At 41.7% G+C, this 144,179-nt stretch overlaps 2 protein-coding genes and 2 long non-coding RNA genes across 4 annotated transcripts in view; all 4 read right to left on the bottom strand.

The window, feature by feature from the left end:
* The window catches only part of LOC140593573 (uncharacterized), a 4,274-nt gene extending 3,795 nt beyond the window's left edge, over positions 1-479 (bottom strand). Inside the window, exons 1-3 of the long non-coding RNA XR_011993971.1 lie at positions 434-479; positions 170-294; positions 1-82 (exon numbers count right to left, since the gene is read on the bottom strand). The exon at positions 1-82 is cut by the window's left edge and continues 50 nt beyond it. This is a non-coding gene — a long non-coding RNA (uncharacterized lncRNA). The remainder of the gene's footprint in view (positions 83-169; positions 295-433) is intronic.
* Positions 480-503: 24 nt separating this feature from the next.
* LOC140577717 (uncharacterized) lies at positions 504-3,299 on the bottom strand (the record flags this gene model as incomplete). Its single annotated transcript, XM_072698006.1, has 8 exons — positions 3,091-3,299; positions 2,225-2,318; positions 2,005-2,118; positions 1,789-1,934; positions 1,387-1,523; positions 1,124-1,217; positions 701-1,033; positions 504-611 (listed from the first exon to the last, which is right to left on the bottom strand). Coding segments are annotated over exons 2-8 (1,017 nt in total), but the record flags the coding sequence as incomplete, so codon positions are not given.
* A 5,123-nt stretch (positions 3,300-8,422) lies between these two features.
* On the bottom strand, positions 8,423-101,094 carry LOC111841231 (uncharacterized). Its single transcript, XM_072718487.1, has 25 exons — positions 100,666-101,094; positions 100,106-100,450; positions 87,812-88,162; positions 86,755-86,856; positions 86,174-86,224; positions 84,376-84,468; positions 83,862-83,933; positions 75,939-76,052; positions 74,647-74,766; positions 66,478-66,585; positions 65,993-66,085; positions 65,303-65,383; positions 50,120-50,224; positions 44,661-44,753; positions 44,180-44,269; positions 40,282-40,374; positions 39,866-39,961; positions 39,619-39,637; positions 37,236-37,290; positions 34,308-34,530; positions 30,183-30,295; positions 15,750-15,930; positions 15,488-15,602; positions 10,018-10,178; positions 8,423-9,479 (listed from the first exon to the last, which is right to left on the bottom strand). Exons 1-23 carry the CDS (start codon positions 100,724-100,726, stop codon positions 15,508-15,510), a joined length of 2,754 nt encoding a protein of 917 aa, XP_072574588.1. The 5' UTR covers positions 100,727-101,094; the 3' UTR covers positions 8,423-9,479; positions 10,018-10,178; positions 15,488-15,507.
* A 26,489-nt stretch (positions 101,095-127,583) lies between these two features.
* On the bottom strand, positions 127,584-128,201 carry LOC140593564 (uncharacterized). The gene is made up of 3 exons (XR_011993955.1): positions 127,904-128,201; positions 127,767-127,804; positions 127,584-127,680 (listed from the first exon to the last, which is right to left on the bottom strand). It is a non-coding gene; the product is annotated as an uncharacterized lncRNA (long non-coding RNA).
* Between the last annotated feature and the right edge of the window lie 15,978 nt (positions 128,202-144,179).

Below are 144,179 nucleotides of genomic sequence, written 5' to 3' on the forward strand. Positions count from 1 at the left end.
GGTCTTGGCTTCTTCCTACAGCAAGGAGGTATGGCTGCCGTCCTTCTCTTTGCTGAACATGTTCATCAATGCTGTTGCAAAACTATAAAGAAACAAGGAAGCATTACATGAATCAACTAGGCCTACTAAGAACATGGGATCTACAAAAACAGTTTACACACATCATTACCTTATGATACACAACAAGGCGATCAGCAGCATCAGCAGCACTGATTTTGGCAGCTCTCTTGCCTCCCGGTTGAGGTGGAAGGAGATGAACGAGCAAAAGCAGAGTGGCCAAGTTACTGTCCCATTCTGACAATAACAAAGATGAATTAATGAATTAGCCTTAACCCATCATATACATTTGTTGCTACACAGGTCTTATAACTAAAAATACTAAAATCTTTGTTTCTGATATAATAAGGTAATAGTATATGGAAATACAACTTACTGCAATGGTCTTCACCGATTGTCTGTTTTCCTGCTGATGAGATGAGGGAATGCACAGCAGGAGTTAAAGTCAAGCCCATGGCTTCCTCAATGATTCCTGGCTTGAATACAGTGTCCCACTTTTCCAGCAATTTATTAGCCGTTTCAGGATTGAAGAGGAGTCTGAAGTCTTGGTTAACCTTTAAAACACCAAAAACATGCATATCAGGACCATTGGTTAATTTCACATTATTATTTTCACATTATGCCAATCACTGGATAAACCTACCAGTCCTTTGGTGTCTAAAAACCGGGGAAATATTTTCAGAATATCCATGGTTTTATCTGGGTCATGGACAAGTCCATGTCTGTGATGGAACGTTTCCTTCATCTTAAAGAAGATCTGACCTTCTTCAGAGGTATGGCAAAGCAAGGCAATGGCCTCTCTCACTGCGTCTTCATCAAGGTGCTCTTCAGGGTTGATGGATCTCTTCAAGCAAGGTCCACCCAGGTCAGAGCTAGCTGCATCACCCTTAGCAGCACGATGAGATGTATTCCTCTGCACTGTCTTTAGTCGCCAGGCAAGGTAGCCAGTTCCGCTGTCAACATCATTGAAATGCTCCTGCACAATTAAGAAATAAAAGATTCACTTATCACTGTGATCACAGTAAAAGCAAAATACACGACAGAGTTCAAAAACAAGTACACTCACATAGCCTTTCTTTGAGTATGGATCTCGCAATGCTGGGAAAAGTATCACAATACCAAGGGCATACTGCTCTCTTTGGTTCCGTGTAGGAATCCGCCTTAAAATGATTGAAAGGATTTCAAAAGAAAGGTGTGTTTAGCCAGTATTTTTAAGATCAACAGCTGGTACATCCCAAATACTGCCTGACTGCATAATTATGCAAAGTATAGGGAATATTAAGGTTAAATTGAGATCAAATAACATAGGGGAAAAATAAATGGACTTACCCATGCATCTCTACCATGTGTCCAACCAGTATGTTGACAAGAACACGCCTTGTTTCACTTGTCAGAGTGTTTTTGGATCTGTAATCAGCAAGTACGGCATCGCCACCGGCTTTGTGGTTTAAGGCAGCAAGGACAACCTTCAAAACAACTCAAATACATGAGTCCTGAATTCAGTATTTAAATTCAGTAAAACTGATTAGATGTGATTAACAATATAGACTTTAAGTAACTTATACAAAGGTAGAGAGAGACCAATGTTTTAACTAAAGGGCACATGATATGACCGTATGGCAAAATATGACAATGCTAACAAATAGAGCAAGACAATGACATTTATGTTTTGATGCTGTAGGATTACAAAAAATGCAAATGCAATTGCAATGCAGAAATAAAATTAAAAACCTCTTTGGCGGCAGTTGCCGGATCTTCTAACTTTTTGGACCTCTTGGCCGGACGCTCTGGTGTTTGGTCTAAGTCACTTGATGAACGGCTAGATATGGACAAAGTATCAGTGCAGGAGCTGCTTCCTGGAGGTAACATCTCCAATTCTGGAAGGAAAAATAAGCATTCTAAGAGATGAGGATATGACAAAATAAAAGAGAAGAGAACCAAACCTACCAGTATTGTTGTCTCTGACTGTTAACATCATGTCAGGTTTTGCCTTAAGTAATTCATGCAAAATGTCCTCCTCAATCTCTGTGTCAGTGTCATCATAAATACGAAGAGCTGTCCCTGAAGGCAGTCCAAATTTATTGTGAACTAAAAATGAAGAATGAAAATTACTCCAAGCATGAAAAAAGCACTACAGCAAAGAACTCAAATCAGATATGAAACTTACCTTTATTTATGAAGTCCACATATGTAAATCCATCTTGAAGCTTGATGAATTTTTTGGAGTTCCAAAACTGAACTTTAACAAGCATGTCTTACACCTGAATGAGAAACAGTAAAAATCGCACAAAAGGAGCAAGTTTATTTTAAACTTGTGTTTAAAATAAATAATGTGTATGCACAACATTAAAAAACTCTTTAGAGCTTTGTGGATTCGTTTTGTGAAAAAGGTGAGGCTGATCTTGTAACAACGCGCCTTGTAGGAGCGTGCAGAAAGAAAAGCGGATAATGGCGACGTTATCTACATTAATGAATCGCGCTTACCGCGATTCACACCGACAGTCCTGTTTAATAATGTAGTATTTTTATTGCGTCATGTGATGATTACAGTCTATAGTTTATCAGCATTTGGAATGAACAATGGTATCGAAGATTTCTGTTTTAACTTATATTAAGTTATATAAACGGCTCTTGCACAGACGTTCGCAACCAGCACACAGGACTTCCAACCGGTCAGTCTGCCACTGTACCGAACCATGTCACGCTAAAAGGTTTTAAGTGTATGCCAGTTAAATGTATTACTCGTAACACATTCGTTAAAATGGAACCCCGGTTTTTACCCTGTTTTCATGTCTGCTTCAGCGGTGTTGGCTAGAGAAATGTACTTAGCCAAGCTATAAAAGAAGCCACGAAAACGTTCTAGATATAAAATAAAGACTCGTACAAGTACTGGAATTGTAATACTATTAATTAATGTTGGATTACTTGCGTCATTTAAGTTATGGTGAAAACGGGTCGAAAAAAATTCATGACAACATATATGAAGCTGATATAAAAATGAACAGTACGTGTTCTATATTTTAATACATTTACCTCGTGTGTTCTTCAGAATCGTAAAATGGCGCCAAAAAGAGAAATACGTTAACAATTAAGTATTTAAACTAGGAAGGTAATACTGTTAAAACAATTAACATGCATCAAATTTCACAACAAACTGTACATACTTATTCATGAAAGCAAAAACCAATCGACATATGAATTCTTTACCTCTGTAATTTCACAAGCCTCAGAACTTGTCTTGACTTGTCTGTCCCCGCCTCATGAATGGGAGGAGTTTCAATTAACTAATTCTAGCCAGTGTTTTCTGATTGGAACACTATAAAACAGGGGTCGGCAATTAAGTTTGGCCTCGGGCCAGATTTTTTCCAAGCCATTACATGGCGGGCCACAACCAAAACAATGGCTAATTTGTTGGATGTCTGGCCTGTTTGAAAGAAGTGTTTTAATTTTCACAATAATATGACGCCTATGTCCGTTGTTTGAGTGACAACTTGTGTTTTAGAGACTATTGGAATTTCAGCACCAGACGCTGTCCGCTGACGTCATTTGTTTTTGCATGTTGAGCGTTCGCTCTGCACCTCGCTGATGCGCTTATTCACCCTCGTATCCAGATATAACAAATAAGAATTTAGATCGATTGAAATATTTCTGTTCTGAAAAATGAGGTTTCCAAATAAAGAGCTTTTTTGAGACTGTCAGTCTGATTTTTAAAAAAATATCATTTATTTATTTTCATTCTCTAGTTCAAACCAGAGCATGTGAGCGGAGCGGAGCGGTGAGAATTTCCGCTCCTCGCTCACGAGGCTGTTGGCTCCGCCCGCTCCTCCGCTCGAATTAGCACTAAGCCGCTCCGCTCAACACCGCTCCTAGCTCCACTAAAATGTCCTCCCGCTCCAGTCAAATCGCTCCACGCTCGCTCCAATTTAAAAGAGGAACAAATAATCTGCATGCCTAACAAATGTCACCTTAAACCGAAGCCTTATGTCATAAAGAAATATGAGCAACGGCAACATTGCCAGTCAGAACAGAAAATATTTATTTTTAAGCAACCTATCGGCAACAACGGACAGGTTTGGAAATGGCATTCCACACAAAAATAGGCTTAAAAATAAAGGAATCAGTGGGTTTAATAGCCTAAAGAATATACAGACACGTTTTAAATTCCTCAATTTTTTTCTGTTGATGCAGCACGTCTCTAAAATAAAATTTTACGTTACGTGAAATTAAAAAAAATCTTATTAGACCTACTTTGAATGACAAAACGAATTTATTTGATTACCAATATTTACTTTATAGGCTTTTATACTTTAATTTACTTTATAGACTTGATATGCTACAACCATATAAAACTTGCACGCGTTTTGCTCTGGCTTCCGCTTGTTCGCGTAGCACACTCAAGTTTCTGAGAAAAGTGATTCCAAAGTGAATCTTTACTCACTGAAACAGTTTCACCACATTGTTGTTCTTGCTGTACATTCTTGTCATCTAAACGTTTGATAAGAATAGTACACTTGTATGATTTATCAGTTTTCTTTGTGAAATACTTTGCGAATTCCATCTCAGCCAATTTGTGTAACAGTCTTGATAATTGTACAGATGAATTCTGGGTAGATTTGGGCACGCCTCAGAATTGTAGTGTGAGCGGTATCGGAGCGAAATTGGAGCGAGACAAAATTGGAGCAACCGCTCCAGCCTTAATTAGAAAACCCGCTCCGCGCTCTGACCAAATTCCGCCCGCTCCGCTCCTCGCTCACGCTCACATGCTCTGGTTCAAACAATCTCACGGGCCAGATGTTTTTGCTTGCGGGCCACATGTGGCCCGGGGGCCGCTAATTGCCGACCTGTGCTATAAAACAACTCACTTACTGGTGACTTTTCAACTATATTGGTGTTAATAACATTTTAATGAACACTGGAATCAACTCCAGGCAACTCTGACATAGGTAACACTGGAAATTCAACGCTGGCAATTTTGCTGTGTATGGTTGTAGGCTTCCTCTGCTTCAAAGCCTGTACGGGGGTGATGTCTGCAGGATCCATCGTGTAGCCATCTTTTGTCACAAGCCTTCGCAGGAATCTCATCTGGTTTTTGAATATCTCACATTTCTTGGGAGTCCATTTTACTCCGTGGCTCTTATAACAATGTAAGACACTCCTCAGATCATTCAGATGGTCTTCAAATGTCTTTGAGTGGACCAGGTTTTCATCTAAGTATGGTAAGCATATTTCATCCCGCAACACCACTAAGCATTCTTCCATTGACCTCTGGAACTCTGCAGGTGCAGATGACAATCCAAAGGGGATTCTCACCCATTCATACAAGCCCCAGGGTGTGATACATGCAGTGAGATGGTGGCTTGACTCTTTCAAAAAGCCCTGGTGATAGGTCTTTCCTTAGTCGAGGACCGAAAACCAGGAACTTCCCTTTAAACCAGTGGTTCCCAAGCTGGGGGCCGCAGAGGTATTGCGGGGGGGGGGGGGGGGGGCACCAATGGAATAGCCTCAGGGGCAAAATAATCTCTTCACAGACTGCACGATTAAACAAATAAAGCAGCGCATCATTACAGTAACTAACAATATATAAACCACTACCATACGTGTACTATTAGAGCATTTATGTAATTTATTCAAACTTTATTTTACCCGGTAAATTAACTGAAAACCAATTCTCACTGCTTTACGTGATATTCGGGAGAAATAGCAGATAACGCATCGGAACTTCCTGGGATACAAACATCATACAAACGTCACGTTCTTCAGCCAATAAGGGCAAAGTTGTGTCGTCACGGAGGCAGTTCCAGTTTGTTCAACCGGCTGAGAGGTGCTGTACGATCTGTCTTAAGTCGTCTTGCTCTTGCAAGGTTTTTGTACCATGTGATATGGTGACGCGTGACAACGTTTTGCAGTGGCAGACAAAAAAATCTAACCATATAAAAAATGAGGTTTAAAATTTTCTACATGAAGTGCAGGGAGACTATCAATTAATGGGTATGATTTTGTGTTGTTTTGTGCTATAGTATAGGCTGAAACCTGCGGTTATCATTAAAAACAAAGTGCGGTAATCGTAAAACAAACTTTAATTTGTGTACGCCAATGAATATTAACAGGAATGTTAAATCTGCATTTGCATAATTTCAAACTTATGCTGGACTTTTATTTTTAATTGATTGCTCTTTTTTTCTCCCACAGTGGTGAAATTGCACCATTTGTATTTTGTAATTGCATTTGTTTCACTCAGTTAGAATAGGGAGTTGTATTTCAAATAAAGTTTGAATGTGAACATGTGTAGTTTGAATGGGGGGGCTGAATAATGTTCCTATCTAGAAAAGGGGGGCCCTGCAGAGAAGGTTTGGGAACCACTGCTTTAAACTATTTAACATGTCTTGTATGTGGGGTATTGGATGCCGATCAGGGATAGACTTTGCATTCAACTCCCTATAATCGCAGCACAGGCAGAGGTTTCCATCCTTTTTCCGCACACAAACAATTGGGCTGGAGTAGGGGGAATTTGATTTTCTTATCCACCCTCGATTCAAGAGGTCTTCCAGGTACTCTTTTACATCTTTATGAAGTGGCTTGCGGACTGATATATACTGTATGTGTCCGCTTCACAGGTGTGGGGTCACTAAGATGGATCTTGAGCTGCAGGGAGGGTATGGTTGATGGTTCTAACACCATGTTCATCTCGAGAGAAGGCTGTACATTCCTCCCTCAGAAGCTGTTTAACCTGTTGCTGTTTTGCTGAGGAGAGATGACTGAGAGGAACTGGGGGATCCCAACTACCTCCACCACCCTTCACTGTTCTGTTTGGTTGTTTCTTTTCCATACTTTCAATGGCTGATACTGCTTTTTCTTTAACCCTCTGGGGTCGAGTGCATTGTCGGCGACGCAGCGTACTTTTCGCGTCTATTTCCGTTTATATCGCGCTGAAAACTTAATATAGAATCATGAAAAAATGCTGGATAATAAATCTGTAATCTTTCTTCTTTTCAAAACGTCTATATTGTCGGAAGTATTACAGTTTTTAAAATTAGGTTAAATCGGCAAAAAACACCCTGTTCTACATTCAGTCCCTCTGGCAACTGTGGCTGTGGACAGGGCTCAAAAAGTACATCCTGATGAGTCGGGAGTGGGCTTGTTCTTACGCTGCATTTTACTGTTTTTGTCTGACCCGCAGGAATAGTCATAAACTCCTTACCCACTTTCACCATGCTCTCTCCTACCCTGTCATCTTTAGTTTTCATCAGTATCAGAAATGCTTCAAAGAAGAATGCTGCACTGACAGCTTCAATAATAACACGTGGTGGCTCTACACCCTTCTCCAGCAGATGTTCTATCACATTGTAACCAATAATTGGTATTATTATTATAATAACTGTACGTGTCACCGTTGGCTGTGTTTTTATGGTTTTAACTTTTGTGGATGAGGAGGATGACCCCCAAACTGCTACTACTGTGGCCTCTGGAAGTGGCTGTGTTTCTGTTTTTATCCCTCTCACTTTGAGTTCTTTGCTGTTTTTTCTGAACTTTTGCTGCCATTCCCATTCAAGGCTGGCTGCCTCATTTGTCTTAGCAATCAAAACATCATCAGTTACTTTTGGACCATCCAGGTAGTTTTTGAGCTGGTATTTGGCACTATCACTAATTAGACCTGTCCGTACTGCTCTCAAAAATTTCTTCTGCACCAAGTCAGGATCTTTCCTTTGTGAGGACATTACTCACCCATATGACTTGTTTTAACATGTTATAGGTAGCTGATGGTCTTAGTATAAGCTAATGTCAATTTTTTGTACTGTTCATCTGTGCCTGGCTCTCTGGAGGAAGCTAAAAGTCTCTCTTTCAACTCTATTGCCCTGAACAGGAAGTTCTGTGGAGACTCATGACTTTCTTGGGTGTTATTTATCAACCGATGGTACAGATCGGTGGAACTGTCCTCTTTGTAATGCCCCTTTAAAATAGTCCGTAGTTGTAAAAGGGTGAGGTCTGTTTTAATCTCCACCATATCACAAAGGTTTAGGCCTGGACTAATTGCTCTGACTTTGCTTACTATGTACTTTTATAATGTTTCTGCTAGTGTTCCAAACTGCATTTTGCAATGTCTATACATTGATGTCAAATTACAAACTTAACATAAATCTGACATACAGTCAAACCTCCCTTATCCGGACCTCCGATATATGGGCACCTCCTTCTACTGGGCAGCTCTAGGCACGCCGTGGATGCTCAAATTAATTTTACACAACCAGCAGCTGTTGTTACGAGCCCCAGTCTATGGTTGGGGCATAACAGAGTGAAAGGGAAAGGGGACGTGGAGTAAGGGGAGGACAGGGTGCGATGGACAAGGGAATACACATGGACAAAGGGGTATTTTTAAATATTTTTCTGTTTTTATTGACATGCCACAGACACAGAACAAATAAACCCGGTGTAAAAGGACTCAGGAGTGGCTACAGCGAAAATAAACAAAACCCAGCTTCCGAACGCAACCCAAAGCTCCACTGGAGTCGCGGGGGGCCTGGAGCCTATCCCGGGAACAACGGGTGCAGGCAGGAACCAACCATGGGCGGGCGCCAACACACCGCAGAAACTCGGGATTTACATTTTACAACTTAACATCCAGGACTTTACTGTGCAAAAATAGGCAAGATGAGTTCTGCAATTACCTTAAAAGTATACTAGATCTTACACAAACAAAGCAAATGATACAAAAACAACAAAATTAAAAAGTTGCAAAACAGCATATTTTTAGACCTGCTATTTTCAGTGCATAAGTACATTCAGGTATTCACTCAAAACAAGTTTAAGTACTGAAGTACACGATTTGACGGCAGGCTAGAAGGAAGAAAAGTAAAGAAAGATGGGGGAGGATGGGCTGTGAATAGGCTCAAGTGTACAAAAAATATAAATAGTAATACATTACAAGTACTTAATGAATTTACAAAAAATCATAAAAAATTGGAAAATATACGATATAAAAACATAGATTACTTCAACAAGATGACCCAGTCCCCTCCCACCCCACCGCGATGTTATTGTCCATCTCGATGTTTCACTTTAGACATCATCATATATGAATTAGGAAGACATTGCCCAACCCTACTGCCCAGCAAAATACCTCAACTCTTAGATAAAATGAACTGTGACTATCAAATTAAACAATACAGTGAGCCCCCGTGGATTTTTCCCCCGACACATCACAGTTCTCTGCGTATGGCGTACCTTGCTTGTGGTCTGATTGTTGTGAGTAAACTTTTTGTGAACTTTTAGTTTTGTTTTAAGCCCTACGATTTAAGGCTTAAACTATAAAAAATGGTTATTGATATGGTCTTTCTATATTGCGGATTTTCGCTGATGGGTCTGGAACGTAACTTTTTGATCACTGTATATGATGATGCCTCCATCTCTTGATTGTCATGTGATCCCTGCAAAAGTGTGTCAGTTGATATAGTTAATATTCTTTTTTTGACAAACAAGTAATGTAGTCATGATGAAATAGACTGGTTTAAAATTAAGATGACCAAATATTTTAAGGTTAACATCCCACAATGTAGGAAACTTACATTTAATAAAAACAAGCAAAGTGCAAAGGCATTACACATAGTGCAAACAGTAAACAAATAAGTAAAAATTATCTTGGCTTGTTCCCTCTAATCTTTCCATTTACAAAATCATTAGCAAGATCACCATTATGCTGTATCACACTCTCGCCACTACAGGCTATTTTTATACAGTACCAGTTAAATATAGAATAAATTATTTGTACTGTTCTGTATATTTTAGAATAATTATAACTTCAAAACTATAAAATAATATATGGAATTATGCATTGACCAAAAAGGTATTGCCTACAAAGTGGCTTCCTGGGATTCTTTTCCAGCTGTCCAGAGGGAATTCCCATATATATGCTGAGCAATATATTTCCTTCACTCTTCGGTCAGACTCCTCCAAAGCGATTCATACCGTGTTTTGGTCAGGTGGCCAGGTCATGGGAGGCAACACTATCAGCCAGTCCCGGGAGCAATTGGGGTTAAGGGCCTTGCTCAAGGGTGCAATGGTGACATCACTCTGCTGACCACAGGACTTGAACCGGCAACCTTCCGGCACAGTCCCAACCTAGAGAGCTGCCCCTCAAATAAATTATTAGTTTTTGTTTATTACTTTTTAGATCCGTGCATAATTCTATACATGTCATTTTACAGATTTGATGTCTTTATTAAAAAATGTAGAGAATAGTACAAATACACCTTTCTATAGGTTGATGTGTCCAAACTTTTCACTGGTATAGTATTTTTAATTAAAAACAAACTTTTTAACATTATCTTAAAACAAAAAGTGCATGGAGTAGAAATAGTTTAGACAGGCAGACCGACAGAGTTTTATAAAGCTTCTCACACGCCATTTCAGTCATGGGGTTCCCTATCGCATTCAAGTTAGCACTATGAAAATTGAAATTAGCTTATACTAAGACCATCAGCTACCTATAACATGTTAAAACAAGTCATATGGGTGAGTAATGTCCTCACAAAGGAAAGACAACTCCAGTCTGTACATGCTCCAGTCTACAAATGCACTCTGTGACTATAGAGACTGAGAGAGGTGCCTGTATCAGAACCAAAGTAGCACATTTTCAAATTATTATCTCCTCTCTTCCATCTCCACCCCCCAATATATCCTCCCCAAGACACATTAGTTCACAAACATATTGTCACGGTTGCGGAGAGGCGAGCAGGGAAGCAGGGGAAAGGAGCCAGGAAGTCGGGTTGGACGGGGTTTATTCGAGGAAGACGGGACCGGGGAATCACAACAGGCAACATTACAATGACAAGTCTGGGGAAGACTGACTCAGACGAGGACTAAATACACAAGACAAGCTAGACTTAATAGGACACAGGCGATCACAATCAGGGCTGAACACGAGGTAACGAGGTGGGCGTGGCACACATTAGGATCGAACGGAGCAGGGTGTGACAGAACCCCCCCCCAAAGGCGCGCACACCTGGCGCGCCAGAGGAGAGGCGACGGACAAGACGAACCGGGAAAACAGGACCTGGAAAACAAAGCAGAACATCAACCAAAAACAGGGAACAGAACGGAGACGCAGAACAAGAACAAGGACGAGAAGAAGGACAAGACACGACACAGAACAGGGAAGGCAGACAGGCAGACAAGGAAGGGAGACACAGAAGGAGGGGAGAAAGGAGGAACAAAAGGGCCAGGAGTGAACGAAGGAGACAGAAAGGGACGAGGAGCAGAGACAGGCGGGACAAACGGAAAGGGAGGAGGAACAAGGGGAGCACGAGGGAGCCCAGGCGGGCGACGGGCAGCGGCCGGAGGGGCCGCAGGGGAGAGGGAGGAGGGAGCAGGAGGCGACCGACATGGAGCCGGAGGAGGGACCGAGGACCGGCACCGAGGATCCAGGGGGGGACCCGGAGGGTACCGCCGACCCCGAGCCGGAGGACCCGCAGGCAGCCAGCAAGCCGCAGCCAGGGGCCGAACGGGCGAGCCAGGGGGCAGGGCGGGCGGGACCCAGGCCCGACGCCTATGTCCCCTTCCCTTACGGGACACCGACAGGCGAGGTCCTGTGGGGCGTTGGCCTTGCCGGGGTAATGGCGAGGGAGTCAGGGACGCGGGCAGGACTGGAGAGGCAGCCTCAGGCAGGGCCGCGGGCAGGACGGGAGAGGCGGCCTCAGGCAGGGCCGCGGGCAGGACGGGAGAGGCGGCCTCAGGCAGGGGCCAGGAGGAGGCGCCTCAGTGGGCGCCTCGGGCGTCCGGTCAGCAGGGGGCGCCTCGGCGGGCGCCGTCAGCACGCGACCAGCAGGGAGCGCCACAGCGGGTGCCGCCATCACACGGCCAGCAGGGGGCGCAACCGCAGCCACCTCAGGCAGTTCGGGTGCCGGCAAGACAGGCGAGACAGGCAGGTCAAGAGCCGGCAGGACGGGCGAGACAGGCAGTTCAGGTGCCGGCAGGACGGGCGAGACAGGCAGTTCAGGTGCCGGCAGGACGGGCGAGACAGGCAGTTCAGGTGCCGGCAGGACGGGCAAAACAGGGGGCGCCTCAGCGGGCACCTCCATCGTGCGGCCAGCAGGGGGCGCCTCGGCGGGCGCCGCCATCGTGCGGCCAGCAGGGGGCGCCTCGGCGGGCGCCGCCATCACGCAGCCAGCAGGGGGCGCCGCGGCGGGCGCCGCCATCACGCGGCCAGCAGGGGGCGCCGCAGCCTGAGTGGTGGCAGCTGCAGGGACTGCAGGCAGAGCAGGCGGGTCAGGCAGGACAGGTGGGTCAGGCGGTGCCGCTGGCAAAGTGGCGGAAGCTGCAGCAGGCGGTGCTGCGGGTAGAGCGGCGGCAGCTGCAGCAGGCGGGACAAGCAGGACAGGCGGGACAAGCAGGACAGGCGGGTCAGGCTGGACAGGCGGGTCAGGCTGGACAGGCTGGACAGGCGGGTCAGGCTGGACAGGCGGGTCAGGCGGTGCTGCAGGCAGATCGGCGACGGCAGCAGGCAGCGCAGCCGCGGGCAGATCGGCGGAGGCAGCAGGCGGCGTGGCCGGCAGGTCCGGAGCAGGCGTTGCCGCGGGCATTAGGGAGCAGGCACCCAGGAAGAGCGTTGTCTCTCCCTCATGCTGCGCTCTGCGCGGCTTTCGCCGCTTCCTTCCGGAGCGGCGGGGGTGAGCGGCCGAAGCCGCTTCAAGCTCAGTCTTGCGCTGTTTGGTGGAGGTTGGAGCCCTTGCCGTCATGCTAGCGACGGGGAAGGAGGCAGGCGGTGAGTCGGGGGGCGGCTCCCAGGAGGCGTATCCCAGGGGGGACAGCCAGGCGGCCGCTCTCTCCCTCAGCTGCTGTAGGTGTCTTCCCACCTTCGCCTGCAGCTGCTCCTCACCAATCACGTCCCTCTGTCTCATGAGCCTCCAACATTTCTCCACTAACGGGTGGGCCACTGGATCCCCCTGAAGTTCCAGCATATTGGTCCAGTGGATCACCTCTTCGTCGGTCGAGAGGTCCCTCCCGACAGCGCTGAGCTTGGTTGGGAGACTTGTCATTCTGTCACGGTTGCGGAGAGGCGAGCAGGGAAGCAGGGGAAAGGAGCCAGGAAGTCGGGTTGGACGGGGTTTATTCGAGGAAGACGGGACCGGAGAATCACAACAGGCAACATTACAATGACAAGTCTGGGGAAGACTGACTCAGACGAGGACTAAATACACAAGACAAGCTAGACTTAATAGGACACAGGCGATCACAATCAGGGCTGAACACGAGGTAACGAGGTGGGCGTGGCACACATTAGGATCGAACGGAGCAGGGTGTGACACATATCATTATTATGATTATTATTATGTCCTTATTTGTTTGTTTATTGACTCATTGTTGATTTTACTCACCATCATTTGCTTTATGACATGACCCTTACCTTTGCATATAGGTGTCGTATGGTAAATACACTAGATTTAATTATATTTTATATTTAGTAATCCTCTTACTGTGGTTAATTGTGTGAATTTTTTCTCTCTCCCTATTTTTGCCCCCTTCACTGTCTCCCACTACTATGACTTACCCTGTTTCTGTGTTTGGTTGCATCATAATAAATAAATAAATAATAAAAACAATACCTATAATGGTAAAAATGCCAGGCCGATGAACAGTCGACTCCTAGTACCTACCAAGATTGCACATGGCTTGGGTGGATCCTGGCAAGGGCAAGATGAGCAATTGCCCAGGGCAGCTTTTTCTGAGGGGGTGCCGACTTATCAAACTGCCAGTGCCACCCCCCAGCAAGCTTCATCTCCGGTTCCCACAGGTATGCACCATCAGAGAACCGTATATCTTCCCCAGGTGGCCCTCGACCTGATGCTTTTACATCCACTCTAGAGCAATGCCAGGGTGCTTTTACTCTGCAGAGGGCGCTGCTTCCTGTGCTTTCATACTACAGAATAGGGCTGGCTTAGTATTAGCTTAGTATGGCTAAATTATTAATGAGGCTTTGTATCAGAGCATGTGAGCGCAGTGGAGCTCACGAGGCTGTTGGCTCCGCCCGCTTCTCCGTTCTAATTCCCACTAAGCCGCTCCGCTCAACACCGCTCCTCACTCCACTAAAATTTCCTCCCGCTCCAGTCAAATCGCTCCAATTTAAAAGAGGGACAAATAATCTGCATGCCTAACAAATGTCACCTTAAACCGAAGCCTTATATCATAAAGAAATATGAGCAACGGCAACATTAATTGCCACTGTAGCGTGTTTCGTTCTGCGTCGTGTACTTTTTGTTTATATATATATAGTTGTGCTTCAATGACAAAATGACACCAGGATGTAGTCAACACGTATACTTCTGCAGAGAAAACAATTGCTGTCTTCACAAGTCTTTATGACTACCACCCAACAAGATCCTACAAGAATACATGCTGTGGCAGATATTGTTTTGTACCGTGGCTGGGGAATTTATACTGTTGCCCTATACAACACCATCATGGCAAAAAGTTTAAATAAAGGCAGTACCCTGTCATGCTATGCAAATATACATCAGCACTATTGGTCTTCAGGACCTGCCAGACTTTTGACTGACATTTTACGATAGATTTTTTTACAGTGTACGCGAACAGGCGGAAGCAAGCAAAACCTGAGCAAGTTTTATATGGTTGTAGCATATCAAGTCTATAAAGTAAATTAAAGTATAAAAGCCTATAAAGTAAATATTGCTAATCAAATAAATTCGTTTTGTTATTCAAAGTAGGTCTAATAGGATTTTTTTAATTTCACGTAACGCTGTCAGTGAAATTTTATTTTGTAGAGACGCAGCAGCAGCATCAACAGAAAAAAATTGAGGAATTTAAAACGTGGATGCTTAGCCTGTATATTCTTTAGGCTATTAAGCCCACTGATTCCTTTATTGTTAAGCCTATTTTTGTGTGGAATGCCATTGCCAAACCTGTCCGTTGTTGCCTATATGTTGCTTAAAAATAAATATTTTCTGAGTGGCAATGTTACCATTGCTCATATTTCTTTATGATATAAGGCTTCGGTTTAAGGTGACATTTGTTAGGCATGCAGAATATTTGTCCCTCTTTTAAATTGGCACGAGCGTGAAGCGATATGACTGGAGCGGGAGGAAATTTTAGTGGAGTGAGGAGCGGTGTTGAGCGGAGCAGCTTAGTGGGAATTAGAACGGAGAAGCGGGCGGAGCCAACAGCCTCGTGAGCTCCACTCTGCTCACATGCTCTGATACAAAGCCTCATTAATAATTTAGCCATACTAAGCTGCTTATATTGTGGGCGTAAATAAATGTCCGTATAGCACAGAAAAGCAGGCGCACCACCAAATGTTGCGCCTGTCATCTGAAGCCCTAGTGATTATTGCGCATGCGCGATTTAATCGCGGTTTGATATCGCCCAGCCCTACTACAAAACCCATACTGCTGCTAGAACACATAATTGGAGGGGGGGAACTTACATTGTTACTCCACTTGTCACTCATTTTGTTTTTGTAAAATGGAGAGTCAGACAATCGTCCTGTGTGCAGAACTCCCAGTGTGAGATGAGCTGGCGGGAGAAAGTGCAGAGATGCTCTGCAGGGGCACAAAGAGAGGTTCAAACTGACAGAAACACACCTGGCACTGGAGTGAAGGCCAGTGCAAAAGCCAAAGGTAAATTAATCCTCCTCCTGGCTGAATCCATCCAGAAGAGTGGAAACGGAAGTGCGGTCCTGAACTCACCCTGGCAGGTCATGTCGGCCTGGCAGCTGTCCATGTGCTTCAGGACCTTCCTCATGTTGTAGCACTGGGGCTTAGTGCATGACCACTCCTCCTCATTGGCCTGTTTGCGCTGCTGGCACTCCTGGGCGTGCAGCAGAAGCAACAGCTGTGCCTGGATCAGCTCGAGCTTCTCTAAGTCATCCTAGAAGGCAGGTGGGGGACAGAACAACAATCTCAACAGCGTGGGTCACTGTGCCTTTAGCAGTCATCATAACAGCATTCAGATTCAGCCAAGTACGAGTAGAGGTACATTGAAATTAGGGCTGAGCGATATTAAATCACGCATGCGCAATAATCACGGGGGCTTCAGATGACAGGCGCAACATTTGGTGGTGCGCCAGCTTTTCTGTGCTATACGGACATTTATTTACGAGTGGAGCGGTGAGCCGCTCCTTGCTCACGAGGCTGTTGGCTCCGCCCAGTCCTTCGGTCTAATTCGCAGTAAGCCGCTCGGCTCAACACCGCTCCTCGCTCCACTAAAATTTCCTCCCGCTCCAGTCAAATCGCTCCAATTTAAAGGAGAGACAAATAATCTGCATGCCTAAGAAATGTCATCTTAAACCGAAGCCTTATATCATAAAGAAATATGAGCAATGGTAACATTGCCACTCAGAAAATATTTATTTTTATGCAACATATAGGCAACATTTTACAAAAAATCTATTGTAAAATGTCAGTCAAAAGTCTGGCAGGTCCTGATTCAACAACATCATGGTTAAAAGTTTAAACAAAGGCAGTACCCTGTCATGCTATGCAAATATACATCAGCACTATTGGTCTTCAGGACCTGCCAGACTTTTGACTGACATTTTACAATAGATTTTTTTTACAATGTGCGCGAACAGGCGGAAGCAAGCAAAATGTTGGGGAGTTTGTCCAGCCGGGGCGGGCGCATGCGCGAGGGTGGTAATAAAGCAGCAACTGTGAGTTAAGCATGGTCTCCGTGGTTCCTGAGTTTTAGGATATCACATATGGCAACGAGGGTAAAAGCCAGGGGTTGCTGTAAAGTTGCGCAGTGATAAGTGATTTGTGAAGTGAGACCGGCAAGTGGTACAGCGCTAGCGTCTGTTGGAAGCGGAGCGTAACCTTCGGTGTGGAATAATGGCTACCACAGTGGGCTCGGTGGCGCCGTTCGACAGTGAGCTGCAATCCTGGGAGGAATATTGTGAGATTTTGGATTACTTCCTTGTGGCGAATGATATTAAGGAGGAGGAGAAGAAGCGAGCGGTACTGTTGAGTTGCGTGGGCGCACAGACCTATGCCTTGATTAGAAACCTACTCAGTCCGGTCAAGCCAGGGGATCGTTCGTATGCTGAGTTGGTGGGATTGTTGAACAATCATTTTCACCCTAAGCCGAGTGAAATTGTGCAGCGGTGGAAGTTTAACACGCGGAATAGGAGACCGGAGGAAAGCGTGGGCGATTATGTAGCGGAGCTGAGGAAGCTTGCACAGGACTGTAACTTTGGAGATTCCCTGACGGTGATGCTGCGGGATCGTTTGGTGTGCGGAATAAGCGACGACAGGATACAGCGCAGATTGTTAGCAGAGGATTCGCTAACATTTGAAAAGGCACTGAAGTTTGCTCGAGCAATAGAGGCAGCTAACAGAGACATTGTGGACTTGAAAAGCATGACGGAACAGTCGCGATTCGCTAAAGGATTAGGAGCGGTGAACAAGATGGAGGACAGCGGCTCGACGTCACAACAGGTTGTCAGGAAGTGCTACAGATGTGGAGGGCTAAATCATGTCGCCGGGGACTGCAGGTTTGTTTCGGAAACATGCCACAACTGTGGAAAGGTGGGACACATAAAAAGGGTCTGCCGAATGAAAATGGAACAAAAAGGAGGGCGTGGCAGACAAGGCAAACAAGCCCATTTCTTGGAAGTGGAGCAGGAACTGGAGAGACTGTTGAAGGAGGAGATCATCCAACCAGTGAAATTCTCAGAGTGGGCCGCACCCATCATACCCATACTAAAGCCAGACTCCAGCGCCAGAATTTGTGGTGACTACAAGCTGACTGTTAACAAGGTGTCGCCTGTAGAACAATACCCCATTCCACGAATGGAGGACATGATAGCGGGGCTGGCGGGAGGAGAAAAATACACTAAGTTAGATATGAGTCACGCATATCAACAGGTTGTGCTTGATGCTGAATCTAGAAAGTATGTCACAGTGAACACACACAGGGGTTTGTTTACATACACCAGGTTGCCATTTGGTGTGAGTTCAAGTCCTGCCATTTTTCAGCGCACCATGGAGAGTGTGTTGCAAGGCCTGACTAATGTCGCAGTGTATCTGGATGACATCATCTTGACAGGAAAGAATGACAAAGAACATCTTCAAACACTGGATGGAGTGCTGCAGCGCTTGGAGGAGGCGGGCCTGCGCTTGAAAAGGAGCAAATGTCAATTCATGGAGAAGGAAGTGACATTTTTAGGACATCGGGTGGATAAGACCGGTTTACATCCAGTGCCAGCGAAAGTGAAAGCAGTGCAGGAGGCGCCATCCCCAAAATCAGTGACCGAGCTGAAAGCTTATTTGGGGTTGTTGAACTTCTATAATAAGTTCTTGCCAAGTTTGTCCACACTGTTGGCCCCACTGCACAAGCTTCTGAGAAAGGGGGAACCATGGTGTTGGGGACCAGCACAGGAGAAGGTTTTCTGCAAATCAAAAGAGCTGTTGCAGTCAAGCACTGTATTGGTACATTATGATGAGCAAAAAGATTTAATTCTTTCGTGCGATGCCTCCCCTTATGGAGTAGGAGCAGTATTAGCTCACCGCATGCCAGGTGGTCAGGAAAAACCCATTGGATTTGCATCACGTACCCTGAATGCAGCAGAAAAGAACTACTCACAGCTGGATAAAGAAGGATTGGCTGTGATATTTGGTGTACGGTATTTCCATAAGTACCTGTATGGCAGAAAGTTCATGATTATCACGGATCATAAGCCATTGATAAGTTTGTTCCATGAGTTGAAGGCCGTCCCTCAGATGGCGTCACAGAGGATCATGCGATGGGCGGTGTTATTAAGAGCCTATGAGTATGTCATTAAATACAGAGAAGGCAAAAATAACAGTAATGCTGATGGTCTGAGTCGTCTCCCTCTTCCAAGGAAACTCGCTAAAGAGGTGGCAGCTGAGGACCAAGTGTTAATTGTTTTCTGTGCAGATATGTAATATTGTTTTATGCGCGCACTCACTTTTCGCGCGCACGCGCTTCTCTTTTTGAAACATGCCATGACGGTGAGAGGTGCAGAAAGGAGGAGAAAAAAAAGACCTTTGTGTTAATTGTTTTCTGTGCAGAAGTATACATGTTGACTACATCCTGGTGTCGTTTCGTCATTGAAGCACAACTACAGTATATATATACACTCACCTAAAGGATTATTAGGAACACCTCTTCAATTTCTCATTAATGCAATTATCTAATCAACCAATCACATGGCAGTTGCTTCAATGCATTTAGGGGTGTGGTCCTGATCAAGGCAATCTCCTGAACTCCAAACTGAATGTCAGAATGGGAAAGAAAGGTGATTTAAGCAATTTTGAGCGTGGCATGGTTGTTGGTGCCAGACGGGCCGGTCTGAGTATTTCACAATCTGCTCAGTTACTGGGATTTTCACGCACAACCATTTCTAGGGTTTACAAAGAATGTTGTGCAAAGGGAAAAACATCCAGTATGCGGCAGTCCTGTGGGCGAAAATGCCTTGTTGATGCTAGAGGTCAGAGGAGAATGGGACAACTGATTCAAGCTGATAGAAGAGCAACTTTGACTGAAATAACCACTCGTTACAACCGAGGTATGCAGCAAAGCATTTGTGAAGCCACAACACGCACAACCTTGAGGCAGATGGGCTACAACAGCAGAAGACCCCACCGGGTACTACTCATCTCCACTACAAATAGGAAAAAGAGGCTACAATTTGCACAAGCTCACCAAAATTGGACAGTTGAAGACTGGAAAAATGTTGCTTGGTCTGATGAGTCTTGATTTCTGTTGAGACATTTAAATGGTAGCGTCAGAATTTGGCGTAAACAGAATGAGAACATGGATCCATCATGCCTTGTTACCACTGTGCAGGCTGGTGGTGGTGGTGTAATGGTGTGGGGGATGTTTTCTTGGCACACTTTAGGCCCCTTAGTGCGAATTGGGCATCGTTTAAATGCCACGGCCTACCTGAGCATTGTTTCTGACCATGTCCATCCCTTTATGACCACCATGTACCCATCCTCTGATGGCTACTTCCAGCAGGATAATGCACCATGCCATAAAGCTCGAATCATTTCAAATTGGTTTCTTGAACATGACAATGAGTTCACTGTACTACAATGGCCCCCACAGTCACCAGATCTCAACCCAATAGAGCATCTTTGGGATGTGGTGGAACGGGAGTTTCGTGCCCTGGATGTGCATCTCACAAATCTCCATCAACTGCAAGATGCTATCCTATCAATATGGGCCTACATTTCTAAAGAATGCTTTCAGCACCTTGTTGAATCAATGCCACGTAGAATTAAGGCAGTTCTGAAGGCGAAAGGGGGTCAAACACCGTATTAGTATGGTGTTCCTAATAATCCTTTAGGTGAGTGTATATATAAACAAAAACTACACAACGCAGAACGAAGCACGCTACAAAGTGGTGCCGTGACTCGGATGAACTGGTTAGCTGACTGCAGACCGCCGAGGGAGTGCTGGCTGTGCTTCGCAGAGATAACGCTGATTTGCAGATCATCTGGAGAACTGGTTTGGGTCTTCCTTAGACACACGAACCTACGTCTCATTCCTGATTGTTATTAGGAATTTTGGATTGTATGTATCTGTCGCGATTATTTTTTTCTTTTTTTTTCCCTCTTATCTTAAGCACTTGTATTGACAGCTTTCTTTTAATTATCATTGTTATTTGGTTGCTGTTTATAAAGATGCATGCAGGTAATGGTAAGGACGAATTTATTGGGGCTGCTGGTTTTGGCAGGGGGACTTTTATTTCAACACCCAAAGTTGAATCTGCTAAAGTGGATGCTACGTTTGCTAGCCCTACATTAGATGGTACCGGGCAGGGTAGGCCTGTTAATATGTTTAGAGGGGCCATTCCCAAGCTATCCTCATCCAGTATCGATAAAATTCAGGAATGTACTTTAGCTACATGTAGTGTTTCACCTGTCGGTCTTACTGAACTCGTACAGCAGATTGGTTCCGTGATTGGTGCATCTATCTGTGCAAGCCTACTGGATGGATCAGTTGCAAACGTAGCATCCCGAGCATTCCCTGAACAGACTACTCCTGTATCAGGCTTAGATCCATTGGGCACTACTATCATTGATGCGTCTAAACTAAATTTGGTGTTAAAGTCAGAGGTTAATGTGACACCTTATTTTCAGGGGGACAGCGCTGACAAGTGCTCCATTATTGAATGGGAGGAATTAATGAGAGCTTACCTACAGTAGCTTGTAGTGGAAAATTACCACCAAGCATGATGTCTGATGGTTACTAAGGAAGTTAGGCTGCAAAATAAGGTTGCTATGATAGAAGAAACAGATGCAAGAGACTGGGGAGGGGTTTTAGACCTTACCCATGTTAAGCTAGACAAGAGATGAATTTTTATTCTATATATGGTAAATATAAGATGCTTGTGCTAGACGAAAAGCTTGTCCTGAGCATAGAATGTGCAAAAGCAGACATGGGTCTTCCGGTTGTGGTTGCAGAGAAAGGTCATTTGTCTGTCAGTATAAAATGAAAGCAACTGCGTCTGCTATTTGGAGAACTTCTCAGAACTGTCTGTGGAGAGTCTCCCCGAGCTCGCATAGAAAGATATCTCAATAAATGAAACCAAGCTAAACCATTGGACTCATCTGTTACTTCCTACCTCCAAATTTCCATAACAAGCTAAAAGAGAGCTTTCCAGCTCTGAGATGATTGAGGAAGTTGTAAATAGACTTATGGGTCGTGCCAGAGAAATTACAAAAGTGTGGATGCGTAATAATCCAAAAATAGCAGATGTCACAGCCGTTTTTGCCATTTTGAGACATCATTTTGCAGATTCGGTTAGTTCAGGTTTACCTCTTGCAGATTTTTATGCAACTAAACCACGTCCTTACGAGAGTTCGCTAGATTACTGGCTTAGATTAAATCAGGCTGCAGAAATAACTGAGCAAACTCTCAAAAGTGAAGGAAGGTCTATGGGAGATCAGAGTATGGAATTAGCGGTCATGTTCATTCAGAATTGTCCGGACAGAGAACTCGCTCTGGTGTTCAAAAGTAAACCTGTTCGCTCTTGGACGGCCAGTGAGGTGCAGGAGTGTTTGGATGAATTTTTGAGAGAGTGTAAAGCGAAAGGGAGTCGGCTGAAACAACATACAGTGGCTGTTGCAGTGGAACTGGACCCTTCTGCGAGTACAGATGTACAGTCTGATGTGGTAGTATCTGGTAGTGATTGTAAGCAAAAGCAACCAGGGGATTCTACACTTGATAGGGTTTTGGACCTCTTGGAGAAAACTCTCATGAATCACTCTCAGTCGGTGCGTGATGCACCCCCTAGATTTTCACCTAAGCACTCCAACAAATGCCGAGTTTGTGATAGCTCTGAGCACACGACCAACATTCACTGCAGAATGCACAAGCTCTGTTTTAAGTGTTTCTCTCCTGAACATGTTAGTAGCAATTGTAATTCCATGCTGCACAGAGTAAAACCTGACTATGCGCAGAAAGAACAGTTTCAGGGAAACTGAAGTGCCTCAAGTTGAAGGAGGGCAATGCGGGGCAAGTTAATTTACCCTCCCCTGACGATATTGAGTCTGTCTATTCACACTGTTGCAATATAGCTCCAGTGGGTAAGATAGTAATGTTTCAGAACTCCTTAAAAGCGGGTCAAAGTGAAAGTCTGTTTTACACGCCTGTACTGGTGCAGAATAAAGTTGAGTTGCAGGGTATGTTAGACAGTGGGTCAATGGCTACTACTCTGTGTGCAGATGTGATTCCCCAGTTGAAAGGGGCATGAGTGTTCTGTGATGACCATTTGACCCCATCGGAAGTGGTATTAGTAGGATGTGGAGGTAAACAGACTAGTCCGGTGGGTGAATGTACTCTGAAAATCGAGCTGTTCGGATTTAATTTTGAGGTTCCTGTCCTAGTGGTGGAGGGTCAGGTAGATCAATTCGTTATTGGTACTAATGTTTTAAAACCGTTGATCAGACAGTTTAAAACCAATGAAAGCTATTGGAGTGTTTTGAACAAACCTGATGGGATGTGTCAGGAAGAACATAGCCACTTTCTGCGGATATTATCCAATTTAGAGAGATGGAGAGGGGAAACCATCCCAGACAAAGTGGGTACAGTTAAGCTGAAGAGGGCGGTCACACTTAAACCTTTGAGTGAACATCTGGTTTGGGCCCGATTACCACCAGGAATCCAACTCTCTGCAGGTAGTACGGTTGTTGTTGAGCCTGGTAAAGCTCGTTGTGTGTTTCGTAACGTACTGGTAGGCAGAGTTGTTTCACCTCTTTGGGGAGACGGATGGCTCCCAGTAAAACTTATAAACCCCACCCCCTCGGAAATCACACTCCGTCGAAATGCTAAAATAGCTGATGTCTACCCGTGTATCGCATTGGAAGATTTTGATGTGCTTAAGGAGCAAGAAATTTCCCAAAATGTTGGAAAGCTGCTTTCTCACAGGCCAGATAATAGTCTGTCAGCAGCAAGCGCCGCAAGTGGGTTTGGAACTTCCAGGGAGAGCAGGTTGATGAGTTTGGGTTTGCAGAATATAGATGTTGCTAACTGTCAGGTGAGTCCTTTCTGGAAAGATAAGCTTGTTGATTTAATTGAGCAATATGATAGTGTGTTTTCCAGACATAGCTTGGACTGTGGAGAGGCAAGTGGATTTTGTCATAGAATACGCCTTACTGATGACAAACCTTTTCGACTTCCCTATCGTCGAATTTCCCCGGCTCATTATCAGAAATTGAAGGAGACGCTAGATGATATGGAGGAGAAGGAGATAATACGCAAGTCGAGCAGCGAGTATGCATCACCCCTAGTGTTGGTGTGGAAAAAGAACGGCGATTTACGCATCTGTACTGATTTTAGATGGTTGAATGCTCGCACAGTAAAGGATGCTCATCCGCTGCCGCACCAGGCAGATGTCCTTGCTGCACTTGGGGGCAATGCCTATTTTAGCACTATGGATCTGACTTCGGGGTATTATAACATCCCCTTACATGAGGAGGACAAATAGTATACAGCTTTTTCGTCCCCCTTGGGTTTTCATGAGTATAGTCGTCTACCACAGGGACTGTGTAACAGTCCAGCAACCTTTATGAGGATGATGTTAACGGTGTTTGGTGATCAGAATTTCATGAGTCTTCTCTGTTATTTGGATGATTTGTTAGTCTTTGGTAAGACAGCGGAGGAAAGCTTGCAGAGGCTTGAGATGGTGTTTCAGCATCTCAAGCAGCATAACTTAAAACTTTCTCCATCTAAATGTCAGTTTTTAGGGCACATCATCAGTGTGGAGGGTGTGGCTACTGATCCGGCAAAAGTAGAGGCCATTTTGAATGTACACGAACAAGATTTGATGGAGTCAGATGGAGTCACCCCTTCAGCGACGAAAATAAGGTCTTTTCTAGGCATGGTAGTATATTACCAACATTTTATTGAGCATTGTTCCACTATAGCAAGACCGCTATTCCAGTTGACCACTGGTCAGAAGAGGCCGCGCAGGGGTAAGGGTGTGAAGAGAACTGTGGTAGCTCGTGAACTCACTCCATCGGATTGGACTGTTGAATGTAGAGAGGCTCTAGGGCACCTGAAGGAGGCGCTGGCTAATCAAGTTCTATTAGCTCATCCAGATTTTACAAAACACTTTTTGCTCTCTGTTGATGCTTCTACTAGTGGTTTGGGAGCTGTGCTCTCTCAACTGCAGGATGGTTGTACTACCGCTAGGCCTATTGCATTTGCCAGCAAGTCTCTTAATCATGCTCAGTCCAAGTATCCAGCACATAGACTAGAATTTCTGGCTATGAAGTGGGCTATTCATGATAAGTTCAGTCATTGGTTGCGGGGTCACCGGTTCACTGTGTGGACCGACAACAATCCACTAAAGTACATCCTCACAAAGCCGAAGTTGGATGCATGTGAACAGCGGTGGGTGGCAAAGTTGGCATCGTTTGATTTTGACATTCAGTACATTCGCGGACCAAAGAATGTAGTGGCTGATGCTTTAAGCAGGGAACCCTTTGTCACACCTAAAGTCATCAACAAGCTGACTCGGGTCCCATATGACAAGTTGTTACATGAGGCAAAGGCTGTGGATGTAGATATTGTGCAGGACATGTTCCGGTTGACGTGTGAGTCACCAGTGGGACAGGAAGAGGATTCATCTTTGGAAGGTGGTCAGAGTGCAATTAAGATGGATCAGGCTAGTTCTCTGGGGAAGATGCCACGGGAAGATGTGCAAGCCGTGTTAAAGTCGCATTGTCAGTGGGAGGAGGGCGCTTTAACGAGAGCAGTTTCGCACGTACAACATCTGCACAACCTTGTAGCTGCGGGCTGTAATCCGCTTCCTGTCTTCTCCCATGAGGAGTTACTGGAAAAGCAGAGTCAGGATTCTGTCATTACTAGAGTCCATTACTTTGTTAGTCGAAAAAGACGTCCGTCTAGACGGGAAAGAGCTCATGAGTCTATGGAAGTTTTAAGAAGTTTGAGGCAGTGGGATAGGTTTGATGTGAAACTGGGCATACTGTATCGAGTTTCTAAACATCCACAGACTAAGAAAAAAAAATTTCAATATGTAGTCCCGCTATCACTGAAAAATTCTGTCTTGAAGGGAGTACACGATGAGGCTGGACACCAGGGGCAACAGCGCACGCTGTGGCTGTGCAGGCAGAGGTTTTATTGGAGTTCTATGGAGAAGGATGTACGTGAGTATGTCACACACTGCAAGCGATGCATTTTGGGTAAGGCTCCAGAACCCGACGCTAGGGCACCGCTTGTTTCTGTTGTGACCACCGCACCTTTAGAGTTAGTGTGTATAGATTTTTGGTCGGCAGAGGATGGACACAATAATTCCGTTGATGTTCTGGTAGTCACCGATCATTTCACCAAATTAGCTTGTGCATTCCCCTGTCCGAATCAGTCCACAAAAACAGTTGCGCGTGTACTGTGGAATAATTTCTTTTGTATATATGGGTTTCCAAATCGCATACACTCTGATCAAGGTGCAAACTTTGAGAGTTCATTGATTGCAGAATTGCTACAGCTGGCTGGGGTTAGCAAGTCGCACACCACACCGTACCACCCGATGGGAAATGGGCAAGCAGAACGGTTTAATCGCACCCTGGGTAATATGATTTGTGCACTTGAGCCAAAGTCCAAGGTGAAGTGGCCACAATTGATTAACACACTGACATTTGTCTATAATTGCACAGCTCATGAGACAACTGGTTATGCACCCTTTTTTTTGATGTTCGGTCGCAAACCAAGATTACCTATTGATGTCATGTTTGGAAGTGTACTTTTAGATGATGTGACAGTGGATGTGGATAAATATGTCCAGTCTCTTGGGAGAGATCTGAAGGAAGCTCTGTCACTGGCGCAAGAGCATGCTACGAAGCAGCGAACCAAGCAGGCCGATAAGTATAATCAGGGGTGTAAAGGTCATTCCTTGGAGTTAGGAGACAGGGTTCTTCTGGCAAATAAGGGAGAAAGGGGTAAGAGAAAGCTGGCTGATCGGTGGGAGAGTACTGTATATGTGGTACTAAGCAAAAATGACTCCTTGAATACTTACCGGATTCGCAATCCCAGCACGGATAGATCTAGAATTGTGCATCGGAATCTGTTGATGCCTGTTAACTTTTTACCTATACCGTCTTGGGGAGATTGTGAGACTTCTGAGGACTTTTATGATTTTAGTTCAATTCATGACATTTCCTCTGAGGCTGATGTGTGTGAAAGTGTTGACAGAACTGTGAGGTGGGTCTCTGACCTAGATGGATCTGCTGACGTATCGCATGATCAGGGCGAGATATCATTGCAGAAAAACAGTGGTGCAGATTTGTTAGAGGAGGAACAAGATGATGCTGATTGCAACTTTCAGATACTTGTCAGCCTTTCTGTAACATTAGTGTTGGGCACCCTGATGCTGTTAGCGATAGCTGTGTGGCTGTTACTGTTGTGCCATCAAAAGGTTCTCAGTTATCTGAGAAGCTGTCTCCTGAAGTTGTTGTGCCCACGTGTTCATCTGTATCCGCAGGAGGTGGATTGACTACGAGGTTAGGCAGAATTGTTAGACCTGTGAATAGACTGATTCAAGTAATGTCTTCGCGGGGTCTTAAGACCTCGCTCAACGTACATTAGTTTTTTTTAAGTATTCAGTTGAATTTATGGGACGCAACACATTTGTCATTTTAGTTAACTGGATACTTTGTTGTGTGAAGTTTGGTTTGATGATTGCACTTAGTATACGGTGTGCAGTGAATATGTGGTCTTGGGCATAACTGTGTACTGGGCACGGTTACCTGTAGTCAAATTAAGGACTAGCTACCCTTGGTTTGTCTTAATCCTTCATGGGATAGCATCATAGCTGGGGAATCTTTATTGGTTTCAATTGAAAGGCTACATTTCTGTGATTGACCAAACTGCAGGTTTTTTTTTTAGGAGTGTCTTGTTTTGGAATTTTATAATCTAGTGTAATCCAGTGGGGGAGGATGTACCAGAGTGTTTTGGATACACTAGATTTGTTTTTAAGACTGTTTAAAATATAATTTTGGGACTTTTATTTTATTATTATTTTCTATGATTTATTACAGGACTTCTGTCCTGATGGATCACGTCACACTTGGCATGTAGAGCGGATTATCGGGGAGTACAGGTGGGGGGGGTGTGTGTGAATTTTGATTGTATATTTATTTGTTTGTTTTTTTTCACAAGAACATGTTTTGTTGTTATTTTGGTAAAGTAGAAGATGTCTGTGTTCTTTTTGTCACTTAATGTTTAATGTGAGTAGTAATTATTTTTGAGGTTTTTCTAAAAATCTCTCCCCCGTCTGTTATGGAATAATCCGCGCCCTTGGTTTAGTGGAGTGGAATTCCTGTTTCGCTCTCTTTTTGAAACATGCCATGACGGTGAGAGGTATGTGTAATCTGCGCGTGATATAAGTTAATTAACTGTGTATGTGTGACATTTATTATGGTTGACCGGGTGTTTGAGTTTTCCCTAATATGAGATATCTTGTTACATAGGTGCAGAAAGGAGGAGAAAAAAAAGACCTTTGTGTTAATTGTTTTCTGTGCAGGTATGTAATATTGTTTTATGCGCGCACTCACTTTTCGCGCGCGCGCGCTTCTCTTTTTGAAACATGCCATGATGGTGAGAGGTGCAGAAAGGAGGAGAAAAAAAAGACCTTTGTGTTAATTGTTTTCTGTGCAGAAGTATACGTGTTGACTACATCCTGGTGTCGTTTCGTCATTGAAGCACAACTATATATATATATATAAACAAAAACTACACAACGCAGAACGAAACACGCTAAAGTGGCAATGTTGCCGTTGCTCATATTTCTTTATGATATAAGGCTTCGGTTTAAGGTGACATTTGTTAGGCATGCAGATTATTTGTCCCTCTTTTAAATTGGAGCGATTTGACTGCAGCGGGAGGAATTTTTAGTGGAGCGAGGAGCGGTGTTGAGCTGAGCGGCTTACTGCGAATTAGAGCGAAGGAGCGGGCGGAGCCAACAGCCTCGTGAACAAGGAGCGGAAATTCTCACCGCTCCACTCGTAAATAAATGTCCGTATAGCACAGAAAAGCTGGCGCACCGCCAAATGTTGCGCCTGTCATCTGAAGCCTCAGTGATTATTGCGCATGCGCGATTTAATCGCGATTTGATATCGCCCAGCCCTAATTGAAATGCTTCTCTTTGCCTCCCCCATCTTACTCTCCATCAAACACAAAGACACATATGCAGGTGAGAGCAAGCTTGGGAGTCACAGCACAGGGTCAGCTCATTTCTGAATCGCCACTCAAAGCCCTTTCAATTGAGTCCCCATCTGAATGCATTCAAGGTTCTGACACTTATGTTACAGGCCGCAATGCATGATGATCTAAGTCGACCGATATAGGGTACAGCTACATTTTGGTAGTGCACTCCATAGTGGACGATTTGTAGCTGAGAATTTGAACAGCACTCCAAAATGGCTGACTCACAATACAGTGGATAAGTGGATATTTTGAACACAGCCTAAGACCCGGACACAAAGCGGGGTTGTTTGGTTTTGGCTTTGGGGTTATGGACGACTCATGTACCAGAGTGTATATTTGCAGAGTATCCCAGCTGCTTATCACCAATAAACATTTCTGTTGTTTAATCAACCTTTGTCGGCATTACAGTATTGTATGACTGGCTTCCATACCATGTAACATTGTACAAACATGTAGAATGTATTGACATGTTCCTGTATGCTGGAATCATAATAAGGGTTCTTCCTCTACCCCATCCAGAAGATGGTGGCGTGGTAGGCCACAGTGGCCACAACAGGTCCTAAATGTGGTGCAATATTTGTACAATTGGAATATATATCACATCATTTTACATTTTTATGTTTTACATAACAACTTGTAAATATGTCTGCAACTAACAGAATTTATTCAATTAAATTGAAAATCAATGCCAAACACCCACATATCAACACACTGGAGCAACTGCACTGCTTTGGCATTCTTCAGTCCTACACCGCAAGACCTCGATATCGCCTGGGAAAGGCGACCAGCCAGAAGCTCATCAAAGGCAGTGCGCTAGGAAGGAGAAGCACAGCAAGCAAGCCAGTATCCATGCTAGGCTCAAGGCCCAGACACACCAGCTGCAGGTTGTGTACGTCACTGATGTGGAACATTTTGATTTTCATTTCGGCGCCCATGTTAACATCCAAACTGCCTGAGTGAGATTTGCGTCTCAGGCACAGTTCATGCCTAAAAATGGTGCATATCAAGGTCTGAGATATATTACATGAGTGCAGCAGACATGGGCAAGGGTAAAGACCTGAGTGACTTTGACAAGGGTCAAATCATTACAGCCAGATACCTGGGTCAGAGCATCTCCCATACAGCAAGGCTTGTGTGGTGCTCATAGTCAGCCGTGGTGAGTAACCTACCGACAGCACATGGCACTGGTCCATGGCATGGGTGGATCCTAGCAAGGGCAAGATGGGCAATTGCCCAGGCCAGCATCTTTTGAGGGGGCTCCAGTGCCACGAATGGTATCACCCCCCTCCCCCAACAAGCTTCACCCACACTTCCCACCCCCCACCCCCATGTACACCGTTATCATTAATATATGCACCAAGGAAGACAGCAGGCCAGCCTGGGCCCTAGCTGACCACAGGGGTGGCTCACGGGTGAGAATGACTCACGATGTCGCTCCTTTGGTTGCTGAAGTCCTCATGCGGCATGCAAACAGGACAATCGTGCTGTGTGCAGTTGTCCCAGTGCGAGATGAGCTTGCAGGAAGAAGTGCAGTGCTTCACTGCAGGGGCACAAAGAGCGGTTCAAACTGTTAGGTGAAAGAAACTGACCTGGCACTGGAGCAAAGGTAAACATGTGAGCCAGGGTAGTGCACCATTCAGAACTGAATTGATAATGGCCCTGAAACTCTAATTCAATTTGTGAATTTGAACTCAATTTGAATTGTGGTTGAAAATAGGGTGCAGAATTGCAATTCAAAATTGTATTTAAGGAGGTGGAATTAAAGTGCAATTGAACTAAATCAAATTCATATACATAGTGTAGGTGCAGCTTTTAACAGTACAGCTTAATATTTCAATATTTATTACACATAAATATGTTAACATAAACAGCATACTGTATCATTGTTATAAATATACCATGTTATTCAGAATAAAAGAGTGAAGTGTCACCTAGGGTTGCAACAATTAGAAATTTTGGTGATACAATTATAGTCTGAGAAATAATCATGGTTTCACAATTATCATGGTTATTTTACGTGACTTGACTTCACAACTGTATTAACATATATAAATCACACAAACACATTCTATAAAGGTTTTGAACTTCAGAAGCTATTTATTATTTATTGCTGCTTTTCAGAGATACTGCATAGTTAGAAAAATTAATTTGTAAAATAAAAGTAATCTCTGTAACCAACTGTAAGACTGAAAAAATCTGTAAGCTGCACAGAAAAAGGTTATTGCTGCCTTTTGAATACACCACAGTCAAAAAAAAATCAAGTAATCTCTGGGCAAACAGATGATATTTAAAGCTGTATTTTAACACACTCATGGAACAGAAAATTTAAATTCAAGTAAACTTGCTCTGTAAATACATCCCGCTCCTTTGATGAACCACACATTTTTTATATTTTCAGTTTGTATGTCTTTTTAGCAAGAGAAATTAACTCAGACCAACCTGATGACTTGAACATAAATTGCACTGTTTAACTTAAAAATGCAGTTAAAAATTCTGCATAGTTAGAAAAATAAAATGTATAAATAAAATTACATTTTTCTGTACACATCTATAGGTAGCACAGCTCATTTGTTGCTGCTAAAATACTTAACTTAAATGCAGTGACAATAAAAGAAAAACAAGAAAATAATGTAAAACCTTTCTACATAAGAGCTTTAACAGTTCACAACATCAGTTCAGGTTGAAGTGCAAAAAAGTAAGCATGTTCACATTTTCTGAGCTCAGCCTTGAATGATGAGGTGAGAGAATATTGCCACTACTGCTCTCTCAGAGGGGACACTAGTAGCTGGAATGCACAAGTACTTTTTTGCTACTGCTGACAGCACTGGGAGCTCCTCTGCATGTGCACTCCACCAAACCAGTGGGTCACTGTCTGTACACTAACTGCAGGGAAGGACAAGTAAAGTTTCACCTTATTAAAATGAGACGCTACATTTCGTGAAACTTTTTTTCTTTCATAACCACTGCGCTATTGACTACCGAGGACAAGGACCTATGCAAACAGGCTGCGTTTGAAATTTATTTTTATGAGACTGCCAGAGAAGGAAGCATAACGCTTGTTATAGACAAATAGGAAGCGAACCTCAATCAGTAGCCTACAACACTATACGGCTAAATTAACCCTCATTCACCGGATGGTTCTATTACTTTGAAATCACTTTAGTCACTAACGTAATTTGACTCGGTTGTTTTGTATTAGCATATCTTCAATTGCACGTATATGTCCGCATGATGATCTCGGAGATGCTGCAACAAGTTGGAGGTGTTGGATCCTTTGGCCGCAACTTTTTTTTCTGCAAGCTCTGCAAATTGGTGACCCATCGTCCTGGATATCTCCTTTAGCATCTTTTGGGTATCCAAAATACTCCCACACAGGAGACTTCAAGCGCTTCCTAGGTGGATATAGAGTAGTCCCATTTTTGGTTGTCTCTCGTTCTCCTTCTGTTATGATCAGTGTTGCCAACTATTTTCAATGGAAAGTAGCTAAAGTCTGCTCGAAAAGTTGCCAAATGTCGCTAGATGACGTCATGCGTATATTTGCATATTGATGACGTAATTAAGTCGTATTTGCATTCTGCGTATTTTCCATAATCCTTCCTCACGTGTACAATATAAAACTATCAATTACGTTACATATTTTCTGTCAGACAGCATTTATATACATGGCCCATTATGCGTATATATATATGTATATATATATATATATTGCATGCCAGACGAGTTCAGAAACTGGAATGAACTTAAGCTCTGTAACAGTGAGTAATATAAGTGCATCAGAAGAAAAAATAAATAAATAAGAAAAAATAAGAAGAAACGGTCAAATTAAATAGTTTTATTTCAAGCAAAGGAGAAGCAGGTAAGTGATTGGTCCGTGGCAACACCGTTTGCACATGCGCAGCTCATTCACATCTATGTCAGCTGCCGTGCGGTCACGGGAATATGCTGCTCCTTTCAGCCGGAGCTAGCGCTCACTGATCAGAGCAGACACAGGGAGATGAGTAACTGTACCGGGAAAGCAAGACCTCGCGCTTACAGGACAGTACTGGCGACATTTGGAAAGTTGCTAAGGTTTGTCCAAAAGTCGCTAGATTTGTCGCTAGGCGCTTTTTTGAAAAATAGTCGTCAAGGGGGTCTGAAAAGTCGCTAAATCTAGCGACAAAGTCGCTAAGTTGGCAACACTGGTTATGATCTGCTAGGGGTATTTCGTGTGTGCTTCGCTTTGTATAGTTTTCGTCCGTGCGGGTCGTGTTATTTTATGTCTTTGGTTCTGGTGGATTTTTTTTTTTTGGCGGTGTTGGAGAAGTCTTAACGGTGGGTTAACCGCAATGTTTCACACCGTGGTTAATAGTCAAACTGGTTAATCCCTGCAACCCTAGTGTCACCTAGAGAATAAGTTGCGTGTCTCTGCCCAAAACTCAGCGCTGGCTACAATGACTGCAGTGCCCAATCAAAGAAATGTTCCAAACTTTTTTTTTTTTTCACTGAAAGTCAAACTACTCCCTCACCTGTCAGCAAAGCTTCACATAATGTCACTGTATACCTGAGTCACCCATGTTTAGCAGAGGGATGCCAACCCATTGGCCGACTGGAAAACAAACTAAGCGAGAGCAACATACCTGCAAATACCTTGTAATACCAGATTTTTCTCTACCTATTGAGGGAACCTTCAGTGTGGCAGGAAATAAAAATCAGGTCAGAATGTTGCAATCTAAATCATAAAACCTTTAAATATTTTCTGCTGATCAAATGTAGCCAAGTGTACTAGAATAAAGCACAATTTCATCTTCCATGTTTTGCTTTTTGCTGTAGCACTATGGTTGAACTGAAAGACAAAACTTATTTTTCTAAACATACGAAAATAGGAGCACCAAAATGAAATAATGAACTCTGCAGTTATTGAATTAGCAGAAGATTGGTGACATTTATGCACTACAGTATGTGCCTCAGCACTCAGCAACCCCACTCTGTTACATTACATGATCTGCCACTTTGGGGCTGAGATTCTGTTGTTCCTAAATGCTTCCACTTTGCAATAATACCATTTACAATTAACCATGAAATATCTGACTTTGAAATACTATATTGACTTATTGCAAAGAAGGCATCCTATGACAGTGCCATGCTTGAATTCACTGAGGCCTTCAGGCATTCTTGAAGCATTCTTTCACAATGTTTGTAAACCTGACTGCATGGTTAGATGCTTGATTGACTGTGGCAATGGGTCTAAATGAAACACCCAAACTCAATGATCAAGATGTGTGTCTCAATACTTTTGTCCATATAGTGTATTCCATCTAGAAAGTAAATTAATTATATAATTATTTATGTTTTACTAAGTTAAATGATATTCCGTATTTGCACTGAATTGTTTTGAAGTGAAATTAATTAAATTCTTCTTCCTGTCATTCCAATTCAAATCCTAGTTCATGAATGGAATGGGGCACAAATCATAAACTTTTTGCACAACCATGGCATGAGAGAAAGGTAAATCAATCCTCCTCCAACCTGAATCCATCCACACCAGTGAAAACGAAGTGCGGTCCTGCACTCACCCTGGCAGGACATGCCGGCCTGGCAGCTGTCCATGTGCTTTAGGACCTTCCTCATGGTGCGGCACTGGGGCCTGGAGCATGACCACTCCTCCCTGTTGGTCTGCTTGTGTTGCTGGCACATGCGGGCATGCAGCAGGAGCAACAGCTGCTCCCGGATCAGCTTGTGTTTCCCCAGGTCGGCTAGGGGGCCCGGAATGGTGGTTGGGGGAATTGGCTGCTGGAGCTGCATGGAGCCATGGGAAAGGGGGACAGAACGATGATTTCATTAGCAGGGTCACTGTTCTTTACAGTCACCAAAATAGCATTCATGCTCTCAATGCCATGGATTTTTGTCCTGGGCCAGCAAATCCCTGTGTGAAATGAAACACTCCTTTATTTGCCATTTGCTTAAGTATATTGGAATTATGCTATTTGCCTACTCCATCTTGCTCTCCATGAGACACAAAGACACATATACAGGTAAAAGCAAGCTTGGGAGTCACAGCACAGGGTCAGCCAGTGTGCCACACCCAGGAGCTGGGGGTCAAGGACCTTGCTCAAGGACCCACAGACATGTGTCTATTCTGCTAAGGCCACTACAGGAGTGAATCAGCAACCTTCTAATCACAGACACAGAGGCTTAGCTTGCTGAGCCACTCACTGCCCCCTGTGTTTCTTCATCATAATAAGACTGGTTTCTCTGTGGCTGGAAAAGCTTGATATCTGAAGAACGAGTCAAAGCCCTTTCCTTCGAGTCCCCATTTGTACTTGGTCTGCCATTTATTGGAAACACCTACAATAGTCAACTTCCATGCACATGTGCAGTTAACATGCGTCTACATATGTGATTTTTGCCAGACATAAAAATCCAGGCTACTATCCATTGCAAACCCCAAATGACGAAATATATGTCACTCAACGTTGCGCGGACTGAAAGCGTACATGGAACACTGAAATATGAATTGGCCTTAAGATTGCTTTTGACCTCCTGGAAGGAGGCAGGCCACTGCAGTGCTCTTCCGAGACGTGGCTACATCGTCAGCTCTGTGATCCAGCTGGACATGCTGGCTATCTTTCGTGCCGATAGGAACGCTTCTTTGTCAAGTAAGAATCATAGAGGTGGCCAGTGTGTTTACGTCAACAACAGCTGGTATACTAATGCGCCGATCATCTCTGTGTACTGCTTTGGCAGTCAGATGCAGACCATTCTGTATCCGCATTGCATTCACAACAGTCATCATTGCTGTTTACATCCCTCTAGCACTAGTGCTAATGCTAATGCTGGCGGAGCCCTGGGTGAACTCTATGGGATTATCAGTGAGCTTCAGACTCACCCTAACGGCTACTTCATTGTCGCTGGGACCTTCAATAATGCATCATTAAAGACATGTTTACTCAGATTTCACCAGAATACTGACTTTTCCACATGACAGGAAAACAGGAAACCTAGTATATTCAAACATCCACCATGCGCACAAGGCCACACCCCTCCTCCACTTTGGACACTCAGACCACAGTTCCATCCTGACTCCAGCCTACAGATCTATGCAGAGCCTGATCAGACCAGCCCCACAGGAGGTGAGAGCCTGGCCTCAGGGTGCTGAAGCTGCACTACAAAACTGCTTCGACTACACAGATTGGGAATCTTCGGGGAAGCTCATTAGACCTGGAGGAGAACACAGCTTCAGTGACTGGCTATATCAGTAAATGCATTAAGGATGTTACTGTCTCCCAAACTGTCATCATACATGCAGAGCTGTGCACCCTGGGGAGATTCAAAAGCTACCAACAGGTCTGGAGACAGAGAGGCTTACACTACAGCCAGAGCCAAACAGTCCCAGCCTTTAGAGAGCCAGTCAGTGCTCAGTACAGGGAAAATCAACAGACACTTCATGGACTCACAGGACACCTGGCACATGTGGCAGGGAATTCGGTTCATCATTTACTACAAGCCAACACCTCAGACCTGCAGCAGTGAGGCTTCCATGACAGATGTGCTGAGTGACTTTTATGCATGTTATGAGGCACAGAACAGGGAACAGCGTTAAGTTTGGCAGCTACTTTAAATTTAGTCTTAGTTTTCATCTTCAGAAGAAATGCTTATTAGTTTTAGTCACATTTTAATTTTAATTATATCCCTCATCATTTTATTCTAGTTTTAGTCAATGAAAAGCAGTTACATTTTAGGCGCCTTTTAGTCACTATTTTTAGTAAAAATGTTTCCTCTCTTTAAACATATTCAGTTAGGCTAAAACATGCATTAGAAATCAAAATCAAGGTGACAAGTTGTATCAAGTGTTGAAATTCATGAAGCAACTTTTCACTTTACTCTCGATTAAGTTGTTCGGTTTTGTTTTCCTAGATAAACTAGATGCACTTTGAATGTCCTACAGTCCAGTTAATATTTTAGTCCCATCTCATCTCATTAATGAATACAAATATACATTTTGCCACAACTTCATTATAAAAGATCTGTGTTTAGCTCAATGTCTCATTCATTATGTTAGATGATGAACACCCTGGGCATGAACACCCCCCTGTGTAACTGGATTCTGCACTTCCTGTCTGACAGACCTCAGTGTGTCTCCATAGGAAACAGCACCTCCAGGCTCCTCCAACTGAGCACAGATGCCCCCAGGGCTGTGAGCTCAGCCAACTGCTGTTTAATCTGCTCTCCCACCCATTATCTCTACAGGAAACATGTCATCTGCCATGCAAACAGCACCGAGGCAGATCCCTCCCAACCATCCCACAGACTGTTCACCCCTTACCATCTGACAGAAGGTTCTAGAGCATCTGATTCATCACTGCTAAACCCTGAAACAGTTTCTTCCTCCAGCAAGTCAGGCTTCTCACTACTCTGCTGTCAACATCATGATGGCCAAACTGATGTAGAGAAACAGGTCCCAGGACAGCAAGCAGAGGGGCTGATGTATCTTAGGCACCTACCAGCTCCAGCTCGGCATCTTGGAGTCTTTCACCCAAGCCCAGCTGTTTTTTTATTCTAAGAAAAAACATACAGTTATTACAACAATTCTGACAATTACATGAAGTAATTACATGAATTAACTAGGGACATGAGAGGGCTGTCACAATATGAGATTCTCACTACACAATTATCATGGACAAAATAATTAATAACGACAATATTATCACGGTATGTATAGAAAATTTGCACTAAATAATTATACTAATGCTCCCAGACAAATTCATCTGTAAATTTGTTTATTACGTGTTTTGTATCTTTTTTGGCCAAGTACAAGTGTAGTGCAGTAGAGTGTCTATAACCATAACTATAAAAGCATACCAAAAGTGTAATTATACTACATAGAGAGTGAAAAGACAATCAGGGCTTTAGCCCCCTTTTGCACTTACTGTCGATCAGCACATCCTGCAGACTGGGGTGTCTAACATGCCATGTTTTTTACAAAATGTAAAATGACTCCATTAATTTTTCTTTTAACAACATCAGGCTCATTTTATGGACTGTGTGCAATTGATCTCCACCAGCCCCGAATGGGATATTCAGCCAGATTTTCCAATCTTGGCTTCTTTGTGCACGTTTATGGGTTTAATTATGTGCCCCAGTCACGGTGGGGTGACCATATGTGTCCCTGACAACTGCAACTATTATGCTGCAGCCAAGTCTTATGCCAACAGGACAAACAACTAGAGGAATGTATGTTATGTATATTTTCTAATTTTACTTTCTGATCCCACTGATTTAGAGTGATATAAATATGGCTGCAACAAACACAAAATACGCCAAACTTCATATTTCTAGCCAGAGTGAACCAAAGCTAAGTACACCAAAACATTATGTTGCTAGATTGCAGCATATTAAAACATAAAGTAATATTTATCAAATGGGATATTTATATGGGATGTTGCTCCAAAGACTGGAAATTGACAACCAGAGTGAACGCTTAAAATGGCAAGCAAAGAAAATGGAAGGTTTTTTATTTTCAGTCAGAGGAATCATTAACACCAGATCTCGCTAAACAATAATGCAACCTCTGCAGTTTGCTGCAAATTAAACCAATACGGTTTTACCATGAAATGGAAGGATATGTTTGTAGTATGTTTCAGTTATATGACTTTTAATGTGAATGTAAAATACTGCACCACACACATGCAGAAAAATCAACTTTTTGGCCACTAAGAAAGAAAAGAAAAGTTCTTCTGAGCCATTAAACTCATCTAACTGGGAAAGTCTGTCTTTCAGTTTGATGTAACAAACAGGTGTCGACACATTAATAATAGTGCATTATCATTGTATGTCAGTCATCATTCAGAGTCAGTGCGCTCCGCCTCCTCAAATAATGACAGTCACAGTGGGTCTCTGCTCTTTATGAGCTCCGACACCTCATAGTTTACAGATTAAGCACTGGTGGAAACCAGCATTAAGGAGCAATACGGCCACCTTCTACACTGGAGTGTGAATCAGTATCCAGTATTATCATATGTGTATTATAAATATTTAATTCTTCAAATATCTTCAATACCAGTATATTCCCATACATATATTCCCTGGTTCCGATACATTTAAATATTTAACACATGATGACACTCATTTGTAACATTTTTGCGTGGTGACTCAGTGGGTAACACTGGCACCTCACACCTCCCGGCTTGGGCTCTGTGTAGTTGGCGTGGTGACTCAGTGGGTAACACTGGCACCTCACACCTCCCGGCTTGGGCTCTGTGTAGTTGGCATGGTGACTCAGTGGGTGACACTGGCACCTCACACCTCCCGGCTTGGGCTCTGTGTAGTTGGCGTGGTGACTCAGTGGGTAACACTGGCACCTCACACCTCCCGGCTTGGGCTCTGTGTAGTTGGCATGGTGACTCAGTGGGTGACACTGACACCTCACACTCCCTGGCTTGGGCTCTGTGTAGTTGGCATGGTGACTCAGTGGGTGACACTGGCACCTCACACCTCCCGGCTTGGGCTCTGTGTAGTTGGCATGGTGACTCAGTGGGTGACACTGACACCTCACACTCCCTGGCTTGGGCTCTGTGTAGTTGGCATGGTGACTCAGTGGGTGACACTGGCACCTCACACCTCCCGGCTTGGGCTCTGTGTAGTTTACATGCTCTCTCCATGTTTACCCAGATACTCCGGTTTCCTCACAGTCCCAAAACATTATATGTGACTGTGTGTTTGCTCTGTAATGGACCGGCATCCTGCCCAGGGTGTCCCTTGCCTTGTGCCCTGTGCTTCCTGTCACAGGTGCCAGACTCCCCACAAGGGATGGATGGATGAATTTTTTTTCTACGTTGATACCATTTTGTCAAAAAAATGGCTTGTACTACGTAAATGTCTACTTACTTTTCTTTTTTATCGAACCCTGTAATTAAAAAACATACAATTAACTATTTTGGAACTCAAAATGCTCTGTTATAAGTAATGAGTAATGATAATGTGTAAGTATCATAACATCAGCATCATAAAGGAAGACTAGAAAAGCCCAAATGAATTAAAGCAGCATTGTTATGAAATGTTACGTGCTGAGCCACAGCTATAGTGAATAACCATGTGTTTATAAATGTAATTTTCATGTTTCAGTTATACTTACAGTACGCACACATCTCTAGAACAAACCAGCCAAAGAGGAAGACAGACCCAGAAATCAGGACAATCAGCCGCAGATCTAATGGCTGTATTCCTGTTTCTGAAATGACATGATCACAAAAAACACAGAGAACTGAGGCTAGTAAATGACAGATATTAAACCACAGGACCACCCAGAGGAAACCCACACATGTACAGGTTGAACACGCAAACTACACACAGAAAGGCTCACTAGGACACCCAGGGATTGAACCCAGGACCTTCTTACTGTGAGGTGACAGTATTAACCACTGCACCACCGTGCCACCCACACAGGAATACATATATGTCCTAAATGGTTTGTACAATTTAGTTAGTTTTAAGTTTACATACTAAAAGTAAAATTGCAGGATAAACATCTCAAATCTATAGTGTATTTACCTGCTTTGAGTTTTAATACTACAGCCAGGGCAACAGAATTCACAAGAGGGAGACCAAAAGTCCCTGAGAAATATACATATTTACGGGGTTTGGCTGAAAGGTAGAGAGAAAAGCATTAGTCATACAGCTACATACTGTGCTGTGATGAAGTATTTGCCCTGATTCCATCTATTTTTACTTATCCATAACACTTAAATATGATGGATAACCAAACAAATTTAGTATAATACAAAGAACATTCTAAGTGCACAACATGGCTTTTAAATGATTATTTGATTCACTGAAGGAAGGGGAAAAAATTTAAGATAAAATGTAAAAAAAAAAAACAAATATTCACCAACACCCATATCACCCATGTGACAAAGTAATTTCTCCCTTTTTGCATCGCTGTGAAGAAATTTTCACCCACACTTCTCTTAATTCAGCCACATTGGAGGGTTTTTTAATTGAAACTGCCCATTTAAGGTCATTGTGTTCAAGTGAGGACTTTGACTAGGCCACTACATCCATCTTCTACCGCTTTTCCGGGTCGGGTAGCAGGGGCAGCAGTCTAAGCAGGGAAACCCAAACTTCCCTCTCCCCTGCCACTTCGTCCAGCTCCTCCAGGGGAATCCTGAGGCGTCCCAAGGCCAGCCGAGAGACATAGTCCCTCCAGCATGTCCTGGGTCTTCCCTCGGGCCTCCTCCCAGTGGGACATTCCCGGAACACCTCACCAGGGAGGCGTCCAGGAGGCATCCTAATCAGATGCCTGAGCCACCTCATCTGGCTCCTCTCGATGTGGAGGAGCAGCGGCTCTACTCTGAGTCCCTACCGAATGACCGAGCTTCTCACCCTATCTCTAAGGGAGAGCTTAGCCACCCTGCAGAGAAAACTCATTTCAGCTGCTTGTATTCACGACCTCGTTCTTTCGGTCACTACCCACAGTTCATGACTATAGGTCAGGGTAGGAACGTATATTGACTGGTAAATCGAGAGCTTTGCCTTTTGGCTCAGCTCTTTCTTCACCATGACAGACCGATGCAGCGCCCACATAACTGCTGATGTCGCACAGATCCGCCTGTCTATCTCACGCTCCATCCTTCCTCCACTTGTGAACAAGACCCCGAGATACTTCAACTCCTCCACTTGGGAAAGGACTCCCTCCCCGACCCGGAGAGAGCACTCCACTCTTTTCCAGCTGAGGACTATGGTCTCAGAATTGGAGGTGCTGATTTTCATCCCAGCTGCTTCACGCTCGGGTGCAAACTGCTCCAGTGAGAGCCGAAGGTCACGGTCTGATGAAGGCAACAAAACCACATCATTTGCAAAAAGCAGAGACCTAATCCTGAGTTCAGCAAACCGGACACCCTCAACGCCCTGGCTGCACCTATACAAATTCTGTCCATAAAAGTTATGAACAGAATCGGTGACAAAGGGCACCCCTGGCGGAGTCCAACCCTCACTGGAAACGAGTCCAACTTACCGCCAACAATGCGGACCAAGCTCTGACACCGGTCTTACAGGGACCGAACAGCCCTTATAAGGAGGCCCGGCACTCCATTCTCCTGGAGCACTTCCCACAGGACACCCCGAGGGACACGGTTGAATGCCTTCTCCAAGTCCACAAAGTACATGTAGACTGATTGGGCAAACTCATGTACCCTCCAGGACCCTGCTGAGAATATAGAGCTGGTCCGCTGGTCCACTGTTCCACGGCCAGAGCAAAAACCACACTGCTCCTCCTGAATTCAAGGTTTGATAATGCAACAGACCCTCCTCTCCAGCACCCCTGAATAGACCTTACCAGAGAGGCTGAGGAGTGTGATCCCCCTATAGTTGGAACACACCCTCGGGTCCTTCTTCTTGAAGAAGGGGACCACCACCCTGGTCTGCCAATCCAGAGGCACTGCCCCCGATGTCCACGCGATGCTGCAGATGCGTGTCAACCAGGACAGCCCCACAGCATCCAGAGCCTTAAGGAACTCTAGGCGGATCTCATTCACCCCCGGGGCCCGGCCACCGAGGAGCTTTATAACCACCTCAGCAGCCTCCGCCCCAGAGATAGGGGAGTCCACCCCCAAGTCCCCAGACTCTGGTTCCTCATTGGAAGGGGTGTTGGTAGGATTGAAGAAGTCTTGTAAGTATTCCTTCCACCTACCCACAATGTCCCGAGTTGAGGTCAGCAGTGCCCCATCCCCACCATAAACTGTGTTGATGCTGCGCTACTTTCCTGCTCTGAGGCGCCGGATGGTGGACCATAATCTCCTCAAAGCCTTCCGGAAGTCATTCTCCATGGCCTCACCAAACTCCTCATACACCCGAGTTTTTGCCTCAGCGACCGCCAAAGCCACATTCTGCTTGGCCCGCCGGTACTCATCAGCTGCCTCAGGAGTCCCACAGCCCAAAAAGGCCCAATAGGACTCCTTCTTCAGTTTGACGGCATCCCTCACACCCAGTGGAGGGGGGACCCACATGCCTTTTTCGGGCTGTGCCCGACCAGGCCCCATTGGTGCAGGCCTGGCCACCAGGCGCTCGCCATCAAGCCCCATGCCCAGGCCTGGCTCCAGGGGAGGGGCCCGGTGACCCACGACCAGGCGAGGGAAAATGTGAATCTATGTTCTTTTTTATTATATGGGGTCTAATCAGCCGCACTTCGTCTGGTTACTCACCCAGGACCTGTTTGCTTTGGGTGACCCAAGCAGGGGCATAAAGCCCTGGGCAACTTAGTTTCTGGGATCATTGGAACACGCAAACCTCTCTGCCACAATAAGGTGTTGGCTCCAGGGGAGGACTAGGCCACTCCAAAACCTTAATTTTGTTTTTTTTCTTTTCAGTTATTCAGAGCTGGACTTGCTCTTTTGGTTCAGATCATTGTCCAGCTGCATAAGCGAATCATGCTTGAGATCACAGATTGATGACAGACATTCTCCTTCAGTACTTTCTGGCAGACAGCAGAATTCATGCGTCCCTCAATTACAGCAAGTCGCCCGGGCCGGGCAGCAGCAAAGCATCCCCACAGCATCACTCTGCCTCCACCATGTCTGACAGTGGCCATGATGTTCTTTGTGTGGAAGCTGTTAGCTTTACGCCATATGTAGCAGGACCCATGCCTTCCAGATAGTGACACTTTTGCCTCACCAGGCCACAGAACATCCACCCAAAAGTGTTGGGGGTAATCAAGCTGCTTTTTGGTAAATCTTAACCAAGCCTTCATGTTCTTCTCATTTAGCTGTGGTTTCTGCCTTGCATCTCTCCCATGAACACCATTATTGCCCAGTGTCTTTCTAATCAAGGAATCAGGCATTAACTGATCCGAAAGAGGCCTGTAGTTCCTTTGATCTTCATCCACAGTCTGCTGCAGCTTTCCTGATGAGGTTTCTATCCTGATGAGGCTGGCCACTCCTGGGCAGATTTGGCATTTTTTCAAGTTTTTTCATCTGAAGATGATGGCTGGTACAGTGATTTGCTTGAGTCCAATGTTTTTAGGGAAAGTTTTCTATCACTGGTGTGTTTCAGTGATTTTCTTTCTCAGGATTTCAAGAAGTTCTTCTGATTGAGCCATGGTGTGATGCTACTTGAGATCCTTTATCCAGCTCCACATTACTACTATGGTTTTAGGTGTGTAGGTTCATCAGGGCTGGCAGCATTCAAGCTTGGGTGTGTCTAGTTTAATTTAAACCATTATCATTTAGATTTGGTTGATTAGTTGATTAAGTGACCAAATACTTTGTCATGGCACTGTATATACAGTAAAACAGACATTGGGTATTTTCCTTAATTAAAAAAAGAATTAATGCTGCGTTTACAAAATAAAAAAATAAACCATAATATTTTATTTAAAATATAAAAAAGAAACACAATATTTAAACACCTCATCAATGAAATTTTTTTATGATTTTATAGTAAAACAAATACAAACCAAATAACTTTCCCCGCTCCAACCATACAAAGAGTGTTGTGACACTCAGAAAGTAGACGAACACAAACTCGCAGATCTTTACAAGTCGTCCTGTGGTCAGAAATAATTACAGTTAATTTCTGTTTTTAATACAACAAGGGATATTCATGAAATGAAAAACTTTCTGTTCCTCTAAAATCAGTAAATTCATCTCTGAAGACACACATAACTTCCACTATTGGAAGTGTCCTTTTTACAGCTTACACAGAATGTATTACTGTCTGTTTCATATTGATTACATCAAAGTATATGCCTTTATTAGTAGGCTGTAATTCAATAATGACTTAATACTAAAAACAGTTATAGTACATTACTGATAACTGCATCCCAAAAACAATTTCAGGTTTAAAAACATTTTACAAACACCATTTACCAAAAATGAATGACAATTTCAGCTCTATTACAATCAAATGGTTGCCTTACAGTTAACAGTTTTCCTTACCTTTGTCATTTTCTAGAATCACACTTAGGTTCAGGAAATTTAATATTAGGTGAAACATGAAGAAAATCCCCAAAACGATTTTTTGAGCAAAATCTGAAAAGCAGTAAAACACGTAAAATAACAGATTAAATAAACATAAAACAGGCCCCCATTAAACATTATCTCTCTGTTTACTTTTGTCTGTTATATCTTTGAGGGGTGGGCACTTACAGGGGGTGGACAAAATAATGGAAACATCAGTAAATTAATCTCAAAGACCTAATAAGGAATTCGGCCCATTTTAGCCTCAATAACAGGTTCAGATCTTCCTGAATCCAGATCTATGGAATCCTGATGTGTGCAGTGGGACATTGGGCCCAATCTTCAGAAAGAAAAGCCTCCAGTTCTTTGCAAGATAAATAAGGTGGAAATCGACTTCACACACTGTGCTCCAGAACCTCCCATAAAGCTTTAATGCTGTTCAGATCTGGTGGCTGGGAGGCCAAGGAAGGCATCTGACTTCATCCTGATGCTCATGAAACCTCTCCTCAATGTATTTAGCAGTGTGTATGGGGGCATTATCATCATGGAATAAGGGAACATCATGAGGGAACAGTGTCTGAGCCACAGGGAGCAGCAGGTCAAGCCCCCATATTCCTTGGCTGTTATAGGACTATGCAGAGCATCATCAGACCCAATGACTCCCACAAGACGGCTGCCCACACCAACAGGTACTGTGGGCCGATGGCGTCCTTTGGCTTTTTCCAAATGTAACCCCATCCAGAGGCTCTGCAATACTGCACTACTGAGTGCACTGCAATACTGCCTTGCTGAGCACACTCTGCATCTGTATTACTTTACTTGGCACAAGTCATTTTACTGATGCAAAGGTCCTGCTTTTATGTAATTACATTTTTTCTGTCTCACATGACCATTCGCCGAACAGACCTTTTGATTTTGCCATATATTTAATAATGTGTGGTTGATAATAACATTCACTCTGAATGTAGGGAAAGGGTGACAGATGACGCATCAGACCATGTTACTCTTTCCCATTGTTCAAGGGTCCATGTTCTGGGCTCCTTACACCAGGTTATGTGTCTTTGTTCACTGGCCTTGGATAGAAGCGCTTTCTGAATGGCAGCCCTGCCATAAATCCCAGCTTTGGGAAATTCATGATTTACAAGTTTTTATTGGGAATTCAGTCCTGTGGTCATTTCTAAGGCTGTACTTTTGTGATGTTTACCAGCCACCCTTCTCTGTCTGTCCCTGTCTGTGAGCTTTGACTTGTGACCACTGTTCCTTTTTGCTGATGCAGTTTGTCTGTGCAGGGATCGAATTTATCGACGGCATCGACGGCAAAAGCCGCCGTGCCTTAGCAATTTGCCGTGCTACCCTGAATATTTACAAGTTCTTGGCGGCAGATACTTGCAGTGCCCTCTTCCTCAGTTGCCTTTGTGCCCTATTGTGTATGTTTAGATCATAATAAAGTCAATAAACTTACGAAATCAAGAACAAGTTCTTCCGTTTTTTACTTCTCTGTCGCCATGTCCATGATATCTGGGTTGATAAGCGCATCCCATAATTTTACGTTAGCCACGCCTCCACGGTTAAATTATTCAGAGCGGCTATTCTAGCCGATGCTTACCTCCCTCCGAAACTAATAGCAACATGTTCATAGAATAGGGAGGGTGAGAAGGTTTAGAAGTTCTTTTGAAAGTGAGGCTGTATTGGTGGTATTTTTGGCACGTGAACAATCATCGATTTACATCGACAAATACATGTTAAGGACCTGTTATAAAGCCACAAAGTTCCAATTAAAATGCCTACCAAAGATCGGGTGAAAAAAAGAAAGCAGGCTGAAATGACGGCCGCTGCTTCTAAGACCCTGAAAATAACCAAATTTTTTAGGTAATTTCGCTGGTTATGCATGTCTTTCCCAATCATACCGCATCTATTGTTATGGAAATTATCTGTCATTACTTGACGTTGTAATAATTTATAATAGACTGTAATAATTCATAGAAGATTGAAATAATTGATACCAGATGTGCATTGAATTGAAGTGAAAATGGAGAAGGAATTAGAGCATAAACTGTACTGTCCTGCAGCTGCTGTCACGGTACAGTTCGTAGTGGCTCGCGGAAGTGTTGCGGGACAGTTCGTAGTGGCTCGCGGAAGTGTTGCGGGACAGTTCGTAGTGGCTCGCAGAAGTCTTGCGGGACAGTTCGTAGTGGCTCGCGGAAGTCTTGCGGGACAGTTCGTAGTGGCTCGCGGCACTGGGCGGGACAGTTAGCGAGTGGCTCGCGACAGTGTTTGAGTGGCTCGGGACAGTTGGCGAGTGTTAGTTAGTTGGCTTGAATATGGTCACTCATGCATTATTTTGAAGTTCTGTTAGTCATGTTAGTGTCAATGTCTCAGTAAAAATAATGTTCATTAAATTTAAGTTTTTATCACTGACAATAGCTGGTTCTGTTTTTTTTCATAAAACATTTCGTCATTACTGAGTAGGTGAATGAAGGCAACAGCATCTTTTTTTCAATAGCTAGTTTAACACTATTTCACAGGGTGCTAATGCATTTATTGCCCTTGAAAATGTCAGAATGCTAAATATTTCATGCGTCCGGCTATATACCTTTTTGCCTCAGTGCCCTGGCCAGTAATTCTTGATTGCCTTGGTGCCCTCCGAACCTACGGGAAAATGCCTTAGTGCCCTCCTACTGTATATTTGAGGGGATAAAAGGCAAACATTGCTGTGCCCCCCGAACAAAGTAATTCTACCCCTGTCTGTGTTTGGTTATGATTTTTCAGACTGTCTCCCTTGGTACATTAATCTTGCTGTTTTTGTTCCTGATGCACCGCCTAATTCTGTTATTTGCCTCATTTTGCTTGAAAACTCAAATATCCGCTGCTGATTGGTTCCTCTGGGGCTCAAATAGGTTTTTCCTTTATTTTGTATGTCTTACAGAAAATATTCAGTAAAAATTGGGGAGCATTCAAATTAACTAAACAAACAGATACTCTGTCGATTGGATTTTATTTTGAGTAAAACCCAAACCTAATAAATTAGCCTGGATGACAGCAGTGTAGACAACTACTGCTTTCAACACCACTGTAATTACATAGATTTGAAGGTTGTAACAACTGAATTAAGACAATTATTTATTTTTAGTTGAGTAAAATAAATGTCATTTTGATTTACTATTAGAAATTATTTTGAACAATGGCTTTTTGGACGGTAATATTTAAAGGGAGGAAAATAACATGAAAGTTAACAGCAAAAACAGTTTAACTGAATCCATATCACTGTAAACATCATATATTCTCATCACTTAAAGCTGGACTGTGCTACACACACAGAACTCTGATATATCCACTCTGACACCATGCACTGTCTGTACTGCTGCCTAAACAGGGGGAATCACCATCTGGACAGAAGGAAGGTATTTACTGATGGATCCTAATATCACTTATAAAAGTGTGTCTGTACTTTCTAGGATGTAGCAGAATGACTGAGGCTCCGGCCTTTGCCAGGTTCACTCTGGAAGCCCGGCTCTCTGACCCCCGGAAGGTATGGTGTATAATGTTATTGTGGTTTATCATCCAGAACTGTACTTTCCCACCGTTCTATACTGAGTCTGACTGGAATGCTAACAATTAGCAATGGATGCTAACAATGGGACAGCTTACAGGACAGTTGTGGGGAGGCGGGGCCAGGAGACCCCAGGATGATGAGGGGAAAGGCTGATGTGAGGCTGTAAGGCAGCTTAGGAGAGAGAAGGGAGGAGAGGCGACACTTAGGAGAGGCTGCAGTCTCAGCCGCATGGGGAACATCTTGCTGAATAAATAAAGGCCGTATTTTGGCTCATCATGGCGCCTCCAAAGAACCAGGACTTACCAGCAAAATACCAGGGAAACATTAATGATAATAAACTGTAATAATGTATCATCATGGTCATAGATAAGAAGGTTCTTCTTCAAGGATCTGAAGTATTTTTATTTACAATGTAGGTCAGTTTATGTACACAGCAAATGTGCCAGTGTTAAATTAACACTGCATGGTGTCTATATGTGTCCACAACATTCAGTGTTACCTTTAACACTTTACAGTGTGCAGTGAGTGTTGTATTTACAATGTTAATGTTTATTAACTCTTATAGTGTTCAATTTACAACCTAGAGTGTTGTCAGAGTGTCCACCTCCACATATCTGCCCCATTTTAATATGCGCACAAGTCATGAGGATCAGAAAAGCCATCCCAGATTTACCCACCATCATGAGAAAGACTCTGACCAAAAAGAACGTTACAGCTTTTTCGTGTTTTACGTTAAAGTTTTGCTGGCTTGTTTCTGACTGATTTTGGAGCTTAAAGAGTTGTCGTCCGGGTGGTTTTTTTTTTCTTGATGGTTTTGTAGTTTGTGGTTAGAGAGCTGTGGTCTTATTGTGTATTGCTATTGAGTCAGAAAAAAAACTCTTGATATATGTTTTAATGGTGTGGGGGTGTGTTTGACTGCCAGTCCTGCCCTTGGATGATTAACATATGTGTAAATATGTTAGGACAGTATATATCCTTTTCTGTGCAGCTCCTGGTACCACGCACTCCCCTGTAGACCAATGGTTCTGGATGTATATTTGCATAGCATGACACAGTACTGTTTTTGACTTAATAGATTTTTTTTTTTAATCCACTGCGATTGTGATGAATAAGGCAAGAGAACAAAAACCACAGAAATGGCTTTTGCATGGCAGCTTGGAACCAGGTGGGAAGGTTTAATAGGGGAATTGATCAACATAGGTTTATGACTCCTTCAGTCATTAAGATAGCTCTCACCTTTTTTCAGCCCTGCTAAATGATTATGTTATGCAGTTGAACACAGTCTAGCTTCATAATCTGTGTTTGGTGACTGGTGTCATACATTTCACACACTTTCACACCACAGGCAGTTATCAGCTGAGCTTGACTGGGTCTTTCCTATCTTTATTCATGCTTAAACAAATACATTTATAACGAGGACTTTTCAATGTTTTTCAATTTACACAAGCACAGTTTTTTTAGTTATTACGAGCTAAACTGAAATAAAACTTGCATAAAAAGAGAAAAGGCTATGTTAGTCTGAGTCTTTCTTATTATGGTGGGTTAGTAGCAGCAGCTGAATGCCCAAGTGAGTTCAAATGAGAGTACATTAAAATGGGGCAGATATGGGCCACCCATTTTGTACTTGTGTGCCACCCATATGGGCTTGCAATTTGGGAAAAGGTGGAGACACAATGTCTTAACACTCTAGGTTGTAAATTGAACACTGTAAGAATTAATAAATATTAAGGGTTACAATTTTAAACTACATATAAAAAAAGGAGAGTCAAATTTTGAGAATGACAGATTTTAATTGTACTCTGATGATTCAATTTAAAGGGTAACTCATGTAAATTATCAGTAACAAACAGGCTGAATATGGTTCAGTACCAAGTTTCATACTTACAGTAAAATCCCTCCAAGCGCTTTCCTTCATAATATAAAAAATAATCCTTGATCATGATGCAAGCACAAATTCCTAAAGCAGCTACTGCAATCAGAATTGCATATTCTGAAAAGAGAAATATCACATTAGTATGTGGTGAATAATTGTCCACACCAGTGCCTTATCCTATCATTATTATGAATTTAAAATGTAAAATTAGTCTGTGATGTATAATCATCCACACTAGTGCCTTATCCTATCATTATTATGAATATAAAATGTAACATTAGTCTGTGGTGTATAATTATCCACACCAGTGCCTTATCCTATCATTATTATGAATATAAAATGCAACATCATGACTGTCTATGTTTAATAAATCAAAGAGCCATTGAGCAGACCTGTGAGTCTACAGTGAAACACCTAAAGAAAATATTTAGTTTACTTGTGAGTTGTATTCTATCATTATATTGTGAGCACATTGACATATCTATAGTATTGTTCACAGGCCTATGTATTTTCACCTTTTCTGTCTTTTACTGATAGAGGAGAATATGAAGGGCACACCAATAGTGAAGTCAGTGAGGTGTTTCAGCGTGTTCAACCTCACTTTTTGGCCAGATGATAAAATGGAGGTACTGAACCATGGTGTTGGAGAGGGGAAGTTTCTCTTAGAGCATTTCTCCACTGTCCAAGATAGGTGAGTCTGTTTGTGCTACAGGTATATTTTTATTGACATTATGACTGAAATTACTTTAATAATGACCTTGTTTAAACACAACATAACGTGACAATTGTCACTGTTGATTTTGTCAGTTGGTTTGATCAGTATACTAGATTTATTTTTTTTAAAGTACTAAAAGTAGCATTTGAAGCTAAATATTCACCTGAATAAAAAAAAATCAGCAGTCGAAAATGACTGTAGGCCAAGTGCATTATTAATACATTTCTAATGTGTTATTAATAGTGTGTAATAGGGTGTGACAGAGAGAGCTAGATCATTCAGTATCAGCATGATAGAGAATATGTGACTTGAGAACTTCACTGAAAGCAGTTAGAATTCATGTTGTGTGTGTGTGACCCTGCAGCACTGTGAGGGAGGGTATGCAGGCTGCATATTAGGGCTGGGCGATATCAAATCGCGATTAAATCGCGCATGCGCAATAATCACTAGGGCTTCAGATGACAGGCGCAACATTTGGTGGTGCGCCAGCTTTTCTGTGCTATACGGACATTTATTTACGCCCACAATATAAGCAGCTTAGTATGGCTAAATTATTAATGAGGCTTTGTATCAGAGTATGTGAGCGCAGTGGAGCAGTGGAGCTCCCGCTCCAGTCAAATCGCTCCACACTCGCTCCAATTTAAAAGAGGGACAAATAATCTGCATGCCTAACAAATGTCACCTTAAACCGAAGCCTTATATCATAAAGAAATATGAGCAACGGCAACATTGCCACTCAGAAAATATTTATTTTTAAGCAACGTATATGCAACAACGGACAGGTTTGGCAATGGCATTCCACACAAAAATAGGCTTAAAAATAAAGGAATCAGTGGGCTTAATAGCCTAAAGAATATACAGGCTAAGCATCCACGTTTTAAATTCCTCAGTTTTTTTCTGTTGATGCTGCTGCTGCTATAAAATAAAATTTCACTGACAGCGTTACGTGAAATTTAAAAAATCCTATTAGACCTACTTTGAATGACAAAACGAACTTATTTGATTACCAATATTTACTTTATAGGCTTTTATACTTTAATTTACTTTATAGACTTGATATGCTACAACCATATAAAACTTGCTCAGGTTTTGCTTGCTTCCGCCTGTTCGCGTACACTGTAAAAAAATCTATTGTAAAATGTCAGTCAAAAGTCTGGCAGGTCCTGAAGACCAATAGTGCTGATGTATATTTGCATAGCATGACAGGGTACTGCCTTTATTTAAACTTTTAATCATGATGGTGTTGAATAGGGCAACAGTATAAATTCCCCAGCCACAATGCAAAGTAATCTCTGCCACAGCAGTGTATTCTTGCAGAGTCTTTTTTGGTGGCAGCCATAAAAAAAAGATTCAGATAACTTTTTCTGCTGCAATATTGTAGTGGACTGTTTCAGGCACGTGAGCTGAACGGTGTTGAATAGGGCAATAGTATAAATTCCCCAGCCACGGTACAAAATAGTTTCTGCCATAGCAGTAGATTCTCGTAGGATCTTGTTGGATGGCATTTATAAAGACTTGTGACGACAGTAACTAATGGGAAAAATTTTTCAATGTTTATTTTGATGCAGGTTATAAAGTCTGTTATTCTCTGCAGCTCCTGAACCTGTCCATTCTCCTAAAGACCAATAGTGCTGATGCACATTTGGTGAAAATGTTTAACAGGTTTTATCTAGCACTCCTGCTGCCAGACTTTTGACTGTTATTTTACAGTAGATTTTTGTGGTGTGTGGCAGCCTCATTGCTTTTAGATCACAAGTTTGGACAGAAGAACAAATCAAATCAATTTGCTCATTTAATATTTAAATTTTTTATTAGGCTTGATTTTTGGAAACACATATTTTTATAAATATGTGTTTCCAAAAATCAAGCCTAATAAAAAATTTAAATATTAAATGAGCAAATTGATTTGATATATACCCACCGCAACTGAAAATGGAATGCCACAGATATTACTCTCTCCCATGTATTTTTTGGTATGTGACAGTCTAGGGTGATAGCTCAATCTAATACTACGTTCACACCGCGAGCGTCAAAGACGCCAGCTGTCGCTCCCGCCGCCCTGAACGTGACGCTAGCCAACGCTGGAAACGCTCTCTGATGTCATAGAGTGGACGGGGACAAGGCCACTCAGAATGCCAGGCTCTGAGAACTTTTTAAAAGAGCCGCAAAACAAGCAAACGTGTAGCTTATATCTTTGCACCGACTCCTGACAGGGCATAATTTGTCAAATAAATATTGTTGTGAGCCAGTTATTTGCATTTCCGCTTAAAATCAAGCGTTCTGGAGGGAAAGTGTTACCTATAAATAGTGTAGCGCTTCTTTTCAAATTTACCTTCTCACAATGGATGATCGCCGAGTAGTTGCTTGTGCTTTATGTTTCTTTAGTTAACATAAATAGTACTTAAAATGTATCACGACAGTTCTACTAAAACATATAATTATGTTTTGACAAACACTAATGCTATAAATAAGTTTAACATTGCTATGGCGCCTAAATTACTACCGATCAAAAAAATATATTATGCACTTCACCATCTCACCTGGAACACTGATTGTTTCGGACACTCTGGTCCATGCCTCATTTTTTTTTTATTTATGTCCCTGTATGCAAACAGAGACACATCATATATAACTGGGTACCCGGCCACAGCAATAACAAGTCTCTCCTCCATTGTGCCTAGGAACGGTTGGGTCGGAACAAAAGTTTACACGCTTATGTTCTGCGGCGTGCTCTTTAGCGGAGCATCTCTACATTCCCATTGGTTGCCATCCAACCGCGTCACAGCTCGTCATAGACGCATAATGCTACGTTCAGACTGCGAGCGGCGAGAGCGTCAAAGCGACCGGAAGTCATTCATTCTCTATGGGAGGGAGCGTCGGGAGGCGTCGAGGAGCGGCGCGGCGCATTATGGAAGGCCAACGGGGCCAAAACGTCTTAAAAAACACGTCGATTTTTTTACATGCAAAAAATCAACACGTCGATTTTTCACATGCAAAAAATCAACACGTCGGTTTTTCACATGCAAAAAATCAACACGTCGGTTTTTCACATGCAAAAAATCAACACGTCGGTTTTTCACATGCAAAAAATCAACACGTCGATTTTTCACATGCAAAAAATCAACACGTCGATTTTTCACGGCTAAAGACGTATTTTTCTACGCCTTCAGACGTCAAAAACAGGCAGAATTTCTCTCTTTTTAAATGAGGACATACACTTAATTATTTTTAAATATGATAAAATATGTGCATGTATGCCTATATTATTAATATTCTTAATTACAATTCGTTGGTACTAGTAGTTGTATTTAACAAATTCTTACTACTCTTCTTCTTATTATTATTATTATTATTATTATTAAAGTGAGTAATTATTTGTCACCACAGCACAGTGCACCACAACTAAATGTGACCTCTGCATGTGACCCATCTGTGAAGGAGCAGTGGGCAGCTGACAAGCACTGTGCCAGTAGCAGTCATGAGCAAGGTACAGTACCCAGTTATTACTGGGGGATAGCCTGTCAACAGGAGGGGAAAATATTTGATTTTTTTTTTTTTTAAATATTCAAAATGTTTGTACAATGTCATCATTTGTCTATTTAATCAATAAAAAACTAAAACATGTTTTCTTTTAATTCATAAATCAGTAAGTCAGCCCCTTCCTCATAGCTATGTCATAGCATTCTGCTTACAATCTTGTCAAGTTTTATACTGTATAACACGTATGCGCACTTCACCTCTATTGGCACACACAGATATAGAGAACAGTCAGAGTGAAGGAAGGTGATTCAAGATTCAAGATTCTTTATTTCTCACATGCATAGTCATACAGGTACAACATGCAGTGAAATGTATAGTGAACCGCTCTTTTTAACTGTGCCTCCATTAAATAATTAAACAAAAAATCAAACAAAGAACACAAGTTAAAAAGATAAAATTTGTAAAACAATGTAGGAAAATAGTAAAACTTTGAAATAGATTAAACAAGTCTGAGACAGATTTACATATGTGCAAGTTATAAAGTTAAAGTGCATTTTGCAATGTCTGCACAACAGTGTGAACAGCTTAGAAACCCTTGTAATAGTGTAGCAGCATGAACAGTGCATGTACAGTAATAAATGATAGAGGCAGTATGGAATGACAGACAATTATTATTAATACAGACAAAAATTAGGCTGCTCTGCAGTGATCAAGAATGTAATACTACAAAAAGGAGGGGTTGGACAGGTCTCAGTTGAGAAGCTGAATGGCCTGAGGATAAAAACTCCTCACAAGTCTCTCTGTTTTGCCCATAATGGTGCAGAACCTTCTACCTGATTGCAGAAGCTGAAACAGTCCATTCCTGGGATGAGATTAGTTTTTTACAATCCTTGTGGCTCGGCCCATGTCAGCCCCTCTGAGATATGGATTCCTAGGTACTTGAATATTCAACAGGCCACACCACTTCATCTAGACTCATAGACTTTATAGATCTAAAGTATGTATACGTATATATATATATTAATAAGCGTCGGGAGGCGTCGAGGAGCGGCGCGGCGTGGCGCGTCGCGATCTGGGCGGCGGGAGCGTCAGACAGAAGTTGAATCCCAGTCAACTTTATGGTAATGAGCTGTGACGCGGTTGGATGGCAACCAATGGGAATGTAGAGATGCTCCGCTAAAGAGCGCGCCGCAGAACATAAGCGTGTAAACTTTTGTTCCGACCCAACCGTTCCTAGGCACAATGGAGGAGAGACTTGTTATTGCTGTGGCCGGGTACCCAGTTATATATGATGTGTCTCTGTTAGGGCTGGGCGATATCGTATCGATATTATATCGCGCATGCGCAATAATCACTAGGGCTTCAGATGACAGGCGCAACATTTGGCAGTGCGCCAGCTTTTCTGTGATATACGGACATTTATTTACGCCCACAATTTAAGCAGCTTAGTATGGCTAAATTATTAATGAGGCTTTGTATCAGAGCATGTGAGCCAGTGGAGCAGTGAGAATTTCCGCTCCTCGCCACAAGGCTGTTGGCTCCGCCCGCTTCTCCGCTGTAATTCGCACTAAACCGCTCCGCTCAACACCGCTCCTCACTCCAATAAAATTTCCTCCCGCTCCAGTCAAATCGCTCCACGCTCGCTCCAATTTAAAAGAGGGACAAATAATCTGCATGCCTAACAAATGTCACCTTAAACCGAAGCCTTATATCATAAAGAAATATGAGCAACGGCAACATTGCCAAGCAACATATAGGCAACAACGGACAAGTTTGGCAATGGCATTCCACACAAAAATAGGCTTAAAAATAAAGGAATCAGTGGGCTTAATAGCCTAAAGAATATACAGGCTAAACATCCACGTTTTAAATTCCTCAATTTTTTTCTGCTGATGCTGCTGCTGCGTCTCTATAAAATAAAATTTCACTGACAGCGTTACGTGAAATTTAAACAGTCGTATTAGACCTACATTGAATGACAAAACGAATTTATTTGATTACCAACATTTACTTAATAGGATTTTATACTTTAAATTACTTTATAGACTTGATATGCTACAACCATATAAAACTTGCTCACGTTTTGCTTGCTTCCGCCTGTTCGCGTACACTCTAAAAAATCTATTGTAAAATGTCAGTCAAAAGTCTGGCAGGTCCTGAAGACCAATAGTGCTGATGTATATTTGCATAGCATGACAGGGTACTGCCTTTATTTAAACTTTTTACCATGATGGTGTTGTATAGGGCAACAGTATAAATTCCCTAGCCACGGTACAAAACATCTCCTGCCACTGCAGTGTATTGTTGTAGAATCTTGTTTGGTGGCAGACATAAAAATAGATTCAGATAAGTTTTTCTGTTGCAGTATTGCGGCCCTCCTCACGTAACGAACTGTTTCAGGCACGTGAGCTGTACCCCAAAAGACCAGTGAGTTCATGTCTAGTGTTGGACTTACCCCTGCGCTCACTTATGTTTAAATTTCCACAGCAGGCTGGACGAAGATTGACGTCACACGCAAAACAGAGTAGGATTACTCCTGGTATTCACCGGCAATAGAATTGTCAGATTGCTGACACTGAACCCTAGATTTATAAATATGGGTTTCCAAAAATCAAGCCTAATAAAAAATTTAAATATTACATGAGCAAATTGATTTCATTTGTTGTTCTGTCCCAACTTGTGATCTACTGTAAATGCAATGAGGCTGCCACACCGCAAAAATCTACTGTAAAATAACAGTTAAAAGTCCGGCAGCAGGAGTGCTAGACAAAACCTGTTAACGGTGAAAAACATTTTCACCAACTGTACATCAGCACTATTGGTCTTTATGAGATTGGGCAGGTTCAGAAGTTGCAGAGAATAACAGACTTCATCAAAATAAGCATTGAAAAGATTTTACCAATAACTACTGTCTTTACAAGTCTTTATGACTGCCCCCCAAATAGATTCTACAAGAATCTACTGCTGTGGCTGAAATTGTTTTGTATCGTGGCTGGGGAATTTATACTGTTGCCCTATACAACACCGTCATGGTAAAAAGTTTAAATAAAGGCAGTACACTGTCATGCTATGCAAATATACATCAGCACTATTGGTCTTCAGGACCTGACCGACTTTTGACTGACATTTAACAATAGATTTTTACAGTGTACGCGAAGAGGCGGAAGCAAGCAAAACCTGAGCAAGTTTTATATGGTTGTAGCATATCAAGTGTATAAAGTAAATTAAAGTATAAAAGCCTATAAAGTAAATATTGCTAATCAAATAAATTCGTTTTGTCATTCAAAGTAGGTCTAATAAGGATTTTTTAAATTTCACGTAACGCTGTCAGTGAAATTTTATTTTGTAGAGACGCAGCAGCAGCATCCACAGAAAAAAATTGAGGAATTTAAAACGTGGATGCTTAGCCTGTATATTCTTTAGGCTATTAAGCCCACTGATTCCTTTATTGTTAAGCCTATTTTTGTGTGGAATGCCATTGCCAAACCTGTCCGTTGTTGCGTATATGTTGCTTAAAAATAAATATTTTCTGAGTGGCAATGTTACCATTGCTGATATTTCTTTGTGATATAAGGCTTCGGTTTAAGGTGACATTTGTTAGGCATGCAGAATATTTGTCCCTCTTAAATTGGAGCGAGCGTGAAGCGATATGACTGGAGCGGGAGGAAATTTTAGTGGAGTGAGGAGCGGTGTTGAGCGGAGCGGCTTAGTGCGAATTAGAACGGAGAAGCGGGCGGAGCCAACAGCCTCGTGAGCTCCACTCCGCTCACATGCTCTGATACAAAGCCTCATTAATAATTTAGCCATACTAAGCTGCTTATATTGTGGGCGTAAATAAATGTCCGTATAGCACAGAAAAGCTGGCGCACTGCCAAATGTTGCGCCTGTCATCTGAAGCCCTAGTGATTATTGCGCATGCGCGATATAATATCGATACGATATCGCCCAGCCCTAGTCTCTGTTTGCATACAGGGACATAAATTTAAAAAAAATGAGGCATGGACCAGAGTGTCCGAAACAATCAGTGTTCCAGGTGAGATGGTGAAGTGCATAATATATTTTTTTGATCGGTAGTAATTTAGGCGCCATAGCAATGTTAAACTTATTTATAGCATTAGTGTTTGTCAAAACATAATTATATGTTTTAGTAGAACTGTCGTGATACATTTTAAGTACTATTTATGTTAACTAAAGAAACATAAAGCACAAGCAACTACTCGGCGATCATCCATTGTGAGAAGGTAAATTTGAAAAGAAGCGCTACACTATTTATAGGTAACACTTTCCCTCCAGAACGCTTGATTTTAAGCGGAAATGCAAATAACTGGCTCACAACAATATTTATTTGACAAATTATGTCCTGTCAGGAGTCGGTGCAAAGATATAAGCTACACGTTTGTTTGTTTTGCGGCTCCTTTAAAAAGTTCTCAGAGCCTGGCATTCTGAGTGGCCTTGTCCCCGTCCACTCTATGACATCAGAGAGCATCTCTGGCGTTGGCTAGCGTCACGTTCAGGGCGGCGGGAGCAACAGCTGGCGTCTTTGACGCTCGCGGTGTGAACGTAGTATTAGGGTCAGTGTCAGCAATCTGAGTGAATACCAGGAGTAATCCTACTCTGTTTTGCGTGTGATGTCAATCTTCGTCCAGCCTGTTTTGTAAATTTAAACATAAGCGGGCGCAGGGGTAAGTCTAACACTAGACATAAACTCACTAGTCTTTTGGGGTACAGCTCACGTGCCTGAAACAGTCCACTACGTGAGAAGTGCTGCAAAATTGCAGCAGAAAAAGTTATCTGAATCTTTTTTTTTTTGTCTGCCACCAAACAAGACTCTGCAAGAATACACTGCTGCGGCAGAGATTACTTTGTATTGTGGCTGGGGAATTTATACTGTTGCCCTATTCAACACCATCATGATTAAAAGTTTAAATAAAGGCAGTACCCTGTCATGCTATGCAAATATACATCAGCACTATTGGTCTTCAGGACCTGCCAGACTTTTGACTGACATTTTACAATAGATTTTTTTACAGTGTACGCGAACAGGCGGAAGCAAGCAAAACCTGAGCAAGTTTTATATGGTTGTAGCATATCAAGTCTATAAAGTAAATTAAAGTATAAAAGCCTATAAAGTAAATATTGGTAATCAAATAAGTTCGTTTTGTCATTCAAAGTAGGTCTAATAGGATTTTTTAAATTTCACGTAACGCTGTCAGTGAAATTTTATTTTATAGCAGCAGCAGCATCAACAGAAAAAAACTGAGGAATTTAAAACGTGGATGCTTAGCCTGTATATTCTTTAGGCTATTAAGCCCACTGATTCCTTTATTTTTAAGCCTATTTTTGTGTGGAATGCCATTGCCAAACCTGTCCGTTGTTGCATATACGTTGCTTAAAAATAAATATTTTCTGAGTGGCAATGTTGCCGTTGCTCATATTTCTTTATGATATAAGGCTTCGGTTTAAGGTGACATTTGTTAGGCATGCAGATTATTTGTCCCTCTTTTAAATTGGAGCGAGCGTGGAGCGATTTGACTGGAGCAGGAGGAAATTTTAGTGGAGCGAGGAGCGGTGGTGAGAGGAGCGGCTTAGTGCGAATTAGAGCGGAGGAGCAGGCGGAGCCAACAGCCTCGTGAGCGAGGAGCGGAAATTCTCACTGCTCCACTCCACTCACATGCTCCACTCACACTCACATTAATGATACAAAGCCTCATTAATATTTTAGCCATACTACTAAACTGCTTAAATTGTGGGCATAAATAAATGTCCGTATAGCACAGAAAAGCTGCCGCACGGCCAAATGTTGCGCCTTTCATCTGAAGCCCTAGTGATTATTGCGCATGCGCGATATAATATCGATATGATATCACCCAGCCCTACTGCCCACTGTGTTACAACACCTCTGGGAACCAGCAGAGGGTGCTCACAGTCTTGCCTCTCTGCACCACTCAGAGCTCGCCAGACCAGTTCCACCGGTTCCTATCAGTGCACCAGCCTCTAGTTCTCTCATAAGAACATAAGAACTATACAAACGAGAGGAGGCCATTCAGCCCATCGAGCTCGCTTGGGGAGAACTTAACTAATAGCTCAGAGTTGTTAAAATCTTATTTAGCTCTGATTTAAAGGAACCCAAGGATTCAGCTTGCACTACGTTATCAGGAAGACTATTCCATACTCTGACTACACGCTTCCCCGCACTGGCGAGAATGAGACATGGAAGCATCAACATACACACCAAGGTCTTTCTCATAATCAGCTACCTTTATTTCAGTAGGTCCCATAAAATACCTGTACTTTATATTTCTGGTCCCTACATGGAGTACCTTACATTTGTCTATATTAAATTTCATCTGCCAGGTGTCGGCCCAGTCACTAATTAAATTAAGATCCCGCTGTAGCTGCTGAGCCGCTAGTTCAGTATCTGCTACACCACCCACCTTGGTGTCATCTGCAAATTTCACCAGTTTACTGTATATATTGGTGTCTATATCATTTGTGTAAATTAGGAACAATAGTGGTCCTAAAATTGAACCCTGCGGTACCCCACTATGAACGCAGGCCCATTGTGACATTGAGCCTCTTATAACTACTCGTTGCTTCCTATCCGTTAACCAGTTATCAATCCAGGTCGCTACAGTTCCTAAAATACCTGTCGCTTTGAGTTTAAGTGAGAGCCTCTTGTGGGGGACAACATCAAAAGCCTTTTGGAAATCTAAGTAGATGACATCATAGGCCTTCTTATCATCAACTTCCTGAGTAGCTTCCTCAAAAAACTCCAACAGATTTGTTAAACAGGATCTACCTCTCCTAAATCCATGCTGGCTATCCCTCAAAATGTTATTTGAGTCCAGGTAATCTACCATTTTCTCTTTGATTATAGCCTCCATAACTTTACCAGTTATACAAGTTAGACTGATTGGCCTATAGTTTGACAAATTACTTCTATCCCCTTTTTTGAAAATGGGCGTTATGTTGGCATGCTTCCAATCAGAAGGTACCACACCTTCAGATAAGGATTTTTGAAACAGTAAAGTTAACGGTCGGCAAATAATATCCCTCATCTCTTTTAACACTATAGGTAAGATGCCATCAGGGCCCTGTGATTTATTTATTTTGAACTTAGCTAGGCTTTGCAAAACATCAGCTTCAGTTATATATATATATTAGTTATAGACGATGTTGGATTAGTAATAAGAACTGGTAAGTTACTAGTGTCCTCAACAGTGAATACCCGTGCAAAACTATCATTGAACTCATTTACTATGTCAATGTCGTTTTCAATTATAAGACCCTTACTATCCTGCAGATTAGTAATTTCAGCTTTTAGAGCTCTTTTAGAGTTAAAATACTGGAAGAAACTTTTAATGTCATCCTTAGCCTCCAATGCGATCTTCCTTTCGACATTCCTTTTAGCTCATCTAATGTCATTTTTTAATTCAGCCTGTAGATTTAGATACTCTTGCTTTATTCTGTCATCATCAGTTATTTTCCATTTCTGGAACAAAGCCCTTTTCCTCCTTACTTTATACTTTATTTCCCTAGTAAACCACCTACAGTAGGTTGCAATTTCCTAGATTTATTCTTGCTGGAAACAGATATGAAGTCCTCTTGCACTTGCAATAATGTGCTTTTAAAAAATTCCCATGCCTCTTCAACAGTTTTGTTATTTAACTCCATCCAGTTCACAGTTTCTGGTTTTAATCTCATACAATTGAAGTTAGCCTTCCTAACATTATATATTTTTGATTTGGACTTTGCTCTTCGGGCACTAAACTTAACCTCAAATTTAACCATGTTATGATCGCTACTGTCAAGTGGTTCTAAAACGTCTAATTTACCAATCCTGTCCTGGGGCCTCATGTATAACGACGTGCGTAGAATTCACACTAATACATGGCGTACGGACAAAACTAGGAATGTGCGTAAGCAAGAAAAAATCCAGATGCATGAAACTGTGCGTAAGCACAGATCTACGCACATTCCCTTTATAAATCCGAATGAGCGTGATATTTTACGCACGTGAACGAGCCCACAGCCACCCCCCGACCCGCCCATAATTATGTATATTTGCATATGTAAATCTATATAAACGTCCGCTTTGTTCTATGTTGTTCTTAAACAACAATGGATAAACCACGAGGGAAAAAGAAGTATTTCAGCGAGTGCGAAGTGGAGGTCGTTAACAGAAATCGAGAAAAGAAAAGTGATATTATTTGGTGGTATAAGTGGCATCAGCAATAAACAAAAGTTTACGGAGTGGCACAGCATGTCGGAGTCAGTTTAAAGTGTCGGTTCCGAAATTCGCACGGTGGCCGAAATTAAAAAGAAGTGGTAGGACATTAAAATCGACGGCGGGAAAAACGAGCGGTCGCTCACCTTAAGAGTGACCTTAACAGCACAGGCGGAGATAGCAGAATTCCCGGTCTCATACTCTTTGAGCAACTAGTTGCTGCGATGATTGGGGACACACTTTTATCGGGTGAGGGGGACGCCGATGTCATCGCGGGTGATTTTTTCTCGTACCATACTTGTTTGAATTAATTGCATGTTTATGAATAACGCGTAGGGCGCAGATGCGGTGTTACTTTCGTTTATTCTGTTTGTTTATTCTTACAGACAACAGTACAAGAGGTGCCCCCAATACATTAATAGAGTACATTAATAGAGTGAAAGTGCTTTCCATTTACATAAGCAAATTCGTTCACTGAAGGTTATAGCAATGTGCGCGCAGTCGATAGCTTCGACTACGTTGGGAAAACCGGACATCGCTGCAAATTGCGCTTTAATATTTGCCTGTTCAACCACAGTGTAAGGAAATTTTATATATCTGGGTGACAAGCGAATTATGCTGTCCCATACAGCCGGCATGGTGCGACTCAGAATTGACTGAGAAATACCCGATCGGTCCGCAAGTTCTCGCTGAAAAGCACCTGTGGCTAAGAACCCGCGAGTGGACAGAACTTGTAAAGGAACAGGTAGCCTATAGCGTAATTCCTCATCGTCTGCTTTTGTAATACTGTAATGTTTAGCACACAGCTCCAAAAGGATTGCTCTTGGAAATCTTAATCGACTTAGAAGCCAGTCATCATCATCATTATAAGCTATGTCTTCCAATAACGCAAGAGCTGCCATGGTAGTTGTAATAGTTTGGTCATTTTCTGCACCCTTTTATTGTTACAAATTGATAAAAAAAAATCAGCTACCGTACATTTGTAAACAACATAAAATTAATGTCGGTGTATTTGATAAAGTCCGCGTCATGATTGTGAGTCTGACACAGTGAAACTGCAGTAGCACTCTTTTGCCAGTAGGTGCCTCCATTTTGCCAAATCGAGCAGAAACTTGCGTATGCCTTGTCTGGGGTTGCCGTGAGAATGTGCGTTGCGGTACGCCAAGTTTAGTTTTTATACATCTCGACCTGAGCATGGAAACGGGCGTGCGCAACATTTTTGTGCGTAAGCACCGTTTATACATGAGGCCCCTAGTTATTAGAGAAAACAAGATCAAGAATGGCATCTCCCCTGGTAGGGGTGTTAACAAACTGAGTAAAAAAACAATCCTGTACTAATTCCACCATCTCAAGTTCATTTTCAGAAGAGCCAGCAATAATGTCCCACTGCATCCCCGGTAGATTAAAATCACCCATAACTACCACATCATTTTTATTGCTCATAATCCTAATATCACTGTATAACAATCTGCTTTCCTCAGCAGCTACATTGGGTGCTCTGTAACAAACACCGACAATTAGGCTATTTGAGTTTGTAGCATCTAATTTTACCCATATAGCTTCCGTACTTTTACTTATATCAGTAAGCTCCCTTGCCTACAAGTTTTCCTTTACATATACTGCAACACCACCTCCCTTCTTACCTATACGGTCTTTACGGAACAACGTGTAACCATCCATATTATATTCTTGTCCATCCTTTTCACTCAACCACGTTTCAGTTATTGCTATAATATCATAAGAGTCTGATGAGATAAGAGCCTCTAAATCATGAATTTTATTCCTAATACTCCTGGCATTTAAATACAGACAACAAAGGGTAGGCCTATTACAGTGCCTACTTATAATATGATTTTTTGGGGCTTTCCGTTTCCCCCCAGTTATATACTTAACTAACCTCCCTGCCCCCCCAGTCCCTAGTTTAAACATTCCTCAACTACTCTACAAATACGCCTTCCCAGTACACTGGTTCCCCTCCGGTTCAGATGCAACCCATCCGGCTTGAACAGGTCCCACCTGTTCCAGAAGGTCCTCCAGTGCCCCATAAACCTAAACCCCTCTTTCCTACACCATCCTTTTAGCCACACATTTAATCTTCTTATCTCAGCTAACTTAGCCTGACTTGCGCGTGGCACGGGGAGTATTTCAGAAAATACCACCATGGACGTTCTGCTTCTAAGCTTATTGGCGACTTCTATAAATTTATCCTGCTGAACAGCCCTTCTACCCTTGCCTATGTCGTTGGTGCCAACATGCACCACGACACCACGACAACTGGATCCACCCTAGCTGGGGCCAAAAGCTTGTCCACACAATCTGGAAGGTCTCCTACCTGGGCACCAGGCAGGCAAGACAACGTACGGGACCCTCTATCATGCGTGCACACATAACTGTCTACTCCCCTAATTATTGTCTACTGTCTACTCTTTTCCCCTCTGCCTGTTTAAGCCACAGCTCCCCAGCAGTCCTCATTTAGACCTTAAATCCCTGGCCTGTGTTTCCCTACCTGTGCTAGTCCTTGCTCTCTGTGTTTGCACCTGGTTCTGCTGTGTTCCAGTTGCCCTATCCCTGCTTTTCCTGTCCCGTACCCTGATTTTACCCGTATTAAACCCTGTTCTCATCCTTCCTCACCTATGTATCTCTGCCTCCTTTTTTGCCCCCCCTTACACCCGGTCGTGACACACTGAGCCTCCACACAGCAGAAGTTATTAAATGTATTAGAAACACTGACCTCCATTTACACACATAAGCATGAAAATGCAGGGAAACTCACCTAATTTAAAAGTGTTGCTCATCCAGCCAAGGAGTTGGGAATAAATAGCAAGGAACAGCATGTTAAACAGGCTGGGATCATCTGTAAGGCAAACAGAGCAAATCATATGTCCTCATTCTCTCATCAGTCTTTACAGATATAACATGATATTAAATAATGATTAAATAAAGCGTCCTTGGGCTTTTTTCCCCTGAGATTAATCCTGCCGTCCCCAGGGCCCAGCTGCACTGTGACGTCAGGCACAGTAAGGCCCATGATCCGAGGGCAGCGATGGTCAAAATACAGGCCAAGGAGTCTAATGCCCCCACAAGTCAGAGCATCCCTCAAAACCCTGTGGCATAATGAAGGTGAGGGACGGCGCATGTCGGCTGGGGGGGATTCCGGGCTGTCTGCGTGGTGGCCAGGTGCCCCCCCCCAGCCCGTACACCCTACATGTCACCCTACATCAGGTCCACACAATAACATCCTACTGGGTAAAATGTCAGGTGCCAAAGGTACAAGTGTAATCTGTCAAACACCATAATCTGCAAACTCCACACAAAGAGCAAAGGTGGGATTCGAACCCCCAGCCCTGGGCCTGTGTGCCACAGAAAATGAAACAGCTCTAAACCTCATTCTGGTCAGAATTCTTAATATGCCAATGGACATAAATGTTAATATGAACAAATAAATCCACATAAATATACTTACACAGGAAATCACCCATGATTTCAAGAACGTCTTCAAGTCGTACTGTTCTTTCCCTCCATAGGGAGCGTATTATCCAAAACACACTGACACCAACTGAATTAAGGGAAGATAAGTTTCAGTCACCAAACACAGACTGAAAAAACAGAATTGTGTTCAGGGGTCATGTGTTTAAAACCCTGCACAGCACTGTCACCTGGGGGTTCTGAGTTTAAATCCCATATCGGACCCTGCACTAAAAGTGCACAGCAGATTTAAATGGGTTATGAAAGGGTGTTTCAGTTGAGTATTGCATCATAATTGTTTACATAGCACACTTTTAAAAATCAACATCATTTCAATGCTCAAGTTTAACGTTTGTGTGTTTAATTCACTACAATGTAGCAAATAAATACGTCTATACCTAGTTCTGCCCCAGTGTTCCTGACGTTCCAAAGTCTAAAACAAATTTTAAATACATACTTTACAAAACCTGAAAACATACGTACCTGGGAATAAAACCATGATGAAAAGAAACATTAATAAAGTGGAAAATGTTGCAAGTTGTTCTCTCCAGGCTAGATCTGAGTATTTTGCCATATAAACACTGACAGCAACTAAAATAAAGTAGGAATAGAGTCAGTCACCATGAAATTCATGTCAGAGTACAAGCACAGAAGTGTTTACTGGTCCCACCCAGGCCTGTAACCGGGGGGTCCGGGTTTGAATTCCTTATTGAACATTGTGATATGAAAAGCACCTGCAGGCAGAGGCATCATGCTGATAGAGATTGAAGGGGCTCGGGGACTCTTGCTTTTTAGATTTAGTTTCCAGATTGTTTAGCCTGTTTCACACTATTTCTTGAGTTACAGTGCATATAATTATCATTGCTAGCAAGGACCCTATAGAATAGAACAAACATTATCTACAATCCTATATGTGCTGTCTAAGGAACATGTCCTGTCAGAATTACTCTACAGTCGGGCAACGACAGGCAAGCCTAACCGCACATGACGACGGAAAGGGACTTCACCCTATGTGTAAAGCGGGACTCTGGTTCTGTTCTGTTAGGCAGAGTGAGTCAGCCTCTATGAAGCAGGAATGGATGCTATCTTCTCTCTACACAGCAAATGTGCCAGTGTTAAATTAACACTGCATGGTGTCTATATGTGTCCATACCATTCAGTGTTACCTTTAACACTTTTCAGTGTGCAGTGAGTGTTGTTTTTACAGTGTTAATCTTTATGAACTCTTATAGTGTTCAATTTACAACCTATAGTGTTAGGACAATGTGTCTCCACCTCTTCCCAACTTCTAAGCCCATATAGGTGGCACAGAAGTACAAAATGCCCCATTTTAATGTACTCTCATTTGAACTGATTTGGGCATTCAGCTGCTGTGTTTTACTAACCCACCATAATAAGAAAGACTCAGACCAACATAGATTTTTCTCTTTTTATCTAAGTTTTATTTCAATTCAGCTCCTAATAACCAAAGAACTCTCCTGAGGACAATCTGTGGTGTAGAAGTGTGTGAAATATATGACACCAGTCACCAAACACAGGTTATGGCGCTAGACTGTGTTAGACTGCATACTGTAACATAATTATTTAGCAGGGCTGAAAAAAGATGAGAGCTATCTTAATGACTGAAGCAGTGTATTTCCGCTAAAGCAGATATAATGGGTGGTGACCTTATTGCATTTAGACCACAACTTGCGATAGAAGGACAAATCAAATCACTTTGCTCATTTAATATTAAGATTTTCATTAAGCTTAATTTTTGAAACCCACCACGATCTAGGATGTTATGGAACTGATATTAGTCTTTACCACATTTTATTATTTGTTAGTTTAGTTTAGTATTGTTGTATGCTAATAGATCTGAGCAGTATGTTTGTTTTTATATATGTGCAGGCCAACAGAAATCTCAATTGTAGAGATATATAAGGTCAAAATGATCTTCCCAGGTTTAGAAAAGAAACCAAATGACTGGTTTTCCATAGCATTTTCCTCCCTGCCAATTCCCTCTCTAATGAATACATAGAGGCTAAACCATCCCACCTGGTCCCTGGCTGGCACGCAAGAGCCATTTCTGTGGTTTTTGCTCTCTTGCCTTATTCATCACAATCGCGGTGGATTAAAAAAAAAAAATCTATTAAGGCAAAAGCAGTACTGTGTCATGCTATGCAAATATACATCCATGGCATAGTCTACAGAGGAGTGGGAGGTACCAGGAGCTACTCAGAAATGGGTATCACAACTGTTCTGACACCTTTTCACCTGTTCATATCATCCAAGGGAAGGACTGACAATCAAACAAACCCCCACACCATTAAAACATATACTGCCCTGGAGATTCAATAGCAACATGCGACAAGACCACCGCTCTCTAATTATCAAGATCAGTCAGAACCAAGACAGAACAGCTTTACCATAAAACAAGAAAAAGCTGTAAGGTCCTGTTTGGTCAGACTCTTTCTCATGATGGTGGGTAGATCTGGGATGGCTCTTCTGATGCTCATGACTTCTTGTGCACATATTAAAATGGGGCAGATATATGGAGGTGGAGACTCTTTGACAACACTCTAATTTGTAAATTGAACACTATAAGAGTTAATAAACATTAACATTGTAAAAACAAGACTCACTGCACACTGTAAAGTGTTAAAGGTAACACTGAATGATGTGGACACATATAGACACCATGCAGTGTTAATTTAACACTGGCACATTTGTCGTGTACATGGTGCTTATATAATTCTCACCAAATCAGTGCTACATTTAACACTTTACAGAGTGCAATGAGTGTTGTTTTATAGTGTTACATTTTATTAGCTCTTATAGTGTTCAGTTGACACTAAAGAGTGCTAGGTCACTGTAACTCCACCTTTTCCCAGATTCCAAGCCCACTGCAAGTTAGTGCGCTTGGAGAGGAGGTTAAGGGAGAATCGGGCTGAATTTATACTGTTGCCCTATTCAACACCGTCATGGTTAAAAGTTTAAACAAGGCAGTACCCTGTCATGCTATGCAAATATACATCAGCACTATTGGTCTTCAGGACCTGCCAGACTTTTGACTGACATTTTACAATAGATTTTTATACAGTGTACGCGAACAGGCGGAAGCAAGCAAAACCTGAGCAAGTTTTTTATGGTTGAAGCATATCAAGTCTATAAAGTAAATTAAAGTATAAAAGCCTATAAAGTAAATATTGGTAATCAAATAAATTTGTTTTGTCATTCAAAGTAGGTCTAATAGGATTTTTTAAATTTCACGTAACGCTATCAGTGAAATTTTATTTTATAGAGACGCAGCAGCAGCATCAACAGAAAAAAATTGAGGAATTTAAAACGTGGATGCTTAGCCTGTATATTCTTTAGGCTATTAAGCCCACTGATTCATTTATTTTTAAGCCTATTTTTGTGTGGAATGCCATTGCCAAACCTGTCCGTTGTTGCATATACGTTGCTTAAAAATAAATATTTTCTGAGTGGCAATGTTGCCGTTGCTCATATTTCTTTATGATATAAGGCTTCGCTTTAAGGTGACTTTTGTTAGGCATGCAGATTATTTGTCCCTCTTTTAAATTGGAGCGAGTGTGGAGCGATTTGACTGGAGCGGGAGCTCCACTGCTCCACTGCGCTCACATACTCTGATACAAAGCCTCATTAATAATTTAGCCATACTAAGCTGCTTATATTGTGGGCGTAAATAAATGTCCGTATAGCACAGAAAAGCTGGCGCACCACCAAATGTTGCGCCTGTCATCTGAAGCCCTAGTGATTATTGCGCATGCGCGATTTAATCTCGATTTGATATCGCCCAGCCCTAATGGTAACTACAAAAAGTGGGAGGAACATGAGCTGCCCCTTTATTTATAAGTAACTGTCACAACAGAGAGACAAACAGATTGGACACAAAACCGATACAAAGCTGTTCATACATTAGCAGATATAACCAGCACTTTAGCTCAGCTGACACTTTAGAGAAATCACAGCATTGGTCAGCAGATATGATGGCACACTGCATACACACCTGGACCTGGCAAAAAAGAAGCAAAATGTGTCCTCATTGCCTCTCTGAAAGTAACCAGAATCAGACAACTTTGTTTGTAAGAAATAGTGTTGGGTGTAATACGTTATAAAGTAACACATTACTGTAATCACATTACATTTTTCTGTAATGCATCAGTGTATCACATTACTTTTCTTAAATTCAATAATTACATTACAGTTACCGTTTTCGCTTGTGTTACAATCGGTTGACGTCACAGTTTTTTTTTTTTGGCTATATGCACATTACTTTGAATTTGTTCCACAAAAGACGTGAAACTTGTGTGAATGTAAATGTGGTGCTTTAGCCATATGTGTAATCTGCTTTTAAATATGCAGTGTGATGTGTAAATGTGAAGTCAACAAATCAGCACAAGTGCTTTTACATAGCCAACCTTATCTAATCTTTATACTGCAGCTGATCAAGACACGATGTGTGAATGTGTCTGGCAGCAGAGATGCTCTCCTGGCTGCTGTCACACTGCCAAAGTTTAAACTGCAGTGTCTAAGGGAAGAGGACAGGAGAGCAGCCCTGAGGACACTGCTGACTGCCGAATGTCCTGCTTTTCCTTACGATGAGCTCGGTTCAAAACTTAACCTGCATCCAGTATTAGTTCCATTGAAAATGAATTCTTTGCTTTTCATGATGAAACAGACTGTTTTAATTATGATGCTGAAGTCATTGAATATTTGAAGTTGGGGTCAGAGATGGAGGTCCTGTACCATTTACAGCAATACCATCTAGTGCACCAATGGAAAGGCTTTTCAGGCTGGGCAATCTACACAGCAAATGTTCCAGTGGTAAATTAACACTGCATGGTGTCTATATGGGTCCACATCATTCAGTGTTACCTTTAACACTGTACAGTGTGCAGTGAGTGTTGTTTTTACAGTTTTAATCTTTATTAACTCTAATAGTGTTCAATTTACACCATAGGGTGTTAAGTCAATGAGTCTCCACTTCCACACATCTGGCCCATTTTAATATGCACACAAGTCATGAGGATCAGAAGAGCCACCCCAGATTTATCCACCATCATGAGAAAGACTCGGACCAAAAAAGACTTTACAGCTTTTTCTTGCTTTGCATTGAAGTTTTGAAGTTTTGCTGTCTTAGTTCTTACTGATCTTGGAGCTTAAAGAACTGTTTTTTGGATGTTTTTTTTTTTTTGCTGATGTAATGAATAGCGCAAGAGAACAAAAACCACAAAAATGGCTCTTGTGTGCTAGCTAGCACACAAGCCAGTGCTATCCTAAGTTGTTCTCTAAAAGCAATAAGCACCGTGCATTATATTTGCTTTTGCAGAAATACACTCTTTTAACTATTAAGATAGCTCTCAATTTTTCTCAGCCCTGTTTAATTATGTTATGCAGTCTAACACAGTCTAGCTTCATAATCTGCATTTGGTGACTGGTGCCATACATTTCACTCACTTTTATGTCACCAGGGGTTCTTAGGAGAGCTTGACTGGTTCATTCTTGCCCCAGTTGAAGAAACCTATCTAATTAATGATTAAATAAATACATTTGTAAGGATAGTTTTTCAATGCTCTTCAACTTACATGAGCCCAGTTCTTCGGTTATTAAAAGCTAACCTGAAAACTTATATAAACAGAGAAAAGGCTATGTTGGTCTGAGTCATTATGGTGCGTTAGTAAAACACAGCAGCTGAATGCCCAAATGAGTTTAAATGAGAGTACATTAAAATGGGGCAGATATCGGCCACACATTTTGTACTTGTGTGCCACCCATTTGGGCTTGCAATTTGGGAAGAGGTGGATACACATTGTCTTAACACTCTACGTTGTAAATTGAACACTATAAGAGTTAATAAATATTAACAATGTAAAAACAACACTCACTGCACACTGTAAAGTGTTAAAGGTAACACTGAATGGTGTGGACCCACATAGACACCATGCAGTGTTAATTTAACACTGGCACATTTGCTGTGTAGTGTTAATTCCAAGGAGAAATAGACTGTCTGACAAACGATGTGAGAGACTCCTCCTAATGACATGGTTTACTGATAAATAAATTTTATTGAGTTTATTCAGTGTGTTTGCCATTTAAAAGGTATTCCTCATTTAAGTTTGTATTTATTTTGTGCTGTTAGAAAAAGGGCAGTCTATTATTTTCCATCCATCCATTTTTGTAACTGCTTATCTTACTCAGGGATGCAGGGGGTCCAGAGCTGATCCTGGAGGATATGGGTGCAAGGCGGGGAACAACCCAGGATGGGATGCCAACCCATTGCAGGGCACACTCACACACCATTCACACCTATGGGCAATTCGGCAACTCCAGCAAATTCAGCATATTTGTGGACTGGGAGGGGGAAACCCCACACTGATGCAGGGAGAACATGCAAACTCCACACACATGGAGCCACGGCGGATGCTCAATTATATAGGCTATTAGTGACTGGTAATTAAATAAAACAATGCATCACTGCAAAGTAATGCAAAAGTAATGCAACAAGTAGTGTAACTAATTACTTTCCACTGGGAGTAATTAATAAAGTAATGCATTATTTTTATAAAAAGTAATATGTTACTTTTTTGAGTGCTGACCCCAACACTGGCGATGAATGAGGTCACCCATCCATTATCATAACCACTTAATCCCCACTGGGGTCGCAGGGGGCCCAGAGCCTATCCCGGGAACAATGGGCACAGGCGGGAAGACCGGTTTTACTGTATTTCCATCTCAGCCAGCAGTGTTTGGATGATCTGTTTATACAAATTCTGTGCTCCTTCAATGATGAGTTGTTATATTGTCTGCAGGTAACTTCACACCTCCTCACACAGCTACTTACTGAAAGCGTCCATAACTACAACAAATGTTCTTTTTCTTTTTGCCACCTACTGGAAACACCCAGTCAAATTCCTTGCAAATGAACAGGTGATGTGCACTGGCATGCAAAATGTCTGCTAGACACCCCGATGATGAAATTTACAGCCCTCACCCCATGTGCAGACTGTAAGCATACCATGAGTTTGAAGTGGCCCTGACACACAAGGGATCAGCTGTCTGTAATTTTGTGATATAATGACAACAGCAAACATTCAAGAGTGTTTTCTTGATTTACTCCATATAAAGGACACAGCTGGAGCTGGTCTTGCCAAATGTCTTAGCCAGACATAAACCTCTATAACAACAATATAAGAGGCAGGGCTACACTGGCTGTGCTGCTGTCAGCCATGTGCAAGCTGTCATAAAGGAGACTAATGAGAAGGTCTGTATTGTGCTTTGCTTTGCCCAGAGACTGACCCTTGTTGTTGTGGACATGTGCTTCAGCTTCATGTAATTCCTTTGGTGTTTCTACCTTCATGAGAGGCTCTGTGAAGTGACATGACCTTTTTATTGAGGTTCAAGAAGTAGTGAGAGTGTCAGGGACAGGGAGATACAAAACCCTGCATATCCTTAGTGTGACAAGATGGTTTTCCAGGATTAGTAATTGCAATGTTCTTCTGTCCATTGCTCCTGTAGTTTTTACCATGTATTGGATCCAGACAAGGAATAGTTTTGATTGTGACTAATTGGGTACAGCATTAGCCTTAAGCAAGGCCACTGATTGGGCTTTGGATGCAGCTGGTGGCTTTGAACAGAATCTTTATAGTGACTGGTGTCCTATCAAAACATCTCCAACGAGAAGATATGGACATCGGCACAGCTGTAGAACTGGTGTGTGACTGAGAATTGGAGCTCTCAGCTACGGACTGAGGGGGTGTTTGAGGAAATATGGAAGGAAGCCAACACTATAGCCTGAAAGATCAATGTTCAGTGGGAGGTGAAGAGGAGTAGGAAGGTATTAAGGAATCAGACCAAGGTTACTCACAAAGATAAACTTAGAAGAGTTAATTTTTTAGTAATTAACTTCAGCATACAGAGCATTACAGACATGTTCAGTCATGACACTTTGCAGCTTCTGAGATGGACAACCCCAGAAGGGAGAAAATACCCCAACCCCTTCAGATGTGTGGGTATTACAGGGGGGTGTGTCCACCACCCAAGCAAGGGGCTGTTCACTCATAAATAGCAATGGGAACAAAGTCCTTGCATGTCTTGTGGAAAACCTTCTGCAAGCCTACCCTGACTTAGGCTCACAATACCAGCCTATTACAGTATTACTCTGCCAGTCACCTCTTGTAGTGATAAACAGTCCTTTTCAGCACTAAAGTTTGTCAAGAACTGACATGGGATTTTCACCCAGAGAACCGCCGCTCACGGAATGTTTTTTTCTTTTTTGACCCATTTTCTGCCCATTCGACCCAATTGTTGGTTATGCATGAAAATCCCAGTAGATCAGCAATTTCTGAAATACTGAAACCAGCACATCTGGCACCAGCAAAAATGCAACATTCAAAGTCACATAAATCACCTTTCTTTCCCATTCTGGTGTTTGATGTGAACTTTTTCAGTGATACTGAAGCTCCAGACCTGTATCAGCATGATTTTCTACTGACATATGATTGGTTGACTATAAAGTGCCCAGTGAGTGTATGTTGCCTATGAAACTGCACAAAAAAAAGGTGCATGACGCCCCTGCATGGAGGGAACCAGCGCAAACACGGGGCGAACATGCCAACAGCACACATGGGAACTTATACACAGACTTACTGATGGATGAAACCATGATGACCAGGAATGTAACTCCAGTGATTCTTGTTACGTAGGAAAGGAGTTTCCCTAATTTTTCACTGTCTTCTGAATATTTTATCCAAACCAACATGTTGACAACTGAAACAAGAAGAGAACTGTTAACAAACATAAAATTCATTTCAGACAAAGAATACAAAACAAATGTGTTGAGTGTCCTGTATTTTAGGCGCTGCTCTGCACAGCCCTGTCACATGGGGGATAAGGGGTTAAATCTCATGTCAGACACTGTGGTAAAAAAAACTTAATTTGAACATATAAATAGGATAACAAAAGGTAACCCAGGGTGCTGGGGGCAGGGGGGCTTTAATGCACAGGCTTAACCAGGGACCTCAGCTGAAAAAGGATCAGCTCCCCCCCACTAACCCAGAGAAATACAACTTTAATGACAACAGTAATGGGCAGGATCACAGGGGGCCTGGAGTCTCTCCCAAGCAGCACAGGGCAGAGGTACAGCTTGGATGGGAGGCCATACACACACAGTCACATGCTATGGGCAACTTACAGACAAGACTGAGGGAGACTGTGGGCTGCTGGAGGAAACTGGAGTAGCTGGTGGAGACTCACATGACATGATGAGCACATGCAGACTGTACACAGAAACAGAGGAGGGGGACTCAAACCCACATAACATGGGGAGCACAAGCAGACTGTACACAGGCACAGAGGAGGGGGACTCAAACCCACATAACATGGGGAGCACAAGCAGACTGTACACAGGCACAGAGGAGGGGGACTCAAATGCACATAACATGCAGAGCACAAGCAGACTGTACACAGGCACAGAGGGGGGACTCAAACCCACATAACATGGGGACCACAAGCAGACTGTACACAGGCACAGAGGAGGGGGACTCAAACCCACATAACATGGGGAGCACAAGCAGACTGTACACAGGCACAGAGGATGGGGACTCAAACCCACATGACATGAGGAGCACATGCAGACAGCACACAGACACAGTGGAGGGGGACTTAAACCCACATGACATGGGGAGCACATGCAGACTGTACACAGACACAGAGGAGGGGGGGTTCAAACTAGCAGCCTCAAGGTGTCAGGCAGCAGTGCTGACCTCTGAGCCACTGTGCTACCACATGGATACAGATTAACAGCGAACGAAACAGATACTTCATTAAAAAAAAAAATAATTATGTAAATCATCACACATTTCTTTGTTTAAATACAAAGCAGAAAATTAATCTCTATGCATATTCCAATATTCGAGAAATCCATTTATAAACATACTCACTTCGGAATATAAGAAAAAAGATGAACATAATTATGATTCCACCAAACATTCCTCCAAATTTTGCTTTCTCAGCTGGAGATGGGGAATATTTCACGAAGATCTCAATGAAAGAACCTGAAATGAGGTAAGAATAGTTAGTCAACAAGTAAGTAATATTAGACACAAGAAAAAACAAATGCATTCAGTGGTTCATTTGTCTATCAGATGCTTTTGTCTAATGTAACGTGTAAGTAAGGATCAGAGAGCAGAATCAGCCTGTGGTTAAATTCTAATCCATTGATTCACACAGGTTAGGAAGCAGATTAATAAGGTCATGAAAAGTCGGTGAGGGTGTTTTGCTGGGAGAAATTATTCACCCTAAATCATGCTTCCAAACAGCTATAAAACCACAAGCATACAGTAGGTGAACCAAATGAGCCAAACAGCCTGTATGATCCCATCCAGGGGGCAAATAAGTGTGACCCCAATGAGCACATACTGTATGAAGGCAGAGCAATGGGGTGCAGTCAGGCCTTCTGTGAAATTCCAGGGCATGAGGGACACACAGGGATCAGGAGCTGGGCCCCCATTGGAAGGTGAGAGACCAAAACAAGTAACATTCACATCAGGGACACATTACTGTTACAATGAACCGAACTCCACCTACACATGTTATACAGGTATGTATGAGGAGGGGTAGGATTAGGATATCCATCCGCCCACACATTTTATACGTTAGTGTATGAGGAGGGGTAGGTTCAGGATATCCATCCGCACCATACATGTTATACGTTAGTGTATGAGGAGGGGTAGGATCAGGATATCCATCTGCACCATAAATGTTATACGTTAGTGTATGAGGAGGGGTAGGATTAGGATATCCATCCGCACCATACATGTTATATGTTAGTGTATAAGGAGGGGTAGGATTAGGATATCCATCCACACCGAGTTCCAAGTTCTGCATGAGTTCTCCCAGCCAATCATAATCATTTTCATCCTTGCTGTTGGACTCATAGACAGTGTGGCACATTTGTGAGAAATTGAACAGAAATGAGTTGAGGAGGAGAAACTTAAACAAGCACATTTGTGTTCCGCTGTAGCCTATGTAAATATTTTGTATTCCATAGAGACGAAATTGAGCAAAACCAAGTGATTTATTGGCAGCGTGGACTATTGATGATAACACTCCTGATTGAGAGTTTGCTGTGTGCATTTGGCTGCTGCATCTCAACGGTGTTTTTGTTTATTTGTTGGTCTTGTTGCTTATTTTCTTAACTTAGCCGTATGATAACACCTATAACACATCTGCTCTTTACCTGCACAAGCCCTCTTCTTTTGCTCCTGCTGTGTTTCTGTATCTGTGCCCAGTGAGTTTTTCCCTCTTGCTTCATTGCTGTCTCTCTGTTTTAAGTTTTGCGTGGGTATGTTGTGTATATGTGTATGTTTACAACTTATTAGTTTCAATATCCGGATTTGTTATGTTTGTTTGTGTCCTTAGACCATCTTAATGCTTTGTGTGTCACCCTTATAAATGTGCCTCACAGGTTATTGCCTATTCTATCCTTCTCACTTAAACCATTATATAGATATGAATAAAGATATATGTATAGTTACCCATGCATACTCTCATGGTTCTCAGAGAAATTAGGAAACTTAAATAAGGTAACTAAGTATCTTAGTGAGTCTCCTAACTACTATAAGAAGCCTTTTATTTGTCTGACAACCCCCTGCATTCTCTATATTCCTTCTTACCTGATCCCACAATTGGTCAGCTGGCCATTTTCTTTGTCCTCTACTTTTTATATTAAATGAATGAATCGATATGTGTATTGTTAAACCTGGATAGCAGATCATTGTAATAAGCCAAGCCAACCACAAATTGTCATTTACATGTTAATGTAAATATTTAAATGAGACTGTGATTACAGTGAAGTAACAGGTACCCTTAACTCTGTCTAGGGTTAAGATGTGTTGTTCAGATGGGAGTTTGGGATGTAACTTATGTAGAACTGTAAAATCTGGTGATGTGCAACAATACCTGTAGTGTTTTGGAGTAAGCCCTGGTGTCACTAGACTGAATATTGAGTTATGGTGGAATGCCCCAGTGGTGGAACAACTGCACACCAGGCCCCGGGGCAAAACACCAATCGGGCCCCCCCCCTGCGCACACCCACACATACACACACACACACACGCGCAAAAGTATATGTGGCGGCACTGAAACAAGTTTTAAAGTGTGGGTGCAAGAACACAAAAACCTTAACGAAAGAATTTGACTGACCCTCACAAAAACTGTAAAGTTTTAGTGGCTAAATTGCGTTTTCTATGCCTTTTCAGACAGGAGGGGATTTGTTTGGCTATGCCTAGAAAACAACGTTGTTACCAGTGTGGAGACCATCAGAGTTTTAACAAGGACAAAAATTCCACCATCAGCTCCCTGCCCATCTCATTCAATTCTGTTGCAAAAATTACAGTGTATTGTATAAGTGAATAGGGTATAGGTTAATTAGTGTGCACGCACCGTCTTTCTCATTCTCATAATGCGTTCATGCGTCCGGGTATAGCCCATTCAAATGTCATGTAGCCTAACTTTTTATATGAGGACGTTAGGCAGCCTTTAGATCCTACCCATCATGCACTACAGTTTTTTGAAATTTGAAATACAAAAGGAACAGCTTAGTTTGACTTCAAGTTTGTTATCTTAAGTTTCGTTGAAGGGATTTTACAGATTTTCTTTTTTTAAAGAATTAAAAATTACGCCATACACCCACCATAATAAGGATGTATACCAAAAATGACAGCTATATAAAATTGCAAGTCACAGTCAAAACATGTTATTCTAGCTGTCAAAAGCTCTGGAAAAATTATGGCGGTGTAACTTTGTGTGTATTTATAATGTGGAAGGGGCCTCTTATGGCTGGGTGGAGGGCCCCCTACGATCCAGGGGAGGTCTCTGGGCCCAGGGGTGGTCATCCCGCCCTTAGCTCTGCCCCTGCAATGTCCTGTGATTGGTTATTCCTTGTTCTACCACTACGGCTTGTGGGTGTTCAATAAAAAAGACACAACAAAGTCTCTAGCTGCATGCAAACTATGTCTCTGCATGTTTGCAGGGAATAGAACACAACAATACCCACCCATACTATGTACTGATGGGAGTCATCAACTTGCATGGTGTAAGAGATAATTAATGTAGATTGTATGAGGTGTGACCCTCTAGGTTGGTCTGGCATGTTTGGTGCCAAACTGACAGGAAAATGCTCCTGAATTCAAATCTGGTCAGTTACTGTTGTGAAATTGTATGTATCTAAAGTTATACATTTTTAATGAAAATCACCTGTAAAGTGGTGTCATTACAGTCAAAAATCCCAATATGACTGCTACAGACACCCCTTGAAAGCCAACCAATAGATGGCCTAGACTATTGGTCCAGGTGTTGAGTTCCTGATCATCAATATTCATGGACTTCAGACCATAAAACCCAGCACCTCAGACTCAGAGGGGTGATGCCCTCCAGTGAAGCTTGCCCGTAAAGCATGCCTTGAAGACTGCTGCACAGAAGAAAGCTCCAACTCCAAGAGAAAGCCTTTCACCTTAAAGCTTCACCAAGGGTAGAAAACCAATGGGGCTGCACACAAAGAACCGCTCCAGACGCCGTACCTTCTTGGGTGCCATCACTTCCTCAGCTCATCACCTCTGCAACCAAGTAATCCAACTTCCATTCATTTTAACAATCTAATTTGTGATAGTCAATCTGTTTTATAACTTTGAGGGTGTGTTTTCAAAATCATGTGCTTGCTTTGCAGAAGAGTATTTCCCCTTTAAGGTTACTCATTTAAATCTGGTCACTGCATTTCCATATTTCATTATGTTTTGCTTTATTCTGTGATGTGTTTTATGTTACATGTAATGTCTGTCGTATGTTAGTGTAGTGTTAGAAATAAATGTGTGACTTTTATACAACGCACATCTACGTGAGTGCTGACAATTAAATCATTGCCCCTATGTAGGAATTATTAGCTCAAATAAATTTTAATATTCTCCACCAATATGTTTGAATTAATTAAAGTTTAATTAATTCTTATTTAATGCTGATTATTAATCAATTGTTATGCCGAATGGTCGGCTCCTCCAAACTCGATTGCTGTATCCCTGTGAGTCTGTTAATGTGAGACTTAAATGGGATTCACTAATTACCAGTATCGCTTAGTAACCTGGGTTACAAGGCTCGTCCAGCGAGCTGCATCACCAGGTAATGTAAACGATTGGTAGCGAAGCTCCCCTCACGGCCGATGAGAGAGAGTCTCGCGATGTTTCAGGCGAGTTTGAGGTTCAGAGCGTGTAGCAAGATCGCACAGAGGCCGGAACTTAGTGTGGGGGGGGGGAGGGTCTTGGCAGTTGATGGCAGAGCTGCTGAGCTGATGGCACTCAGGAAGGCGCGGCGTTTGGAGCAGTGGAGTGGAGTCCCTTTAGATTCTCTCTCCTGGTGAAGCTTTGTCTTGGGTGCTGTTCTCTGTTCAGCTGGGCCTTCATCGGAGGGCTTCTTGTGGGCTTCTCTCCTCCCGGGCTGATGTTCTCCTTCGGGCTGGCGGTTATTCTCTGCGCCGGCTGGCGGTTGTTCTGCTCCCCTTTGTTCTGAGGTGCTAGATTTTTATGGTCTAAAGTTCATGAATAGGGATGACCAGGAATTCGACTCCTGGCCCAATGGCTGGCCATCCATTTGGCGGGCTTTCGGAAGGGGGTCTGTATCAGTCCTTTTGGGATTTATGGCCCGACTGATTCTACCTTTACTGATGATTTTCATTAAGCTGTTATAACTTTTGATACATCCACTTTTATGGTAATCACTGACTACAGCCCCTACACCTTAACCCTCAATGGTTCCTTGGGGTGCGTTCTGCACCCCCTGCCCATTTCTATGGCTACTACCATGTTGTTATTAAAATTACAGCAGTTATCCTCTAGGACATTGTAAGTGCACCAGTTTTACATACGGTCATGCAGAAAATGATAGAAAAAGTGTTGACGTCAATTATCGCTGGCATACTTTCTTCGGGGGTGCAAAATGCACCCCAAAAAAAACTTAATTTATGACAGATGTCTGTGGAGATTCTCAGTTATCCAGGTCATGGTTATCCTAAAAAAGGGTTATGCAATAGCAACTGGACTTTGTTTTTCATAGAAGAAGTGTTGCACTCCATCCAGAGTGCTTTCTCAATTCTGACTGACTGGTTGGCATAGCAGGTTGATGAACCCTGTAGAATCCTCAAGTTGTTAGCACTAGATGGTCACCTGTGGGTTGTTGTTGTTCCCCCTGGCTTTCATGTGTTTCACTGATACCACCTGAGGCTGAGCGTGAACGACTGTGGAAGCGTCTGGGCAAAGTTGAAAGAACTGCATTGTAGGTAGGTGATAGACGTCTTAGGCCACCTCCTCTGTTCAACGACGGTCGTTCATTTGAAGCAGTTGTCCTCCCGGTCCACCTACAATGCAGTTCTTTCAACTTTGCCAAGACGCTTCCAAAGTCGTTCACGCTCGGCCTCAGGTGGTATCAGTGAAACACATGAAAGCCAGGAGGAACGACAAAAACCCACAGGTGACCATCTAGTGCTAACAACTTGAGGATTCCAGAGGGTTCATCAACCTGCTATGCCAGTCAGTCAGAATTGAGAAAGCACTCTGGATGGAGTGCAAAACGTCTTCTATGAAAAACAAAGTCCAGTTGCTATTACATAACCCTTTTTAGGGTTAATTTATGACATTGATATGATCGACAAATTCAGTTAATTAGTGATAATTGCTACTATAATTTTTTATGTTATTATATTCTAGAACATTTTCGGATATTAAAAAAAGTCAGCCATCTTGTTTTGTTTACATTTCAACTGTTAGAAAAGATATAACACCATGGCTAGGTATTCCACAGCTGAAGCTCTTCGACACATTCTGCAAGAGGATACAGTCGGAATGTGCATTATATGACCAGTCCCCTCTGCTGCCCCCCCCCCCACTGCCGCAACCCCTTTAACTGCACTATCTCACTGCGTAAGCTGTGCAAGCATCATGCAGTTAACTAATAAATGTATCTTAACTTTAGTTAATTGAATTTGAGCTTGGTACCATTGAATTATATATGCCAATGGATAGGGGTGCAACTTGAACCCCAAGGACCTGGAACGTAACTTTCTGACAAGGACCCATTGAGGGTTAAAGCATGTTCTTCTATAATCAGTTCTCCAGTTGCATCACTGATAAACACGTCTCCCTTCCAGCTCTGTCTCTTCTTCTCTCAAAGCTGCTGCAGTTACTCCTATCCTCAAGAAACCTGAGTTTGACAGTTATCTCTCTCAAGCTATAAACCTCAAGTCTTCCTTTTCTGGCTAAACTGAAGGAAATAGTTGTAGCCACACAGATACATGCCTTTCTCAATGGTAACACACTATACCAGCCATTCCAGTCCCTGATCCCTAATCTACATCCTCCCCTTTGGTCAGATCATTTGCAGATATGGCCTTAATTTTCATTGCTATGCTGATGATATTCAGTTATATCTCAGTACACACTCCTTCATTGAATTCCCTCCCAATACTGATTGCAATGCAGATTTAAAGCTTAGGATGTAGGATAACTTAAACTTAACGCAGACAAAACTGAAGTCTTACTGGTCTGTCCAAAATCATTAGTATCTAAATCCTCCAGTTTCTCTGTTTGTTTTGATGGTGTCCCTGTAAAACCTGCTACAGTTATCAGAAATCTTGCTGTACTATTTGATTCCACAGTTAACTTTGATCTTCATATAAATTTCCTCTCCAAAACTGCATTCTTTCACCTCCATTGCTTGTCTGCGCCCATTTCTGTCCAGTACTGATGCCCAAACTCTGGTTCATGCTTTTATTATGTCATGTACTGATTACTGCAGCCCCCTTTTCATTGGTCTCCCTGCAGAATCTATACAAAAGCTTCAGTATATTCAGAACTCAGCAGCTTGAGTTCTCACTCACACCAAATGCTCTGCTCACATCACAGCCATCCTCTCTCAGCTACACTGGTTACCGCTTCAGTCTCACATCAAATTCAAAATATTGCTTCTCACTTATAAAGCTCAGCATAACCTCACTCCTCACTACCTCAGTGAACTACTGACTCCCTGCTCACCCTCTCGCTCTCTCAGATCCTCTAATAATCTCCTCACTGTTCCACACACCAGACTTTCCACCATTCAAATCTGAATTAAAGACATTTCTTTTCCTTGAACATTTCTCTTCTATCTCTCCCTCCTTTACTGATTACTGATCTCTCTTTCTTATTTTTTTTGTGTAAAGCGACCTTGGGAATATGAAATGCGCTATATAAATGTAATTATATGTATAAATGTAACTAAAAATGCGTTATTTATCATTATAATTCATGGCAACACCACCGACTTATATGACATAAGGATTTAGCTTATTTTCAGCTTCTTTTTTGTTTAATAAATACTGTAACATTCATTACAAAAATATCAAACATGTTTTTTCCAATAATCATGCAGAACTAATTTTAAATAATCCCCATTTCTTAGCTATATAAATCCACCCCCTTTCTGACAGCCGGGCATTGGAGCAGTTCAGGTTAAGCAGCTGTCTAAAGGTAAACAAGCCAAGCTTCTCCCAGGACTTGGGCTGGGAAACTTCAGATTACAGGTTCTTGTCTTACCCACCATGCTAAGGACTGTCCCTCTTAACTGGGTTACTGCATGGGGGAATAAGCTCAGATTTAAAGGAATTTTCCAACATGAGGTGCTGTCAGTGACAAGGTGAAAAATAAGCAGTTTCTTCTGAAACACTGAAGTATGTTTGGCATCTTCAAAAATGCACCACAGTGTGTTTAATATTTCACCAGAAGCTGTGGCGTTATCCTGTTTTGCTTTAATGTTTCATATCTGTTAATTACACTTAAACTTACCTGTAAGGACACCAACCATAATGATGGGAAATGCAGCTTTCAGAATGTTGAGGATAACTTTCCAAAATGTAACTGCATAATGAAAACAAGTAATTTTTTTTATAAAATAAAAATGGGATTTATAATTATATGTTAAATTCAACCCATCATACATCATGCCAGCTATCCCTAATTATAGGAAAATTATTTAACAATGTCAGACCATTAATACCCATTCATTCCTTAAGGACCAATTAAACTAAGATTCATCATATCTGATCATGAGCTGTTTTGCCTGTTTGTATTGGGACCTGAGGGTTTTCATCTCCTGTATGATACTAGGGTTCTTCACTGCTCTTTGGTTCTTTACATATGTTCCTTTGGAAGCTCTTGGCTGCTCCTCTCCAAACCACTCCGACACAATGCTGACAATGATCCCTGTCTTTATCTACAGTTTTTTTCCCAAACAGTGACAACCCCCTTTAATATGAAGTGTAGGAAACAGGATAGGAAACATGGAAATATGTAAACATACCTGTGAATGATTTCTGATACGGAGCCATATAAAACAACAGCAGGATATACAGCAGACTGATGGCAGTACAAGTAACAGCCTCTTCTGTGGATCCTGGGAAACAGTTAACAGTAAGTTTTATTTATTTAGCAGAGGCAAGCAGGGTCAGAAAATACCTGGAGTAATTAGGGGTTAAGGTCCTTGCTCTGTCAAGTCTGAGATTTGAACCAGCGACCCACCAAATGCAAGCAAAACATGCCAACCCACTGAGCCACTCGCCCTCGGGGCATCATTGATAAGGATCTCTTACAGGATTTAAGTGGGCAGCCATAGAATTGTTCCTCAGTTCTGAATGCAGCACTGATCCCTGTTTTTCCTGTTTAAAGTTCTTAGCTTCTTATAACTTCCTTCCTTCTACTCTGCTGAACTTTACATTGGATTTCTTGTTACCTGTCACTTCATTACTGTCAGCTAACATCTAAAATTCTAGTCACCAGGGGGCGCTGCCTTTGCTGCTGAAAAAATATATCTTTATTAGACTGTACTTGCAGGTAATCCAAAAAAGCAGATGCTAATTTTGAGTGAACAAAATGATCCTACACAGCAAATGTGCCATTGTTAAATCAACACTGCATGGTGTCTATATGTGTCCACACCATTCAGTTTTACCTTTAAGACTTTACAGCGTGCAGTGAGTGTTGTTTTTACAGTGTTAATGTTTATTAACTCTTATAGTGTTCAATTTACAACCTAGAGTGTTAGGACAATGTGTCTCCACCTTTTCCCAAATTGCAAGCCCATATGGGTGGCACACAAGTACAAAATGGGTGGCCCATATCTGCCCTATTTTAATGTACACTCATTTGGGCATTCAGCTGCTGTGTTTTACTTACCCACCATAATAAGAAAGACTCAGACCAACATAGCCTTTTCTCCTTTTATGTAAGTTTTATTTGTTCAGCTCTTGGTAACCGAAGAACTGTGCTTATATAACCTGAAGAACGTTGAAAAACGCTCATTATAAATGTATTTGTTTAAGCATGAATAAGGTTTCTTCATTCAGGATAAAAAAGAACCAGTCAAGCTCAACTGAAAATCACTTGTAGTATGATGTGTGAAATGTATGAAACCAATAACCAAACACAGATTATGAAGCTAGACTGTGTTAGACTGCATAATATAATTATTTAGTAGGGCTGAAAAAAGGTGATCGCTATCTTAATGACTGAAAGAGTGTGTTTCTGCTAAAGCAGATATAATGGGGGGTGGCCTCATTGCCTTTAGACCACAACTTGTGATAGAAGAACAAATCAAATCACTTTACTCATTCAATATTAAGATAAACCATCCCGCCTGATCCCTGGCTGGCATGCAAGAACCATTTTGGTGGCTTTTGTTCTCTTGCCTTGCTCTTGCCACTATAAGAGTTAATAAACATTAACACTGTAAAGTGTTAAAGGTAACACTGAATGGTGTGGACACATATAGACACCATGCAGTGTTAATTTAACACTGGCACATTTGCTGTGTACACAGTCTCACAGTGTCAATAAAATAATCTTTTAGGAAATACATATCAAACTATAAATAACTATGAGTTAATTTAAGAAGGATACTTATTCACCTTAAAAGTGAATGACCACAGTATAGATTACAAATACTAAGTATCAGCCTCAAATTACAGTCTCTAATTTATATAATTAATCCCCAGCAGGTTGCTGTTTATGCTGCTACTATTTATTTCTTACTGCCTGCACAACAAAAACAATAAAATCTGTCTCTTTGTAAAGCTTCTTTAAACCATATTCAATGGGCTCACCTTCAGTTACACCCCACAGGATGAAGGTTGTGGAAACCATGATCTGTGGAACTGTAACATGTGAACAGTGACTCAACAGAGTTTGTCTGCTTTCATCTATGGACAGAAAGTAGAACGAAATTTAACTACATGCTGTTTAAAATTATTTTCATACAAAGTTTAATGTTCTACAGCCATCCTCAGATGGTCATTCTGCTGCATGCTCACCTGCAGACACCCAGGACAGACTGTCAGTCTCACCAGATGCAGCTTCTGCTTTATTTTAGTATAATTTCAGTGAGGACATCAGCTTTGGTTCATTGTTTTGGTATGCAGGGGTTTATAGTAATAAAACTTTCTGAAATTACTCATATTCACACATATGTGTTTGTTACTAGACACAGGATCAAAGTGTGTTAATTACATCACAGTTAAGCCCTGCAATGGACAGGCACCCTGTGTAGATACAGTCCTGCCTGATGCCCCATGTCTGCTGAGATGCCCTTTACAGGATAAGTGGCTGCAAACATGGATCCACTGATGTCATTAAGAACATAAGAAATTAAAATTACTAGAAATGACAGAGCAGATGCTACACTTACCTCCCCTTGTTAAATGCCTGACAGATAAAGCACCAGTAAGTAGGACTACAGGTGTGACAGCGATGCACAGCCCCAGAATCAGCCAATGCAAGGAGGAATAACCTAAAATATTCAGAATTACATTTCATTAGTCATTTTCTAAAATAGGCAGTTTGTCATGCTGCAGCATAATCAACACGTCCACACCATTTAGTCTCACAAAGTGGAGCAGAAATTTATGAACAAATCTTTGTCTATAAGTGTGTAAGTCCTAATTGTCTCTAGTCTGAAAACACATAGATTTAATATACGGTGGTACCTCAGTTCTCAAACTCATTAAAACTCAAATTTCTTAAAAGTCGAACCAACCAGTTCGAAAAAAAATCACCTATAATTCGATCTGAATCTCAGAAGTCGAACCGTTAACGCCGACCTAAGAACTTGTACGCGCAGGGAAATGAGTCATTTTTTTGGGGCCGGGAACCAATTAATTGGTTTTCCATTATTTCTTATGGGGAGAAGTCGATCAGAACTCGAACTTTTTTGGATTCGATCCGGAGTTTTGAATGGATTGATTTCGAGTTCTGAGGTACCACTGTATAAGATTTTTCATATTCCCATATATGATTTGGATATATTTACACAACGTGTTGCAAAGGGCTTTTTAACTGTATTTCCCAGTCACATGATGTAATGTACAGTTAATAAAAATTACTGCATTTTCTCTCAGTCACACTCTCATGGTCTCTGTAGCTCCTCAGTGAATGTTAATAATAAAACCATAATTACACATTACACTGCACCACTCTAATAAAATACTTGTTATGATAGAGCTGAAAACTGCACTAAAGCTGAAGCCTGAAATAAATATTAATTCATTCATTTAATGCATTTTGTGTCTTTAAAACTGAACTAAATTTCACTATTTCTGCTGTTACACTGAGCAGATTAAACCCTATGGTATGTGCAACATAGTTTTGGTCAGTCTGCTGCAGAACAACTGAGACTTGAAAATGTGATTTAATCACCCAAAACTATGTTGAGATTCCTGTTAAAACCAGTCCTTCTAGTGACTCACCCAGTGCTGCTATCCTAGCAGTTGTATTGGCAGAATCAGTATCTGAGTGGACTTCACACCTGAACTCTCCTTTGTCTTCAGTCCTGACTTTCCTCAGTTTCATTGAGAAGTTTCCTTTAGGAATTTTCTCAGTGAAGAATTCAGCTCTTCCAGAGTATCTCCCATCCTGTGACTCTGGTCTGTTCTCTCCATCATCATACAGAAGCACCAAGATGCCCCCATCGTCTGTCTTTCTCCATTCCACCTGAAGTTCTGTCATATTAACATGGGTGTCCACAGAGCAGCTGAGAGTCACATCCTCTCCAGCATGTGCATAGACAGGCTCATCTGCACCCGTCACCACCAGTCGCTCTGGAGTAAGAACAAGAATATTCACACAACCTGGCAACCTGACATCTCTGTGTTTTCCCCTCCTATTTAAAGGGGAAACATATATTTGGGGTTATTTTCATTTCAACAAACTTTTAATATTTTGACACTTTGGACATGTATGACCCATGAGAAGAATCCAGCACCACACTAAGCTTGTAGGAGTTTTGCTTACACAAAAATGTTCTGAGAACAGAATGAAAAGTGACGCTTTCCAATGTGGAAGCAGAGTATGGGGACTTGGGTGTGGACTCCCCCAGTGGCGTAGCGGACGGGCCCGCAGGGCACGCACTGCGGGGGGGCCCCGCGTTGTGGGGGGCCCCTAAAAAATTGACTCGAATAAATAATTAAAGCGTTTTTATAACGTGAATGTATAGGACTTTTATTTTGGTAGTAATTGCAGCCTACCGTGTTTGGCGATTATGAATATCCGTTGTCCTTGTTATCCAATCACGATTAAGAATTTCCGCAACTGTTTAGAGAGTGAAGCTTATGAGCGCAAAATGAGTAAAAGAAAATATGTCAGCGGAGCTCAAAAACGGACTAACCAACACCGAAAAGAGCAATTCAATGCAAAACTACCGAAAATTTCATCCATATTTCTTCCAAATCAGCGGGAAGGAGCTGCAAGAGCGAGCACGGGTAACGTTACTCAGGAGTTTGCTAGTAGTGTCATCACGGACATTACTGCTTCTAAGGTGGGCGCGGGCGCGGCTGTGGTGAATGATACGCCAGACACGGACTCAGATGCTAAAAGCAGATCTCACGGTCCAGACGATGACTGTCACAGCACTGAAAATATTACAGAGGAGGCGACAGCAAGAAGTACACGGTATCCAACAGACAGAGCAAACTTTCCCGTTGATTTAACCGATGCCAGTGTGAAGAGGGCCATACTTAACATGGGACCATGTAAACCAGAAGGACCCTATCCCCGAGACAAAAATGGCAGATGTTTTTCGAAAGATTATTATTTAAAACGTTCTAAAATGGGAACGGTTCCTCGGAAATGGTTGTGTTACTCGCCAAACATTGACCGCGCCTAAATACGAAATAATTACATACTATTAAATTCCACAGTACTAATTCACGATTTTGAATGAAAAGGTGAATCCCCCATCTAATTATGCGGTGAAGGGCCCCACCTCCACTCTTGCGGGTGGGCCAACGCAGTTTGCGCTACGCCACTGGACTCCCCTATTTCATGGGCGGAGATCGCTGAGGTGGTTAAAAAGCTCCTCAGTGGCTGGGCCCCAGGGATGGATGAGATCCGCCGGAGTTCCTTAAAGCTCTGGATGCTGTGGGGCTGTCCTGCTTGACACGCATCTGCAGCAGCGCGTGGACATCGGGGGCAGTGCCTCTGGATTGGCAGACCAGGGTGGTGGTCCCCTTCTTCAAGAAGGAGGACCCGAGGGTGTGTTCCAACTATAGCGGGATCACACTCCTTAGCCTCCCTGGTAAGGTCTATTAGGGGGTTCTAGAGAGGAGGGTCCACCGGATTGTCGAACCTCGGATTCAGGAGGAGCAGTGTGGTTTTCGCCCCAGCCGTGGAACAGTGGACCAGCTCTACACTCTCCGCAGGGTTCTGGAGGGTTCATGGGAGTTTGCCCAACCAGTCTACATGTGTTTTGTAGACTTGGAGAAGGTATTCGACGTGTCCCTCGGGGAGTCCTGTGGGGGGTGCTCCGGGAGTATGGGGTACCAGGCTTCCTTTTAAGGGCTGTTCGGTCCCTGTATGACCGGTGCCAGAGCTTGGTCCGCATGGGCGGCAATAAGTCGGACTTGTTTCCGGTGAGGGTTGGACTGCCCTTTGTCACCGATTCTGTTCATAGTTTTTATGGACAGAATTTCTAGGCGCAGCCAGGGCATCGAGGGTGTCCGGTTTGGTGACCTCAGGATTAGGTCTCTGCTTTTTGCAGATGATGTGGTTCTGTTGGCCTCATCGGACCGTGACCTTCAGCTCTCACTGGGACAGTTCGCAGCCGAGTGTGAAGCGGCTGGGATGAGAATCAGCACCTCCAAATCCAAGACCATGGTCCTCAGCCGGAAAAGGGTGGAATGCTCTCTCCGGGTCGGGGATAGGGTCCTCCCCAAAGTGGAGGAGTTTAAGTACCTCGGGGTCTTGTTCACGAGTGGGGGGACGATGGAACGGGAGATCGACAGGCGGATCGGTGCGGCGTCCGCAGTGATGCGGGCGCTTCATCAGTCTGTCATGGTGAAGAAGGAGCTGAGCCAAAAGGCAAAGCTCTCGATTTACCAGTAGATCTACGTTCCTACCCTCACCTATGACCACGAGCTGTGGATAGTGACCGAAAGAACGAGATCGCAAGTACAAGTGGTCGAAATGAGTTTTCTCCGCAGGGTGGCTGGGCTCTCCCTTAGAGATAGCGTGAGGAGCTCGGTCATTCGGGAGGGACTCAGAGTAGAGCCGCTGCTCTTCCGCATGCAGAGGAGCCAGATGAGGTGGCTCAGGCATCTGATTAGGATGCCTCCTGGACGCCTCCCTGGTGAGGTGTTCCGGGCATGTCCCACTCGGGGGAGACCCCGGGGAAGACCCAGGACACGCTGGAGGGACTATGTCTCTCGGCTGGCCTGGGAACGCCTCAGGATTCCCCCAGAGGAGCTGGATGAAGTGGCCGGGGAGAGGGAAGTCTGGGTCTCCCTGCGGAGACTGCTGCCCCCGCGACCTGACCTTGGATAAGCGGGAGAAAATGGATGGATGGATGGTTCAGAAAGATAACCAATCAGACTGTAGGGGAGGTGTGTCCAAGACATCTGACTGGTTGGTCCCACCTCTTCTAGTTGCTTGGACTCGCCTCTTCTACAATCTGAGTGACAATCGCTACATAGCAAGAAACACAGAGTTCCATTGTGTGTCATGTGGTAATACAAAGCCGAGCCCAAATTTTTCCCTTACAAAGGCAGATGGTTTTGGGCTTCGTTTAACCCAGTTCCACAGATAATAATAATAATACATTTTATTTATATAGCGCTTTTACTAGAATTCAAAGACGCCTTACAGAGAAAGTACACAGAAAACAGATTACACATTATACATATGGAAGGTTAAATGCCTTAGCAAAAAGAAAGGTTTTTAGCTTGGTTTTAAAATCTGAAACAGTGGTCAACAAACGGATGGCAGTAGGTAGTGCGTTCCAAAGGCGGGGAGCTAAACGGCAGAATGCACGGTCACCATAGCTATGTAATTTTGAAGGGGGGATGAGGGGAGAGCCAGTAGAAGAAGATCTAAGACTGCGGGGAGGCTGGTAGGGTAGAAACAAATCAGTAAGATATGATGGACCTTGATTATTAAGAGCTTTAAATGTCAGAAACAGCATTTTGAAGTAAATGTGCTCTTTTATGGGGAGCCAGTGCAGGCTCTGCAGAACGGGTGTGATGTGTTGATAGGAACGAGTGTGAGTAAGGAGGCGGGCAGCAGAGTTCTGAACTATCTGAAGTTTATGAAGAGATTTAGCAGAGATACCAGCGAGTAGTGAGTTACAGTAGTCAAGACGGCTAGAGATAAAGGTATGAATTTGGGACTCGGCAGCAGAATTTGAAAGGTATGGCCTGATACGGGCAAAGTTACGAAGGTGAAAGTAAGCTGTTTTTACTATGCCACATAGCTGTGCGTCAAATGAGAGGGTTGGGTCAAAGGTGACACCAAGATTTCAGACCAGAGGAGATGGAGAGATGGTAGTGTGGTCCAATTTGAGGGTTATCGGGCTAATTTTGCAAAGTGTGGATTTTGTACCAAAGACAATTAGTTCAGTCTTATCGCTATTAAGTTTTAAAAAATTTTGGCTCATCCATAATTTAATTTCAGGTAGGCAGGTTTCTATATGTGCAAGTGGGAGCGTGTTTATGGATCTGGAGCTAACATAGATCTGGGTGTCGTCGGCGTAAAGATGAAAATTTAGATTAAAGCAGCGAATGGTCTGGCCTAGAGGGTGAATGTAAATGATGAAGAGCAGTGACCCCAGGACAGAGCCCTGGGGTATGCCACTTGTGACAGCTGATATGTCTGATGTCTGACCGGATAGGGTAATAAAATGTTTTCTGTCTGTGAGATAGGAAATAAACCAGTTAAGCGCTGCCCCACAAACTCCTAGATTGTGGAGTCTCTGGATAAGAATGGCATGTGAGACTATATCAAAGGCTGCGCTTAAATCGAGCAAAAGAAGGAGGTGTATGGCACCAGTATCAGTTGCAACTAACAGATCATTTAAAACTTTAACTAAAGCGGTTTCTGTGCTGTGGAATTGGCAAAAAACAGACTGAAGTGGTTCAAAGAGAAGATTAGAGATTGGGCGATAGCAAGGTTAGATAGGTCAAGGCTGGGCTTTTTAAGGACGGGGGTGACGGCTGCTACTTTGAAAGTGGTGGGAACTTGACTGTGGGCTAGGGATAAATTGAACAGGGTGCTCAGGAAGGGAACAAGCACCGAGAGACATTTCTTAGTTAGAGGTGTAGGAAGAGGGTCTAGTGAGCAAGTGGCAGAATTAGCAGCAGAGATTATGTCATGGACCTCAGACACATTGACAGACGAAAAGTTAGTCAGAGAGCTAGTTGGAGCTGGAACACTGCAAGGAGAAAAGAAGACTGGATTAGCATCTGAGTGGTTTCTGTCCAGAGAAGCAAAAATAGCAGAAATTTTGGAATCAAAAAACTGAAGGAAGGCATTGCAGCTTTCCGTAGTGGAAGAAATGTTATGGCCTGGGGGCTTGAATAATTTTCTGACAGTAGAGAACAGGATGTGTGGGTTCTTATTATTATTGTTTATGACACTAGAATAGTAAACAGATTTAGCATTTTGTAAGGCATCCTTGTAACAGGCCATATGTTCTTTGTATGCTTCAGCTTGGACAGAAAGGTGAGTTTTCTTGAGTAGTCACTCAAGTTCTGTTCCATGCAACACAGCTCAGGAGAATACCATGGGGCAGGGTTAGCAAAGGAGACCAGTTTGGTGTTCAAGGGGGCAACAAGGTCTAATGAGTCTGATAGGATTGTATTTAAATTGGAGACAAGATCATCAGGGGAGGAAGGGATACATTTCGTTGATAGAGCTGTAGAAATAACTTGAAACAGGACAGATGAGTCAACAGAGTTTGTGTTATGAAATGACATACTGTACACTGTTTCCCATGATGCTCTGTTCCCCACAGTGCTTTGTGTGCTTTGTATGCGGTATTCCGGTTGTTGTAGTTTTCTGATAATTTTCCAAACCCCGACGAATTAATCACTGCTATTAACCTATAAAGCACTGAATGGCCTTGCACCAGAATACCTTGGTGATCTGCTGACCTCATACAACCCTCCGCGCTTGCTTCGTTCTCAAGGCGCGGGATATCTGTTAGTACCTAGGGTAGAAAGAGCTACGGCAGGCTGCAGAGCTTTCTCCTATATATCTCTTCAGCTGTGGAATGGTCTTCCACCGGATGTGCGGGTTTCAGGCTCACTCTCAATATTCAAGTCTAGGCTAAAAACACACCTGTATAGTTTAGCTTATAGGGACACTAGTTCTAGCTCTAGCTAACTCCTCACTCCCAGTTAGACCTGTAGTGTGAGGTGTAGAGCTGGGTGGGGATCGGTGCCATTGGCTAAACTGAATTGATAGTGCTGTCACTCTAGCTTCTTAATCGCTTGTGGGATTGGACTGCTGACATTTCAGGGACTCCCCATGCCTGCATTCCCACCTGCCTCTCCCTCCTACTTATGCTGCCATAGCCATATCTGCCGGAACTTGCACATTGCACTTCATATTGCACTCATCTAACTTTTAGCACTGCCTATAGTCTCCCTTACTTTGACTAATTGCATATTTTATTTCCCCTACTGGAGACTTCAATCAAGATGTCCAGCATACCCTGAAACATGTGACGTCGCCACTACCAATGACGTCCGTGCATCCAGCTCGCCGTTCTGCCTGTGTCATCTTCCATGTATGACCCGCTCCCTGCCTTCTGGCTGCCTGCCGATTGGAGGGAGCGTTGGTACCGGCTTGTCATCTCCCCCATGCTCATCATTTGTGTCTCAAATTTTACTGTATTTGACTCTCCCTGCTGGCCCCTGGAGGATGGGCTCCCCCTTTGAGTCTGGTCCCTCACAAGGTTTCTTCCTTCTCGGGAGTTTTTCCTTGCCACTGTCGCCTACTGTATGGCTTACTCACTGGGGGCTTTGGGTGGGGATGCTGTAAAGCGCTTTGAGATGATATAATGTTGTGATAATGCTCTATACAAAAATAAATTTGTTATTTATGAAGCTGACAAGTAAATAGCAGGGGAAAGAAAACCAGATGGTCTTGTGATCAGAGAGAGGGAAAACAGAGGAGCGAAGGTTGGAAATAGACAAACCAGAGGAGCACAGCGTGTCAAGTGTGTGGCCTTTACAGTGGGTAGGGAAAGACACATGCTGTGTAATGTGGTGGCAGTCAAGGAGTGAAAGGAAATGACCTGAGGTCTTGCAATCAGGTTGATCAACATGAATATTGACATCACCACAAAATTAGACATGAGGAGAAAGAGAGAGATATGATAAGGAGTTCAGACAGTTCAGAGAGAAATATGGAGCTACATTTTGGTGGACAGTAAATCACCAATACCATAACAGAACTGGGTAATCTAAACGCAAGATATTCAAACGATATAACCATGATAAGATTAACTTCCGTGATTCTGAGATTGTTCTTATAAATTACAGCAAGACCCCCACCAAGTCCCGTAGGACGAGGTTTACAGATGTAGCTAAAATTAGGGAGAGTAGATTGAGAGCATAGAAATCGCCTGGTAGCTACCAGGGGCCTGTTTCATAAAGCAGAATTACTTGCTTAGCCAGATAACTTGCCAGATTTAAGGTAGTTTGGGCTAAATGTAAGTTGATGAAAATAAGGTCTATTTAGCCCAGACTACCTTAAATCTGTCAGTTATCTGGCTAATTAAGTAATCCTGCTTCGTGAAACAGGCCCCAGGTCTCAGAGAGAAAGAAGAAGTCAACATTGTTATCTATTATTAGTTTATGGAGTAGAAATGACTATAGTGGAAACGGAGCAAACATTCAAAAGTGCACAGTTTACAAGTTGTGGTTTGAGTGAAGTCTGGGGTAGAGTACAGAGATGGTTAAAATTAACAGCATGCTGGGTACAGGTAGTTGGTCGATGGTGAGTTGTCCAGAACGTGCAGATGTTGGTATTGTCATAGCAGTGAAAAGGCCTATAGTGCCTCGAGCTATGATGAATATAACGACGCCGGCGTAAAATGCCTGCTTGGCAAGCAGCGGAGGCAGCTTCTCTAGGGATTCGGTGGTTGCTATTAAGACATTTGAGGTCTGCGGCGGAGTACTTGTAAAATCGTGGAGCAGCTCGGAGAAGTGCAGTTGGCAGGGAAATTAAGTACTCGATGCAGGCTGCGAATATTTGCGACTGGAGGAGTCCAGTAGCAGCATTTCAAGTGGTACTGAATAGTAGGAGAAGCTTAGGCAAGTACACTCAGTTCAGTTAGTGCTGATCTGCCCCTGATGTCGGAGCCAATTACCAGAGAAGCCGACAGCGTGCGACGCTGAACACGGTAGACTGTTCCAGACGAAAACCAGAATCGCAACGACGAGAAAGAAAGCCTCACTCACCGAACTGCAAAGTTGCCCACCGAGCTCCAGTTGGAGAAGTGGAGACTTCTCCTCAGGACGAGGGTTAGGAGGGGGTGCAGTCCACAGACAGTGCGCCGCGCAGGAGGTCAGGGCATGTAGGCACATGAACAGAGGAAGAAATAGTCCAGGGGAGAAATCCAGAGATGCAAGGCAGACTCCAGGAGTAGCCAGTCTAGCGTATTTAAAAAATAAGTCCAGTGGAGATAGTCCAGAGAAGAGGCATCAACGACGACGTGCAATCATGCGGGACAAGCCAGAGGAATGAATGGAGGTTTCTTTGAATTGATCGTAGCAGCCAGAACAGTGGATCCGCGGAGAGTATTCAGACAAAAAGAAAAACTGACAATCACGATTTTCTAGATAAATAAACAAAAGACGAATTTAGACGCAGGGAGAAGCGGCAGCCAAGACAGACGCCAGCAGTGCTCTCACCCAGAAATGATGAATTGAACTGACACCTTTGCAAAAACAGCCCTTCACTGTGTTTTGTATTGTCCTTCAATTACCTACTATTCGATTAAACACCTGATTTCACTGAATGAAAGTGATTCATTTGGATTAATTAGACATAAAAAAATTGTGAGATTAATTCAACTATATTGTGTTCTCAGAACACAAAGATAATGCATCAACTTAAAAAGAGTGTTTCATTTTCAAAATACTCATTCTATTTGGGTGGAACCACTGTACATGATTCAACTGAGCTCATTCAAAGTGACTTTTTTCAGTGTAGTTGGTTGAAACAAAACCTTGGTCTGGATTTGTACTTTCTGGACCTAAACTTCCCACTTCTGTCTCTAATGGATGACTTATGTGTAACTTCCAGAGGTGTAAAGTTCAGGTCCAGAAACTACAAATCCAGAGCAAGGTTTTGTTTCAACCAACCAGCTGAGCACTCTGTGACTGTGATTCTTTATACTCACGGGGTTGGTTGAAACAAAACCTTGCTCTGGATTCGTACTTTCTGGATCTGAACTTTCCACCTCTGGTAACTTCCCTGATACTACATAGACAGTTAGGCAAATGTGAATTAGCTGGGATTTATTGCCATTGTCTATATGCAAAATTCCAGTAATTAGATGTTGCTTTCACCGTAAGAAATTATTAATGCATCAAAAAACATTTCATTATAAACAACCGGTGAAGGTAATTTACAGAAAAATTCAGTTAAATAACAGTCTCATAATGAGGATTCTGCTATCAAATAATGGCAGTGGTGGTCTGATGATTGCGGCTGGGTGCTTGTGATTGGAAGTTTGCTGGTTTGAATTCCCCAAACAGCATTGTACCATTCCCATGCACTGGTCCCTGGGTGCTAAATGATAGTGGCTCACCACTATGTTAAATGCTGAGGACACATTTCATTGTGGTGTGCCAACAATGACAATTTTTCACTTAACTAATATTGTTTGTTTGAAATTGAATGGGATTTGATGGACAATAACTGATAATTGGTTGTAAGTATTACTGAAAGAACTGGTTTATAGCATAATTGTCATGCTAGAAATTGTCAGCAGAAATACGGTGTTGAATTTACTGGTTTACACTGTAATTTTGTAACCTTTTTGGAACTGTAAACACTTCCAGGTAGAAGCCAGCATGAATAAAATACTGTAACCCTGTGAGGGGGCCTGAGCACATGGGAGATTCATCCCTTTCTAACTGTATCCCACCAGGCAGTTTAATAAATGTCAGGACATCAGCGTCTGCTCTCTCTCTTTCTCCTGCACCCCACACACCTGACTACTCCAAAAACAGTGCAGAGCAAAGGCAGGATCGAAGCTCCAGTTACACTTGGACTTTTGCTTGGATATGGTCAAGTAAAGAAAATCAATGCAAATATAAAGGCACAAACATACCTTTTAATGGTTAAATATAAATAGAATTGTCATTATTTTCAGATGTAATTTTCTATTATGCTTAAGTGAATTTCTATTTGATCACAATATTTTATTCATGCTGGCTTCCACCTGGACGTGTTTACATTAGGGCATTTAAGTCCTTTGTTCCATGGATTTTGGGCCATGCATCAGAAGAAATCTCATCCATTTTATATCTAATACAGAAATTAACATAATAAAATGTATATAATACAACATTTCTATACAATGTTCTATGGTGTCTAAGGATTAAGAATATTTTTGTTTGTAAGCTATAGAGACGGACAGAGATAATTCAGAATTGGGAGTCGAAAAACAAAGGGCAGGCCTTCTGTCTAGGCATCAGGTCAATATCAGAAGCTGCCGAGCAAAGCAGTAATTGGATTTGGCTGAAGAGAAAGGATCCCAACTGGGCTGCAAAATGAGGAGCAAAGGGGTAAAAGCGGAGGAGAGCAGACTTGGGACGACAGATGTCACGGCTGATCCCTGAGGAGGTGTTGTGGGCCTATTAAAGAAACAGTGATGAAGCAGGATGCCCACCTGATGACCCCAATTACGTGACAATCCCATCCCCAATCAAGAAAGTGCCAGATATTGGGATTGTAACACCAAGTCCTATGAGCTGGACTGGCTCATTTTCTGATAAAATACACACATACTATTACTGAAACTGATATGTACTTTCTTCAAAGTGGTAACAAGTCAGCCGAATCGTGTTCAGTTAATATGAATCGAAAGCCAAATGAAGTTCTGAAGGTAATCCTAGCTTAATGAGTCCCCCTACAGGCGCAATCGCGTCATTGCATTCGGCTGCACAGTGTTTAAGGTGGACCGGAAAATACGAATAAGGAGCTGTGAATAAGGAGCCAACTTCAGCCTCGTCAAGCAAAGACACAACATGCAGAGAAACGAGTGGAAACACACTGAACAGCTTCGTCTGTAAACTTAACTCATTGTAGACCTCGTTTACCATAACTAATGGGGAATCACTAAATTACTATCTGAAATGGTGGGATGTAATCATTTCTTGTCTATCTATTTTCATGAAGATTATCTTGTTATTTGATTGTGCATACTGCAACTAGCTTGGTTAGTTACTGTAATAGAATTCACAATTCCGGGGTTGCCAACTCTCATGTGCCGTGACAGTCACACTTTCAGACTCACGCAGGACTCTCCCCCAAGAAAGCTTACGCCAAATCTATTATTCACATTCCATGTGCATGTGTGTGCAGACTTGTCTCAACCTGAAAATCTCACTTCAGCCAGCTGACAAAAGTTGGCAACCCTGCAATTAGCATCACACTGTGTTTGCTGTAAGGACAAAATGCTTATGAAGCCTGTAAAAAGGGGGGCCGACCTGGCATTTATTTGGGAAAACACCATAAAGTAAGTTACTCAGTTACCAGAAACTCAGAATCATTCCGTTCATAAACAGGGCTGCCAGAAATTCCCTTTTATTGCTAAGAGATTCAATAAATCCCTTTTATTTACTTGTATGGGTCTCTAGGAGAAGATCTATTCACTATTTTATGTGGTTTGTGGTTGTGCCAGTGATGCTTTCAGTTACGATGAGTTTATGAGAGAAGACAGGGTGCAGGAAAGTAACAGCGGTATCATAGCTGGACCCTGAGGTGAGGTCATTCATGGCGGAATTTCTTAATTTTTGCATGATTGTAATAATTCCTGCAAATTCAGCATATATAATGCATGACATTACCGCACTTAAACTGCCATATAGGTAAATATGAATATAAATGAAAATGGAAAGAATAATATCATTTTATCCTTAGTCCTATGTTAGTCTTCTGTTCCTATCTCTTATGTTAGACGGGTCGGTGCCAACCCGTGTCATAAATCAGCCATAAAATACCCTCAAAACAATTATTTATCATCCAATTTGTTTCTTACCTCTTGGTTACCTTGTTAGGCTTCCTTATCCATGAAAAGATTGGTTTTAATATTTTTGGTGTGGCTTTCTGGACCTTTCTTTTGACAGCATTCCTCTCGTTTTCAATAAAAAATAATGATAAAATAAACCTCTAGAGAATTATATAAATAAACTGAACTGGTCTTATCTTACCTTACATGTGTGGGGATGCCTTACCTTGATTTTGTTTTAATTTATTTTGTTTAAATAGAAATGATGCAGTACACAAATTTATGTGGTGCTTTTATGCATTTTAAACGTAAAAACGGGTTGGTGCCGACCCTAACACCACAGGAAGATTAAATATTGTGATTGTAGCAGCAATAATTTAGGAATAAAGAAACGAACATACACAGCACCACACAGTGATGTCACACCTCTGACCCTGATATACTCGCCTCCCCCAATGTTAATAACAAACCTACGCCCCTTGTTCCATATGTTTTAAGCCATATAACTGAAAGGCTCACTTGCCTGCTTCCTGTATTTCCACCCGTGTTTCACGTTGCTCCTGCTCTGTGTAAACCACACACTTGTACACTCCTGCATCTGCAGTCCTCACACCCTCAAGCAGCAGAGAGAAGTTGCCTTTGGGGATTTCCTGAGAGAAGAAGTGCGCTCTGCCCCTGTAGGCATCCCCCTGTGATTCAGGTCTGCTCTGACCCCCCTGGAATAGGTGCACGATGGTGTCTGAATCAGTCTTTCTCCATTCCACCTCCAGCTCCTCCAAAGGCAGGGGTCTGTCCACGAAACAGGGCAGCAGTACAGCTCCTGTAAGCCGGGCTGTTAGAGGACCAGCAGAGCCGTGTAGCAGGAAACCTACGGCAGAATAAGAGATATAAAATAACTTTATGACAACAAAGTGTTAAATAATAAGAGCAGAACATACATTGCAATGCAGTTACTTGAATATTAGCTAAGCAAATATTGGTATAATAATTAGTACACCCAAAAGAAGAACAATTCAATTAAATTTCTTCAACATTATTATACAAGTTACCAGACACATAAAACTGTCTTCGAAATGTACATACCATCAGAGTTAATGACGAACTTGAACATGATCAAAATAGCGCTGAAAGTTTTCATTTGCATCACCACCTTTATTGTTGTACAAAGAATTGTTTCTATGATACAATGGGAAATTTCACTATATATATTTTCTTTTTTAATAAACAGCCTATATGCGCTTTTATTAACACAGTTACATCCCTACATGAAATGCCAGTTTTCTGGCCATACTTTTACTTTCAGTTCACACCTGGAGCTGAAACACGCCCAACACACCTGCATTACGGCAAAGGGTGGATTGCATGGCTGTTTTTCCCTGATCAAATGCAAATCACTTAAGTCATGCTTAAGTGACTGATTGTTAACTTAGATGAAACGTTTGTTATAACATGTACAAAAATATACAAAACCAAGAGGGTACAGAAAGCAGGTTTAGCGAGGAATCCCTAATTAATAGCTAAAACATGGGCAATTCCCAATTCAGAAGCCGACATTTTAACAAACATATAATTTCCATAATATTTCGCTTTTAAGTGGTCCGATCATTGGTGACATCACACAGATATAGTGTAACACCAGTGACTGTAACACTGTAACAGCGACATTCTGTTTAATTGCTGGTCCCTGGGGAGTAAGGTGAACTTCTGCAACTATTTATAATCAGTGATATAAAAGCTATATGGGATTATTTTAACAAAATTTCAAGGACCCAACCCTTATAGTGATGTGTATATGTTATGTGATGCCTGAGAAATAAAATAAAATGAGTATTCCTTCAGATGCTTCCTCTGTGATGACCCTTGACCCAAGGAAACAATTTAAAAGAGCAAGAACCACTATGTTAGAGTATGAGTCACAGTAACACCAATGACCAAAATCTCTGTGAAAAACGTATCTTTAAAATTAATTACGTATTTTAAGTGTAGTATAATGTTAATGATGGATATATGAAACATTGAACTCTTTTATATACAGTCATGTGAGAAAATTAGGACACCATATGAAAGCCTGTATATTTTAAAATACTGTATATTTGGACATGGATGGATATTTAATATCAATTTTAATGATACTGAGGGATCCAAATAATATAACTAAACAATAATAAATAAAAAATAAGGAAAGCCTTTGTAAAACTTTCTGTGAAATGTAATTTAAAAAGAATGCAATTTCTGGTGAGGAATAAATTAGGACACCCCCACATATTATCCCACTTAAAATGGTTAAAATCACACACAGGTGTATCACGTCAGGTGCACATGATCAGTACATCATTACCCAGCATTTTAAAGGAGCCTTGCCTTATTTAAATCTCAGATTTAGTTTGGTGTGCTACTGACTGTTGAAGTGTTGAAGTGAGTGCCATGGTGAGATCTAAAGAGCTGTCTGATGCCCTCAGAAAGAAGATTGTGGCCGCTTATGAGTCTGGTAAGGGATTTAAAAAGAATTTGACATCAGCCATTCCACCATCCGGAAAATCGTTTACAAGTGGAGGACATTCAAAACAACTGCCACCATGCCCAGGTCTGGCCGTCCAAGCAAATTCACCCCCAGAGCAGACCACAAGATGCTCAAAGTCATCAAAAATCCTAAAATGTCATCCCGGGAACTATAGCAGGCTCTGGCTACTGTCGATGCATGACTCTACTATCAGAAAGAGACTACACAAGTTTGACTTTCATGGGAGGTGTGCAAGGAGGAAAGCTTTGCTCTCTAAGAGAAACATTAAGGCCAGACTTAAGTTTGCCAGAGCGAATGTAAACAAAGACCATGACTTCTGGAATAATGTTCTTTGGACAGATCAGAAATTCAGCCTTCCAAGAAAATAACCTCATACCAACTGTGAAGCATGGAGGTGGCAGTATCTTGGTTTGGGGCTGCTTTGCTGCAGCAGGACCTGGCCAGCTCACCATCATACAATCCATCATGAATTCTGTCAGAGGGTGCCTGAAGAACATGTGAAATCATCTGTAAAAAAATTAAAGCTGAAGTGGAACTGGACACTGCAACATGACAATGACCCAAAGCATACCAGCAAATCCACCAAGGACTGGCTAAAAACTAAGAAGTGGAGAGTCCTGGAATGGCCAAGTCAGAGCCCTGATCTTAATCCCATTGAGATGCTGTGGGGTGACTTGAAACGGGCTGTACATGCAAGAAACCCCTCAAACATCTCAGCTGAAAAAATTCTGCATTGAGGAGTGGGGCAAACTTTCTTCTGATCGATGTCAGAGACTGGTAAAAGGCTACAAAAGACATCTCACTGAAGTTATATCAGCCAAAGGGGGCAACACTAGTTATTAGGGGGTAGGGTGTCCTAACTTTTTCCTCCATTAAAATACACATTTTTGTTCATATCTTTTTTTTGATGTGTAAAAAAATGTTAATTTTTGTTGTTTAATTGCAATTAAATCCATTCCCCCCCCCCCCCAAATACATAAAAACATGATTGGACGTTGATATGTGAACATTTCTTAATAAAGAGCTGATTATTTCATGGGGTGTCCTAATTTTCTCACATGACTGTAATTAGTTATACTTTTTAAAAAATATTGTTTTATATGAATGGTTTCTCAAACTTTTACATTTCAAATGAGCAGTCTTTGTCAAGCAAGTAATGCAGGAAGCTACACACACAATGCAGGGAGCAACAAAGGACAGGGCACCAGCCCACAGCAGGGCACATACACTATTCACACCTATGGACAATTTGGCACCACCAATTCACCTTAACATGTCTTTGCACTGTGGGGCAGACTCCTGACTCAAACCCTAGTTCAGGAGGTGATACCAGTGCTGACCACTGGCGATCGTGCCACCCAGTATGTAACTGGACAAGAAGTAAGGACAAGGGATTTGCAAGACAAGTCTGACAAGATGTATGGATTGGTAATGAAATGTTCATTCTGTTGATATTGAACATTTGAAGTTTGATGATCAATTGCAATGTTTTTGTAATTTTTTTTAATAGAAATTAAAATGTCCATGCTATTAGAGGGACTACAAGGCAGGAAAATCGATTCTTGGTGCCCCCACCAGGTAAATTTCATCATCTGCACCCCCAGTTTTTTGTCAAGGTTGGATGTCACTAAATATTGGTATCGGGATCTGCATCTATAATACCAACCTTAGTACTGCATCAAATAGGATAAAAAGATGATAATTAGTGGCATCACCCCTTGGGGTGGCATGGTGGTTAATGGTGCCTCACACTTCTGGGACCTGGGTTCAAATCTCTGCCTGGGTTACATGTGTGTGGAGTTTACATGTTCTCCCCATGTCGTCGTGGGGTTTCTTCCTGGTGCTTTGGTTTCCCCCTACAGTCCAAAGACATGCTGAGACTAATTGAAATGACTAAGAACATAAGAACTATACAAACGAGAGGAGGCCATTCGGCCCATCGAGCTCGCTTGGGGAGAACTTAACTAATAGCTCAGAGTTGTTAAAATCTTATCTAGCTCTGATTTAAAGGAACCCAAGGATTCAGCTTGCACTACGTTATCAGGAAGACTATTCCATACTCTGACTACACGCTGTGTAAAGAAGTGCTTCCTTAAATCCAGTTTGAAATGTTCTCCCGCTAATTTCCACCTATGGCCACGAGTTCTTGTATTGGAACTAATGCTGAAGTAACTATTCGGTTGAACAGCATCCAAACCTGTTAGAATCTTATAGACCTGGATCATGTCCCCCCTCAGTCTCCTTTGCTTGAGGCTGAACAGATTTAGCTCAAATAACCTTTCCTCGTATGACATTCCTCTAAGACCAGGAATCATTCTTGTGGCCCTACGCTGCACCTTTTCTAAGGCCGCTATGTCCTTTTTAAGATATGGTGACCAAACCTGTACACAATATTCTAGGTGAGGTCTCACCAAAGAATTGTATAATCTTAGCATTACCTCCCTTGACTTAAACTCCACACACCTGGAGATATACTGGAGATTTTGATGTGTAAAAAAATGTTAATTTTTGTTGTTTAATTGCAATTAAATCCATTCCCCCCCCCCCCCCCCCAAATACATAAAAACATGATTGGACGTTGATATGTGAACATTTCTTAATAAAGAGCTGATTATTTCATGGGGTGTCCTAATTTTCTCACATGACTGTAATTAGTTATACTTTTTAAAAAATATTGTTTTATATGAATGGTTTCTCAAACTTTTACATTTGGTGGAGCCGATATTGGCAGACCCCCGCCCCCTTTCCCAAAAAGTAAAGAAATAAATGAGAGTGTGTTCCTTATCTTTCACTATGAATCTGAGCATTACTGAGGCCAATTTGCTGTGTATGCAGAGTACAAGGACAAAACATATACCTAATGAAGACTGTAGGTCTGTTTCAGACATTATCTTTGAATCATATGGATCTGTTATATTTTTTGTGGAAGTTATGTTTAGTTGTGAAACTGTACCCTAAATAATGTTAGTCTTATTTTAAATGATGAGTTTAAAATCTTTTTTTCATCACCTGCTGTTATGATATGACTATTGCATGTGTAACCATTGTGATGTCACAATATACATCACACCCCCAACCCCCCCCTCAAAAAAAAAAATAAAAATTTGACCACCCCCATTTTAACACTGAACCCGCTTTCTGGATTACTTCCCACAAGGGAATTGGAATTTTCCATCCATTTTCAATTCGATTCCTAACTGGCTCCTAACTCTACACCCCAACTCTCAGCTCTGTATTGGTAACATCAGGTCTGCTTGTTTTGTTAGTAATTTTGTTAGTAAGACGTCTGTCTTTGTAACTCCTGATAACTTTCTCCAGTATACAGTTATGGCATTTGGACTAAAAATGCACCACCAGAACATTTCAAAGGTTAGTGAACACTGTATTAGCTAATGCTCTGAATTGTTGGGCATAACCGAATGACTTAGAGTTCACAGATTGGTCTGGTCCTTTAAAGCCTTTGAGAACAGTATTTAAAAGACTAACTAGTACCTAATTAAGCTAAAATCTCACCACTGTCTTAACCCTGTTCATGGCTTTTAGTGTCTCACTTTGGTTTTATCCAACCAGTCCGTCTGCAGCCTCACCTGTTACCCATCCTGAGCCTATGTTTGTGTCCCAGGGCTTCTCTCACTGGGTACAAAGCCAGGGTACACCCTGGGCAGGATGCCAGTGTCCTGCAGGTTAAATTCACACAAATGCACACACGTAATTATAACTTAGAGACACCAGTTTGGCTGACTGCGTGTCTTTGGACTGGTTGAACTGGTTATCTTTTGATTCTCATTGGGTGATTTTTTATTATGGCTACACAAGGCAAAGTCAAGTGATACACATTCAGTCACTTTACTGGAATCTGTGTCAAGTTTTGTTTTTCTTTCGCTGAAGAAAAATGCAACCAGAGCTGACACCCAATTCCTGTTGTCACTGTGAGAGAGTTTAGGTACTTTATCTTTCACAGTGGGGTAAATACAGAAACAGGTAGTCTAGCTTAATCACTACATGTCAGAATGAAAATGGAGGAGCTGAAGACTGTGAGCACTGAGCATTTATACAGAATGTTGGTAATAACACCATACATTTCAACACTGCAAACAACACTGCAAAGGTGATTCAGATAATCATCATTTGATATGCAGATATTTACTCAGGAAGGATTCTGGAATGTTGCCCTGAAACCAATTTTCTTGTGACTAACTTTCCAAGTAATACATTGTTTCACTATGCAGCATCTTTTCAAATGAAGTAAACAAGCTTTTATGTTAACAGATATTCTGAGGCAGATATGAAATGGTGACAAAGTTTCATGTATGAACAGCATAATATACAGAATTCAGTTCAGACGAAACAGGATAATCTGAAAGTCCCCATGATGCTCTTCCCAGGTTTATGCTGGTTTCAAGTAGAGTTACTGGTCCTTCCCAGTATGTGTCTGTAAACCAGCTGCACAAGCAATTTTTCATCTGCTACCCAGTAAAGTCAATGTCCTATTTTAACTTAGCCTGACAATGTTTAAATTACAGTGTAGTTGTAATAAATTAAAAATATGATTTAATTAAACATGTATTCCATGTAACCATTACATTTCCTGCCAACTCTGCCCTCTAGAGTTTATTTACCTGATCTGCAGTTAATGTGATTTATTAGGATCAGTGGGTAATGATGCCTCCATTTCCTGTTTGTCATGTGATCTCTGCATAAAGTGTCACTATTAGCTGAGACATTTCAAATGAGCAGTCTTTGTCAAGCAAGTAATGCAGGAAGCTACACACACAATGCAGGGAGCAACAAAGGACAGGGCACCAGCCCACAGCAGGGCACATACACTATTCACACCTATGGACAATTTGGCACCACCAATTCACCTTAACATGTCTTTGCACTGTGGGGCAGACTCCTGACTCAAACCCTAGTTCAGGAGGTGATACCAGTGCTGACCACTGGCGATCGTGCCACCCAGTATGTAACTGGACAAGAAGTAAGGACAAGGGATTTGCAAGACAAGTCTGACAAGATGTATGGATTGGTAATGAAATGTTCATTCTGTTGATATTGAACATTTGAAGTTTGATGATCAATTGCAATGTTTTTGTAATTTTTTTTAATAGAAATTAAAATGTCCATGCTATTAGAGGGACTACAAGGCAGGAAAATCGATTCTTGGTGCCCCCACCAGGTAAATTTCATCATCTGCACCCCCAGTTTTTTGTCAAGGTTGGATGTCACTAAATATTGGTATCGGGATCTGCATCTATAATACCAACCTTAGTACTGCATCAAATAGGATAAAAAGATGATAATTAGTGGCATCACCCCTTGGGGTGGCATGGTGGTTAATGGTGCCTCACACTTCTGGGACCTGGGTTCAAATCTCTGCCTGGGTTACATGTGTGTGGAGTTTACATGTTCTCCCCATGTCGTCGTGGGGTTTCTTCCTGGTGCTTTGGTTTCCCCCTACAGTCCAAAGACATGCTGAGACTAATTGAAATGACTAAGAACATAAGAACTATACAAACGAGAGGAGGCCATTCGGCCCATCGAGCTCGCTTGGGGAGAACTTAACTAATAGCTCAGAGTTGTTAAAATCTTATCTAGCTCTGATTTAAAGGAACCCAAGGATTCAGCTTGCACTACGTTATCAGGAAGACTATTCCATACTCTGACTACACGCTGTGTAAAGAAGTGCTTCCTTAAATCCAGTTTGAAATGTTCTCCCGCTAATTTCCACCTATGGCCACGAGTTCTTGTATTGGAACTAATGCTGAAGTAACTATTCGGTTGAACAGCATCCAAACCTGTTAGAATCTTATAGACCTGGATCATGTCCCCCCTCAGTCTCCTTTGCTTGAGGCTGAACAGATTTAGCTCAAATAACCTTTCCTCGTATGACATTCCTCTAAGACCAGGAATCATTCTTGTGGCCCTACGCTGCACCTTTTCTAAGGCCGCTATGTCCTTTTTAAGATATGGTGACCAAACCTGTACACAATATTCTAGGTGAGGTCTCACCAAAGAATTGTATAATCTTAGCATTACCTCCCTTGACTTAAACTCCACACACCTGGAGATATACCCCAACATCCTACTGGCCTTTTTTATTGCTTCCCCGCACTGGCGAGAATGAGACATGGAAGCATCAACATACACACCAAGGTCTTTCTCATAATCAGCTACCTTTATTTCAGTAGGTCCCATAAAATACCTGTACTTTATATTTCTGCTCCCTACATGGAGTACCTTACATTTGTCTATGTTAAATTTCATCTGCCAGGTATCGGCCCAGTCACTAATTAAATTAAGATCCCGCTGTAGCTGCTGAGCCGCTAGTTCAGTATCTGCTACACCACCCACCTTGGTGTCATCTGCAAATTTCACCACTAAATTGCCCATAGGTGTGTATGGTGTGTGAGTGTGCCCTGCAATGGGCTGGCCCCCTGTCCAGGGTTGTTCCTTGCCTTGTGCCCATAGTTTCAGGGATTGGACTCCCCAAAACCCAGTGGGATAAGCAGTTTGGAAAATGGATGGGTGGTATCGCCCCTTGTTTCTGCTGACCATCTACCATTCAACCTACCATTCGAGAGGTAAGCTTACAGTTAGGTGTTATATGAGCATGGATGACAGAATATCACAAAGTGATAATAATTTAATAAAAAACTTTACAGTACCAGTTAGGGCTGGGCAATATCATATCGACACAGATATTACTCTCTCCCATGTAGTATTAGGTATGTGACAGCCCAGGGTGATAACTCTTAATCTAGGGGTCAGTGTCAGTAATCTGACTATTGTCGGTGAATACCAGGATTAATCCTACTCTGTTTTGCGTGTGACGTCAATCTTCGTCCAGCCTGTTTTGGAAATTTAAACATAAGCAGGCGCAGAGGTAAGTCTAACACAAGACATAAACTCACTGGTCTTTTGGGGTACAGCTCAGGTGCTGGAAGTAATTCGCTACGTGAGGAGTACCGCAAAATTGCAGCAGAAAAAACTATCTGAATCTATTTTTACAGCTGCCACCAAACAAGATCCAACAAGAATACACTGCTGTGGAATTTTGTGTGGAATGCCATTGCCAAACCTGTCCGTTTTTGCCTATATGTTGCTTTAAAATATATATTTCTTTATGATATAAGGCTTCGATTTAAGGTGACATTTGTTAGGCATGCAGATTATTTGTCCCTCTTTTAAATTGGAGCGAGCGTGGAGCGATTTGACTGGAGCAGGAGTAAATTTTAGTGGAGTGAGGAGCGGTGTTGAGCGGAGCGGCTTAGTGCGAATTAGAGCGGAGAAGCGGGCGGAGCCAACAGCCTCGTGAGCGAGGAGTGGAAATTCTCACTGCTTCACTCCACTCACATGCTCTGATACAAAGCCTCATTAATAATTTAGCCATACTAAGCTGCTTATATTGTGGGCGTAAATAAATGTCCGTATAGCACAGAAAAGCTGGCGCACTGCCAAATGTTGCGCCTGTCATCTGAAGCCCTAGTGATTATTGCGCATGCGCGATATAATATCGATATGATATCGCCCAGCCCTAGTACCAGTCAAAAATCTGAACACGTCAAGCTGCCTACAAAGGAGAGTAATAAAGCATCACATCACATGACTTAGCCATCTGACCTAAGCACAATAGAAATAGCTTTGGAGGAATTTGACCAAAGCCAGTGATGGAAAAGCGGCCAATGAATGCTCAGCATATATGTGGGACCTCCTTCAGGACAGCTGGAAAATCATCTCAGGAGGCCACCTCATGAAAGTGGCATAGAGGAGACAGTAGGGTCAGCCAGTCCCTGGAGCAATTGGGGTTAAGGGCCTTGCTCAAGGGCCCAGTGGTGCCATCACTCGCAGAGGCGGACATTTCAGGTCCAGAAAGTAAAAATCCAAACCAGGATTTTGTTTCAATCAGCCAGTTGAGTACTCTGTGACTGTGACTCTTTATATTGAACTGGTTGGTTGAAACTAAATCCTGGTTTGGTTTTTTACTTTCTGGACCTGAATGTCCACCTCTGATCACTTGCCAAACACGGGATTTGAACCGGCAACCCTCTGAGCCCAAACTCATAGAGCTGCCCCCCCAAACAAATAAATTTATTTGTGTAATACTTTTTTGGTCAGTGCATAATTCCTTATATGTCATTTTGCAAATGTTGATGTCTTTATAATTATTCTACAATGAAGAACAATGTCGAGCCACTACAAAGTCAAAAGCTACAAAGAGCAAAGAAAGCAAAACTGCAAAGAGTAAAGAAAACATACATTCCAGGTGCACTTATATCACTGATTGAAAATGATGCACTATTTATACCAGGCAATAAATAACTCACCCTAGACATTGCAGCAACAGGTCTACAAAACACTCAGGATGACAGTGGCAATTTCACTTACCTCCATTAAGCTTATTCTACGGAAGCCCTGAAGGGCAAAACACACCAACAAATTCGAAAACACGCCAGCAAATATGAAAACACACCAGCAAATTCAAAACACTGAAAATGGAAAGGGTATGTACCCACTGATCATCACATGCTTATTACTGATTGGCCAGGGAGCCTGTCAATCAGTGTCCTGGCACCTTACAAGGGTAATACATGAAGAAAGGGAAAATGTTTTGCCCTTACTGTGGGGGGTCATTGGGGTCTTTATTAAGGTGCACATTGTGCTTGAAGACATGTTTGCTTTACACGAGCATGCAGAATGAAGTGGCTCTTGGTGATTATTAACATGCAACAAGAACCTACTTTTCATGAAGTTGAAAAAGTACATTCGGAACGAAGTCAAGCATACTCTACATTAATTATTATTATCAATTATTAAGTCTCGCTTGCTGAAGATGCCACGTAAGTAAAAAAAAAAAAACGCAGCAATGGAGGAGGGAGCACGATAAAATTGCTAGTTGTGACTCCTTTTCTTCCCAACGATTATGTACATAATAAAATATACCCCATATCATGAAATAATACAGCATGCAAAGGAATGCATTGTATTCTTCTTGTTATTTTTTATCCTTTGTACCTTGCAGAGAATAGCTAGCTTGCTTTACAATGAGTAAATCTTTATAGTGGCATGTGGTATTATCTCATATTTATCATTTCTGTTGTAGATTCCTTGGTATACCACCAGTGTTTCTTCAGAGTGCTGCAGATACTTTAGAACATGCAGCCCTTCACCTCCTCAGCTGATTATGACTACATTTTCTTCAGGCTGGAGCAAATGCAGAACTGCCTGATCAGATGCTTTCAAAATCTTGAGTCAGAAGAGGGGTCATTCCACGTCAAATCATCCACACTTTCGGACCTCATTGTCACAAATGCTGATTTGTCACATGAGTACCTAACCAAACTGAAATTGGGCGTGTCTGGGATCAATATTGAGGGAGATTTAAGCGAACAAAGTTTTAACTTTTTTTTTTGGGGTGGGGAGGATTATGACTTTGACTGGCTATATTTACCTTACAAGTTTTTCTAAATTGCTAAAACACATTTCCTAAAATCTCATCTCTTTGTCTCAAAACACTAAACACAAACTCTAAAATTTAAGCTACACTCACAAAACCTTCGATTTGTCTTGCAAAACCAAACATTTGACCCAAAACTATTTTAACTTTACTCAAAATCAAGCACTACTGTCAAAAACCACACAAAACCAGCCAATGTGCAAACACACTACATAAATAAATGCAAGGTGCCAACCAGCTGACCGGGAGCAATTTGGGGTTCAGTGTCTCGCTCAAGGACACTTCGATGGAGTCAGGAGGACCCGGGGCTCGAACCTGCAAACTATTTTAACTTTACTCAAAATCAAGCACTACTGTCAAAAACCACACAAAACCAGCCAATGTGCAAACACACTACATAAATAAATGCAAGGTGCCAACCAGCTCACCGGGAGCAATTTGGGGTTCAGTGTCTCGCTCAAGGACACTTTGATGGAGTCAGGAGGACCCAGGGCTCGAACCTGCAACTCTCCAGTTGCCGAACGGTAGCACTACCTCCTGCACCACCATCGCCCCCAGATAGTTACGTTTCCACCACGTTGACCTATGACGTTGCGACCTCTTCTTCTCCTTTTTACTAGATTGAATCCAGCTTCATCCACGAAGATGTATGCATGAGGTCTAACCATTGAGTCAAGCTCAAAGATTCTCTGTACACAGTGAAATCAAACTACATTTAGTTCTGGAAATGACACAGTATGATGTATACATGTGCTGCTTCCCAGACAATACAGTACAGAGCAAACAAAAAACTAAATCACAAAGTAGAGGGACACAGGTAACCTCATTGTGTTATTTAGTGGAGAACCTTAATGTATGAAAAATAAAATATTACCTGATAATACATATGATATGATACATTTCGTGTCATATGTGTGCAGGAAACATGATTGAAATCACAGTGGGACTTTGTTATCCAAAGATATACTTCTGTAAGATGAGTTAGGGAAGTGAGATGAGGTAGCGGAGCCCCTACGTTTGTGCAGCTTGGAATCAGTCATGGTGTCCACAATATTGGGAGGGAACAAGAAGCAATAGTGCTTAAGGTCTGTTCAGGGCAGGACTGTTTGATGGTCCTCTATTATTGTATCTCCTATAAAAGATTGTCCCTGGATGTCTTAAATGATGTGGGTGGATTTGCTCATGGGAAAACTGTTTGGTGTGGGGACTTTAATGTGCATAGTACAATGTGGGGGAGGAAAGGCTGAGATGCGAATAGATGGGTCGTGGAAGACTTTCTTGCCAGTAGAGGTCTAGTATGTACTGTATGTTCAGCACTGACCTTTTTCCATTCACTTTAATATTAGTTTAACTACTAGAGCTCGTGGCCATAGGTGGAAATTAGCGGGAGAACATTTTAAACTGAATTTGAGAAAGCACTTCTTTACACAGCGTGTAGTTACAGTATGGAATAGTCTTCCTGCTAGTGTAGTGCAAGCTAAAACCCTGGATTCCTTTAAATCAGAGCTAGATGAGGTTTTAACAACTCTGAGCTATTAGTTAAGTTCTCCCCAAACGAGCTTGATCGATGGGCCGAATGACCTCCTCTTGTTAAATTTGTATACATTTCTTATGTTCATATATGTTCTTATGAGTTGAGCATTGAAATATATTTGCATAAAATACATATTGTTTTATAATTCGTTTTGTTTTTATTGTACAGCCAGAAAAATACACTGATGCACTGGTTGAAATGATTATAAAGGACTGTCAGGCATGTTCAGTGGTGGAGGAACAAGAGTTTTGCACTTTTGCTGGAAAATTGGACCCCATGAACACATTACCGAGTAGAAACACAATGAAGGTATAAAGAAAAGCAGGAGAAGGTGAAAGAGGAGTTACGGGATGTTGGTGGTGTGAGCCTCGACGCTGACATGTAGAAGGGGAAGCAAGTAAGCAGATTACTGGGTGTAACTAAGTAATAATAGATACTTCTCTTACCCAGGTACATACTTCAGAAAGCATTAAAGAAGCAAAGAAGAAGCTCATATCTGAGTGGGGCCTCTAAGGAAAAATAAGATGGATTATTACAGACAGACGATGCAGCCAACGTGATACAGTGTGCCCAGCTTAAATGAAGCACGACTGCAAAGGAGAGGCTGGCTCATGTTCAGGGACAGCTTGGAAGGCCACTGCACAAGCTGCTCCAGGAGGCAGAGACACACTGGAACTTATGCTGTCTGTTTTTTTTCAAGGTCACGCAAGAACTGTCAGCAGAGACTACTGTAACCTGCTCTAAGGTGAGTTTGTGCACTTCAATAAATATAACCTTTTGAAATACATAGTACAAAGTGTAACACCTAAATGCATTCAGCATTTCATGTTTTTCTGCCAACTGTTTTGATCCTGGCTCAAGGGGGGGATTCTGGTGCATACAGACAAACATGCATATTGTGCCAAACAGACAAGGTACAAAGACAGTAAATATAGTGCAAAGAAAGTAAATATACTGCAGCAGATTTAAAAAGCACACAGCACACAGGAAAGAGTAGAATGGGAGACTAAAAGTAAATATTTAAAGATGAGATTAATAATTGTGTGCAAATAAATGATGTGCAGTTGGAACACAAGGCACCAGATTGTACTATAATAAGAGAGGATCCTTACTGGCGTGTTATGGCTGGGGAGGGATAGTGGCACGTCGAGGAAGGCAGGGTGCTGGTCACCAGCGGTCTGATGGCACCAGGCAGCATTTAGCTGCCAGTTGCCAGTAGCGTTTTTAGCACAGCCTGGTGGAATGAGCCAGGTAGATAGATGTGCTCCATGATGGTGGCCATTGAAGCAGATGGGCTGAATTTTCCATAATATTATACAATCTTGCAAATATCTTCTTCTCTGCTATTGGTATTAGCGCAAGAATGGTCTTGACGCCATACACAAAATAAATTAATAATGTTAAGATTCATACTCATTGAATTGGTAAAAAAGCAAATCACAGATATAGGTTACCTGTGATAGAAGATTAAAAAATCATTTAAAATGAAATAATATTTTATTATACATATTTTTTACAGTTGGTTTGAACTTTGTGACATTCAAACTGTGCAGCAGTTTTCTTGTTCTACTGTTCTTGGTACAGCTGCAGTTCCTATTTCTGCCAGCAGGCTGTGCACAGCCAGTGTTTCCAAACATTATGGTTCAAAGCGTTTCCCATTAAAGGAAACCTAGAGTTGATGCTGCACCCTAGTTAGCAGTGAGGTAATTACAGAAACAAGAAGTTGAGCTAAAACACAATGTGTCACAATGAACATGCTGGAGCTGAAGACTGTGAGCAGTGAGGATTTATTCAACCATATGGAAAAGTTTTGTTAAAAACATCTGTGATTCTTATATGTTCCAACAGAATACCGTAAGGGACTTATATATTGCAAAAACCACATATACAAAATGCATAATATTTGTGTATTAACAATCATATATGTTATATATGTCCAGCATTTGACTAAAGCCTTATAGATTTTCAAGATGTAAAAATATAGGGAAAGAATGCTAATTTAATATGAATGCCAGCCACATCTTTTGAGAGGTGTATAAAACATAGTGCAGTTTACCCAGTTTCCCTCTTTGAACTGTTGCCATCTGGTCGACAGTGCAGAACGCGGCCAGGCGCAGCAGCAGTTTCTTCTCTCAGGCAGTCCATCTCAGACAATAATTGTGGAACACACCACACTTTTTGTACACTTATACATTTATTTATCTAACATACTGCCACACCCAGCTCCGTCCGATCCTCGTGTGTGCCACGCCCACCTCGTTCCCGGTGTTCCGGGCAATTCGGTTTCCCAATGTTTCCCCTGTCTATCAGGGAATAATGTTTCTCCTAATATTTAGTCAAATATGTATGTTTGATGTCTGAAAATCACTCAGGTACATTATTACATGTGAATACAGTAGATCGTCACGCATAATATAGTCTTATATAAGCAATACTAAACCATTTTCATCAAGAAATATCTCTATCCAACGAATTAAATACTTTCATTTATTATCTGTAAAAACAAAAAACATCGAAAGACATGTGATGTTTTAAAATATATGGCTTGTTTACCTCAAGAGCTTCTTAAAAAGACATGAAAACAACAGCGAAACCGTGTACAAATCAGCGCAGGATAGGGGAAACATAGGGAAACTGAACTGCCCGGAACACCGGCTCGCCTGCTCCACGTGACACATACATACTTAATTTATATTTTTTAGATTTCAAATTTGCACATAATATACAAAAATGTCTATTGTAATATTGACTGAAATCATGTATGATAATTATATGTAGAGTTATAAAAATATTATTGCTGTAATATAAACAATTAGGTGGAAACATACACTGTAAAAAAAAAGTAATTTTACAGAAAATAACCGTCATTTTTTACAGTAGTTTCTCTTTTTTAAACGCTGTCTGCAAAACTCTGTAAAATTGCAGAAATTATCCCTGAATTAATAAACCAACCTTTATTTTACGCATAACGCAAGTAATGAAAAATTACACGTATTTCACATTTTTAAAAGGAAAAATACTGTTTAATTTATACTATATGTTTCCCATTTTCTCAAATTACGTACAAATTTATGTAAAATCACATTTAATTGTAATTTAAAAAGCAATTCATAATTTAAAGATTTATGACCATACTAGAAATTGAGCATTTCTCTTTATGAGTTTTACATTACTTTGACATTTAACTTCTAAGTCCAATGTTTTTTTTAATTACTTTTAAAAAGATTATCCAGAATGGAATTGCACAGGTGAGGCAGCAGCAGCCCCTCACGTTTATGTATATCATCAGATCCATGTCTTCCAAAATCATGAATTAGTATATATAGAGGACTGATATACTCAGCATCCATGCATGTGTTAGTCCACCCCCCCACAATCTAAAAAAATGAGACCACATCACTTTTTTTTCTTTTAATAACTTTTGCATATTGTGGGTGTGTCTATGTAAAATGTATAGCTTGCTATTCTTTATATGCACTAAAGAGAGGTATTACATAATATTGGCATAAAAAACCTTAGTTGAAACCGGCAAAAAAAAATGAGTTAGCGCTCACTTAAAATAGTAACGTATGGATGTGAGTTTATAATTTTTTTCTGGATGAACTGAACTTTTAATTAGTTAACATGAAGTGTGAACTTGCAGTGATTATTGCTTAAAACACTATCAGACTATCATAGCTCTGGGTCAGTGCTTCAAAATTTAAGCGAACCGTCTGCGCGCATGTGCACAGCAGCCCAACCGCTTCAAGCTCAGTGCACAGCCCGCAGCCTTGGCGCACTTTTCAAATTACGCCACTGATCTTCATTTTGAACAGCCGCTCCTCTTAAGCATTTGACGGCGAGTAAGGTACGCTGCACAACCTGGACCAACAGCATTTCCATGGTAAGAACTTCAGTGCCTTTTAATGAAAACTGAAAACGTGAATTCAGTACAAATTTCTCTAACACTATATGTTGTGTATAGTTAAATGCACAAACTGTACTAAAATGTTCACATTTTGTAAATGCACGAAAGTATTCACATGATTCTGTTACCTCACACAGCAGAGAAGACGTAGGGACTCTGACTTAATTCTTCCCTTTGCATGTTCGCAATTGTATTCAGGTGCGTATCTCACTTATACGATCACAGGATGTTATTATAATTTTTTTTTATCAATTTATTATTGTTTTTATTGTATAAGATTGTACTGAACACACTGGAGAATTTAAGTATGCTCAGTATGGAGAACTGAAGCCCTGACTGCTATATATTTGCTTACAGTTTTTTCTGATTGCTTAAACCCTAACTGTGATTCTTATAGCACAATTTCTAAAACTATTAATACTTATAGCAAAACCACTCACTGAGTTTGCAAAACTAAAAGCACAAACACTGCTTTGCACTCAGTTTGCAATTTTGTAACACACACTTTGCAAAACTGTAGGCACAACTCACTGCTTACACTCAATTACCAAATTTCCAACACACTCCTAGCAAAATTATACACATGTATGGCTATCATTAACACTATTTTGCCAACTGTCTGGCACACTTTCACATGTGAAAACTGTTTTAGAGAATTAGTTCACTTTGCAATCAGCCTAAGCACTATAAATAAGCCACAGGTAAGCTGTCTATGTGGAGTACAATGGAAGGAGCAGTAAGAGTGAGAAGAGTGAGAATCAGAGGAGGCCGAGGAGGCCGAGGGAGAGGAGTTCTTCTCTGCCTGGCGCTGGAAAGTGTACGACCGTCATCCTCATCAACAGGTAGCCCTTTTACAGGCAATGGAGGAGGCATGTGGAGATATTGACCAGGCATCATGTCAGGCCTGGATACGGCATTCAAGGAGATATTTCCCCCGGTGCCTTGGACTGGAGGATATCGCATGCGATGTGGACGAAATTTTGTGGCCGGACCCAGAAAGACGACATGATGTAGGCTGATTGTCTTTTTTTTCCTTTTTTTTTTGTGAAATTACTATTTTGTGTTCTGACTTTGTCTTGGTTTTGATGAGTGTGAATAAACACCAATACTTGAAGTTTGGATCCTTGTATGTTTACATGACACTATGACAAAAGTATGACCTCAAATTGACATCTGTACACAGAGAAAGCAAAAGCCAGATGTGTTTTGTATTCATACCATCAGTGTGCAGTTGGCGCATTGTGTGCTTAGTAGATGATGGCTTGTGTGTACTGTTTGATACGAAAACACCATTTTTACGAAGGTGTGAAGAGTTCATCTAGCTGTGTTCGCTTTTGCAAGAGAAATACAATGTTTTGATAATTGGGTGAAAGGTTTTCTTATTTGTGTGTAGAGTTTTGCAAAAATAGCCAATAGTTACAAAAAATGTGCTTAAGCAATCAGAAAAAACTGTAACTATTTTTGTCATGTTGAATGTTTAACGCATATTTACGCTCTGAAGGTGGCGTGATGCCTCTGACTATATCCCCTTTGCATGTTCACAACTGTATACAGCCAGAATAAAGCAGTGGACTGAGAGGGTGGACCAAATGCAGACTCCTGTGTCCTTAATCTTCATATATATGCGCATTAACTGTATTTGTTAATCTGACTTATTTGTAAATAGTATAAATAATATATTTCTAAATTAAATAAATGTCAATTTGTAATAGTATTTTTTAAATAGACAAAATGTATGTACATGTGCCATGTTCACCAGGGTGCTCTCTCTCACTCGCTATCCACGTAGAGACAACGGCATATGTCCCAGCATGCCCTACTGGGGTAATGTGAACAGCCTAAACAATAAGTTTTAGGGCAGAATCAATATGCTTTAACATAAGGTGGCGTCGAAGAGCCAAGCGCCATCGTCCCCAAGATATTAAACATTTGTCGTAATATCATAAACCGCGGCACCCTGGATTGCGAGAATGCACCCATCCTGACAGACCGCACATTAACTCTACTTGATAATCTGACTTATTTGTAAACAGTATAAAATGATCTATTTCTAATTAAAATAATAGTCGGACTCTAGCACCACAAGTCCCGACTATTTAGCAACATTTAGCTAATTTCATCAACGGACGGCTAATCACAAGGAATAAACATCTTAAAAGATGTATTTACATGTATTTTGCTATCAGGGCTTTAGAGTTTAACTTCAGTTCGGTGAAAGTATAGGCCCGCAATGTGTATACAGACCCAAAGCACGCTAACTTAGGCATTCACGCAACTTATCGCGAAAAAACAGATAGAAATAGACTTGTAAAATTTAAAGAAAAGATATTAACTGTTTTTGTTAACGTTTAAAGGTATAAAAAACTTTTAGACAATAAGTTTTAGGGCTGAATTCATGTGTTTTAACAAAATGTGGCACCGACGACATTGTCGTACTGAAAATAAACACAGTCTACTTATGTTTTAAACTAGAAATAATTCTCTTTAACATAAATGTACTGTTTTAATACACTGTTTGATATAATGTATGTGAATAGACTAGACAATAAGTTTTAGGGCTTAACTCGTGTTTTAGCAAAATGTGGCGCCGTAGAGTCAAGCGCTGTCTGGCCTGTTTGCAAATGTCCCAGCATGCACGAGAAACATTGTGTAAAAACTTTTGCTTCAAGATTCGATATGGAAGTTAGCCGACAAAATTTTGCAGATTTCAGAAAACAAGACACGGCAAGAATCGCGTTCTATCCGGCGATGGGCCCCTCTGCCTAACCCAACATGGACGCCTCACAAGCGAGACAGCGGAAGCAGCATATACTATGGGTAACCGATCCCCCGCATCTCTAATCTATCAGGAAACAAACTGCTGACGTTTTTCTAACGCCGATGACATGGGCACAGTGCGAGCTGGAGAGACAGGGTAAGCATTGGACTCGGGGGTAACATTATTATTATGGCAGAGTGTACAGGACTCGTCCCACTGTCTCGGGACGTGGGTGGTCACCCGGACAAACAAACACTTGTATTTAATTGTTGTATAAGCTAGTGAACGGCATGTATCAACATACATCAAAAGCATTTTTAAAACTTTGGTAGAATTCTTATTTTAAAATAAGTATAAAATGTGTTATAAAGCATTTGACCAATGATAATTAATAAAGAATTCAAGCATATTATCCCACACGCGCGCGGACTTTAGCAACAGAAGTGTGTTTTTCTTATAGCCCAGGTCACCAATGGCCAATAATTTAGAATATTGTTTTTATTTAAAAGAAGGTGGCCATTATAAATGTGTTTTAAGGGTAATAGCATTTATTAGCGTGCTTGCAACGGTGCTCTGGGCGCATCCATCTTTTCTAACTAGAGACGAAAGAGGGTCTGGCGGTTTTAAATAGTAAAAAAAATTGTTGTTTGTTAACGTGTCATTTTAAGCAAATGTGCTATTTTATGTCAGTAAAAACACAGCCAACATGTTCAGACATGTCAGGCGACGAATGGCCGCAAGCCCTCTAATTATGTCGTGAGTGATGTTTTCGGGGCCTCGCGATGAAGCAACATGGCCGCCGGAACCATAGCATATACGGTACAGTACATGCCAGCAAAACGGAGGCCATTAGTCTTTAAAAGAATAAAATACATTACAGATGTTTATTAATGTACTGGTTTAAATGCGTTTTAAGGATAACAAAACTTTTGGCAGCGTAATTTTAACCATGCTTTGGGGCTCGTCAATCTTTTCTAGCTAGAGATGAAAGAGGGTAAAAACAATTTTGTTATTTTAAGCAAATGCGCTATTTTATGTCAATAAAAGCGTAGCCAGTATGTTTTAGGGTGAAATTATACGGTCTAGCATTGTTTCAATTGTTTTTTGATATACCAGGTAGCTAATGGGCACAATGGGGGAACGGGGTTTAGCTACTGAAGACATTAACTGTTTTGTTAATGTTTAAAGGTATAAAAAACTTTAACAAATACAGCTAAATTGGTAAAAAAATTCAGCCTTAACTACAGAAGGCGAACACCCCACAAGCGCCGCAAAGCCACGGGTACGCGCACAAGCGCGCACTCAAGGGTAGGCCGGCGAAACTTGTAATTTTCTCAAGCCGGCAGTAGGTGCGCCTTAACAAAATGGGCATTACAGGGCACCTAACAGCCACAACTTCACGCGCCTTATAAAAAACACCAGACATATATAGTTCACGCTTTTCTTAAAGTTGCATAAGGATTGTTTTGTCATACCGAAATTTTAAATTAGGATGAGTGTGATATAAATCAATTAGGCAACTAGTGTGCGGTATATATCAACATACATCGAAACATTGGTAAAATAATGCCTTGGTTATCTTAATTTAAGGGGACAAAAACATTAGTTGTGCTTGTCAACGTGCTATTTTAAATAATTCGTTATTTTCTAATGGTAAAAACACTGTCATCATGTTTTAGGGTGAAATTATATGGGCTAGTTTTCTTTTACAACACATTACAGGATACTGATTCACCCAGGCATGCAGAAGTGTGAAGTTTTAGCACGAGCCAAGGATGGGTTGAGGGGGGAGGTACTGGAGCGGTCAAGAATTTAAGATATATTTTTGTTATTTTACCCTTCCTTTGTTAATGTGTTATTTTAAAATAAGTATTAAAACACGCCATGAAACATTTTATTCAAAGTACTTTAAGGGTAGCTTTGCTTTACAGAAGTTTAGTCAAGAGGCGACAAGCCACTCTCTCTTTGAAAATGTGCAGGGCATAGCCACTGATGATCCAAACAAGGAATAAAACAGTTTAGCAGTAACTGTTATTTTGCTATTTAAAGAAGGTAGGCATGCTTATTTAATCACATTTAATAGCACCTAGTAAGCTACATTTAGAATCAAGCATCAAATACGCATGAAAAACTTTGGTAGAATAATGTCTAGTTGTCCTGATGGAAATGCCCAGCTGGGAGGGGTAACTCACCTCATGCTTTATTAAGCGAGCAAGTGGCAAGTACAAAATACAGATACATCTGAAAGCTTGAAACAGACACAGACATCTTCGCCGATCAACTTTCAACGCAAAGATGGAAATGCTAAACTGGAGGTATGCTACATTTTCATTTAAATGTATTTTAGAATCGTTAGAATTGTTGCTACTGTGAAAACATATCACGAATGTTTTTGAACAAAAGTTTTTTCTATATCGTCAAGACCGAATAAGGACCATGGAACAGAGGATTGGAATAGCGGTAAGTTATTGTTCATAGTTAGTTATCTCAACGGGATTTATTGTTAAAATGCGGAAAAATGAAAGTGTTTATGCTCGCATTTGCAGATAACGGCGATCTATTAAGCACACCAGCGGCTACTTTCAAATGGCGCTTTTCCACTGCATAGTACGGCACGACACGGTTCAGTTCAGCTCACTTTTGGGGGGTTTTCCACTGGGAACAGTACCTGGTACCTGGTCCTTTTTTTAGTACCACCTCAGCCGAGGTTCCAAGCGCGCCGAACCGTTACCAAAACGTGACGTGTAAACTCTACTGGTCACTGACTGGCCGGAGAAAATCGTCATTACTGCGTCACTGAACTTGCGACACGAGACACAACAGACCCGCTAGATTTTTAGCACAGCCAGCGAAGGTTCGGACGCACCATTTTGTTTTAACCAAAAATGGCTGTTTCGTGGTCTATTGAAGAAGTGCAGACGTTCCTCTCGTTGGTAGCCAAGGAGCGGATCCAGCGAGAGCTGGATGGGGCGACGCGGAATGAAAACGTTTTTCAGGAGGTCGCTAAGCTCTTGGGCGCACACGGCTACCATCGGACTTACAAACAGTGTAGGGACAAGTTAAAAAAAATGAAGAGCGACTACAGGAGTATAAAGGACCACAACAGCCGGAGTGGTTCAAACAGGCGCTCGTGGAAGTGGTTCGACCAAATGGACGCAATCTACGGAGCTAGACCAGCGAACAATGGAAGGGAGGGTGCCCTGGACTCAGCCACGCCATTGGACTCAGCCACGCCATTGTTGTTGGAGAACACGATCGAGGATGGTACGTTGTGTTAATATAACGTTTGAAATCTTAACTTTACTGATTTTATTGACCGTCGATTCTTATTTTATATCGCAATTTGACTGTAAAATCATGGCCTAATGAAGCACGAAGTCCTAGTAGCTAACATTTATCAGTGGTAGTGCTATTGTTCATGATGTTCATGTTTTTTTTTTGGTGTGTTGCAGTAATTTGTGCATTCCCAACTGATTAGACAAACTTTGCGTTTCAGACTCATTGTCCACGATCGATTCGCTTGCACTTTCTTCTCAATGCAACGACGACGCCTCTTCCCAAGCGGTGCTAGCAGCGTCTCCGCCACACCCGCCAACACCATCAACCTCCAGCAGCACGACGACACCGCAGCGTGTGGTAACGGGTATGATACAAATTTGATATTTCATATATCATAGTATGTACAAATAGGATATCACAATATAGGATATATATCCTTATATACCGTGTCTCAAGAATTCCAGTTGCTTACCATAAATAGTATAATATTACCATATAATGCCATAAATACTGTAAATTTAATTGAGTAAAATCAAAATAATTTAAAAAATTATTTCTCCCATTTTTACTCCAATTCTCTACGCTTTGGTCCAGGCAAGAGGAAACGGAGCCTGCACCATCAGGAACATCTTGCTGCATTGAGAGAGATGCAGGTGGCAGACATTCAGCAGCAGGAGCTGAACCGTGCCCAGAGGGAACGGCACTTGCAGATGGCACTTGAAGAGGTCAAACAAGCGAGGGAGCAGGAAGCGGCCTTGAGGGCAGAGGAACACTCTGACGGCTGCTTTCAATCAAGCATTCCTCAATGTCATGGGGATGCTTGTCCAGGCAATGAGTGGCCGAAGGGAATAGGAAGTCTCTTGCTGACTAATCCCATAGGCATGTGTGTTTGTTTGTTTTTTGATACTGTTTGCACTACATGTCTGCACACTGTTAACAGTTTCTTATGTATATGCTTATGTATATACTTTTTGCACTTTAAAAAAATAGTGTTTCTGTTCATATTTTTACCTTTTATAATTGTTTTGCTTTAATAAAAACAATCTGATCAAATACGTGTACCCCATGACTATATTAAAGATTTATTATTGTATGAGCAGGTAATGTACCTCTTGATAAAGACAAATGATTAATGCCGCCACGATACAAGCCAAAACAATTTTAAAAAACAAGGAATACATTGTAAACTTTGAAATGTTGTTTAAAAATTAATTGATAAAACACTTTACAGAACATGCTACGTGAATAGTTAGCTTTTCAAGTAACGCATCAGACCTGCACGGACATCCCTGCTCTCCTCCTCTACAGCCTGTGGCACTGCCACCACAGTCTCTGCTGCTGCGGGTAAATCCCAAGCATTCTCATAGGTCTCACCATGACTCACAAAGGTTATGTAGAGCACAACATGTTAGCACCATGGACTTCACAAGGTTGACAGCACAGTCATTTCTTTTCATAATGCATCGCCATCTTCCTTTTAATCGACCAAAGGCATTTTCAACAACTACGCGTGCTCTGCAGATTTTAATGTTGTAGACCTGCTGTTCTGCTGTCAGGTGTCCAGTGTCAATGAATGGTTTTAAGAGCCAGTTCTGCAAGGGATAGGCAGAGTCTCCTAGAATGTAGTAGCCAGCAGTCACCCCACCTATGTTTCTGGTGTTAGTTGGTATGTGGTTTCCACGGCTTGCCAACTCCCACAGTGTTGACAGTCTCAAAACCCGAGCATCATGCAGGCTTCCAGGCAGTCCTGTGAAAACATTCCAGAAAAGTCCCTTTCCATCCACAACACCTTGAAGGATGATGGAGTGCCAGCCTTTACGGTTGAAATAGTCACAGTGATATTCCTCTGGTGCTATGATGGGGATGTGAGATCCATCAATAGCACCAATACAGTGTGGGAGCCCCCACCTGTTCTCAATGTAGGCAGCCATGTCTTTAAACTTTTCCTGATCTGGATAACGAATTAGCTCTGGTACCAACAGGGTTTCTGCTGCTGCACAGAACTCCTGAACACACCGACACACAGTTGTTATGCTTACACCAAAAAGATGTCCAATACTTCTGTACTCAGCACCGGTTGCAAGCTTCCACAGTGCGATGGCTATTCTTTTCTTTAAAGGTACACACACGCGGAAGTTTGTGTCCCGTCTCTCCATCGCTGGACGCAGTTTGTTGCATAAGTGGAGGAATGTTTCTTCAGACATTCAAAAGTTCTCCAGCCACTGAGTGTTTGTAAAACCGGGAACAATCACATCCCACCACTCTGAAGCACGGTTAAATGTCAAAACAGATGGTCTGTTGCGGCGACTTTTTTGCAAAATGTGGAAGATCTGTAATATACAGAATCAGCATTTTAATGTTACACTGGCAGTTAAGTTCATTTTATGCTTTGCAACAGTGATAAATGTTAGCTAGCGATGTGCTTTTTTTAGATGCTTACCCTTGCGCGTCGTCGAGCTAAAGTGTTGTCGTCGTCTGCGTGTTGTTGTAAAAGTTCCAAAACTCTCTTGGTTTTTTTAGCTGTGTTTTCTTTGGCTGCCATCAGCCTCTTTTGAAACAAACTCCTTCGTCTTGCTGTTAAAAACATCCATATGCCGAGAATGAAGAACACCATTCCGTCGATATGCTCCATTGTTGTGTGTTTGTTTGTGGCGCGTTTACGATGATGTCACGGCAGTAGAGGCGACGCAACTATAACGACACGTGAATAATCCCGCCCACTCTAAAGCGGCACTAAACTGCAGTCGAAACGCAAACCGAGCCGAACTGAGCCAAACCAAGGTGAGCTGTACTGAACCGTGCTGTGTGGTACTATGCAGTGTAAAAGCGCCAAAAGACAACCAAGAAGGGCCTAAGACCAAGCATGACAACCTTAAGCGAAAAAGGGTTGATAGTTTTAATGGTGAGTGTACCTAGTTTACCGTACTGATGTTTTTTGTTTTGTTTTAAAATGGACAAAAGGCTGAATGTGTTTATATTCTCAGTTTCAGGGGAGGGATGGCATACCCCAGAAATGGCAGCACAGATTGATAAGCTTGTCAAGGACGGATTTACAGAGCTGACATCATCAACCGTGGAAGACAACTGGGACAATGAATACAGTAATGATGTAGATGCAGTCGCTCAAGCATGTACCGACAGATGTTGTGCACTGAATGTAACTGTTTGTGATTGACTCTGGTCAAAAATATGTTGGAATATTTTTGTTTGTAATCATTCTAATTAAATGATCTGCCTCAAAAACATTGTGTAATTATCACTAGATGTTCACTATATCTAACAAAGGGTAACCACTTGAACCATGAAAACATTCACAATCCTATCAGTCAAGTATAGCCCGTATATCTCCTAATCCTCTAACAGTCCTGCTCGGTATTCCAACATCCGATACCATGTCACCTTTACTGGTTAGGCCTCTCATCCTTTAAAATTGGAGACACGCCATCCCCTCCAACATATTTTGGTTGTATACAAAAAGTTTTACGACCTATACATCTTGAAATGTTACGAATTTCATTGCAGGGTCTTCCCATCTAGTACTTAAACAGCATCAGTCTCCTCTAATGTAAGAACCCGGTCTTTGATAAACCTCAGGACAGGCCCCAAGTCGTATGAAAGGTCTTTAAGGACCCTCCAATTCTGTTTGCCGTTAGGGAAATGAGGAAACAGCTTTTTGCACAAAGTGTCCGCTTTGAAATAAATGAAACAGGTGATTCTTTAGCGGGCTATACTTGACTGATAGGATTGTGAATGTTTTCATGGTTCAAGTGGTTACCCTTTGTTAGATATAGTGAACATCTAGTGATAATTACACAATGTTTTTGAGGCAGATCATTTAATTAGAATGATTACAAACAAAAATATTCCAACATATTTTTGACCAGAGTCAATCACAAACAGTTACATTCAGTGCACAACATCTGTCGGTACAAGCTTGTCCCGCATCATATGCCAAAATGCTTGAGCGGCTGCATCTACATCATTACTGTATTCATTGACCATAACACCGCATATCAATTCATCCATTTTGCTGCGTATGTCCCTCTCATTTTTCAACTTATTTAAAACTGTATCAATAACCCTCTGAACCATTGTGGGAGATGGCAGAATTGGGTTAAACCTCAAGACCCCCTTCACTACAACATTTTTCAACCACGGCCTACACAGTTTTTTTGACCACTTTTCAAAATTGTCAAAAAGGACATGCGTGCTGCTGTGGATCTGAGCAGAATGTGGCGCACCCCTTACAATTCTCCTCTAGGTTCTTGTCTATTATCGTATCCAGAATCCATACCACTACTCCTATAATAAATTGTATAACATTCAGCGGTCTCATGCTTTTGTCCCAGTTGTCTTCCACCGTTGATGATGTCAGCTCTGTAAATCCGTCCTTGACAAGCTTATCAATCTGTGCTGCCATTTCTGGGGTATGCCATCCCTCCCCTGAAACTGAGAATATAAACACATTCAGCCTTTTGTCCATTTTAAAACAAAAACAAAACAAAAAACACCAGTACGGTAAACTAGGTACACTCACCATTAAAACTATCAACCCTTTTTCGCTTAAGGTTGTCATGCTTGGTCTTAGGCCCTTCTTGGTTGTCTTTGAAAGTAGCCGCTGGTGTGCTTAATAGATCGCCGTTATCTGCAAATGCGAGCATAAACACTTTCATTTTTCCGCATTTAAACAATAAAACCCGTTGAGATAACTAACTATGAACAATAACTTACCGCTATTCCAATCCTCTGTTCCACGGTCCTTATTCGGTCTTGACGATATAGAAAAAACTTTTGTTCAAAAAATATGTTTTCACAGTAGCAACAATTCTAACGATTCTAAAATACATTTAAATGAAAATGTAGCATACCTCCAGTTTAGCATTTCCATCTTTGCGTTGAAAGTTGATCGGCGAAGATGTCTGTGTCTGTTTCAAGCTTTCAGATGTATCTGTATTTTGTGCTTGCCACTTGCTCGCTTAATAAAGCATGAGGTGAGTTACCCCTCCCAGCTGGGCGTTTCCATCAGGACAACTAGACATTATTCTACCAAAGTTTTTCATGCGTATTTGATGCTTGATTCTAAATGTAGCTTACTAGGTGCTATTAAATGTGATTAAATAACCATGCCTACCTTCTTTAAATAGCAAAATAACAGTTACTGCTAAACTGTTTTATTCCTTGTTTGGATCATCAGTGGCTATTCCCTGCGCATTTTCAAAGAGAGAGCGGCTTGTCGCCTCTTGACTAAACTTCTGTAAAGCAAAGGTACCCTTAAAGTACTTTGAATAAAATGTTTCATGGCGTGTTTTAATACTTATTTTAAAATAACACATTAACAAAGGAAGGGTAAAATAACAAAAATATATCCTAAATTCTTGACCGCTCCAGTACCTCCCCCCTCAACCCATCCTTGGCTCGTGCTAAAACTTCACACTTCTGCATGCCTGGGTGAATCAGTATCCTGTAATGTGTTGTAAAAGAAAACTAGCCCATATAATTTCACCCTAAAACATGATGACAGTGTTTTTACCATTAGAAAATAACGCATTATTTAAAATAGCACGTTGACAAGCACAACTAATGTTTTTGTCCCCTTAAATTAAGATAACCAAGGCAAAAAACAATTGAAACAATGCTAGACCGTATAATTTCACCCTAAAACATACTGGCCACGCTTTTATTGACATAAAATAGCGCATTTGCTTAAAATAACAAAACTGTTTTTACCCTCTTTCATCTCTAGCTAGAAAAGATTGACGAGCCCCAAAGCACGGTTAAAATTACGCTGCCAAAAGTTTTGTTATCCTTAAAACGCATTTAAACCAGTACATTAATAAACATCTGTAATGTATTTTATTCTTTTAAAGACTAATGGCCTCCGTTTTGCTGGCATGTACTGTACCGTATATGCTATGGCTCCGGCGGCCATGTTGCTTCATCGCGAGGCCCCGAAAACATCACTCACGACATAATTAGAGGGCTTGCGGCCATTCGTCGCCTGACATGTCTGAACATGTTGGCTGTGTTTTTACTGACATAAAATAGCACATTTGCTTAAAATGACATGTTAACAAACAACTATTTTTTTTTACTATTTAAAACCGCCAGACCCTCTTTCGTCTCTAGTTAGAAAAGATGGATGCGCCCAGAGCACCGTTGCAAGCACGCTAATAAATGCTACTACCATTAAAACACATTTATAATGGCCACCTTCTTTTAAATAAAAACAATATTCTAAATTATTGGCCATTGGTGACCTGGGCTATAAGAAAAACACACTTCTGTTGCTAAAGTCCGCGCACGTGTGGGATAATATGCTTGAATTATTTATTAATTATCATTGGTCAAATGCTTTATAACACATTTTACACTTATTTTAAAATAAGAATTCTACCAAAGTTTTAAAAATGCTTTTGATGTATGTTGATACATGCCTATGATAGCTTATACAACAATTAAATACAAGTGTTTGTTTGTCCGGGCGACCACCCACGTCCCGAGACAGTGGGACGAGTCCTGTACACTCTGCCATAATAATAATGTTACCCCCGAGTCCAATGCTTACCCTGTCTCTCCAGCTCGCACTGTGCCCATGTCATCGGCGTTAGAAAAACGTCAGCAGTTCGTTCAAAAACTTATCAATTTTTTTCCTGATAGATTAGAGATGCGGGGGATCAGTTACCCATAGTATATGCTGCTTCCGCTGTCTCGCTTGTGAGGCGTCCATGTTGGGTTAGGCAGAGGGGCCCATCGCCGGATAGAACGCGATTCTTGCCGTGTCTTGTTTTCTGAAATCTGCAAAATTTTGTCGGCTAACTTCCATATCGAATCTTGAAGCAAAAGTTTTTACACAATGTTTCTCGTGCATGCTGGGACATTTGCAAACAGGCCAGACAGCGCTTGACTCTACGGCGCCACATTTTGCTAAAACACGAGTTAAGCCCTAAAACTTATTGTCTAGTCTATTCACATACATTATATCAAACAGTGTATTAAAACAGTACATTTATGTTAAAGAGAATTATTTCTAGTTTAAAACATTAGTAGACTGTGTTTATTTTCAGTACGACAATGTCGTCGGTGCCACATTTTGTTAAAACACATGAATTCAGCCCTAAAACTTATTGTCTAAAAGTTTTTTATACCTTTAAACGTTAACAAAAACAATTAATATCTTTTCTTTAAATTTTACAAGTCTATTTCTATCTGTTTTTTCGCGATAAGTTGCGTGAATGCCTAAGTTAGCGTGCTTTGGGTCTGTATACACATTGCGGGCCTATACTTTCACCGAACTGAAGTTAAACTCTAAAGCCCTGATAGCAAAATACATGTAAATACATCTTTTAAGATGTTTATTCCTTGTGATTAGCCGTCCGTTGATGAAATTAGCTAAATGTTGCTAAATAGTCGGGACTTGTGGTGCTAGAGTCCGACTTTTATTTTAATTAGAAATAGATCATTTTATACTGTTTACAAATACGTCAGATTAACAAGTAGAGTTAATGTGCGGTCTGTCAGGATGGGTGCATTCTCGCAATCCAGGGTGCCGCGGTTTATGATATTACGACAAATGTTTAATATCTTGGGGATGATAGCGCTTGGCTCTTCGACGCCACCTTATGTTAAAGCATATTGATTCTGCCCTAAAACTTATTGTTTAGGATGTTCACATTACCCCAGTAGGGCATGCTGGGACATATGCCGTTGTCTCTACGTGGATAGCGAGTGAGAGAGAGCACCCTGGTGAACATGGCACATGTACATACATTTTGTCTATTTAAAAAATACTATTACAAATTGACATTTATTTAATTTAGAAATATATTATTTATACTATTTACAAATAAGTCAGATTAACAAATAGAGTTAATGCGCATTTTGTCAGTATGGTGGCGTGTTCACACAATTAAGGGCCATGGGCTTGCGTTTACAATTTTGAACGTGTGTCTGCGTGAGTGCGCCTGCGTCACGCGTGCTGCCCGCACCATTCTTCATTCGACCCGCAAGTTTCAAACTGGCTGGCCGCATGCCGGCTTCGCTCCGTTGCGGGGCTGAAATGTTTGCTGGTTAAATGTTTTCTTCAACCTAACACTGGTAAATATCGCTAAAAGTTTTTCTTGTTCTTCTTTAAACACGTTGGTTAAATGTAATGGGTTTAAAATGTTTGTGCTTGTTTCGCATTTGCTCTTTTGTGCTTGTTTAAAAGTTAAAAGTTTGGGCCTTGTGTCGTTTGTGCTTAAAATACGGTGTTTTATCTTGTCAGTATTTAGGACATGTCTCAACTTGTTTAAATTCCGCCTGCTTTTCTTTCTTTTAAAAGTTAAAGTTTGGGACGTGTCGTTTGTTTAAAAATACGGTGTTTTATCTTGTCAGTGTTTCGGACATGTCTCTACGAGGGGTGAGGGTAAAATGCGGATTCCGCCGGATTCCGCCGAACGTAAACAAAAGGAGGAGCTCAGCATTGCGGTGCAACTGCGCAGCCAGTACAATACGGATGTCCGAAATCGTATTGTTCTTAATGTTAACATTAATTTCATTGTTAATTTGTTAAACATGTGAAAATGTTCTATATGTTATCTGTTGAGCGTTCTCTGGTCGAGGATAATCTGCATTTTTCCCCTCTCTTGTCCCGTCAGACAGACGTGGATGTCCATGGCTACCAACGTCACTGTTCATGGATGCCTGTTCCTGACGAATAAAATAAATCATAATAAATCAATAAATAAATATGTCTTTCACCAAACATGTCAGTATTTTATTGTAATTCTGTATTTCTGTAGATCTCACATCCAAGCACTATTGAACTGTTTTGGTGTTATCTGATTAAATTCTCTCATATAAGTACAGCTATACTGTACAGCTTGAAAGCACTCCTGTGAAATATCTACCTAGAAACGTGGTTGCCACTCTACAAGCCATTTTATGAGAATTAATACACGAAATAAATAAAAGAAAAGGGATATTGCAAAGCATCTGTTATATTGAAACATGGAAGTGCTACGTAGAAATCCAGCGCTGGGACATGTGATATATTGCCGGAAAGCTCGCAATTTGTACTATACGAAAATGCATGGAAGTTCCCAGCGCAGGATTTCTAAATGTGCATTTCGCCCTGTACACTGTAACCATGTGGACGCCACCATCTATAATCTTAAACTAAAAGTCCACGGAAGTGGCACATAGAAATCCGGCGCTGGGACATGTGATATATTGCCGGAAAGCTCGCAATGTGAACTATACGAAAATGCATGGAAGTTCCCAGCGCAGGATTTCTAAATGTGCATTTCGCCCTGTACACTGTAACCATGTGGACGCCACCATCTATAATCTTAAACTAAAAGTCCACGGAAGTGGCACATAGAAATCCGGCGCTGGGACATGTGATATATTGCCGGAAAGCTCGCAATGTGAACTATACGAAAATGCATGGAAGTTCCCAGCGCAGGATTTCTAAATGTGCATTTCGCCCTGTACACTGTAACCATGTGGACGCCACCATCTATAATCTTAAACTAAAAGTCCACGGAAGTGGCACATAGAAATCCGGCGCTGGGACATGTGATATATTGCCGGAAAGCTCGCAATTTGTACTATACGAAAATGCATGGAAGTTCCCAGCGCAGGATTTCTAAATGTGCATTTCGCCCTGTACACTGTAACCATGTGGACGCCACCATCTATAATCTTAAACTAAAAGTCCACAGAAGTGGCACATAGAAATCCGGCGCTGGGACATGTGATATATTGCCGGAAAGCTCGCAATGTGAACTATACGAAAATGCATGGAAGTTCCCAGCGCAGGATTTCTAAATGTGCATTTCGCCCTGTACACTGTAACCATGTGGACGTCACCATCTATAATCTTAAACTAAAAGTCCACGGAAGTGGCACATAGAAATCCGGCGCTGGGACATGTGATATATTGCCGGAAAGCTCGCAATTTGTACTATACGAAAATGCATGGAAGTTCCCAGCGCAGGATTTCTAAATGTGCATTTCGCCCTGTACACTGTAACCATGTGGACGTCACCATCTATAATCTTAAACTAAAAGTCCACGGAAGTGGCACATAGAAATCCGGCGCTGGGACATGTGATATATTGCTGGAAAGCTCGCAATGTGAACTATACGAAAATGCATGGAAGTTCCCAGCGCAGGATTTCTAAATGTGCATTTCGCCCTGTACACTGTAACCATGTGGACGCCACCATCTATAATCTTAAACTAAAAGTCCACGGAAGTGGCACGTAGAAATCCTGCGCTGGGACATGTGATATATTGCCGGAAAGCTCGCAATTTGTACTATACGAAAGTGCATGGAAGTTCCCAGCGCAGGATTTCTAAATGTGCATTTCGCCCTGTACACTGTAACAATGGGGAAGATGCCATCCATAATCTTAAACTAAAAGTCCACGGAAGTGGCACATAGAAATCCTGCGCTGGGACATGTGATATATTGCCGGAAAGCTCGCAATTTGTACTATACGAAAGTGCATGGAAGTTCCCAGCGCAGGATTTCTAAATGTGCATTTCGCCCTGTACACTGTAACCATGTGGAAGCTGCTATCTGTAATCTTAAACTAAAAGTCCACGGAAGTGGCACATAGAAATCCTGCGCTGGGACATGTGATATATTGCCGGAAAGCTCGCAACTTGTACTATACGAAAGTGCATGGAAGTTCCCAGCGCAGGATTTCTAAATGTGCATTTCGCCCTGTACACTGTAACCATGTGGAAGCTGCTATCTGTAATCTTAAACTAAAAGTCCACGGAAGTGGCACATAGAAATCCTGCGCTGGGACATGTGATATATTGCCGGAAAGCTCGCAACTTGTACTATACGAAAGTGCATGGAAGTTCCCAGCGCAGGATTTCTAAATGTGCATTTCGCCCTGTACACTGTAACCATGTGGAAGCTGCTATCTGTAATCTTAAACTAAAAGTCCACGGAAGTGGCACATAGAAATCCTGCGCTGGGACATGTGATATATTGCCGGAAAGCTCGCAACTTGTACTATACGAAAGTGCATGGAAGTTCCCAGCGCAGGATTTCTAAATGTGCATTTCGCCCTGTACACTGTAACCATGTGGAAGCTGCTATCTGTAATCTTAAACTAAAAGTCCACGGAAGTGGCACATAGAAATCCTGCGCTGGGACATGTGATATATTGCCGGAAAGCTCGCAACTTGTACTATACGAAAGTGCATGGAAGTTCCCAGCGCAGGATTTCTAAATGTGCATTTCGCCCTGTACACTGTAACCATGTGGAAGCTGCTATCTGTAATCTTAAACTAAAAGTCCACGGAAGTGGCACATAGAAATCCTGCGCTGGGACATGTGATATATTGCCGGAAAGCTCGCAACTTGTACTATACGAAAGTGCATGGAAGTTCCCAGCGCAGGATTTCTAAATGTGCATTTCGCCCTGTACACTGTAACCATGTGGAAGCTGCTATCTGTAATCTTAAACTAAAAGTCCACGGAAGTGGCACATAGAAATCCTGCGCTGGGACATGTGATATATTGCCGGAAAGCTCGCAACTTGTACTATACGAAAGTGCATGGAAGTTCCCAGCGCAGGATTTCTAAATGTGCATTTCGCCCTGTACACTGTAACCATGTGGAAGCTGCTATCTGTAATCTTAAACTAAAAGTCCACGGAAGTGGCACATAGAAACCCTGCGCTGGGACATGTGATATATTGCTGGAAAGCTCGCAATGTGAACTATACGAAAATGCATGGAAGTTCCCAGCGCAGGATTTCTAAATGTGCATTTCGCCCTGTACACTGTAACCATGTGAAAGCTGCTATCTATAATCTTAAACTAAAAGTCCACGGAAGTGGCACATAGAAATCCTGCGCTGGGACATGTGATATATTGCCGGAAAGCTCGCAATTTGTATTATACGAAAGTGCATGGAAGTTCCCAGCGCAGGATTTCTAAATGTGCACTTCGCCCTGTACACTGTAACCATGTGGAAGCTGCCATCTATAATCTTAAACTAAAAGTCCACGGAAGTGGCACATAGAAATCCTGCGCTGGGACATGTGATATACTGCCGGAAAGCTCGCAATTTGTACTATACGAAAGTGCATGAAAGTTCCCAGCGCAGGATTTTTAAATGTGCATTTCGCCCTGTACACTGTAACCATGTGGAAGCTGCCATCTATAATCTTAAACTAAAAGTCCACGGAAGTGGCACGTAGAAATCCTGCGCTGGGACATGTGATATATTGCCGGAAAGCTCGCAATTTGTACTATACGGAAATGCATGGAAGTTCCCAGCGCAGGATTTCTAAATGTGCACTTCGCCCTGTACACTGTAACCATGTGGAAGCTGCCATCTATAATCTTAAACTAAAAGTCCACGGAAGTGGCACGTAGAAATCCTGCCCTGGGACATGTGATATACTGCCAGGAAGGTCGGAATTTGTACTTTGTACTCTCGCCAAGATTCAAAAGGTTTATTCGTCACGTACACAGTTGTACACATACAACATGTAGTGGAATGTAACCCTGGTCACTCTGAGCAGCTGTGCATGATAAGAGAGTAACAAAATATAGAAAAAATAAGAAAAATAATTAAATAAAAAATATATGAAATGTTCAGCTGTACATAATCTATAAGTGATAGGTAAGAGGTATATAAGTGCAATGTGGAAGAGGCCTGAGGTATGTGCCAATGATTTGGACAGGGTGAAGCAGTAGCCTACCTAGAGGAATTGAGTATTGTCCTGATTTAGGAGCATTATGACCTGGGGGAAAAAGCTCTTCCTTAACCTTTCCGTTCTGTGGTGCGTTTCCCAAAACCATAGTTCGAAGGAACGTTCGCAAACACTGTCCTTAAGTTGCGTATTTCAAACAACTCACGAGCTGTAGTTAGAAGCTTAGTCCCGGGTAAATACGTCAGCGATAGTGGAAAATGCATTCTAAGAAGGGTATACAGTCACCGTGTAAGTAAAAAATTGTATAATCTTTCATAACTAATAGGGAATAATTTAGCTCTACGATCACATATAATGTGAAGTTGTCTGAAAATGTTTGAAACGTAATTGTTGTGTGGGTCTCTGGTCATAAGTACGGTAACTGTCGATAGTGAGCAATAGGGACACCTTGCTGGGTGATGCGGGAAGAATCCTCTGTGTGACCCATCTGTACGTTGACGTCAAACTTCAACTCACCAGTGGCACTTGCACTCTCATCTAGCACATATTGTATGTTCTAGTCACTCTTTGGCTTCTTCTCATGTTTAGAAACATGTGTGAACAGTTTTGAGTCATTGTGTTTAAATGATGACTACTGTATGGTGGCTGTGCTGAACTTCTGCAGCCTGTGTTTTCTATTTTGCATCAAAGTTCACCACAGTGCAAAATGTGTTTTGATGAATGGGAATGTGTTTAGAGTTTTGCTCAAATCTGCAAATTGTGTTTAAAGTTTCACCAAAAGAGTGATTGATTCAATAAATTAGTTTTGGCAATTGGAAGTTTTGTTCCAAGAATCAGGTTTGGTCTTTTAGCAATTCAGAAAAACTGTAACAGAAACATAAGGCAAGGTAAACTTTAACTTACCAAAGCTCTTTGGGGCAGTCAAACCAGATGTGTCCAGTTTATACAGATACTGCACAGTTAGGGGAAAAAAGGCTGTTATGGGCAGGGTTAATCAATTGTACAGTTGTGCTTAAAATGGGGTATAAAATCCTTCAAATACTACAAAAGTTATGTAAGACAACTTTTGTTTTTGTCTTGTAAACAAGTACACCTACTCTTACAGTTTTAGACTTAACAGGTTTTAAAGAATTTTGTATTATATTATATTATATTATATTATATTATATTACATTAACATGACTATAGCGAATGTCTGTCAGCCCCTTTTGACAGAAGGGCCTTTTAGCTATGTTTTCACAGACTCTGAGCCTGAAAAATCAGGGGTAGAACTAATTTGAGATAATGCAAAAAACAATGTGAGAGGAATGGATGTGTGGTTGCAATGACAGATAACATCACACGGTATGTGTAAAAGTCATTTGAAGACTGAATTGTGTTACAGTGAAAAAAACCCACAACAGCACAATAAAGGGCAAGTGACTCAGGCAAAGTCAGTCAGAAGGGTGTGTGAACATGCTTGGCAAACTGGATGATAAGTATAATGATGAATGCCTGCTCACCAGTAAGTTCATGCTTATTTCCTTACAGTATCTCTTGAGGAGGCCTGCCAATGGTGTGGACAGTTTCAAAATAAAGATGGTGACTGGGTGAGGAAATTAATGTAGTCATTTGATAGATGGGAAAATATGGCTACTTGTCCTATACTGTATGTTGTTAATCCCACTGTAGATACTCTGTGATGGATGCCAGAGGTGGCAACACCGTGTCTGTACTGGCATGACCAAGAGCCAATTCAAACACATAACAAATGTTAAATGGTATTGCACAGCTTGTGAAGAGAAGTGTTCGCTATATAACGCAGCCACACTACAGTGGTATGCAAAAGTCTGCAACCGCTTGTTAATTTAGCATTTTTTTTTTTACCTTTTATTTTTAACCCCTTCGTTGAGCCAATGCATTTATTTGAAAACAGTGTTACAGGGGACACAGTTGGCTATTAAAATCAAGTTTTTATTCTAGCTTGGCTTTACTTTTCTGAGTTTGTTAAAGTTCCCATGTCAATCGCCTTTTTGAGTAATTTGCGTAATGTACTTCTCTCGCCAAAGGTGCAAAATAAATGAGTAATACTATATAGTAGAACAGACATGCGTCAAGTTTTCTTCATGTTCCTGTAGGTGGCCTTGAAAAAGGACATTTTGTGTCTCAGTGATGGCTCAGTATCTGGTGGGTCACACTTTGTTCTCCATCACCTGCCTGCACCATGTTGGCTTTGAGTGAACCAGTTTGATGAGGTGATCATGGCTGATAACATGGTTCCAGGCTGCAATGAGTGACTCAATCAACTCATGTTTTGATTTTGGATGTCTCTTGGATATCTCCAAAGCCACCTTGTGCCACAAGTTTTCAATGAGATTCAGATCGGGGGATTTGGCAAGCCACTCAATTGATCGATGTTGTTCTGACGCTTCCAGTTGATCACCTGTTTGGAGCAACGGCACGGTGCATTGTCATCTTGGAACAGGAACCAGCTTGTAAACAGCTTCTGCACTGACGGCACCATACACTTTTGCAGTACTGTGATGTACTTGGTCCCACTGACCATGCCGTCAACGATGTGCAGACGTCCGACGCCACTGGCAGCCATGCAGCCCCAGACCATGACCTTCAAAGGATGCTTCACAGTGAGGTTGAGGCACTCAGGCTTGAACTCCTCTCCAGGAACCCTCCTCACATAGGTGTCTGCCTGGCTACCAAACAGGCAGAAAGTGCTTTCATTGCCGAAAAGCACCTTTTCCCACGTTTCACATGTCCAGCGTGACTTCTTCCGTGTCCAGTCAATCCGGTTGCACCTTTGGACATCAGTCATCAGTGGCTTGTTGCGTGCCTTGCATCCCCGCAGACAAAACTGTTGATGAGGTGACACTGACATGGCAGCTGTCTGACCACTCACGCAGTAGCTGAGGTGAGGTCAACTTGCGATTGCTCAATGGAATGCGTCAAAGTGCATGATCCTAGCATGATTTTGATGCATGTGGATGACCAGACCGAGGCGTGTCTGCCACCAAACTCACTTTCTTCTTTTGTAGAATCTTTACAACTGCTCTGTGACTGCAGCCGACTTTGTTAGTAATCTGGCAGCATGAAAATCCATGAAAATTTGTTGTTCCAAGGAATATTTCTTAAATAATAGTTTATTTTCATTTGTAATTCTTCATTCTACCAATGCATATTTATTTGTTTAATAAATGGTGTTGTTCACAAAACTACAAAAAGTAATGTGAGAACATAGTAATTCACTACATTCACTACTGTTCATGGCTTAAGGGCCATTTGTTAGACTGCACAACACAATTGTGAAAGAAGGTGAGAGCTCCCCTAGTGGCTATGGGACTGTATTTCCATAGAGCTGATATTATGTGTGGCAGCCTCATTGCTTTTTAGATCACAAGGTGGGATAGAAGGACAAATCAAATCAATTTGCTCATTTAATATTTAAATTTTTTTATTAGGCTTGATTTTTGGAAGCCCAAATTTAGAAACCCACCGCAACTGAAAATGGAATGCCACAGATATAAGTCTCTTCCATGTAGTAGTACCTATTTGTTGACCCAGAGTGATAGCTTTTTGGTCAGTGATCTGTGTCAGCAATTGGAGTTATTGCTGGTTTAAATTATGTGAATGCCATGACAAGTCCTACTCTATTAGGTACTTGAGCAGTTGCTTTATTTTGGGTGTGATGTTAATTTTCATCTAGCCTGGTAAGGAGGTTTAATATACAGGGAAATTGGGTGGTTAGTGGCTAAATTATCACTCTAGCTGCTAGAAATAAACTGTGCATAGTTCTCATGCGTGAGATGGCTTGTTATGAGGATGCAGCAGGAAAACAAGCATTGAGCAAACACTTTTTTTTTCATTTTTCCACGGACATACATCTTTCAAGACACAACCCAAGTACCCACAAGAAAACATAAACCAATAGATCCTACTAGGATCCACTATTGGAAATGCAGTAACTACTTAAAGTTTCTTGGGTATTTATACTGTTGCCCTATTCAACACCATCATGGTGAAAGGTTAAAACAAAGGCAGTACCCTGTCATGTTATGCAAATATACATCAGAGCTATTGGTCTTCAGGAGAGTGGGCAGGTCCAGGAGCTGCAGAGTGAAACAAACTTTATAATCTGTGTCAATGAGCACTGCCTTGCCTGAAATGCTTACCTGGAAATGAACTTAAACGTGTATTACATATTACAGGAGGTGTACTTAAAAATTAATTAGATTGGTGGCTGGCTCTTGAAAGTAGGAACTGTAAATGAACTGACCTTAATGAGTATAATAGTCAGGTACATTGCAATTCATTCCACTTGAAAAGTTACAACTTAGACTAGTTCAGTGTAAGTGTATAGCTCAGTAGTCTAAGTATGTGGGTTTGTAATCCAGAGGTTGCTGGTTCAAATCCAGCTTCAACTAGATAAGTGCATGTTTATAGGCCCTTGAACCATGAAAAGTAGTGAATTGCCATGTTCTCAAATGACTTTTAGTAGATTTGTGAACAACACCATTTATTAAACAAACAAATCTGCATTTGCAGAATGAAGAATTAAAAATGAAAATAAACTATTATTTAAGAAATATTCCTTGGAACAACAAATTTTCATGGATTTTCATGCTGCCAGATTACTAGCAAAGTCGGCTGCAGTCACAGATTGTACATGAGAAGAAAGCGAGTTTGGTGGCAGACATGCCTCGGTCTGGTCATCCACATGCATCAAAATCATGCTAGGATCACGCACTTTGACGCATTCCATTGAGCAATCACCTCACCTCAGCTACTGCGTGAGTGGTCAGACAGCTGTCATGTCAGTGTCACCTCATCAACAGTTTGTTGCCGGTTCCCGCAGTTTGGTCTGCAGAGTTGCAAGGCACGCAACAAGCCACTGATGACTGATGTCCAAAGGTGCAACCGGATTGACTGGACACGGAAGAACTCACGCTAGACATGTGAAACGGTGGGAAAAGGTGCTTTTCAGCGATGAAAGCACTTTCTGCCTGTTTGGTAGCCAGGCAGACACCTAGGTGAGGAGGTTTCCTGGAGAGGAGTTCAAGCCTGAGTGACTCAATCTCATTGTGAAGCATCCTTTGAAGGTCATGGTCTGGGGCTGCATGGCTGCCAGTGGCGTCGGACGTCTGCACATCTTTGACGGAATGGTACATCACAGTACTGCAAAAGTGTATGGTGCCATCAGTGCAGCAGCTTTTTAAAGGCCGGTTCCTGTTCCAAGCTGACAATGCACCGTGCCATTGCACCAAACAGGTGATCAACTGGAAGCATCAGAACAACATCGATCAATTGACTGGCTTGCCCAATCTCCCGATCTGAATCCAATTGAGAACTTGTGGCACAAGGTGGCTTTGGAGATATCCAAGAGACATCCAAAATCAGAACATGAGTTGACTGAGTCACTCATTGCAGCCTGGAATCATGTTATCAGCCATGATCACCTCATCAAACTGGTTCACTCAATGCCAACATGGTGCAGGCAGGTGATGAAGAACAAAGTGTGGCCCACCAGATACTGAGCCATCACTGAGACACAAAAAGTCCTTTTTCAAGGCCACCTACACGAACATGAAGAAAGCTTGACGCATGTCTGTTCTACTATATATGAAGTATAGTCATTTATTTTGCACGTTTGGCCAGAGAAGTACATTACGCATATTACTCAATAAGACAACTGACATGGGAGCTTTAACAAACAAACTCAGTTTAGTAAATCCAAGCTAGAATAAAAACTTGATTTTTATTACTGTGTCCCCTGTAACACTGTTTTCAAATAAATATATTGGCTCAATGAAGGAGTTAAAAGTAAAAGGTCAAAAGTTGGAAAAAATGCTAAATTAACAAGTGGTTGCAGACTTTTGCATACCACTGTAGTGTGGCTGCGTTTTTATAAAGAAGACTCCTCTTCACAAGCTGTGCAATACCATTTAACATTTGTTATGTGTTTGAATTGGCTCTTGGTCATGCCAGTACAGACACGGTGTTGCCACCTCTGGCATCCATTACAGAGTATCTACAGTGGGATTAACAACATACAGTATAGGACAAGTAGCCATATTTTCCCATCTATCAAATGACTACAGTAATTTCCCTCACCCAGTCACCATCTTTATTTTGAAACTGTCCACACCATTGGCAGGCCTCCTCAAGAGATACTGTAAGGAAATAAGCATGAACTTATTGGTGAGCAGGCATTCATCATTATACTTATCACCCAGTTTGCCAAGCATGTTCACACACCCTTCTGACTGACTTTGCCTGAGTCACTTGCCCTTTATTGTGCTGTTGTGGGTTTTTTTTCACTGTAACACAATTCAGTCTTCAAATGACTTTTACACATACCGTGTGATGTTATATGTCATTGCAACCACACATCCATTCCTCTCACACTGTTTTTTGCATTATCGCAAATTAGTTCTACCCCTGACTTTTCCGGCTCAGATTCTGTGAAAACATAGCTAAAAGGCCCTTCTGTCAAAAGGGGCTGACAGACATTCACTATAGTCATGTTAATATAATATAATATAATATAATATAGTATAATGTAATATAATATAATACAAAATTCTTTAAAAACTGTTAAGTCTAAAACTGTAAGAGTAGGTGTACTTGTTTACAAAACAAAAAACAAAAGTTCTCTTGCATAACTTTTGTAGTATTTGAAGGATTTTATACCCCATTTTAAGCACAACTGTACAATTGATTAACCCTGCCCATAACAGCCATTTACCCCTAACTGTGCAGTATCTGTATAAACTGGACACATCTGGTGTGACCGCCCCAAAGAGCTTTGGTAAGTTAAAGTTTACCTTGCCTTATGTTTCTGTTACAGTTTTTCTGAATTGCTAAAAGACTAAACCTCATTCTTGGAACAAAACTTCCAATTGCCAAAACTCATTTATTGAATCAATCACTCTTTTGGTGAAACTTTAAACACAATTTGCAGATTTGAGCAAAACTCTAAACACATTCCCATTCATCAAAACACATTTTGCACTGTGGTGAACTTTGATGCAAAATAGAAAACACAGGCTGCAGAAGTTCAGCACAGCCACCATACAGTAGTCATCATTTGAACACAATGACTCAAAACTGTTCACACATGTTTCTAAACATGAGAAGAAGCCAAAGAGTGACTAGAACATACAATATGTGCTAGATGAGAGTGCAAGTGCCACTGGTGAGTTGAATTTCGACGTCAACGTACAGACGGGTCACACAGAGGATTCTTCCCGCATCACCCAGCAAGGTGTCCCTATTGCTCACTACCGACAGTTACCGTACTTATGACCAGAGACGCACACAACAATTACATTTCAAACTACATTTTTAGACAACATCACATTATATGTGATCATAGAACTAAATTATTCCTTATTAGTTATGAAAGATTATTAAATTTCTTACTTACACGGTGACTATACCCTTATTAGACTGCATTTTCCACCATCGCTGATGTATTTACCTGGGACTAAGCTTCTAACTACAGCTCAAGAACTGTAGTTCGAACTACGCAATTTTGCAACAGTGTTGCTCCACTATGGTCTTGGGAAATGCATCCTAGAACGGAAAGGTTAAAGAGGAGCTTTTTCCCCCAGGTCATAATGCTCCTAAATCAGGACAATACTCAATGCCTCTAGGTGCTGCTTCACACTGTCCAAATCATTGGCACATACCTCAGGCCTCTTGCACATTGCACTTATATACCTCTTACCTATCACTTATGTATAGATTATGTACAGCTGAACATTTCATATATTTTTTATCTTATTATTTTTCTTATTTTTTCTATATTTTGTTACTCTCTTATCATGCACAGCTGCTCAGAGTGACCAGGGTTACATTCCACTACATGTTGTGTGTGTACAACTGTGTACATGACGAATAAACCTTTTGAATCTTCAATCTAAAATTTTTGTAAAGTACAAATTCCGACCTTCCTGGCAATATATCACATGTTCTGGGGCCTCATTTCTACATGCCACTTCTGTGGACTTATAGATTATGCAGGGCAGCTTCCCTATTGTTACAGTGTATAGGACAAAATGGATAATTACAAATGCTGCCCCAAACTCTTTTAAATGTTTTCGTGAAATACAAATTTAGCCTTTTCCACTACTATATGCCAAGCCTGAGGGACTTATTTCTACATGCTACTTCCATGTTTAAATGTAACAGATCTGCTTTGCAATTTTATTTTTCTTCCTTGTATTAATTCTGATATAATGACTTGTACAGTGTCAACCAATGTGACGTTTCTGTAATTGTGTAGATATTTCACATGAGTGTTTGCAAGGTGTACAGTAGCCTTACTTATACGAGAAATGAAACCAGACAACATGAATATATAGTTTGATAGTGTTTCGATATGAGATCTACAAAAATACTTAAGAATACACTTTTTTGGTGAAAGAAACATTTTTATTTATTGATTTATTACAATTTATTTTACTCATCCAGAACAGGCACC

This window comes from Paramormyrops kingsleyae, chromosome 12 (assembly GCF_048594095.1).
Source record: "Paramormyrops kingsleyae isolate MSU_618 chromosome 12, PKINGS_0.4, whole genome shotgun sequence".
Taxonomy (NCBI): Eukaryota; Metazoa; Chordata; class Actinopteri; order Osteoglossiformes; family Mormyridae; genus Paramormyrops; species Paramormyrops kingsleyae.

Excerpts from the sequence above, each read along its gene's own strand:
- LOC111841231 (XM_072718487.1), bottom strand. The coding sequence starts at position 100,726 with ATGCAAATGAAAACTTTCAGCGCTATTTTGATCATGTTCAAGTTCGTC. Across the intron at positions 86,225-86,754 it reads CAGGCATTTAACAAGGGGAG|TTCCACAGATCATGGTTTCC; the intron begins GTAAGTGTAGCA and ends CACATGTTACAG. Across the intron at positions 84,469-86,173 it reads CCTGTGGGGTGTAACTGAAG|GATCCACAGAAGAGGCTGTT; the intron begins GTGAGCCCATTG and ends ACTGTTTCCCAG.